A 144,179-nucleotide genomic window follows, 5' to 3' on the forward strand; every position below is an offset into this window, starting at 1 on the left:
TGAAACAAGGACAATCTAAATTTACTACACCACTTGAAGTGAGACGCCAGCGAGGACCATACACATATGAACTGTCTGATGGACGCATATGGAATGCAAGTCGTCTTGCTCCTGTTAGATATGACTTTGGAGAAGCTCCATTTGATGAAGGACATTTTCCTACTCCTGATGTCAACTGCAATAGGCCTGAAGAAAGTGAACCTATAAGGCGTACCGAGAGAATCAGAAAACTACCTGCATGGACCCAGGAATATGTGATGTGAATAATATATAGTATTGCTTTAAGATGCATTGTTTATTGTTTATTACTTTTGCCCAAATGCTTTCCTATTTTAGTGGGAATATGTGGTGTTTATATAAATGGCCTGTAGATGTCCCTGTGCTTAGACTTATCTGTGCATACTTCCTGTCAGCTTAAAAGTGAAAGTTACTGTTGTGTAATTCCTGCATGACTCTGCTAATAAAGCACTGTTATACTCATCCATGGCACAATTATATTTGAAAGTAAGCTCATAATGAAGACGGTGCCACTCAATTAATTATAGCGCTAAACAATTATTAAAAATTTTCAGTGCTTTTAAATTATTTGTTAAAACAATTGCTATTGAAAGCAGCATTTGCTTAACCCTTTCCCTGCCAGTCGTTTTGTCCTAAATGTGAACATCTACTGCCAAGACTTTTATTTTTTTTAATTCTTTATTTCTGAAAAAAAAAACTAATTTTCAACTCATAGGGAGGGATATAGAAAACAAAAAGGATGGGGGGAGGTGTAAGGAAACATAAGTCAAACATTGGCTCCATAATATTCGCAACATCCATTATTATTTCGTTCATCAATTCGCTTTGTTAAATACATTGCCTTAACCTCTAATCTGCTCCTTTTCCTAGATTTTTTAACTCCTCATTATAGTCCTTGTTTGTTTACCCCTTGATCCAGTGTCTCTAAAAATGTATGCCATGGGGACCAAATCTTCCAGTAAAGTACACTTTTGTTCTGATATAAGTGTGTTAACTCTTCTAATTGTCTAATTTCTTCTACGGCCGCCAACCAGTTAATATAGGAAGGGGCCTCTCTCGATTTCCACTGCTTGGGGATGAGAACCTTTGCTGATTGGAGCAGATGAAAGGCCAGTGAGTCCTTCAACATTGTGAGATTATCTCCCTTAATATTCAATATAATTAAAGCCTGCTCTTCCCTTCTTATTTTGGTTACTGTTACTTTATTAATAGTATCCAACACCTGGTCCCAAAATTCCTTCAAAGCTGGGCATGTTACCCAGATATGTATATGAGTTCCCTCGCTTTCATTGCATCTCCAGCATACATTAGAGTAATGAGGGTACATCTTTTTTAGCCTTACTGGTGTATAGTGCCACCTAGTTACCAATTTGAATATTGTCTCTTTTGTCTTAGAGGCCCTCGACATTTTGTGCCCATACTTAAATATCTCAGCCCACCCTTGATCTGAGAGACTAATGCCCAATTCCTTTTCCCATTGCGAACAAAACATAGGAATTTTAAATTGTTCACTATTTAAAATCATCCTGTAGAGTTTCGACAGTGGTTTAGTTATTTCTGGATCTTCCTCTAATAATTGTTCCCACTGTGTCAGGGTTCTCTCCCAGTTTTGATAACCGAGCGATTGTATATAATGATTCACCTGGTTATATCCCCATATATCTCTGGGGTGTTTTCCCCATCGCTTTTGTATCTCATTTAGAGGTATCATCTTATCTCCCCTCACCAGATCTCGGATTTTTGTATTTCTATCTCCCCATTTCTCCCACCTTGAATAGGACCCTTTTTCCATACTTGGTAAAAAAATTCAAATTACACATCAAAGGTTGGAGCACATATGGAGCACTAGTAAGGTGCAAGACTATTTTACTTTCATGCCAAACTTTCATCGTTGCTTTAATTAATGGATGTTGGTTTACTGTTTTGGGCCCTACCGAGTTATCTACCCACAATGCACTTTCTATCAGATAGTGGTACCAATCCTTTTCTAAGAGAGCCCATTCTTTCTTTTCTTTTCTAGTGGTCCAGTTCAGAATCCTCCCTAAGTGTACTGCTATATAGTATAAATGAGGGTCTGGTAATCCCAGGCCGCCTTTTTCTTTTAACATATTTCACATTTTATATTTTAGCCTAGTGCATTTCCCATCCCAAATATGGGATGGCACTTTTATAGGTAACACTTGAAATATGTATAATGCTTTAGGCATAACAACCATTTTTATGGCTTGGACTCTCCCAAACCAGGATATCCTTAAATTTTTCCAGTTATCTATTTTCTTTTGTAGGGTTGTCAAAAGCAGTATATAGTTGTCCTGGTAGACTTTATCCAAATCTGCTCGTATTTTAACCCCCAAGTATTTAATCATGGAGCTGCTCCATTTAAATAAGAAATTCTTTCTTACCAAGTCTGCTGTGTCTTTAGACACATTGTGGCAAATTCACTAAGCGCCGAAGCGCCGAACGCTAGCGTCAATTCGCTAGCGTTGGGCATTTTCGTTACTTCGCAAATTCACTAACGAACACTGGCGTAGATTCGCTAGTGTTACTTCGCACCCTTTTCGCAAATTCACTAACGCGCGCACTGGCGCAACTTCGAATCTTAGTGAATTTGCCCCATTGATGTTTAATACCTCTGAGTTTGTATAATTTATTTTAAAGTTAGATAATTCCCCAAACCTATTCAAAAGCAGCACTAAGATAGGCAGGGACACCTGTAATTTTGTTATATACATCAGCAAATCATCCTCTAACACAGCGCATTTATATTCCTTGCCCTTTATCTCCAATCCCGAAATATCCATATTGTTTCTTATATGAGAAAGTAAAACTTCCATTACTAATATAAACAGGATTGGGGATAAAGGGCACCCCTACTGCCATGAGTTGTCAAAATATGCTAGAATTTTGGTGTAATTCCACTTCTGTAAAAATGTATAGGTTTCTAAGTGTCTAATAAAATGAAAAAAATCATGTTTCACATAGTACAATCACATATATCAGAAACATAATTTATTTGATGTATGAGAACACAGCCGATTTGGAAAGTTCTATGGGGCAAATTCACTAAGATTCGAAGTTGCGCCAGGCGCAACTTTGCCGCACTTCGCCGCACTTCGCCAGGCGTAATTTCGCCAGCGCTCCGCAAATTCACTAAAATCCAAAGTTGCGCTCAGGGGTAGTGTAAGGTTGCGAAGTTGCGCTAGCGTTGATTCGCTATGTAAAGCAAAGTTACGCTAGCGAAGGCTAATTTGCATACGGCGCCAAATTCAAATTTCAATGGAAGAATAAGTATCAGCACTACAAATGCCTAGAAAACCTTCAAATCAGCAAATAAAAATTTTATTTTGCCCTACACATGTGCCCACTGCCTAGGTAAGTTGCCTTGAGTCAGGAAATGTACGGGGGAAGGAGGGGAGCCCCAAAAAAAATTTAGATCTTTTTCAGCCTATCACCCATAATGTAGAAAACACGCCAGCGTTTTTTGGGACTTAGAAAAAATTTTGACTTTTTTTGAAACAATCCCTATCTACTCTATTGCTAACAGTAGGCTTACCCTAGAATAGGGTATAGCCTGCGGGAAGGCATTTAGGGGAGATTAGTCACCCGAAGAAGAGGCGATTTGTCGCTGGGTTACTAATCTCCCCAGTAGCCTCGTCTGCCACCACCCTTAAAGAAGTGGTTCACCTTTAAGGTAACTTTTAGTATGTTATAGAATAACCAATTCTAAGCAACTTTTCAATTGGATTTCATTATTTATTTTTTATAGCAGCTTTTAAATGGGTGTCAATGACCACTTCTATAAAGCAAATGCTCTGTAAGGCTAGAAATTTTTTTTTATTGCTAATTTTTATTAATCGTTTTTCTATTCAGGCCCACTCATCTTCATATTCCAGTCTCTTCTTCAAATCAGTGCATGGTTGCTAGGGTAATTTGGACCCTAGTTACCAGATTGCTTAAAATGCTAATTGAAGAGCTGCTGAATAGAAAGCTAAATAACTCAAAAACCGTAAATAATAAAAAATGAAAGCCAATTGCAAATTATCTCTCTACATCATACTAAAAGTTATCTCAAAGGTGAACCACCCCTTTAAGTGAGAGTGGTGAAAAAATATGTGACTTGAGTTGAAAGTGAGTTCTGTGTGAGCTAAAGTAAATGCTGTGTGTCTCGGGAGACTGGTTAAATTTTGTTTAAATAAGGAACTGATCAGACAAGCATGGGTTTCTTTTGTAGTGTAGTTATGCTTTGTTCCGTTGTTGGTGTAACAAAGTAAAATGTTTCTGGTTGGAAATGGTTGAATAATAAAGCACAGTTGTAGAACAGGAGTGTGAAGAAAATACAAGAACAATGACTAATCACTGTTCATTTGTCTATAGTATTGCTAATAATGTAAATATACTGTATTATTAGTATGGTAAAACTGAGGTATGTGTGGCTGTATGCAGAGTTGAAATTGAACACTGGAATCTGTACATTTCTTTCAACATTTTTTACATGTATCCTTCATCAAAAGCATATTTGTAGAATGAATGTTTTTTGAAAAAAAAAGTCAGTATGAGACTGTTACCACATGGAGAGTCTGCATTGGTCAACATATCTAGTTCTTAATACCAAGCTGCCCTTTTTGGAGCACAGCGCATTAACTATTTTCTGCCTTTTCTAGAATCTGCTTGTTTTTCAATTATTCACAACAGTGAGAAAGATAGGAAAGGGTTAATTCAAGCTCTGTGATGGGGCCAGAAAAAAGACAGAAGTTAAATTAATTCTCAAAGATAAGCAGAAAGAATTTGCACAGTACCTATAAAGGGGCATATTAATCAAAGAGTGAAATTCCTGTACACAGGGCTGGAACTAGTGGTTAGCAGAAAAGGTAACTGCCTAGGGCGCAACAATAGGGGTGTAGTTGGCAGTTACCTTATAAAGTGTCTTCTGCCTACCCCTAGTCCAGGTTTGCTGCCCTCTTTGCCGCTCTACCCTTCACTCCCCTGTCCTCTCCTCAGCTACGCATGCGCAAATGTGTGCCCGTCCCTGGCGAGGGGGGGTTGTTTGGCCAGGTTGCAGAGGGGACACTTTATTAATTATTATTGCATTTTTAGAGGAATATTTATCAAAAAGTGCACCATTGAATACACATATACAAAATACCACTGAAATATACAGGAAGGCATTTCACTACTGGCAGACTGTGGCAATATCTATTTCATCTTTTGACAAATATGCCCTCAACGTCATAAAAGAGGTCTTTATGGCCTTCATAGAGGCGCGAATTTGTGGCAAGGCAAATTACTAGGGGCCAGTTGCTGAGGAGCACTAGGGACACGCAGCTCCCCAGTGCTCCTGCGTGTGCGCTTGTGGGAGGTGGGCGATAGGACAATGTGGTCACCCTGCGGACCAGCGATAGGACCGTGCGGCCTACTGGCGCCCACGATTCAAATTCGGCCCTGTCTCCATATGGTCTGTACTATCTTCTGCAGTCTGTCGTTATCTACTGTATTGCTCTGGGCTCTTACACAGCTTATACTATCAACAATGCAGGAACATAACACATAGGAGAGCACAGCTTCCCATATAGAATTAGTCCTAAATGTGTCTCTTTAAAAGCTTCAGTGACATGGCATCCAGTGGGCCAGGGGCATTTCTGGGGTCTTTGCCACCTGAGGCGGCCTTTCAGATGCCACCCCCCTCCCACCTGCACTTGCTTTCTGAGTACCAGAGTGGGTCTAAGAGGAGCCGCATCTAGTCACCCTCCTCACAACCGACACTTACTTTCTGAGCGCCAGAATGAGTCGAGGGGAGACGCATTCTAGTGCAAAGAGTGCAATTGTGCTCTCTGCACTAGAAGAGCCAAAACATTGATTTGTGCTGCCCCTGGTAAGCTGCGGACTGCAGTGGCCAAGCCGTGTTTATATCATTGCCTTGATATCAGGCTCTCTGGTTTGGCCTTGGTGCGCTACCAGGTCTTGGTGGACCTGTCACCCAGACACAAAAATCTGTATAATAAAAGTCCTTTTCGAATTAAACATGAAATCCAGTTTCTTTTTTTTTTAGTAAAGCATTCATAGCTGTTGTAAGCTCATTTAAAAATCTCAGCTGTCAATGAAATATTGTCTGCCACTGGGCGGGGCAGACAATTACTTTCATTTTCCATTCAGCACTTCCTAGATGTCACTGATCTTCACACATGTCCACCATTCTCTTTACCATTTAATTGTGTAGCCAGTGCATGGGGATGGACATAAGGTCCCCCCTTCTGGTGCACAAATAAGATTTTGAGATGATGCAAGGCTTGTAACAATGTCCACATTGCTATAATTTTGAATTCCCAGACTGAAGGAAACAAGATTCAAATCATTTATATAGTGTTATTAAAGTTTATTTTGCTTGACTTATGGTATAAAATAGAATTTTTAATATTTTTTTTTGGATGACGGGTCCCCTTTAAGCAGAAAGCAGGACATTAATCAAACTATGGTTTTTCTTGCTGAATTCTGCATCTCTGCAATATTGGAGAGTGTGTTCATTGTCAGATATTTATTTTACATAATCAGATATTTATTATTTGTTGCTTACATTTTCAACTGCATACAAGTGCCTGAGAAAATAATTCTGGTATAGTACGGGTCAAGAACATTTTCAGCTCAACTTTTGTTAAATACTTAAAAATGTAGTTCAAGCTCTAGCAACCGTTTAAACAAATAGAGATTTTGCTGAATATTTTTGCCTATTGATACCCCTACATGGGTATGCTCCCTTGTAGTCATCTGTGCTTTTGTAAAAGGGGTGTTGTGAATAACCTGTAACAGGAGCAAAATCATGGGTCACCCAGACCCTCCCTGCACAACAAGTTTTTATGCACAACAATTTTTCTCGCTCCAAATGCATTAATGTCAATGGCTGTTTTTTCTTATGGCGATTTTTTTTGTCCAAATGCAATGATCATTTTTTCTTATGGCGACTATTTTATCCCAATGCATTAAAGTCAATGGGCATTTTTTCTTATGGTTACTATTTTGTCCAAATGCATTAAAGTCAATGGGCGTTTTTTCTTATGCCAATTTTTTCTCTGCAAATTTTTCCGCTGCAAATTTTTGCTGCAGTTTTGCATGGCAAAATGCAGAATTTTGAAGGGAATCCATGGTTTGCGAATACATTTGCTAATCACTACTCTTTATTTATCATTTCAGCTCTTCTACAGAGTGTACAACCCCAACTTGGTCAGTCTTTCCTCATAGCTAAGATTTTCCATACCTTTTATCAGCGTAGTTGCCCTTCTCTGGACCCTCTCTAATTCACTAATGGTCCGTTTGAGCGTTGGAGACCAAAACTGTACGGCATATCCAAATGGGGCCTTATCAGAGCTCTGTACATTGGAAGAATAACCGCCTCCTGTGAATCTATGACCATTTTAATACAGCTCAAGAACTTATTTGCCCTTGAAACTGCTGACTGGCATTGCTTGCTACCGCCAAGTTCATTATCTACAAGGACTCCAAGGTCCTTTTCCATTATGGATTTGCATTGTACAGTCCCATTAAGGGTATAAGTTTCTTCTCAGCAAGTGGCCGGGCGACTTGATGCCCCTAATAAATTGCCTCCCTAGTCCCAAGCCTTAGTGGCCTTGCCACAAATCCGGGCCTGTATGCATTACTTTACATTTATCAGCATTAAATCTCATCTGCGACTTAGCTGCCACTTTGTCACAATCCTGCTGCAAGGATGCCACATCTTGGATGGAATCAATTGGGCTGCATAGTTTTGTGTCATCTGCATACATTACCTACAGTATAATACCCTCCCCTAAGTCATTAAGTTAAATATATATACAACATATGTGCTTAGCACTTATGAAGCAATGCCCCAATCCATATTTAGAGTGTAAGCCCTACATGCATGGATCACTTTTCTTTCCTCTATCCTCAACATGTTTCTAATTTACAATCTGCGACACAGTGCTTTTTTTCTGCAGTCACCATAAATTGTATGGTCTGAGGCAGGGATGATATAACAACCAAGCCCAGATTTGTGGAGGCCATAAAGGCCCGGGCCTAGGGCGGCAAAATATTAGGGGCGAGGGGCGGCATGCCGTCAAGCCAATTTCGGAAGAGACTTGGGGAAGCGCAGCTCCCCAGTGCTCCGGTGCATGCGCTTGCACACGGAGGGGGGTGCAGGTGGGGGGGCACCCACGCAGAAAATCCAGCCCTGATAATCACTCTCCCTTTAAAACATTCCAAAATATAATGCATACTTAAAGGTGATATCATGAAAGGGATTTTGTTTCCTGCAAAAAACTGCACTCCCTGCAGATGACAGAGTGACTAATACTACCATTTCTTAACAGTGATTGGGAATCGCATCAAGTAAAACACTGATATTGTGTTACTGCATGAAAAAGTTACGGAAGGAAGTTTCACATGATTATGAGATTCAGATGTTTTACTTGCATCTTTATTCCCAATGCAGGGGATATACTGTATACTTCTTTGTATGGAGGAAATGTTTCATGGCCAACTGCCTTCCTCAATAGAGTTTCCTAAGGTTGAGGTACTGGAGGTAAAGGTTGAGGACGGTAAACAAAAAAAAAACAATTCATCTAGTAATGGCTGCTGACTTGGGCCCTTGTACCACAAGGTAAAATGCCAACAGTTAAAAATAAAACTGTAATTGTTATTGAGATGGCCATATTGGGACATAATACAGTGATACCCTATTATAATACAATCATACACAGAAGTCAGAGTCCAAACACCCCAAGCAAATGATATATAGTGAGTGGATACTAGCCTCCCTACCACAATATATACAGTGAGAAGCAGTGGATTCTTACATTGCAGAGTAATTTATATGAAGTAAAAGGCAAGGTGTCATAGAACCCCAAGCACATTATACACAGTGAAAGGCAATGACATCAAATAAACTGTATACAGTGATAGACAATGGGTTGCAGCACCGCAAAGTACTTTGCACTGAGAGGCTACTGTACTAACAGGAAGACTTAAGTTGAACATTGACAGACTAATAAAAAGGAGGTCCATGCAGGTCTTGTAGGTAACCTTGGGAAGTGATGCTTCACACCTATTTTTCAGTTGTTTACATATTCAATATTATAATTAAACAGTACAGGGACACACAATACTATCTAATAGACCCCCCTCCCTTCTCAATCTTCTTCAAGGGGGCCCTCTTGGTGTAGCAGGTTTCCAGCCCAGTATCAGTTAGCCCTGCTAACAACCTAACTAATCTTGACCGTGGCACTGTGGCCCTGAGTGAACAAGTGGCACCCTGGTGCTAACCTCTGCATTCAGCTGCTCAGTTAAATCACTAACCTAACACCAATTGTCCTATCTAAATAATCCTGATGAAACAGCTTTTACACTGTGCATTTCTATGAGGTAGGAATTCTCAGGAATCCTTATTGCGAAATAAAAAGACTGGGTCAAATATCATCTCCCTTATAAGAGCCTTCCATTAGGGATTCCCTGACCTATGCTGCCATCTAGTGAAAGGAAGAGGTAATAACTTGTGTAAAATATATTAACCCGATTAAATGCTTCTCTGGAAAGAATAATCAGTCCCACAATGAAATAGTGATTTGTTCTTTCTTCTGCTCTGTATATTCCACCTACGTCCTATCCTTGCCTGCCACTTTCCAAGTCAATGATGAGATGAAAGTAGCACCTTATGAGGTTCGAAAAAGTAGAGATAATTTTACAAATCTTATTTGTCTGGTATCATGATAACTGAGAAGATGTTAAAAACTGTCCAAAGTATCCCAGAATATACAATACTTAGGTACACAAGAATGCACACAAACCACTGGGCAAATTCAGTGTGTGGTATTGATGATATGATTTTACCTCTTAGTTATATATTTACAATATATGTTGACACATACCTGCAGAATGTATAAACAAATTTAAGTGTATGTTTATAGTACAAGTATACAATTTATATTTTTAAAGGGTACATATATCTACCCATATAACAATATAAACAATGTAAAATGTGAATTCTCTTCTGGGTACTAATTCACTAGGTGCAAGTTAGGGCCGGCACACTCACAATTTGTGTGATCCATATATACATATTCATGTCACATGTGGCATATTCCGTGTTTTTCAGTTAAATGGATGGTTCACCGTTACCACTATGTTTGTATAATTATTAAGTTACTAGGCAAACAAATAATATCCACCCTTTTTCACTCTAAATAAGCCTTTATTTTTGCTTGTGAGTGCTCGCTCAATTTGCAGCACTGTTCCTTTATATTAAGTGTGTAGGTGGAGGCAAATTTCACATAGGAGCATCATTGAATCATATATCAGCCTCTCTTGCCCTTTAGTTGATCCAGATTGGTTATTAGTCAAATAAATGGCAAGGCACTATATTTAGCTTATGATAACTCACATTATCAGCAGATGCTTCACAACATAGAAATTGCGATAATACCATATTTGCAATGAATCAAAGTGTTATGTTGAAGAAATACAATATTCACATTTATGAACTGAATTTTAAAATGTTACATTTTAACTTATTTTAACATTTTTATTTAACACAAACAAACAATACTGCATTTTTGCACACAGTCTGATGCTAATTATTAAAGGAGAACTAAACCCCCCCATTAAGAAAAGTCCCTACCTACTACCCTAGGTAGTTGCCCCTCCCTGCTTTCCTCCACAGTTAGTTATACCTGAAAAAAGAGTTTGCTCATGTAACTGTGCAATGTAAGTACAGCGGAGCTCATGGGCGCCATCTTCAAGATCTCCGGTCTTATGTAAGTGAGAGCCGTATTGGCGCTTGCACAGTAGAGGATCTTCTTATTGGCGGGGGGGGGTTAGTTCTCCTTTAAACAATAGTGGCATAGGATGATGTTGCCAACTGTGTTTCCAACTACCAACTTGGTTCTCAAAATGATGATGCTCTTTATGTTAAGGCTTATCTCTCTACCAAACAGTTTTACAACTGTTTATCTTTTATGTGAGGTAACAATCCTAGGCATGGACAATCAGGAGGGTGAGCCAGTCCATCAGATAAAATTACCTGCTTGCTAGTTTATGTATAACCTAAGCAGTGCCTTGCATTTAAGGGAAATAAAAATGCTCCAGCGGACAAACTGATTATGAATCAACTTTTTAAAGTAACAGCAGCAGGGAGAGATTATAGGCAACAACATATGACCTTTACTTTGTTTGCCAACAACCTACGTTCAAGGCGGTTGGCAAAAGGGTTAACAGAATGATACAGTATATTGTGGGGTGGAACAGGCAAAGGTTAGCTAAAAGCAGACGGAAAAAATGAGGTGGAGCAGCTGAGGTGCAAATATATAGAGGAATGAGTAGGATAAAGGAACAGTAACAGCAGAAAATGAAAGTGCCCTAAAGTAAATATGAAAATATAATGAACTGTTGTGCTGCACTGGTAAAACTGGTGTCTTTGCTTAAGAAACTCTACTATAGTTTATATAAACAAGCTGCTGTGTAGCCATGGGGGCAGCCATTCAAAGCTGAAAAGGGAGAAAAGGCACAAGAAACACAGCAGATAACAGATAAGCTCTGTAGAATGCAATGGAATTCTGTTATCTACTGTATATCCTGAGCCCCATGGCTATGCAGCAGCTTGTTTATATAAACTATAGTTGTTTTTCTGAAGCAAACATACCCCTTTTGCCAGTGCAGGGCACCAGTACATTATATTGTTTTTCCATTAAAACACTTGAATTTTTTGGTGTTACTGTTCCTTTAAGAAAGAAGTAAAGTTTAACTAAAGAAGAAGGCTAGAACGGTTGTACATTATGTTTTGGTCTTCTGTACCAGCCCAAGGCAACTACATCCCTTAGCAGTAAAGATCTGTGTCTCCAAAGATGCCCCAGTATCTCCCCATCTTCTTTTCTGCTGAATCGCTGCACATACTCTGTGCTGCTGTCCGTTATTGAGCTTAGGGACCCAATCACGATATACAGTATAAAAAACGTTATAAAAAGCCATTGATGGTCAGGGCCCCTTATAAGTTTTTTTAAAAATTGGTGGTTAGGGCACCCCTACAAGTTAAAAAAAATAATTTGTGACCAGGGCCCCCCTATAAGTTAAAAAAAACATTGGCGCCAGGGCTCCCCATAAAAATTTTTTTTAAACATTGGTGCCAGGGCCCTCCATAAAAGTTTTTTTTTAAAAAAAAAACATTAGCGCCAGAGAATATTTTGTTAAAGAAACATTGGTGGCAGGGGCCTATAGAGTATTAAAATAATACATTAGTGGACAGTGGTTTAATTAAATAAAAAAACACACACACATTGGTGTTCAGTAGAACTGAATTTGTGGCTTCAGGACTTCAACTTTGGCTCCTTCAGTGACTCTGGGTCTTTTCGCAGGTTCGGGACTTCATCTTCGTCTCCATTCAGGGCTTTGGGTCTTTCCCGAGTCGGCTGTTGGCAATTTTGGCTCTTTGGGACTACAGCAGATACAGCATAGCTTTAGCGCAGTGAAGGGGGCCCTGCTATTTCGAAAAGTGCAGCACAGCCAGGCCCTTTTGGGTTGTACCCCCTGTGTACTTAATATAAGGCTGCTTAGTAATTAAAAGAGATAATCACCATTAGGGATGCACCGAATCCACTATTTTGGATTCGGCCAAACCACCCAATTCCTTTGCGAAAGATTCGTCCGAATACCGAACCGCATTTGCATATGCAAATTAGGGGCGAGAAGGGGAAAACATTGCATCTTGCATCAGAATTTAATAATCAGCCTTATAGCATCAACTTATATTACAGGCCAACCTCATTTTCTGCTTGATAATTTGCAACAATTCTCAGTTGTTCAGAGCCCACTGAGCATGTGAGTGTCACAGACACTTTCCAAGATGGTGATCCCCTGTGACAAGTTTGAAGTCCTGGATCATTGCTGCTATTGAGAAGCTCAAACTTTAGGCTGGTGCAATAAGTGCGGTCCAAAAAATATGACATTTTTGGCCATATTCATTTCTAGGGTTTAGTTTTTCTTTAATAGAGACTGTAGGTGGTAAATCAGTAGAGAAGTGAGTGTGTGTGCTTTATTGCAGATGTCCTGGAGAAGACAGCAAAAGACAAAATAACACCCAATATCTACTTATAACATCCAATAATGTGATAATACACACAGCTATAGATACACAAACGTTATTATTATTAACATGTATTTATATAGCGCCAACATATTGCGTAGCACTGTAAAGTGAATGTGATTATACAACTACATCGTTGTTAGATCCTTACACACAGTTGCCTTTACTAAAACTGTCGGCTTGCTGTACACACACAAAATGCATTCACACTGTAAAATAAACACCCTTGACGTATTCACAATCTGCCCGACTAAAGCAGCTGCTTCCTCATGAGGGAATTCTCAGCTCGGGTTCTCTAATTTAACAGTTCCAGTTAAGCAGGAAGCTTCTTACGAAGAGGAGGCGTGGCTGCAGCTTTAAAGCAGTTTGCTGAGACAAAAACGCTCTGGGACAGTTCATTTTTTGTTGAAGGGGTGGCTAACCTCAAGCTGTAAATGTGTTGCAGGTTTTTAATGGTACTCTAAAGAAATGTTCAAATTTAGAAAAAAAAATTAATGAAAATGGCAAAGAAATAGCCTTTATTTATAAAGTACAAAGTCCAGGGGATGACAAGTGCCCTCCCCCCTTGCCCTATCTATAGTTGCTAATATATTACAATTGACTTGCCCTCTTGTGGCCATCTTTTGCAAGTTCACCAGAAACAACTCTGCGCTGCCCTGACATACTGTACGAGGACTGTAATTCCAATCTGTCGTGGTGACGCAGCACGTCGCAGTGACGCTCAATCTCTCCAAGGCAGCTGTCATTCCGGGAGCTGACAAGATTTTCTATTTGCGCCTACGTTATAGGACTAAAGGAACTTTCATTATGTCTTTGCCAGAAGCAGTGACTACAGATGAACCTGCAGCCGCAGAGAAATTTTTATTCATGGCCCCTGTCAGCAAGACTCCCAAGAAGGTAAAAATGTCCTTAGCTTCTGCGTTATGTTGTACGTGTTACTCTGATATGATTGTGTAAGGCTTTCTTCTGTAACCTAACTTGCACCAGCACCAGTACCACTTTCATCTCTCCTTTATTTATCTTGCTTTCTTTTATGGTGCTGTTTTTCCTGCCAATTTCCCCCTTTCTCATAAACATTACATTCTCTTTATTTTGTGGTACATTTACTGTGTGTTAAATGTTTTTTTTTTTTTTTACTACCTGTATTCTATTTATTATTGCTTTATAAAACAGACTGCTTGCTGCAACAATATTTTTAAAGTTATCTAGCCAAATATATAGATTTATGTAAGGTGATCAATTATGCCTGCAGCTGACCAACATATACACACAGACATTTATTACCATCATTTTACATTTATATGAACCACTTCCAGTGTTGGACTGGCCATCCGGGATACAAGGAAAACTCCCGGGTGGGTCCAGGTGTCAGTGGGCTCTTTTGCTTCTGTTGGGGAAGAATCCAAAGACCAGAGATCACTTGAGGTGAAAGGGTTAACCAAGTTTATTATATATATATATATATATATATATATATATATATATATATATATATATATATATATATATAAAAACATACACAAGCTACGTGGATCCTGTACGCAAGAGAGACAGAACCAGGAACAAAGGATTGACCAGACATTATATACCCTCTGGTAAACTAACCTTCAAGGGTTATAAGGGAATAACTGTTGTTGTGGTGCTCAGAGTCTCCTTGGCACAAGAATACATAAACAATACATAATAACTGATAAGAATCCATTCAGATGTTACACAGCCTTAGGGTAACCTTGAAACAATTTCTCAAAGGGCCTCATGGACACTCTGAAACTGTCCAGTCCACTAAGGGGGGCAGGAATATGCGGGTAAAGTGTGGCCTGCACAACTTTTCCTCCACACTTCTAACTATGTGGCCAATTTCATGGTCATTCCTTATTTCTTTATGGGAAAAATGCTTAATAATGGAAGAATAGACTAAGTAAATGTAAAAGTCTAGGAGAATAAAGAGGTTGAGTGAAGAGAGGAGGAATAATAGTTTGGAAAGTGGGCCCATGGTCTAAGGTTTTCTGCTGGACCCCTGGCATCACAGTTTGACACTGACCACTTCCATTGAAGCAGTATGAGGCTACTTCTGCCATAGGAAATAGACATTTATAGCTTACCATTTCTATATTCCTCATATTGTATAACAAAAGCTAATTTCTTTTTAAAATATAATAAACCGTCATCATTCCCCACCTAAGAGATAATTGAAAAGCAGGAATTGTTTCTGGCCTCTATTCCAATGCTGCACTTGTGCTTTGCACCTTACAGGACATTATTGGTTGCAATCCAGTACTTTATTAGTAAGTATTGCAGTAATAAATGTAATACACAGAAAACAGAAAAAAAGAAGTGAGAAGTCTTAAAAGAAAAAGAGATGTAAGTTTGTATAGCATGCTGTTAAATTTATACCAAAGACTTAGCATGTAAATAAAAGAGGTAGGCATTGGGGGGCGTGGTTAACTAGCAATGTGAGCAGACGTCTTCTAACTTAGCTCCGCTGATAGCCTACTAATTCCGGCAAGATATCCTGAATTGTGTGTCATGCAACCTACCAATCGACTCAACTAACATCACTGAAATCAGCAGATGGGCAAAAAAAAGCAAATAGTCGCTGAATCTTCAGATATCAGAGCACATCTCCGCAACGCTGTGAGGCCCGCCAAGATGGCGGAACTACGCAGCGCAGCTGCCCTGAGGGAAAAACACGCTACCTCCTCTCAGCCAGCCACCCGATGGTGCTTCAAGGGGACACTTGACTGTTGATGACACAGAGTCGGGGGCTACATCATCCTCAAACCCCAATTTGTCACAAGCAGCAGACCCCCAGGGCGCAACAGAACAACCTCAACATAATGATCTTACCCTGGCGGAGGTAGTAACAGTCCTTAAAACTACTATACAGGCCTGCCATATGGCCACAATGGCAAAGGTTGAGGAACTGAGGGTGGACTTTGCGATACTTCGGCAAGACTTACAAAAAGTGAGAGAACGTACCACCGAAACGGAGAGGAGGGTAAGCGACTTGGAGGATCTATGCATAGAACAACTGCGTCATAGACTCAACGCTGCGGAAGCCAAATCTGATGATCTGGAGAATCGACTCCAGAGCAACAATATCAGGATAGTGGGGTTTGCAGAAAGAGCTGAAGGCCCAGACGCTACTATGTTTCTGGAAACATGGCTCAAGGAGGAGTTCGGATCGGAGGCCTTCTCCAATGCCTTCATCATTGAACGGGCACATCGCATCCCAAGTAAACCACCACCTCCTGGGGCCACTCCGCGGCCTATCATTGCACAGTTCCTGAATTTCAGAGACACAAACGCCGCACTTGCATCCACCCGTCGCAAAGGGGAAATAAGGTTTGAGAATGCAATCTCTTTATACCCTGATTTCTCTAATGACCTACGCAAGCAACGACAACAATTCACAGCTGTTAAAAGGCGATTAAGGGAATCAGGCCTACAGTACGCCATGTTGTACACAGCCAAACTCAGGATTTCAGAAGATGGGAGCAGTCACTTCTTTACTACCCCCACTGAGGTATCCAAATGGCTAGATCAACAACTACAGCCTCGCAGTATGCCTTCAAATCATACAACAATTTTGATTAACCAGCAATTCAACAGCGAGTTATAGAAGTATGCAACAATGCTATTAAACAGTTATAAACAGCGAAAGTTGTGCTAATGCACTATGGACTTAGCAAGGCTTTTAATCCTTTGTAGCTTCGTGGACCCACTTAAGCCAGGAGTTTTTGAGTGGCAAATCATGTGGGTTTTTCCCAAAGGACACTGCCACCTTTCTTCTATATCATGCAAGAAGGGCCATAGCCATAAAATGGAAAGATGAGAGTCCTCTCACGCTCAGTTATTGGATAAGCCTGGTGGAACAAACACTGCCATCAATGTCATTGTGCTTGGGGCAGGCAAAGGGGCATCTGCTTTTGATGTCTCGGTCTATGGAGTAAAAGTGACACGTTCCTGTTAAATCCTCGAATGTGTCACTATCCGTTTAAACAATTGTGGGAGTGCAGCGGGCTTCAGTCCAGTTTATAATATATAAATATAGATCATTTGATTTAACACTTAGTTTTATCTAGTAAGAGTAGTCAAAGGGTTCAAATGTTCACAAGCACGAGGCTCCTAGTTCTGTCATAACAATTATGTGTCTCAGATCTCTTTTAATATTTGTCTTTGGAATTTGGCACACAGGCCAATTTTGAGTTTCTCCTCGGCCAAGAATTTTGTAGCTCAGCATGACGAAGACTAAACACTAAAAATGTGGCCATCCCCAGCAAGTGCCAACCACTTTCTAGTGACAGGCAGTTATATCTCAAAAATAAAGCACTGGCCATTTTTGAACGAAAAGGGCATCAGGTCAGGGTAAGTAAAATAAAAGTAACGCCAGCTGGTGATACATTAGATTACATTAGCACTGGATACATTAGCCCCTCAGTATCAGCTGGGCCCTCAAATATGTGTGTGGAGGAAGAGACAGGTGTTGCAAAACTATCTCAGCTGCACAAACCATATTATGGATTCTTTGAGTTATTGAACCAATGACATATTTTAAGTACACAAACTAAAGTACTCTTGTAGTATTTTTGAGGTACAGTTGTCACAGTAATACAATTGGAGAACATATCACCTGCTGACATTCCTCTCTGAGGACAGACTTTTGAGGGATCCCACTTTACCTCTGTGACATCCTTGAGCGAACTTGGATGCCTTCAGTAGAACCTCCAGGGAAATCCTCTAACCTAAATCCCTATGCACTTTGATGCCTGTAGTAAAAGGAAGTATCATATGGGAAATATACCACTGATCTATCATGCTATATGTTGGAGCTTAGAAGTGCTCTTTTTAGCTGGCCTGCCTATCTTCATACCACATTAACCAGGTATCTGTTCTATGACTTCACAAAGATCTCACCTCGCTTAGGGCCTTTTTATTTATTTATTGTGGCCTTGCTGTCCTTGGCTGTCCAGCAGACATACACCTTCCTTAGCAGGTCTAAGCCAAAGAGGAGGAGAGCTTGGCTTCCAGTCAAATATTAAACTATAACAGGAAGTGGCCAACTTCCACTGGAGCCAATACAGAACATATTCTGCCCAGTTATCCAGGTTACAGGTGTCAGGACTTCCAAAAATAAAAATTAATAGAGGATTTCCCAACACAGGAAGGGATTTCCAAGCCAGTAGGGGATTAAATCATAAAAACAAATTCCACCGGAGAGCGCTGTCAGTGCAATTAGGTTTTTATATATAAAGATGCATGGCACTATATGTTTCACATCACTAGGATCCTTCATCTCGGACAGTAGGAGATTAAACCCTAAGGGCCCCTACATAAACATATACTAAACCTAGACAAACTGAATTGGCAAAAAACTGTGGTCTTAAATTGGCGTTCCCTGCAGGCACAGATGGACATTTAAATGTATTATTACAGTGAAATACGAATTCTGCTACAGTGAAATACGAATTCTGCAATATGGACTTGTTTTTGTCTGAAAGACAGAAAAAGGTATGTAAAATTTCTCTCAGATCAGGTTCTAAGTATCTCTATAAAGTTGTACTCTACTGAATAAGAGTTTCTTTTTTATTGCATTATAATGTTTAACCTTAATTTTTCTGATTGCTGATGGTTTAACACCAGAACAGCTTAAGCTCCATTAGATATGGAATGACTATGAAATAGGACAAATGGTTAGAAGCAAGAGGGCCCACCGACCCCTTGGCCCACCGACCCCTGGGCCCATCTGGAGTTTTCCTGGTATCCCAGGATCCCAGTCTGACACTGCTGTGTGGTCTTCCTGGTAGGTAAATTACACATTAGGAGCGTGCTGTGGTTTATTGGCAATCTGTTATGTCTGACGTGCCATCCCATTCTCCACTATAAGCCTGTGACCAATTATACATGCAACATGGTTTACTATGTTCTCTCACCCTTCTCTCTGGTTTATGTTCTACAGACTCACTTATTCCTGAGGTAACTTTGTTTTAGTTTAGCATAGTGCAGGTTGTTCAAAGTTATAGAATCCATGCATACAATGCAGGTGCACCTTCTTTTGTATAGCTGCTGTAGTTTGCATAGAATTCCCAGAAACACTGCCCATATCAATTTTTTTTGTTAAAAATCCTCAATAAATTACTGTTTCGATCTGTCCCTTTGGGTCCTGTATCCTTTGATTTCAAATCTGCAAGCTCACTTCTTTTCTGTATGTTAAAACAGATCCAGTTCGCTGATGACATGCAGGAGTTTAGCAAGTTTCGTACCAAAACTGGTCGCAGATCACTATCGCGCTCTATTTCTCAGTCATCCACAGACAGCTACAGCTCTGGTATTTAATCTTTCTTTCTATTACAGCAGATCTGAGTAACAATTTGACCTTTAGCTTGCCAGAGATCTTAGAATGTACAGCTCTGACTGTATCAGCACCACAGATTCTAATGGGGGTCATTTATCAACACTGGCCAAATTTGACCATGAACAGTAACCCATGGCAACCATTCAAATTGCTGCATTTATTGCTGTAGCTACAGTTGGCTGAAGAAAGCCAATCACTCACTGATTCCTATAGTTTACTGCCTTGGAGCAAAAAAAGTTTCCAGTTTTGTTAATATGAATCCATCATCATTCACACACAAAGGCTAGGGAGCACCACAGTTGCAAGGCACAGGTGAGCCCTGTACTAACCACAAGACCATAACAAGCATTAAGTACAGGACTGTCTTGTTCCCATGAGCACTGCTCTCTGCATCTTTTGCTGGCTTTTTAAATGTGTAGTACACACCTGTTGCCCAAGGTAAACATACCTCCCAACTGTCCCTTTTACTGCGGATAATCCCGATTTTGACAGCTCAGACAGCATTCCTGGATTTTTATTAACATGTCCAGAGTTTCTCTTTGATCTCCTGCACTGAAGCGAGAAAACATAGGCAGTTTCTGAAACTTTACTAAATTAGAGGCATTTTGGCAGACAGCCCAGAATACTCAGTGCCTTCACTTAGATACAATTGTAACAATTTAAGATACAAAGGTACAATTGTAACTATTTTTAAAATAAGCAGGTCTCTTGAGAGAACTGTGACTCACATCTTAAAGGACAATTTCACCTTTATTAGCAACACTGTTATAACACAAAACATGGCCCTAAAACCCCCAGAAATGTATTCATACTTTAATAACCTGCCATATTTTGTAAAATAGACATGGTAATCAGGGGTCCAAAATTTCACCACACTATGGAGCACATTTACTATGGGTCAAATATCGAGGGTTAATTAACCCTCGATATTCGACCATCGAAGTTAAATCCTTCGAATATCGAAGTCGAATGATTTACCACAATTCGTTCGTTCGATCAAACGATCGAAGGAAAAAACGTTCGATCGAACGATTAAATCCTTCGAATCGAACGAATCTAAGGATTTTAATCCATTGATCGAACGATTTTCCTTCGATCACAAATTGCCTAGAAAGCCCATGGGAACCTTCCCCATAGGCTAACATTGGTGCTCGGTAGGTTTTAGGTGGCGAAGTAGGTGGTCGAAGTTTTTTTTAAAGAGACAGTACTTCGACTATCGAATGGTCGAATAGTCGAACGATTTTTAGTTCGAATCGTTCGATTCAAAGTCGTAGTCGAAGGTCGAAGTAGCCAAAAAAATACTTCGAAATTCAAGTATTTTTCCTTCTAATCCTTCACTTGAGCTAAGTAAATGTGCCCCTATGTGTGATGACTATTATTGTCCCTCTTTACATGATTCAAATATTTGTAGGTATGTTGTAAATGTTCTGGGCTTGACTGTATTGATTACACCCTTCTGGTCTTACTTGCCACAAATTTCATATAAGAGGCAGAATTTTTTAAAAATACAGAATGGAATATGTTGTAATATTCAGGTATAAAAAGTGGCAGAAATTGAGAATACACCCTGTGTTCCATCGGCCATAAAACATAATAAATAAAAGTGTAGATATTATCTACAAGCATCTATCAAAAAAATCCTTATATTTTCACTGTGCCTTGAATAAAACAGCTACTCTGTGAACACACCTATTTCAAGGTTTTTTTCCATTGCTGTTTATCAGTGGCTGTGTTTACACTAAACTTGCTGATATGTGGTTTTAAAGTTCATATTAGTGTATTACTACTGTCTCCTTAGTTCAAAGAAAAGTATCAGTGCTTATCACTGTGAACTAAACTGTCAGGTGTGAAAAGCAGTGAGTTTGACTTTACTTTATTATATAATTTCAAAAGCAAGTAATTATATTAAAAAATACAATTTTTCTTCCAACAGATTATATGCATAAAAAACACCTTTTTACATAAGTAGAAAACAAAGGTTTAGTTAAAGGAGAATATCCAGGACTCATGCTCTGGTTTGCTTACAACTTTACCTCCCCGGAGTATTTCTGTAGAAGCTCATTCAACACAATCTGCTTTCACTTCTTTTCTTCGGGCCCAGGCAAGTGCTTATGCAGTATAATGAAAAAGTCAGCTTTTGGGTCTAAGTTCAGTTTTTCACTATACTGCACATGTGCCTTCCCAGATCAGAATGAAGAGAAGGTGGAAGAAGCCTAAAAGATGGTGACAATCAGTTTCTACAAAAGCTTCATCAGTGAACAGTAGCACTGGCCTGGGGTATCAGGTATGTGATTACTATCACTGTGGGGGGGGGGTGCACACCCCCCCCCAATGATTATGCATTTAATTCTTCTTTAAGAATCTCTTCATACTACTGAATTCTACATTTCAAGCTTTTGACCACACATCAAAGCCCTTCTTAAGGCTTTTTATACTTTCACTGATATTTATAAAGCAAAAAAAACATGTACATGATAATAAATACTACTGAAGTGAAACAACTCCAAAAACACCATATTATGATTACACCTTTAACATGGTAAAAAATGTATCTGTAAATGTAATGTTGAGTTCAATAAAACAGAATAAATATAAAATCCTTAGATATTTTCATGTCAAATATTTTCTTTCTTTCCCTATTTTTGTTAGTGGCTTCTTATACAGATAGTTCAGATGATGAGATGTCTCCAAGAGACAAGCAGCAAATCACCTCAAAAGGTAGTGGTGACTTCTGTGTCAAAAACATTAAACAGGCTGATTTTGGCAGACGGGAAATTGACATTGCAGAACAAGGTTGGTACCGCTTTTAAATAACTGGCATGTTTTGTTTTTTTTTTTGTTTTTGCAAGCAGTAGTTCTGGTCCAGACCAAATGGCATCTTACTGAATAAGCATGGGTGTGTAAACCAGCATGGGTAGACATTGGAAATTCAGAAACTGACTCAGTATATTTCCAGTATATAATTTGGATACATAAAACTCTCCAGTCATTTTAACTCCTGGAATGAAATAACACACCATCAGCTATTATTTTACAGTATAACCCTACAGCACCATTATTCTCTAACCCAAATTTAGACATTAATGTCCACTTTTCAGTTGCTTCCTGACTGTACCATATTCCAGAAATAAGCAACAGAATCAGAAGTATTCCTATATCAGCAAATAATTAAATGCTAAATCTCTTCACAGTGAACTCAATTTGCCTTCCTCCACACAAATGAGAAAATGTTCTTAAAATATCCAGTAACCAAACATCTACTTAAGCATTGTGTTTCAACATGATCACACATGGTTTACCCTGATGGAAATTAGCTATATTAAAAATCGGACCAAACAATAACACATTGATATGGATAAGGCAGGTTGTCCCCAAGCAATAGAACAAATCAGCCACAGTGCAATCAATATGCCCAAGAAACATTATACAAACCACTTCGCTAATGGTATATGGTTTCTGCAATGCAGCTTGGTATCCTCATGGCTTTGTGCTTTAAGGGATGCAGCGCACAATGATTCTGGTGCAATTATACCAACTTATCTATTTGATACTAGGGGTTAATCTATATAAATCCCCCACTGAGGAGCTCCTAAATACAATTAAAGAATCACAGCTTCAACCCACATTATAGAAAAGGCATGGTTGTGTTCAAGGTTACCTGTGGGTGATGTATGTATAACTTTTTTTATAAAGCGCTTCTAGGATATGTAGCACTGTACAGTAGAAACAGTGAAAACAACAATATAATGCATAATACTAAAATATAAAACAATTAAGTAAGAGATGCATTAGGATAAAATCCCTGCTCAGTAGAGCTTACAATTTAAGTGGGCGAATAACATACAGGCACAAATAAGCACAAAATGCACAAAAGTTTGGACCTTTAAGTTCCAGGACTGGGTGGGTAATATTCTAGTGCTCCAGAAAGTAGAATCTGAGCTTGTTTTTGAAGGGGGTTCAGAGAGTGTTTCTGGGACAGAATTCCAGAGGTAAGGAGCAGCAGAATTTTAAAACAAGAGATAGCAGTGGGTATAGATGCTGTGAAAAGACATAGGCTTTGAGAGGAACGGAGGAAATGGCCAGGAACTTACTGTGAGACATATAAATTCCACAGCTCAGAATTAGAATAAATTAGCATTCTGCCATGCTTTTTCCCACAATGCAGTGTTTTTCCTAGAATTCTAGCATGATTGCAGGTGCAAAGGGTTTTTGAATTTGCATGTGATTTTCCATAGTTTACAAATCTGGATGTGCACTTGCCTGTCTGACGTTATTTCCAGTTTGCCATGCAAGTGACGTGTGCATCCTATTCTTTTTCCATAACTGTGCTATGACAATTTACTCAGGGTGCTGTGGAAGCTACTACCTGGTCAGGAGGCGGTGGTAAGTCCAGAGTTTCCTTGCATCAATAGTTGCAGCAGCTCCTGATTTAGGGACAGAAGGCAGGAAGGACTGGACAGCACAGAGTGCAACAAAACAGAAGTGTGAAGAGTGCATTTTGATGCAAGTACCTTTAATGAAAGTGGCTTTTATGTGCAACTGCAGGAAAAAGAGCAAGTTGCCAACTGCGCTTGCAGTCATAAATGAGCTCTAACGTCTATGTCTGAATAGCTCTACCTGTATCACTAATATTTAATGTTTGATCAACATAATTATCTTGTTTTATAACTGTTATAATATTTACTAATATGGTATATGTTGATTTGGGTAAATTGTATACAATATGTCTAAAACATTACTGCATAAGAGTTACCCTCATGCCATGGGATTCCGGGTCCCTGGCAGTGGCGGAACTACCGGGGGAGCCAGGGCCCGCACCCCCTCAGGGCCCCCCGGCAGTCCGTGCGCCACTAACAAATGCGGCCAAATGCGGCCGTACGGAGGGGGCGGGGCCCGGCTGCGCGTCACGCACCAGGGCCCGCCCCCTCTAGGATCGCTACTGGACCCTGGACATCTTACACATTGAAAATATGCCCACAACTGAGCTTAATGTTGTCAAAAACTAGCTGGCAGACATTATATATATCTAAAATCAAAATAAAAAGTTATTTTAAAAAAACAGGCATAAATTCTATGTTACTATTAATAGCTTGAAAAAAAAGCTGCAGTGTTCTAAATAAATACTTCCTGTTTGACATTTCCAGAAATGATGGCTCTAATCTCTCTGAGGAAAAGAGCACAGGGAGAGAAACCACTATTAGGAGCAAAGATCGTGGGTTGCACACACATTACTGCACAAACAGGGGTGAGTGTAAACTGTTTTCATAATACTGTTGTCTTTAACTCAAATTTCCCATACAGTGGAAAACAATATAAATATATATATATATATATATATATATATATATATATATATATATATATATACACACACACACATACAGTCATAATATGTGTGTGTGTGCGTTACCATATCCATAAGCATTCAGTAAATAGAATACTCACATTATATATCAACCTGTAATTATAAGTATCAAGATCAAGCTGCTGTATGCGGTAGGTGACTTGGGATCTAGATTTATGTGCTTATGTGATGGATACAGTTGCTACAAAGATGATGAACATGAAGTCAGTTCCACAGAGACGAGCAAAATATTTGCAGAAGTGCATTTTCTTTAGTAACTTATGTTTAAGGGGAGCTATTGCAAAACTGAAAATTTAATATAAGCTTACTCATACTGAAATAAGAAACTTTTTTCACTTAAAAAATCTGCATTGTTTCTGAAATAATCAAGTTTATATTCACTATTCCTCTCTCAGCATCTGTTTCTCTTCATTTTGTCTTCATGCAGCAGTTGGGTGTCAGATGAATGATCCAATATATCTTATAGGGGGCTTCCTTCCTAGCAGATGTATTAGAGCTCACTCAAATAACTGATTCCAGTACAAACATAATCTACCAAATAACTGCCTGTTGCAAAAATCCTGAATGTGGAGAAACATGATTTCTGGTGATTTTAATAGGGTGAGCTCTAATACATCTTCTAGGCAAAAGGAGCCCCCTATAAGATATATTGGAACATCTGAATTCCTTAATACCTTTTTATTTTAAAGGGATACTGTCATGGAAAAAAAATCAAAATGAATCAGTTAATAGTGCTGCTCCAGCAGAATTCTGCACCAAAATCCATTTCTCAAAAGAGCAAACAGATTTTTTTATATTCAATTTTGAAATCTGACATGGGGCTAGATATATTGTCAATTTCCCAGCTGCCCCAAGTCATGTGACTTGTGCTCTGATAAACTTCAATCACTCTTTACTGCTGTACTGCAAGTTAGAGTGATATCACCCCCCTCCCTTTTCCCCCCCAGCAGCCAAACAAAAGAATAATGGGAAGGTACCCAGATAGCAGCTCCCTAACACAAGATAACAGCTGCCTGGTAGATCTAACAACAACACTCAATAGTAAAACCCATGTACCACTGAGACACATTCAGTTACATCGAGAAAGAAAAACAGCAGCCTGCCAGAAAGCATTTCTCTCCTAAAGTGCAGGCACAAGTTACATGACATGGGGCAGCTGGGAAATTGACAATATGACTAGCCCCAGGGCAGATTTCAAAATTGAATATAAAAAAATCTGTTTGCTCTTTTGAGAAATGGATTTCAGTGCAGAATTCTGCTGGAGTAGCACTATTAACTGATTCATTTCTTTAGCTTGTTTGGGTTTCCCAAGCTTTTAGGTAACAAGCTTTTTGGTTTTTAAACCTGATCATTGAAAATCCCACATATATGTAAAATAAAAAATTATAAACATAGTGACTGAATTCACTGTGGGGTGCTAACATATTGCCACTAGTTAATTTAATGTTCCCTGTCCTTTAAATATGTTAATGTTTTTTTTTCGTGGCATATTGTTAACATGCCCTGTTAGTGATAAAGTAATCCATGTATTTCTGTTGCTGGGTTATTATTGCTGGGATTGTGGCAGGGATTATTCTAATCTTATAGTATTTGCTTATTTTATCATCAGGTTTTGATAGAAACACTGTGTGCTTTGGGTGCTCAGTGCCGGTGGTCTGCTTGCAACATATTTTCCACTCAGAATGAGGTAGCTGCAGCTTTGGCCGAGTCAGGTAAAGTATTTGGTCAAGTTCTATAAATAAAACTGCTTAATTGTACTCAATTTTCTTCTACAGTGGGCATATTTTTAAGATTTTTTAATTAAATTAAAAAAAAAGTAATGGAATAAATTGCGTTTTGAAATTTTTTTCTTTGATGGTAGTTGTAAGAGGTACTATAGTATAAACTCTGAATTTACAGTCTGCATTTTACATTTTTCTAGAATTTACACCAGTTTGTTGTGGAACCAGCAGTACCAGTACATTTTAGTATTTGCCATTGCAGGATTTTTTTTTCACTTTGTTAAAGAGTATCTTACAAGCCATTTAGTGTCACTGAACATGCCCCCTGCCCCACTCACAACTAGGTTCGCCTGGGCGGTAAAAATGATGGTCGATCCCAATGTTATTAATAGGGAAAAAAGATAAATATATAGGAGGGCCGGTATATTTTTCCAGAAAAGGTGGCAAACCTACCCTGTCACTTCTTCCCTCAACAGTACTGTGGCCTTGTAGCTACTCCTAAACTACAGAGCTTTTCAGTGGTGTTGGCAACAGCCATTGTTGTCTGCATCACTTCAGTTCCCAACCTGAATGTCAGAGATAAGGGACCAGGAGCATGTCCACTGGATCAGGCCTACTGCTTGACTTCCAGTGTGTATGTTAGATGCTTGTAAGGGGGCCAGGGAGGCTGAGCACTGGGGCTAAAATTAAAAATAATCATGAATTTAGAACCACTTTAAAAATATTTCTTTGTATCCCTTAAAACAGCTGCATATTTTGTAACATACAAAGGGGCAAATTTACTTACGTTGAAGTTGCGCCAGCATTGACTTTGCCGCTCTTCGCCAGGTGAAATTTCGCCAGGCCGCCGCTAATTCACTAAAATCCGAAGTTGCTCCCAAGGAGGCGAAAGGTAGCGAAGTTGCACTACCGTTAATTCGTCAAGCAAAACAAAGTTACGCTATTGATGCCTAATTTGCATATGGCGCCAAGTTGAAGTACAATGGACGTATCTGTAGCAGCAAATACATTAAACTACTCAAGCCTGGGAAAGCTTCAAAAGATGTGCCCACTGTATAGTTTAGGTGCCATATGTTAGGAAATGTAGGGGGGAAGGAGGGGGAATTTATGATCTTTTTCCGCCTATCACCCTTAAAAAAGTAAAAGACGCCAGAGTTTTTTGGGACTTGTCAACTTTTTTTGAAGCAAGCCCTATGTACTCTATTGCACTTAGCCTGGTCTGAGGTGGCGAAGGCAAGTCTGGCGCAAGAGGTAACGTTCAGTAAAATGCGCAAGTTAGTGAATTAGCGTAGTTACGTCCCTTTGCCATATCGCAACTTCGCCTGGCGCACCCGTTAGTAAATCGGCGAAGTGACGAAAGGTCACACTGACAAATTTTCGCTAGCGTTAGCCACTTCACCCTTAAGTAGATTTGCCCCTAAGTATGGTAATTCAAAGTATACTGGGCCCTGTGCTTATTTCCTTGCATATTTAAAGTTACATTTCTTAAAACATAGCTGGCTTTTTAATACCATTTCTTCCGGTCTCCTTAAAAACATAAAATCTAATGTAAAAATCCTTCTGTATATTAAGCATGTAGATGTTTCCACTAACTAGTGTTATCTAGTATTGCCATGTGATCAGCTGGTATTTTTTTGTGTAAAAACACAAAAGATGAATTTACTGAAGATTCTCATTTGCAGATGAAAAGCTGTTTGCCATTTTTAAAAGGGTGCATTCAGCTCCAGTGAGCATCAAGCATCAAGCATCTGGATAATTATTTTACTGAATTATGTTTTTCCAGTAGAGTATAGACTTGACTTAAGGTATACTGTCATGGGAGAAAAAATATTTTTCAAAATCAATCAGTTAATAGTGCTGCTCCATCAGAATTCTGCACTGAAATCCATTTCTCAAAAGAACAAGCAGATTTTTTTATATTAAATTTTGAAATCTGACATGGTGCTAGACATTTTGTCAATTTCCCAGCAGCCCCTGGTCATGTGACTTGTGCCTGCACTTTAGGAGAGAAATGCTTTTTGGCAGGCTGCTGGTTTTTCCTTCTCAATGTAACTGAATGCGTCTTAGTGAGACTATTTATTAAAAATTTACTATTGAGTGTTGTTCTTAGATCTACCAGGCAGCTGTTATCTTGTGTTAGGGAGCTGTTATCTGGTTACCTTCCCATTGTTCTTTTGTTTGGCTGCTGGGGGGGGGGAAGGGAGGGGGTGATATCACTCCGACTTGCAGTACAGCAGTAAAGAGTGATTGAAGTTTATCAGAGCACAAGTCACATGACTTGGGGCAGCTGGGAAATTGACAAAATGTCTAGCCCCATGTCAGATTTCAAAATTGAATATAAAAAAATCTGTTTGCTCTTTTGAGAAATGGATTTCAGTGCAGAATTCTGCTGGAGCAGCACTATTAACTGATTAATTTTGAAAAAAAAATTTTTTCCCATGACAGTATCCCTTTAAGATAAAGCCCTCACTGTCTGAGATTTTTTTTTTATTTTCCCAAGCAGCTGCTATCATGGTTAGTCTTGTAGTGGTTTATAGGACTTCCTGTATGTTTATTTAGGGTTACACTAAGGGAACAAAGGATAGTAGCAATAACAGCAGCATAAGCGGCTTAGATGGATAATGCTAGAAAAGACAAGTAAACTAGTGCCATGGTAACATGGTTATGGAGAATAAAAAATGAGGAAGCAACCTGGGTTTCTCCCTCTATTGGTCTGATCTTTCATTTGAAGGCTAACAGCCCCATATTTTGTGCACCTATTATAAAACAGAAAATACATTTGCAGGGTGTAAAGAACATGGGGAAAATATGTTACCTACAAACTATTTACCAATACACGTAGTCATTTGTGCCCACGATTATCCTAGAATTCTGGGGCAAAACTTTGTTTTATATGGGGAATAACATGGCGCTTTGCATCAATAATTAGTGCATTGAATGTAGTGGCAGTTCACTAAATGATTATTTTATTATTATTGCTTATTTGTTCTCTTTTTTTCTAAGGTGTTGCAATTTTTGCCTGGAAGGGAGAGTCAGAAGATGATTTTTGGTGGTGTATTGATCGTTGTGTGAACGCCGATAGTGGTTGGCAAGCTAATATGGTACAAAGGCGATCTTATTTCCCTTCTCCTTTTTGCTATCTCATGTATTCTCTCAAAACCTTTCATTCTTTAGTGCTCCCTCTAAGAGTCATCTCCAGGCTCCGATTGCTGGCTTCTTGTCCCCTAGATCCTGGATGATGGAGGTGATTTAACCCACTGGGTCTATAAGAAGTATCCTCATGTTTACACACAAATTCGTGGAATTGTGGAGGAGAGTGTAACAGGAGTGCACAGGTAAGGAGTGCTTATGTATATTTGATCCATAGAACCATAAATTATGGGTTCACAGATATGGACTTTGACATGCACAAATGTACCTGAAAGTCATGTTAGAAATTGTGGTCCTTTTGGTCTCCATTGAAGAGATTCTTGTGGCACAAGTACGTATACAAAAGAAGCTATAAATAATGACTGAAATAATGTATACCAGTGGATAGTACTTATGATTACTGGCACTCGGTTTTTGGGTGCAAGCAGTCTTCCAATCCTTTGGAGATTGTCTCATTGTATTTAACCATGACCTAAGTCGTGCTCCCTAGCCTCACCTTGTGGTAGACATAAGAATAGCACCCAAGCAGGAAAACCCAAGATTTTTCCTGGAAGGGAGGGGGTGATATCACCCTTGCAGTGTAGCAGTAAAGAGTGACTGAAGTTTATAAGAGCACAAGTCACATGGCTTGGGGGCACTTGGGAAATGGACATCATATCTAGACCCATGCCAAATTTCAAAATTAAATTTGCTTTTTTAAAAAATAGATTTCAGAACAGAATTACTATTAATGGATGAATTTGAAAAAAAACATGGTTTCTGCGACAGTATCCCTTTAATGATTCAATTGATTCCACTGTGCGCTAACAGCCCACAGCACATTCTGATAAACAGACATATTATTGTACTGAAACTGTTTCTAACAGTAAGGAAAGTGCTAACAAAAATATAATAAAAGAAACAAATGGAATCCCTTACACAGAGGCACTGCACCTCTAGTGCTCCATAGGCAATGCAGTCTACAAGATGTTCAAAGACTTCAAAATTTTGTGAAATAGAAAAATAACCACATGCTAAAATATGAAATCATTATCCATTGAAGGTTTGCCATAATTAATCATTCTGAGGTATTACTTATAATTAAGTTATAAACTGCATCCGGAAGCAATAGCTGTGCTCTGCACCTTTCACTTTTTTTTGCCTCCTGCTCATTGTCCACAGTTTTGTAATGGAGTCCTTATGTTTAATGCATGTCAGAAATTCATAATACAACCTAATTATCTGGTTATTGTTTAAAGAGTGAGATAGATAAACATCTCCGATAGAGCTGAATGTGCTGCTTGCCAAGACCTTTTAGAGGCCATTGAAAATCCGATTGCAGCTTTTTTTCCACTTTGGATACTGTTTCCTACATTTAAATGACCTCTCATATTTTATTTATTACTTATTTTTTTTTTTACTTCTTTCTCAGGCTGTATCAGCTCTCCAAGGCTGGTAAACTGTGCGTTCCTGCCATGAATGTAAATGACTCTGTTACTAAGCAGAAGTTTGATAATCTATACTGTTGCCGAGAATCCATATTGGATGGGTGAGATCTTTATGTTGGAGTCCCTGGTACCATAGCAAGCCATAAATATCAATCAACAATTCTAGGCCCTTTAAAGGAAAATTCAACCTGTAATAAAAAAAAATCCATCTTCTTTCTTCGGTCTTTTTGAAAGTTTTGGCACATGCTCAGTTGGAGTAAATTTCCAGTCCCGAACCACTTCGCATGCGCCAAAGGTCACGAAAATTTCTGAAAAATTTTCGGAAAATTTTTGTGACTTTCGACACATGCGCAGTTGTTCAGGACCGGAAATCTATTCCAACTGCGCATGCCCTGAAAATGCCATCAAGACATGAAGATTACCGGAGAAGAAGAAGATGGCTGCGGTGAACTCCGAGGCCAGAATCTGCACGGAGGTTTGAGAAAAAATTAGGGGCATTTGCCCGGAGGGGCAGGTAGGCTGGGGGGAGGAGGGAGGGGGGGTCTACCCAGGGTAGGGGGAGGGTTTTTTTTTATTACAGGTTGAATTCTCTCTGAGGCTGTTTAGAATATTTACAATAGCTTGTCGCCTACTATTCCAATGTGAGAAGATACATTTAAATAATTGCCACACTAACAAATCAGTGAGGTATTGTTTTTTTAAAAAAAAAGGTACAAAGTTAGTGGCTGGTATCTATATCTTTATTATTAAGGAAGCATTTACTGATCCTGTTTAAAAGCAAACACCTTATTGGTTGCTATGGTTTACTGCACCTGGGCAATACTGCCTTGTATTACATCTGGGGAAAGGTATTATAATAGCTTTGGGACTTATCACAATATTTTAAAAGAGACCAAATTATTTATGATGCAGAAAACAAAACCCCTTTAAAAGCATTTTACCTCCCCAAATTTTCATTACAAATTCTTTGTACTTGTTCATTAGGGATCTCACTAATGGGTATGCAAATAAACCTGGAACTCTTAGACACATGAAATTACAATTGAACGCAAGAAACACACATGACAGTATACTTGTATAAGCAGATTCAAAAATTAAAATTACAGGATGCAAGCCAAACAGATCTTCAGAAACCATTATTTAAGTTATTGTATTTTTATTACCATTTTGTGTTTTTTATCTACATTTATCATCCTGCAGCCTAAAAAGAAGCACAGATGTCATGTTTGGTGGGAAGCAGGTTGTAGTGTGTGGATATGGAGAGGTAAGAGTTACATATTCCCTTTATTGTCAGGGCAGCTTCTGCCATGGAGCTGCAGCATGAGGCCAGTTAGCAGGGGCGGCAAAAAGCTGCCTCCTGTAATTTAAAGAGCCATATTTCCGGTGTTTAAACCCATACAGTGAAGCATTAGTAACAGTAGAATGGGAAATTATGGACTCTTTATGCACATAATTGCCAAAATAATGGACATATAAGGTACATGCATCAGGTTCCCGATTTATGTTAAAGGTGCTACCCACCTTTCAGGTAGCTTTAGTATGAAGTAGAGAGTGTTATTCTGAGACAATTTGCAATTGCAATTTTTTTATTATTTGTGGTGTACTAATTATTAAATTTTTTGTTCAGCAACTTTTCAGTTTGTATTTTCAGCGGCTATCTGGCTACAAGGGTCCAAATTACCTTAGCAAACAGGGAGTGGTTCAACTGAGAGACAATATATGAATAGGCAAGAACCTTAATAGAAAGACAAGTAATAACAGTTTTAACAATAACAAAAACAATTGTAGCCTTACAGAGCAATATCGTTTTTTGACTGCTGGGTTTAGTGACCCCCATTCTGAAAAGTAAGAAGTAGAAGATAAACCAATTCAAAAGTTGTTTGGAATTGGCCATTCTATAACACACTGAACGTTAACTTAAAGGTGAGCACCCCCTTTGAGTAGTTAACATCCTAGGCTGTCAAACAGTAAAACTTACAACATGCTGAAGGTTTTCGGCAAAACATGAAAAGCTTGGCAGGTTCTAGGTAACAATCTACAAACCGGTTTGTGGAAAAAAATAGACTGTTTTATTTTCTTTAAACAAGATCAGGAGCAAACAAAAGCAATTGATTTAAAAAAACGCAAGTGAGTTCAGTTAATTTACATTTTCCAAATGAATTTGCCTAGCCTCAATGGATCAAAAATCTGCCCCTGCATGTTTTGAGCGCTGCTGTTTTTCCATAGACCTAATAATGATCCTTTTTATAACAATGACATTTTTAAATGAAAATAAGTAAATTTCTACAAATATAATCAGCTATATATTCTGTATCGTCTCTGAAATAATCTTTTCATGGAGGAGTCAGGCCAGATTTTGATTGCTAGGTCAAATACATTGGTGTGTGCTCCCTTTATCTAGGTAATATTTTAGAGCCAAGTGTCTTTCAAAATACAGTATATGACTCTGACACAAAGCTCCTCTAAGTAAATTGTTTTGTGTTTTGAAACATTAGATTTTTCTGTAGTACACATGATTTGTTTCAGGCACAATGAAAACAACTGTTATTAACTTTAGAATAATGTTTGAAATGCTTATGTACAGGACTTTATTCTGTTTAATGCAGGTTGGGAAGGGATGTTGTGCAGCTCTGAAAGCCCTTGGAGCTGTTGTCCATGTAACAGAAATTGATCCAATTTGTGCTCTTCAAGCCTGGTAAGGGACAGTGATTTACAGTGAAACCTTGATTTTACGTACCCTGATTTTAAGTTTTCCCACATTTTACATTTCTTATTTTTGGTCCCACCATTTTATAATGTATTTCAATGGGTGCATTTCTCTGATTTTAAGTAATGTTTTGCTGGATTTTACATAAAAATTGTGTCCTGATGTACCCAAAAATTGCTGTTTCTACTCTGTGAATATTATTATTAGTGAAATAAAGAGGTTTTACATACTAACCAGATTTATAATTTGCCATGGTTCTGCCTGTAAATTTCCAATTAGTCCTGCACCAATAACGTATTGATTTAAGTTGTTTATGTGACTGACAGAGAGGCTTTGCACATTAGTTATGTGCGGGCTGACCCGATACCCGCGGATTTACAAAACGCTTCGCCACAGGTGCAGGTTGAGCTCTTCTCCTGCTCTTCCCGCCACCCTCAAATGCCAGCTTCTAACTTCCGGGTTTGTCTTTTATAGACGCTGCGTCTGCTCGCCCCGCTCCTTTTGAGACATCATCGGCGGGGCGGCACAGGTCTATAGAAGGAACCTGGAAGCTGGGATGCGGGTGGGTGCAGGCCAAGAGAGGGCGGGTTAGGGTTTGGGAAATTCCCTGGCAGTATTGTTGCCCCCGTCAATATCTGGGTTATTCAATTTGGATCAGGAGCTTAGCCTCTTCCTGCTTGCTTACATTAGGGGGTCTATCACATACCCCTACAATTAATTTGCTGGACTTTTTACAATCAGTGAAGAGCTCCCTCATTTCCTAACATCACTTCCTCCTTTATATTAGCTTTTAAATCCTTCCTAACAAACAGACATATCCCTCCTTTTATATTGCTTCTGTCCCTCTAAAACAAAGTATAGCCACTGATATTAACTGTCCAGTCATGTGACTGATTCAGCCATGTTTTAGCAACACCAACCACATATTTCCCCTCCAGTGCCAGCAACTCTAGCTAACCTATTTTACCAGTCAGACTCATTGCATTTGAAAACATACATTTAATACTGGTAATAGTGTGAGAACTTTGGAAATAAAACATGAGGTCCTCCTTGCCCTTAACAGTGCCCCCAATCAAATCTCCTCCTCCATTTTCCATTACTATGCCCCCTACCTCATCCAACCTGTTTTCCAAGGAATCCCTTACTGCACCCTCCCCTCACCTGCCTAGTTTAATCTCATCCATTCTAGCCATCTTCTCCCCTAAAGCAGCTGCACCATCATCATTAAGGTGCAGCCCATCTCTGGCAAAGATTCTGGATCTACCAGGATCACATGATTGTTGTTCTGAATGGCCCCTAACTGGCCATATGCCCAGATGGTCAAACAGCATGTACAGGGCCTGTCCTGCCATGAGGCAAGGTGAGAACCTTGCCTCGGGCGGCAGTGAGAGCAAAAATGTATGAGGCAAAAAGCCGCCTCATGTAAATTTAAGAGCCAAATTTCCGGTTTAAAAATGGAAATTCGGCTCTGCTAATGCAGAGCGCACTATATCGCTCATAGCGATGCAGCCCTTTTTACCCCCTCCAACGTTAAACTTTTAAGTGCGGATCGGCATCGGGGTCGCTGCCTCAGGCGGCAGCAGCCCGCAGACTAAGTCAGGCACTGTGTGAATGGCAAACAGAGGAGGACAGTAGAGTACAGTAGGAACGATCTTGACTCGAAAGTTAAAGTTAATGTGTTTTTCAGCAGACCAAGATGCACACAGAATTGGAGGTGCAACTACAGAGGCAGTAGAAAAATTTATCCCCAGAATTCATCTGATTTTTTATTTCTATTTTGGTTGCTCATTTCATTTTTCTTTTGGGGACATAACCCTTGTTAATTTGTGAATATAGTTCTTATCTTCTCTTATATGTCTTGTATTCCATTCATAGTATGGAAGGTTTTCGCGTGGTAAAATTAAGTGAGATTATTCGACAGGTGGATGTGGTCATTACTTGCACAGGTAAGCAAGCTAAAACAAAATATTAGGAATGCACATAATCAAGTTTTTACCTGTACTCATGCCCATTCACTTCAATATCCTCTGTGCTCTCCATAAGGAAACTACACAGTATAAATTTGGGCAAGGGCAACACCAGAAATAGTACAGCAACACAATTCTCCAGGGCACTAGAAAAAAGAAAAATGTATCTTTATTTCGGAATAGCTGCATGTCCCTTTCTCAAAGTATACAAAATTGAGAGGGGTGGGCTTATGTACCAGCCCAAGGCAAACACAGCCCTTTAGCAGGGAAGATCTGTGTCTCAAAAGATGTCCCATCTCTTTTTTTCTGCTGATTCACTTATTACTACATGGCAGCACAGAAACCAGTGCAACTAGCATCAAAATGTAATAATCAGCCCTGTAGTATCAGCTTATATTACAGGCCAACCTCATTGCTTGATAATTTGTGATGACCCCTAAGCTTAGCTTCTCAACAGCAGGTCAGTGGGCTCTGAGCAGCTGTTGAGAAGCTAAGCTTAGGGGTCATTGCAAATTATAAAGCAGAAAATAAGGTTGGCCTGTGTCAGTCGCAGACACTTTCCAAGATGGTGACCCCCTGTGACAAGTTTGAAGTCCTCTATCATTGCTGCTATTGAGCTGAAAATTTAGGCTGATGCAATAAGTGCAGTATATAAAATATGGCATTTTAATATAGATAAACAAGCTGCTGTGTAGCCATGGAGGGCAGCCATTCAAGCTGGAAAAAGGAGAAAAGGCACAGGTTCCCCAGTAGTATACAATGGGATTCGTCAGGACTTATCTGTTATCTACTGTGTCTCCTGTGCTTGAATGGCTGCCTCAATGGCTACACAGCAGCTTGATTATATCAACTATAGTTCTGTTTCAAAAGCAAACACACCAGTTTTACCAGTGCAGGGCAACAGTATATTATATTGTCATTCATTTAAAACACTTTCATTATTTGGTGTTACTGCTCCTTTAAGAGAAATATATTATGCTCTTATGTTGTAATACTCTTATTTATTATGGTCACCATCCACTTTTAATAGGTGACATGATCAACCATTGCCCATAGATCACAAACATTATTCCCTTCCTTTGCACTGTGTAGTGCCAGTGGATTTGCATCGCCTTAAGTTTACCTTCAGTATACCATTCAACAGTTGTTCTGATATGGGATTTTTGTGCAGTAAATGTGATCTTAACATTCTATTGGTCTTATCTATGTATATCACAGAGCATGCCCTTCCTTTGTACAGTGTAGTGCAAGTGGATTCGCATCGCCTTAAGTTTACCTTCATTATACCATTCAACAGTTGTTCTGATATGGAGTTAGTGTGCAGTGAATGTGAGAACCAATATTCTCTTGGTTTTATCTATGTATTTAAGGGAATGTGTACCGCAAGTAATAAAAACACACAAAGGTGTATATCAATCATAATGCCCCTGAATCATATATTTAAGCCCAGAATATGGATGTGTGAAATATTTATCTTCAATAATTGCACTGCACTGTAATAATTTAGTAATCAGTTCTTTTTTTGTTTTTTTTCAGAAAATTAGAAACAAAAAGGCTAGAAGGGATGGTATACATACATTTTTCTGCACATTTATTCTAGTCTAACCAAAGACAAACACTGGAAGCAACAGCTTAAACGTTTAGAAGAGTTGTTTCCATGTATTGATTGCACATAGTTACCATACTTTGCATATCAATAGTATGACAAATATACTGATTATTACTACAGTTATCACATGGTTATTGTTTTAGTTATAGTAAGCATGAAGCAGTTCTCTCCATCTTCATGGCCTTCTGTTTTTGAATAGGATGTATATGCTGTTCTCTTTTGGTATGAACACAGATAAGTGCAGAAGCTGAACAAGCTGGGCCACCAGCAGGGCACAAACAGTAAGCAATACCAAAAGGCAAGTTCACTTACCAGTAAGAAACATACCTGTTAACTATAGCTTTCATTAATTTTATAGGAAACAAAAATGTTGTAAACCGGGAACATCTGGACCGCATGAAAAATGGCTGCATTGTATGTAACATGGGACACTCCAACACAGAGATTGATGTGGTGAGCTATATTCATTATGGCTTTAATACTTACGATAGGAGAAAATAGTTTGACCAAGTATTAATTTGTCCTTATAACTCATTCCTAAAAATCCTTTCTATTTTATTTTTTCTCACATCAGTCTCTCTTTCATATCACATCTGTTTTATATCTTTCTTCTAATCCATAGCTGTAATTAGCATAGTCAATACCTTACTATTTATTTCTAGATTCTTGGTTTCATTTATCCTGTGCATGTATTAATTGGACCTTTTTTTTTCCTAGACCAGCTTGCATACTCCTGAACTAACATGGGAGCGTATCAGATCTCAGGTTGACCATATAATCTGGCCTGATGGCAAAAGAATAGTTCTTCTAGCTGAGGTGGGTCTCTTGCTATTCATTGCTTAAAGGGATACTGTCATGGGAAAAAAATTTGTTTTTAAAACGCATTAGTTTATACTGCTGCTCCAGCAGAATTCTGCACTGAAATCCCTTTCTCAAAAGAGCAAACAGATTTTTTATATTTAATTTTGAAATCTGACATGCAAGTTGGAGTGATATCACCCCCTCCCTTTTCCCCCACAGCAGCCAAACAAAAAAACAATGGGAAGGTAACCAGATAACAGCTCCCTAACACAAGAGAACAGCTCTCTGGTAGATCTAAGAACAGCAGTCAATAGTAAAATCCAGGTCCCACTGAGACACATTCAGTTACATTGAGTAGGAGAAACAACTGCCAGAAACCAGTTCCATCCTAAAGTGCTGGCTCTTTCTTTCTGACCAGGCAAAATGACCTGAGATGGCTGCCTACACACCAATATTACAAATAAAAAAATACACTTGCTGGTTCAGGAATTAAATTTTATAGAATTTTGTAGAGTGAATTATTTGCAGTGTAAACAGTGTAATTTATTAATAAAAAAATACATCACAAAAATCAAGACAAAATCCCTTTAACAGTGCTTTATACTCATCAGGGGGCAACATAGTTTAACTTGCTCTGTGGTAAGTAACAACAAGGCAATTAAATTATTATATGTATATGTAGCAATGTCTGTATTAAGAAACTGTTTATTGTTGAAGAGGTTATGGAAAGCGAATACAAATGGTAATACAAAATGGCATACTTTCGGACAAGTATCTACAGCAGGAAAGCAGTAGAGCTTTAGGAGCTACAGCACAACACCAGTGTTTTCAACCATCCTTGATGCTGGACTTTATTGCAGTGAAATCTTTTGTTTGTTAATGGTTGATAAAAATGACCTGAGATACTTAAACTGTAGTGTATTGTATGAAAGTGTACTTCTCTATCGAGGTGCCGGTGCTGGGTTGTATAAGCTAAGAGCTTTAGAACATTAGCTGAAAAAAGGATGTGTACAGTATAATATTGCAGTATCTATAACATCAATGAAATGTTATATTATCTGTTTTTAGGGGCGACTTCTGAACCTGAGTTGCTCAACAATTCCCACATTTGTGCACTCAATTACAGCAACCACAGAGGTAGGTTTAAATTCACATTAGGTGAGCAGAAAGAGAGATCTACATATGTTTCTAAAACATGAAGGATGCTGTTTCTATATGCTGTAGATCACGCTGGTCACTTACTAAACTCTACTACAGAGGTCCCCAACCTTTTTTACCCATGAGCCACATTCAAACATAATCAAGTAAGAACCATGATTGGCTATTTAAAGACCCACAGTAGGCTCTGGCAGTACACCTGTGTTTTATGCAACCAAAACTTACTTCCAAGCAAAGAATTAAAAAAAAAACTCCTGCTTTGAGGCCACTGGGAGCAACATCCATTGGGTTGGAGAGCAGTATGTTGCTACCGAGCCACTGATTGGGGATTACTTCCCTACTACTTGTGATGTTCCTATAGAGCAGTGATCCCCAACCAGTAGCTCCCAAGCAACATGTTGCTCTCCAACCCATTGGATGTTGCTCTCAGTGGCCTCAAAGCAGGAGCTTATTTTTCAATTCCAGGCTTGGAGGCAAGTTTTGGTTGTATAAAAACCAGGTGCACTGCCAAACAGAGCCTCAATGTAGGTTGACAATCCACATAGGGGCTACCAAATGGTCAATCACAGTCCTTATTTGGCACCCAAGAAAAATTTTCAGGCTAGTGTTGCTCCCCAACTCCTTCTGAATGTTGCTCACGGGTTCAAAAGGCTGGGGATCCCTGCTATAGAGGTTGTATATAGTGTATATATATATACCAATTGTGCTATTGTTATTTATACAGGCTCTAGCTCTAATAGAACTATACAATGCCCCTGAAGGCCGATACAAGCAAGATGTGTATCTCCTGCCCAAGAAGATGGGTAAGTACAGTAGATGGTTCACAGTTTGTGGGCCCCATTATTCTAACTGATATATTACAACAAATGTTTTTCATCCTAGGAAATGTACCAAATCTACTGCTTTGATGCCGCTATTCAACATAGTTTCAGCCTGTTTTTTTTGTACTTTGTACCCTGCGCATTATAAAAGAACCCTGCAGTCTTCGAGTGTATAGAAGTTAGAGCTAGGGAAATTATTTATTGTTTAGTTCAAGTGATTGCATTTTAATGGATATTTCTGTAACTATGACTGAATTAAATATTATATTGAATACTACAGTTTTTCGCTTTTATCAAAAAGTTTACAATTATATAAATTGTCTCAGATTATACATTGTGGGGCTTGATTGACTGTAGATGTCCATGTTAGGCAAAAGGCTCCACATCTTTTCCTGCATTTCTTTGCAAACAACACCATTTCTGTGCTCTCCAATGTATCATTTTACACTCCATTTTCTGTAGACGAGTATGTTGCCAGTCTCCATCTACCCACCTTTGATGCACATTTAACAGAATTAACCGAGGATCAGGCTAAGTACTTGGGGCTTAACAAGAATGGACCTTTCAAACCAAACTATTACAGGCAAGATGCATTAATTTGTAAATCAAAAGCTTTTTAATGAACATGGCACTATATACATATATTATATAACCAACAATTTTAGTAAAGTACATCTTTGCTTTATTTTTCAGATATTGATGGGTCATTAGAAGCTTACCTTCAGTATCTCACGGCAGATTTAGAAAGAAGACCAACCTATATATATATGTTTTCATTGCTGTTATATATGTCTTGTTCTCTTTGTGCTGATGCATGTTTTCCCCTTTTCATATGGAGAGGAAACTGCTACTTTTGCAGTTTGGCAGGATTCCAAGATTTTGACCAGGATCCCTATAACTTGTTAATCCACAAGTGTAAAAACTCTCACAGCACGGCAAATATTGCTGCTTTAATTCACTCTGGTACCTTTTACAAGTTATTTCTTTTTGTATCCTGTGTTTGTATGTCCTCTTAGAGGGCTTCCTATAATAACACGTGATAAAATATTGTCGGTTACTATATTTTATGTAGGTTAGGATACCGCCATTTATGTTTGTAAGGACCAGAAAGTAATATTCCAGATCATTAATGGGAATCTAAAGCCAAAAAATAATACATAACTACTTAAAGTTCTTCTCTTAGTATTTTTTACTATTGGATTGCGATTATAAATTGAGTCAACAACCCTAGGGTTAACTAAATACATGAAGTGCACAGAAAGAGCAGAGACATTTAGGGTTGCTGACACTCTGCCCTTCAAACAGAGCTGTTCAGCTGTAAGCCTGCAATTAGCAGTCTAAAACTGCTACAAAACATGAACATGTAAATTGCAAATGTACTTAGAGGACCACTTTCAAAAAGTTTTCATCTATCCCCTATAACTGACTTCATATTCTTTGTTCCATATATCACATTCAGTGCTAATAGGTTTTGGGAAACACATTGTAAAGGCACAAAATATTACCTCAGCATTTTGGTACCCTATGTAGTAAGTAGACCTCACATAGTAACACAGGAGCACGTATAGCAACCCCAAACTGCTCGACCAACCAGTGCTACAGACTGATGTCTAATATTTTTATGGGTACTTGGTGCACTTATTTTGGTGTGTGAGCTCTGCTTTATTCCATTATGCAAGAGTAGGCAACATGCTGTTCTTCAGCTGTTGCTGAACAAAATCTTCCTGGACATTATCTTCTATCACTGGCTGAGGGTTGTGGGAGATGTAGTTCAACAGTGGATCAGTAGCAACTATTTGTCTAATTCTAGCGTACACTGTGCTTGCTTTTTGCTTCTTTAATGTAGATTTAGCACTGAGAAATCATATTTTTAATCACCCTAATTATAACTGAAATGATTAAATATTTTAAGAGCATTATTAAAAACAAACTCTCTCTTTGCCGTACATAACTGTGAATCTTTGCTATTGTGGCCTACTGAAATTACTCTTATATGCATCTCCAGCGAAGCTCATGTTCGATTTATTGTGCAGTCTTAAATTTGATTAGACTGCAGCCTTCTGGTTTGGCTGTATGTTGCTCAGGTGCTGCCATGCTATGTATGCATGTGTTATCCACCTTCTTGTAGCCATGGGGTAGTTATGGTCACATCTGGAATTTGCCATTAGTTACCGCTAAAGATGAGTAGGGAATGAAACCAGACACAGGCTGCAAAGACTGTTCCAGCTGCTCACAGATTCTTTTAACGGCATGATCTGCTTAACAGAGATTTATTTTATATATGAATAGATAGATATATAATGATTTTTAATGAATGGAATATTGCAATGATCCTTGAAGATAAGCAATACATAAATAAAGCAAACTATATTCATTTACTGCTCTTAATTTCATTTCCTAAATGGATACGTAATCTGTACATTGAGTTTTTTCAATGATAAATAAGGTCGAATCGTGGATTCTAGTTTGGTCAGAAATGTTTTTACTAAAAAAATCAGAAATATATTCGGATTTTGGTAAATAACCTCCTAAGTATTTAAATTTAGCATACAAACTAATGTTTGCTAAAAGATTTTCTTACGGGAGGTCCCCAGTGCATGTATGCAACCCATAGTAGGTAACCCTGATTTTCCCGATTTGTGACCGTTTAACCCCTCTGGGTTTTGAAAATATGGGCCCATTGCCTAGAAACTTGACAAATCCCCCCCCCCTGAATAATACCTACAGTACCCACAATTATCAAACATGTACACTTTACAATGTAAACTACGACCTACTTGTACAGGAAGCTTATTCGAATATTGCTCTAGAAAACCTTTATTATCTAGAGGGAGCATATCTATATTATATACACAATTGACAAAAGTAGATTTGGATACATACACCCACCTCTTATATATCAGTATGGGGAAATGATGATTTATGAGATATATTATATTATATTACTTCCAAGTTGCAAACATGCTATTCATCCCTTTTTTTCCTTCCACTTGCTTCTGAGGCCGCATTGAACTGAGATATTATAAGCAGCTTCGTCCATTTTGAACACCTTGAAACCTGAACAAGTTTTACTAAGCTTTCCTTATCCAGGTCTCCTAAAATGTTTTGCTGCTTTATTGACAAAGTTATTGGCAGCAGCCCATTGGATTATAACTTTAAATTGGATCTCCACTTCCATATCATTTGCACGATTTATCTCAAGGGTTAATTTTTTACAGCTACACTTAACTGTTATGGCTCACCTATAAAAATTCCAAAGCAGTAATACAACTTACTCATTCAAATACACAAAGTATCAACACAAATTAAAATTCTGTATGGACGGAGTCTTTTGTATACTTTGCACCATGTATTTTGCTAAGTCCCCTGCAACACCAAAATGATATAACTGTCCACAACGGTAGTTTTCTTATTCTTTCTTGCTCTATTTCCATTTTTAAGTATTGTACACATTATACAAATTATTCATCTCTCACATGCAGCGCATTATATATTTGATATATAATGCTTATGGAGATGTATCCATCCAGTGAAACCATGCACAATTGTCAAGAATGCAATTTTAAATAAAATATCAAAACATAGAAAAAGTGCATTAAATCAATGTGAATAAAGTCATTGTAGAAGCAGCCCATTAAAAAGATAGTGCGCAACTTTGTTTAAAGCAGCAGAGACAGTCAGGCTCAGACTGGGCCAACGGGGAAACTGGGAAAAAACTCGGTGGGCCCAGGACCCCAGGTCTGCCTCCCCCACCAGGACATGTGGGCGTAAGAACCTCACACCCACTTCTGATCATGGCTGCAAGGAGGAAGTGCAGTCCGTGCTATGTGGCAGCAGGGGGTAGCTGCCCACTACAGTAGGGAGAAGCTGGTGACTGCGGCAGAAGGCCCCCAGGCGGCAGCCCCGATGGGCCCCAGACACCCTAATTTGACACTGGACATAAGGATATTATCAACAGGTAACAAATGTTACAAAAGAAGAAATAGTATAGGTATGGTACCAAAATGCTTGGGAGTTGGGGTTTTCCGGAGAATGGATCCTTCAGTAATTTGCACCTTCATACCTTAAAGGAGAAGGAAAGCCCCAGGGCGCAAAACCCCTCCCCCCCTCCCGTGTATTGCCCCCCCTCCCTCCTCCCCCGGGCCTACCCCTCCCGCTGGGCAAATGCCCCTAACTTGTTACTCACCCCTCTGCACAGGTCCTGTCCACGGAGTTCACAGTCGCCATCTTCTCCCACGCGCGTCTTCTTCCTGCTCTGACCGGCGTCTTCTGGTACAGCTCTATTGCGCATGCGCCGAATGTCACGAAGTGAAATCGGAAAACTTCGTGACATTCGGCGCATGCGCAATAGAGCTGTACCGGTACCTGTTCCTACTGCGCATGCGCCAGAAGACGCCGGTCAGAGCAGGAAGAAGACGCGCGTGGGAGAAGATGGCGACTGTGAACTCCGTGGACAGGACCTGTGCAGAGGGGTGAGTAACAAGTTAGGGGCATTTGCCCAGCGGGAGGGGTAGGCCCGGGGGGAGGAGGGAGGGGGGCAATACACGGGAGGGGGGGAGGGGTTTTGCGCCCTGGGGCTTTCCTTCTCCTTTAAGTCTATTAGAAAATCATGTAAACATTAAATAACCTTAATAGGCTGGTTTTGCTTCCAATAAAGATTAATTATATCTTAGTTTGAATTAAGTACAAGGTACTGCGTTATTATTACATTGAAGAAGAAAACCATTTTAAAAAATATGGATTATTTAGATAAAATGGCATCTCTTGGAGACGGCCTTTTCGTAATTAGTAGCTTTTTGGATAACGGATCACATAACTGTATAACAGAGTTCATCAAATAAATAAACTCATTAAAAAGTAAGAACATTTTTACCACTAAAGTAACAGACTTGGGGGTAAATTTATCAAAGAGTGAAGTTCCGCCACTAGAGTGAAATTCCGCAGCTCTCAATTCATTTCTATGGGATTTTGAAAGGCGTATTTATCAATGGGTGAAAGTTCACCCTTTGATAAATACGCCTATAAAAATCCCATTGAAATGAATGGAGAGTGGCGGAATTTCACTCTAGTGGCGGAACTTCACTATTAACTTCACTTTTTGATAAATATACCCCTTGGTTACAACTATTTTAAGAAGTCCTTATAACTCACATATTCTTCATGTCCGAGTAGAAAAATTACTTATAAATTTCTAATTTGTTACCTTATTCGGTCATTTAAAACATGGATTTTTTTTTTAAAGCGACTTGAAGGGGCAGATTTACATAGGGTCGAATATCGAGGGTTAATTAATGTAAATTCTTCGAATATCGAAGTTGAAGGATTAACTGCAATTTCCTATGATCGAACGATCGAAGGAAAAATCGTTCGATCGAACGATTAAATCGTTTGAATCGAACGATTCGAAGGATTTTAATCCATCGATCGAAGGATTTTCCTTTGATCAGAAAATTGTTAGGAAGCCTATGGGGACCTTCCCCATAGGCTAACATTGGCCTCGGTAGGTTTTATTTGCCGAAGTAGGGGGTCAAAGTATTTTTTAAAGAGACAGTACTTCGATTATCGAATGGTCGAATAGTCGAACGATTTTTAGTTCGAATCGTTCGATTCAAAGTCGTAGTCGAAGGTCGAAGTAGCCGATTCGATGGTCGAAGTAACCATTCGAAATTCTAAGTATTTTTTCTTCTATTCCTTCACTCGAGCTAAGTAAATGGGCCCAGAAATGTTACCATTGATAGTCCTTTAGGACCAGAAATGTTTTGCTTACAGTTGCCATTATGCTATTTCCTCAGATTCTGTAGTCTATATTGATTGAATCCATGACCCCATTTGGAACCGGGAATCACACTAGTTCCACCTTTGATCATATAATACCAGTTCTAGCACATTTTATCACTGCTATTGCGACACAAATGCCTTTTGCCTGATACTTAACTGATTCACTGATCCTCCATTCAGCAGCTTTCGTCTTTCATGTTCCGTGCTCCTTTCACTGCTGACGTGTGTTCCAGACATCAGCAGTTGGGCTTCTTCCAGGCCACCAGTTCAACTTTATCCTGCTATTTAAATCATTCAACCCTAAATTTTGCAACACTGAAGTAAGATCAAATATTGTTATAATTACAGATAATGTAACAAAAATAATTTATGATTTCCCTAGGGTTGCCACTTGTCCGGATTTCACCCAGACAGACCGGTTTTTGAAAAGGTTGCCCTGGTGAAAAGTTCCTGTCCGGATTTCCAAATCACTTATCGTCAAGCCATCAGTCCTGCCCCCGAAGTCACCTGCCCCCCAACGTCACCGGCTCGCCCCTGCCCATTTTCTACAAAAATAAAAGGTGGCATCCCTAGATTTCCCCTACATTTATAGGGATCACTCCAACACATTTATTGATATTTAGATAATTATTACATTATTTTGGAACACAAATGCATGTATCCACTAACATATACATCATAACATATATATCTTACGAGGAGCATTCCATAATTAATCTCCTCATTCATTCCTTGGGGATATACTGAATTTTATTGAAAGATCCATCATACTGCCTTTTCTCAATAAGAATCTATTCAGATTGCCTCCCCTTTGACTAATTTCCATTGCTTAACAATGCCTATAAGCAAGGTTTTTGGTCCCGCGGACTTTAATACCAGGGATAGCCATTATGAGTATTTAATCATGCCGTTTGGCCTATATAATGCAATGCAGTGTTTCAAGATTTTGTCAATGACATTTTCCAGGATTTACTTTGGCTATTTGCAGTGGTTTATATTGATGATATTTTCATTTTTTCCTCTAACTTGGGTGACCACCGACAACGTGCGTGAGGTACTACTGAGGTTAAGAAAAAACTATTGGTTTGCTAAATTAGAGAAATGTACCTTTGAGGTCTTTTCAGTACAATTTTTGGGGTTCATCTGGTAAGGGGATGGAGATGGATCCCGGGAAAGTTAAGGCCGTATTGGACTGGGCTCAACCCCTCTCATTACGTGCAACCCAAAGGTTTTTAGGTTTTGCGAACTACTACAGACAGTTTATTAAGAACTTTTCCATTGTTGTGTCCCCAGTTACAGATCTGACCAAGAAGGGTGCGGATCCCAGTAATCTTATATAGCATCATCCATTAAAACCATCACTTATTTAAAAAAACAGCAAAAAAACCTATTTGCATGTTACACATCATATTATTTACATCAAATACTATATTTAGTTTATCAATTTTTAGGGATATAAGAGAGGTACAGAAGGAAGTACATGTGTCCATTAATTAAAAGGTGTATATATGTTTATTTATAGAAAACAGGATACTTCTCAATCGCTATTTAGCCAATGTGAATATCTTGTTTTCAAAGTGAATATCCAATACACTTCCGTTTGATCTAATATTCTTTTGATGTCTCCTCCCCTTGCTTCTAATTTAACGCTTTCTATTCCTTGGAATTTAATCCGATCAAAGTTACCTTTACGCTTATACATAATGGGGCAGATTCATTAAGGGTCGAATTTCGAAGTTAAAAATACTTCGAAATTCGACCCTCGAATTGAAATCCTTCGACTTCGAATATCGAAGTCGAAGGATTTAGCGCTAATCCTGCGATCGATCGAAGGATTTTTCGTTCGATCGAACGATTAAATCCTTCGAATCGAACGATTCGAAGGATTTTAATCCAACGATCGAAGGAAAATCCTTCGATCAAAAAATCACAGGCAAGCCTATGGGGACCTTCCCCATAGGCTAACATTGACTTCGGTAGGTTTTACCTGCCGAAGTAGGGGGTCGAAGTTTTTTTTAAAGGAAAACTATACCCCCAAAATGAACACTTAAGCAACAGATAGTTCATATTATATTAAGTGGCATATTAAAGAATCTTACCAAACTGGAATATATATTTAAGTAAATATTGCCCTTTTACATCTCTTGCCTTGAGCCACCATTTCGTGATGGTCTCTGTGCTGTTTCAGAGATCACCTGACCAGAAATACTTCAACTCTAACTGTAGCAGGAAGAAGTGTGGAAGCAAAAGACACAACTCTGTCTGTTAATTGGCTCATGTGACCTAACATGTATGGTTTGTTGGTATGTTTGTGAGTACAGTGAATCCTACGATCCCAGGGGGCGGCCCTTATTTTTTAAAATGGCAATTTTCTATTTATGATTATCCAATGGCACATACTACTAGAAAAGTATATTATTATGAAAATGGTTTATTTACATGAAGCAGGGATTTACACATGAGCTGTTTTATGCAATATCTTTTTATAGAGACCTACATTGTTTGGGGGGTATAGTTTTCCTTTAAAGGGAAAGTACTTCGACTATCGAATGGTCGAATAGTCGAACGATTTTTCGTTCGATTCGTTCGATTTCGTTCGAATTCGAACGAATTTAACCAATTCGATGGTCGAAGTACCCAAAAAAAACTTCGAAATTCGAATTTTTTTCATTCGAATCCTTCACTCGAGCTTAGTGAATCGGCCCCAATGTGTCTTCCTATGGCTGAAAACCTTTTATTGTGGAGGTAGATGCCTCAGAAGTTGGGGTAGGGGCAGTCCTTTTCAAAGGCATCCGATAAATAACAAGGTACATAATTTTTTTTTCTATTCTAGAGAATTGTTGGCTATTAGATGGGCCTTTGAGGAATGGAGACACTTTGTATATTGAGTCAGCAAAACGTTTGAATCTGGGACAGGCCAGATGGGCTCTATTCTTTACCAGATTTAATTTTTCTCTAAGTACAAGCCAGGTTCCAAGGATACTAAAGCAGATGCACTCTCTGTCTGAACCTTTTGAATGTGTTTCCATTATTCATAAAGGGTTAATTGTGGCAGATTTAGGGAAAGATCTTGCCTCACCTTTGTCTCAAGCTCAGACATTGGCTCCAGGTGATAATCCTTCTGGGAGACTGTTTGTTCCCCAAAATCTGAGGGAGCAGGTACTCGGTGAATGCATAACTAAAATGGCTGGACATCCAGATATTACTAAAACTATTGCTTTATTGTCTTGAAATTTTGGTGGCCTTCATTAAAACAAGATTTGTTTTACAATTGTATGTAAGAAATTGGGTGAGATAAATGCAGCCAATTGCAATATTTTTAGGCGATTTTCAGAAATTTCATAAAAACTGCTGCCTTTAGCGTAGCTTTGCAGTATGGTAGTTTGGAGTAGAAAGACATAATTACCTATTTTGGATTCATCTGTTTTGGGGGTCTTTGTGCTATTCTTTGTTCACAGAAGGATGAAGAGACAGCAGAGAAAATTCATATGCACTATTTTTATTTGGGGTCCTCACATGCTAGCTGCTTTGGTATATCTATGTATATTGGGCAACAAACTGTTCAAAAGACCATTAGCATCATTATTTAGGGTGTTCTACAATTGTATGTAAGAAATTGGGTGAGATAAATGCGGCCAATTGCAATATTTCTAGGTAATTTTCAGAAATGTCATAAAAACCAATACCTTTAGCGTAGCTTTGCAGTTAAGTAGTTTGGAGTAGAAAGACATAATTCCAAAACCATTTTGGATACATCAGAATGTGCACTTTCTAAAGATACATAGCTTTCAGGGCTCACCATAATTTTGTCTACCTTTTATCCTACATAAACCTGGAAGTGTTTATAAATTAATGTAAATGTAAGCCATCAAATAAGTATGCACAAGGTAGATTCTGCGGTCTTCACATGTTATGTACTTCGATAAACCTATGTACATTCAGTATCAAATTATTCAGTGGACCCCAGGCTTTCATATTTGGGTGACTTATCTTGATACCTAATAGTATGTGGGAATAAGATGCTGCAGATGCTTTTGTCTACCTTTGCCACCCCAGAATGATGTAAATGTGTTGATTTTGCAGTACCTGAAATGACAGACCATATGGGGGGTCTTCATTTTGGGGCATCTATATGCCACGTACTTAGCTGCAGGGTGGAAGTTTTGAGGTGATTTTTGGAAATGTCACCAAAATTGGCAACATATAAGGTTTTCATAGAACTTCCCAAATCGGCTGTGTTCTTGTACATAAAATAAATTATGTTTCTGATATATGTGATTGCACTATGTGAAACATTTTTTTTCATATTAGACATTTAGAAGCCTACATCTTTTTACAGAAGTGGAATTACACCAAAACTCTACCATATTTTGAAAGCTCAGGTTGTCACAAAAAAATCAATATTGTTTTCCTGGGTAAACTTAAACTCCCCCCCCCCCCAGGAAATGCCCTTAAAGCGGGTCTGCCAATAAAAGTACCAAATCAAAAGGCAGCAAAAGGGTTAAACCAGTTTCACTTGTAATTGAATTATGCAGCAAAACAATCATCCAAAACACAAAATTAAATCTCACATCTCAACAGTAAAAGAGATTTTAGTTTTTTGGATTGGCCTAGTAGAAGCGCTGATTAGAAATGATGTAGCAAGATTTAAATCATGTATTTCAAAAACCTTCGGCTAGGCCAGGATGAGAATCTTCGTGCTCTCGCGATTTTTAAAAGCAGAAAGCAGCACGCCTTAAACTTTGCGTTCCACCGTATATGGTTTACGGACACTGTGGTAGCGTGTCACGTCACGTGGGCGTCGCCGGAGAAAGATGGAGGCTTCCGGTTCTTTGATTGTCAACAACAAAATGAGAACCGGAGTCGGTGGCTCGGTAATTGGCAGCCCCCAACCGGGCAAGGGTCGAGAGTACAACCGTACCCAGCGCAAGGATTCAGAGGTATGAGGAACCAAGGTCCCTATGTATAATTATATCGCTTTAACATTCACCTTTGATTCGTTTTCATTTGGCCACGAAGTCCCCATCTAATATGAATGTGTGCCAGTTTTTGTGTATATACTTAGCGACCGCGGTATGTAGGGGGAAAATAGAGTTTTGACCTGATTGAAAAGCCCTTTGTGCCAAAAGGAATCTCATCAATGTTGCGAACTAAACTGCGGACTGTCTTGTTTTGCACTAACCCCCTAAATGTCATGATCTTATAGTTCTCAGTATCTGCTGTCATTTTATAATCTATTGTTTTAATAAAATCATTTACTAAAAACACAGTTTTTTGTCCTGAAAGTATTTCTTTTAGTGTAAGTGTGGCACATTAATTCCTGTATGGCAGGAAAATGCAGTGATAAAGTGTTCCAATTTTGCTGTAAGTTACATGATATTTGGACCTGTAGTGGAAATTAGTCTAAATGTACCTGATGAGAAGAGTAAGTGATGAGTGAAATTTTTCACCAGGTTTTGCCTTGATAAAGACCATAAACAACAATGGGTGAAAAATTTTCGACGTCCATAAAAAACATTTGTCACCCGGAGACTTCAATGCATTTGGCACTGAATTCTAGGTAAAATGGGTCAGATTCGCCCATTACTAGAGAGGAGTCTCCAACCAGGGGAGTAACTAGAGACGAAGCAGACCCTGCAGCTGTGTAGGGGTACAGGGGGCCACACATACAATTTCAACTTCAAACAGGACAGGACAATCTGTTGATATTAAAATTAATTTGCTGTGGGGTCCAGTAACATCTAGTTACATAACTGACAGTCTCTTTCAATTGTAAATGCTTGAATGGATATGTATTTCAGCTTCTTTGTACACAAATACAACATATAAATACAACATATATATATATATATATATATATATATATCTATATATATATATATATATATATATATATCTATATATATATATATATATATATATATCTATATATATATATATCTATATATATATATCTATATATATATATCTATCTATATATATATATATCTATATATATATATATCTATATATATATATCTATATCTATATATATATATATATATATATATATATATATATCTATATATATATATATATCTATATGTATATATCAGTTTGGTGAGAGCACTCTTACCGGATTTCTTTCTAGGTGGGTGCGTTGGTCAAGGTTTCTAGTACATAATAGTAAATGGACCCAGTTTGGACCGAAACGTTGGATATATGCATCTGTGAATAAAATTCATAACTTTTTTTTCACGAAAACATTGGAGTGCTGGTCCATTTACTATTTTTTATATATATATATATATATATATATATATATATATATATATATATATATATATATATATATATATATATCTAGCGGGATGGAGTGCACGACCAAAAGTTGATCCATAGCCTGGGTGCTAGCCCGGAAGATATGTAGAAAAGCTGCAGGGATTGACAGCACTCCTAGGCAAAAATTCACAGCAAGTCAACGTAGTAAATAAAGTGGAGAATTTATTTGTGGTCCAACGTTTCGGCTCCACACAGGAGCCTTCGTCAGGGAAGACTTCCCTGACGAAGGCTCCTGTGTGGAGCCGAAACGTTGGACCACAAATAAATTCTCCACTTTATTTACTACGTTGACTTGCTGTGCATTTTTGCCTAGGAGTGCTGTCAATCCCTGCAGCTTTTCTATATATATATATGTATATGTATATATATATGTATATGTATATATGTGTGTGTGTGTGTGTGTGTTGTATTTGTGTATATATAGAAATATAGAAAAAAAATATAGTAGTAGTTATGGAAATATCACAGTCTGACCTTGCCTTTAGTAAGATTTTTTTGATGTGGTGTTTTACTGCTTCACTATTTATTTACATACAAACTGCACACTGGCACCAGGGGTTTATCATTGGACTGGTAATTTGAAAACATTCAACACATCTTCTGTTTGAATAACCAAGTTGCAAATTGAAATCACTTTGTTTCATAGTCGTTAGATGTTTAGTGTAAGACTACAGAAAATATAGCTATTTGTTTAAACAATTTAGCAGCAAGTGTCTATCTGCACAAGTGGTGAAATCCTATTTATTGTGATGATTGTGATGATTTGGACATGCTTTAACATTAGTTAGTAAACCTAAGGCAAATTTGCCTTTGTGGGGAAAAAAAGGTGCAACAAGTACAGATGCCTGATCTTTCCTGGGAACTATCATATTTCCAAGATGACGCATTCATTTTTATATGCATCAAACATGACCATTTGTTGGTTATACCATATAAATGCCGTTTAAAAGAATTTGTGTTTGCAGAAATGCAGCATGCATATGCCATAAACTGTATCAGCTGCTGGTTGCAAACTGGAATGATAAAATAAAGGAAGATTTAGGAAGATTTTCCATGCGTAATTTTTAACTGTGATAAGTAGAAGTGTTGTGGTGTTTTTAAATGGTGTTTTTCTTCCTTTTAGGGTTATTCAGAGTCCCCAGATCTAGAGTTCATTTATGCTGATTCTGACAAGTGGGCAGCAGAGCTCTCAGGTAAAGTGTAGGGCTTCATCTTGGTAATCTACACAGGTATTAGACCTGTTATCCAGAATTCTCAGTACCTGGGGTTTTCTGGTTAAGGGATCTTACTGTAATTTGGATGTCTACTAAAAAATAATTTAATAATTTAAACATTAATTAAACCCAAAAGGATTATTTTGCCACTAATAAGGATTAATTATATCTTAGTTGGGATCAAGTGCAAGATACTGTTTTATTAAGAAGGAAAGGGAAATCATTTTTTTTTTTTTAAATTGATTTAATAAAATGGAGTATATGGGAAATTGCTTTCCCATAATACATAAGATTGCGTTAAGAGGGGGTTGGGGAGGGAATATAGGGTTATGGACGATAGCTCATAGTACAGGTTGATCCAAGATTGCCATCTTGGAGTCAGGAAGGAATTTTTTCCCCCTCTGAGGCAAATTAGAGATGCTTTAAATGGGGATTTTTTTTTTTTTTGCCTTCCTCTGGATCAACAAGCAGTTAAGCAGGTTATATATAGACTTAAAAGGTTGAAATTTTTGGACATGTGTCTTTTTTCAACTAAACTTACTATGTTATAATTCAGAGTTTTCTGGATAATGGGTTTCTGGTGCCTGTACTGAGTGAACAAATAAACACATCGCCAAATTATAATTGTTTTTAAACAATACTTTCAAAGAATGGAGGAAACTTGCACACATTTAGTATTGTAGGAAAACTCACCACATCATACAGTGGGTCTAGGTTTACATGTAAGACCTTCCTCTCACGGGAGAATCTGTGTCAATTAGCAGCCTGGCACAAAGATTGGACCACAGTGAATTACTGCTTCTGTTGAATTTTTTTAATTAAAAAGAATTTCCAATACCCTTTACATTTTTTCACAAAAAAAGGGGAGTTGGAACCTCTTTTTAATAAAATAATTAAACAGCAGCAGAAATTGACTGTGGCCAAGTGTGTCAACAAACATTGAGATTATAATTGTTTTTACCTTTATATTAATTTTCTTCTTTTCCCACATAATTCAATGTGCATAGCACTTAAAACACGGAAACTAGTTGGAGTTTGCTTGGGGGTACTGAAAAATTGAAATTGATCATTTGTGTTTAGGGGATTAGGTTTATCCTTGAAACAAAACTGGGACGAAAATGGTATCAGCAAGTATATGAATGTATTAACATCATACATCTAGTGAATGAATCCCAGGACAGAAATAGGGAGCACTTTAGCCTATGTCTTGCACATCAGTTACAAGTCACCATTAATGTTACAGGGAGGTTCCTATGATGCATGCTGCACATGTTATTGTCATTAGAGAGTCACTCATACATGCAAACATCTGCTTGGGTCTCAGTTAGTAGCTGTCTATAATCCGTTTACTCCCACACCAGCAGGGCCGGACTGGGAGAAAAAAGCAGCCCTGGCAAAAAAAATTAAAGCAGCCCACTTCAGGTATTGGATTGGTTATCTGGAAACCCATTTTTCAGAAAACTCCAAATTAGGAAAGGCCGTCTCCCATAGACTCCATTATATGCAAACAATCCAAATGTTTAAAATTGATTTCATTTTCTCTGTAATAATAAAACAGTAGTTTTAGCCAAACTAATACATAAGTCTTTATTGGGAGCAAATTTTTTTTTAATCCGTTCCTTGGAGACAATTATACAGGGGAATATTAGATAAAAACCTGTCAACAGATGCCCAAAGCCTGCCATGTCCTGCATAGAAAACTGGCCAGATATGGGATGAGTGTGACGTAGTTGTTCAGCTTAAATATATTGCAATATATGGACAAAAAATCCCTGTTTTGTTTAAAGGATAAGGCATTTTTAGTAGCTTAAGGCACAAAATGTTTCAATGTCCTTAATATATTGATAATGGGCTGAGTGCAGAGGACTCTTGCATAGAAAACTACACATAGATAGCTAGAATCTCAGCTGTCATAAAGCAGGGCAAGACTGCTGTGAATAATTAAACTGTGCAGTGATAGTATCAGTATGATGACATAACACAGTTATGACAAGTATCCCAAATGGGATAACTAAATCTGCATTAAAATGTATCCAAACAGGATTTTCATAAAGATCTATTTAACACACCATAATATTACTATAACTATTTACAGCAGCATGATCTTGGGCTATTCCATGTGGGATTGTGCTGAGAAGCTAGATTTATGCTGGCAGATTAGAACAGATTGCAAAATTAAACTCCAAACTTTTTTAACAGCAAAGTAGTTGTTCTTACCTGCCCTTTCTCTGTACAGTTGGGGGGGGCAAGGGGGGAAATGCAGAACAGCAGCAGAAAATTCCATCCCTCCCTTCATCAGCAGGAACTAATGGGGCGTTTCAAAAGCACTGCAAACGTGCTAATGTTTTCCCTGTGCAGCTCTTCAGTTTCCGGCTCACTTCTGATGCACGCCCTCTAGTGGTAGAAAATTTTAGTGCGGGTCCTGCTAAATTAAATTTCTGCACGCGCTGCACACATGCGGGGACTCTCTTCATCTGAGCGCAATGGCCCTGCGCACAAGAGCACACTGTCCGTGCGGCCCAATTCCCATACAGAGGCAGCGGCCCAACGGGCATTTGCCCGTATTCACAAATGGCCAGTCCGGGCCTGCACACCAGCATGTGTCAGTCATAAAACCATTGCATCAACATCCTTACCATTATATTTTTCTTGTATTTCTTTATTATATTTTTTCCATTATGACATATATTTTTTCACAGATGTCTAAATAATTTTCTTTTTTCATTGTTCCACTGCTCTGTATCACAGAGTTGTACAGCTATACTGAAGGTCCAGAGTTCCACCTGAACAGAAAATGCTTTGAAGAAGATTTCCGTTTGCATGGTGAGGTGGTTTAACTTTTTTCATCCCTTCTCTGGGATCATCTTGCTGTATGTCCATGGAAAAATGTCCCTGGGAGAATTGTGCAAGTCATTGTATATAAATTTTCATATCATATTTTAATAGCTAATTCTGTTTTATTAGTGCCTGATAAAAAATGGACAGAACTGGATGTGTCCCAGCAGCGGGCTCACACCATGCGGCTCCTGGATGCTTTAGAAGTCACTGCAAGAGAAAAGAGGCTGAAAGTGGCTCGTGCTATTTTGTATGTAGCACAAGGTCAGGGCAACCATTTTAAATAATTTTGTTGTGTCTAGCTTTTCTGTCACCAATCATTGTCTTACTGTATTTATTCCATAAGATTTTTTACAGATGTAATACCTATCATTATCTAACTGTAGCTTTATTCCTATAAGTAGTGAAAAACTGAAGTCTTATTAAGGAGTTAGTGAGCATTATGCTAAAAAAAATATTTATACAGGTTTGGCATCCGTTATATGGAAACTGGTTATCCAGAATGCTCTGAAATACGGAAATTTCCCAAGCCACCCATGGCAGCATATCACCAACATGAGTATTCCCCGCCCCTCAGGTCACTGGACAGGAAAGGGTTAACTCCCAACCCTATAACATCCGCTCTGCACCGCCCCCACCTTGTCTTTTTCCTGTCCAGGTCACGTGTGTAGCTTACCGCTTCCAGGGTCTCTCTGCTCTCTCTCTGCCCTGATGCCTCCCATATGCTCCCCGGAGGGGATCGCGGTGGAGAAGGACCAATGGCTGGGTCAAATTCCACCTATCAGGCCCACAGTTAAATACTGGCCGTGTTGTTTGGTGGCGAAGTGCGGATCCTCTGAAAACCGCTTCTAACAGACGCAGGAAGTACGTCATTTTCCTCCCAGAGCCTTGCGTTCCACCGGCCGGATGTACGCGTCATTTCCGGTCGCGCGTCAGTTTGGTCGCGCGTTATTTCTGGAGCGACGGACGCGTGCGCCGGCGTCTGACGTCACGACGCGCGACGGAATTGGAAGTGAAGCGTGGTGTGTTGGTGAGCATGGAGGAACTTAAATTCTCTATTTTTGGACGCAAGGGTGCTTACTATTGCCTGTTTCATAGGTTACAGACAACATGGATCAGTCTGGCTCTGGGAGAGGAGTGCAGCCAAAAGTTTCTAGGTAAGCAAACGATAACGGAGTTATTGTTGGGGAGAGAGTGGAGGCTAATGGTGCTTGTTTCTTTCCTATTAGCCTCTCTGCCTCTACTGAAGCACAGAAGGTGGAAAGTCAACAAGCAAGAAAGCAGTCGGTGGCGGAGCAACCCTTAACGGCTGAGCCTCTAACTTCTACAGCACCCCAATTGGATGCCTTAGTGTCCCTAATTAAGCAAGCAGTGGTGCAGGGGGTGCAGGAAGCATCCTCTTCAAGCAGGAGGCCTAAGAGGTCTCGGGAAATGCTGTATGAGTCCCTTTCGGACATTTCAGAAGACGAATATTATGATCCGGCGGATGATCAGTCGGATTTATCAGAAGAAGGTGAAATTTTTTCTGAGGATGAGTCTGCCTTTGATGCCTCCACAGTAGAGAGTCTGGTAAAGGCAGTTAGGAAGTCATTAAGCTTAACGGAAGAGACACCAAAGAGTTCTTCTGCAGACAAGTTGTTTCCGTCTGTGAAAAAGCGTTCCTCTACCTTTCCGGTTCATGGCTCAATTAAGGAGCTAATTAGCTCAGAGTGGAAGAAAACGGAAAAGAGAGTGGTTATTCAAGGTAAATTTGCAAAGAAATACCCTGTGGATGAGCCTAATGCAAAGTTGTGGGATAATCCACCTAAAGTTGATGCGGCAGTGGTTCGATTGGCTCGGAAAACTACCCTTCCGGTTGACGATGCGGGTGCGTTTAGAGATCCGATGGAAAAGCGGATGGAATTGGATCTGAAGAAGGCGTTTGTCTCTGCCGGGGCATCTTGCAGGCCTGCAGTTGCACTAACTTCAACCTCTAGGGCGATGAAGATCTGGGTAAACAATCTAGAAGATGCCATTTCTTCAAATGTCAAAAGATCAGTCTTGCGAGAGATGTTGTCTGATCTAAAAATAGCTACTGATTTCATGGCAGAAGCTTCCATCGATTTAGTCAGGTTGGCAGCGAGGTCAATGGCTCTTTCAGTAGCATCAAGAAGAGCACTATGGCTGAAGTCCTGGTCAGCAGACACTGCCTCTAAAGCCAATTTGTGTCAGTTGCCTTTCGAAGGAGACAGATTGTTCGGTGAGAGTCTGGATTCAATTATTAAAAAGGTGTCTGGTGGGAAAAGTGTTTTTCTTCCACAAGAGAGGAAATTCAGACGTCATGGGCCAAGAGCTGAATCACCTAAGAATAGGAATTTTCGTAACTCAAGGCAGTACAGACCTGGGAGGTCTCAAGGCAGACAGTCTCCATGGAGATCTTCTAGAGGGGAGCCACGACAACCGGCAAAAAAGGCAACTGGGTTCGGCTCCTCCTCACACAGAACACAATGAGATCAGGCCGGCTCGAACCTGTGCAGTAGGAGCGCGTTTAGCACTCTTCAAGGAGGTTTGGGCCGAGAATATTCGGGATCGTTGGGTTTTAGAGATTATAAGAGAAGGTTACCATCTCGAATTCTCCAGGATCCCAAGATACGATGTGTATCGAGTTTCTTTGGTGCCGAAGGTTCAAGGTGCAAAGGAAATAGTCCAAGAATATATGGATCAGTTGCTAGAAACCGGTGCTGTAGAACCAGTACCCCGGGAGCAACGAAGGAGAGGGTTTTACTCCAAACTCTTTCTAGTAAAAAAATCCTCAGGGGCCTTCAGACCAGTTCTAGATCTTCGTCCACTAAATCAATTTATACGTTGCAGAAAATTCAAGATGGAGTCCCTGACATCCATAATTGCAGCAATTCCGCCTCGAGCATGGTTGGTAAATCTGGATCTCAAAGACGCGTACTTTCATGTTCCAGTGTATGGTCCACACAGAAGATACCTGCGGTTTGTGTTTCAGGAACAACACGTGCAGTTCACTTGCCTTCCGTTTGGCCTGTCCACGTCTCCAAGGACTTTTTCAAAGGTCTTAGTAACAGTAATAGCTTTCCTGAGAGTGAAGGGGGTCCCAGCCTTCCATTATCTGGACGATATACTTCTGGTGTCCAACTCAGAAGAAGAAGCTGTAAAAAACAGAGACAAAGCGATTGGAATTCTGCAACTCTTCGGCTGGGTGATAAACTGGCAGAAGAGTCATCTGGTGCCAACTCAGAAGATAATTTTCTTAGGAGCCAGCTTGGACACTCTTCAAGGGATAGTGTCTCTTCCAGATCAGAAGGTCTCATACATCATGGACCGAGTGAGATCCTTTCAACAGCTCACCAGAGTGTCAGTCAAGGATTGCATGTCAATTCTGGGTCTATTTTCCTCCACCATTCAGATGGTACGTTGGGCAAGATGGCACATGAGACCCTTCAAATATTTTTTCTGGGTTCAGGGTCAACCAATCCCATAAATCTGAAGAGACTTCTTCATATTCCAAGTCAGGTGATGGCGAGCCTAGACTGGTGGTTGATCCCGAGAAATCTAACCAGAGGAATGCCGTTGACAGAACCAGACTACGTCACAATTACAACAGACGCCTCTCAAACAGGCTGGGGAGCCATGTTAGACAATCTGTCAGCTCAAGGGCAGTGGGAAGTCTCTCATCTTCCTTCCAATGTATTGGAGTTGAGGGCAATAAGGATGGCTCTATTGGCCTTCTCGGAGAGGATAACACACAGGTGGGTGAAAATCCGTTCAGACAATGCCACGGCGGTGGCATATGTACACAGACAAGGAGGCACCAAGAGTGCGCGGTTGATACAAGAGCTGTCAACTATCATGTCATGGGCAGATTCAAACCTAAGAGGTTTAGTAGCCTTTTTTGTACCAGGCAAAATGAATGTGCAGGCGGATTTCCTAAGCAGAAATTCCTTGGAGCCAGGAGAATGGTCCCTGAATCCCGTTGTGTTCCAGTTCATTACCAAGAGATTTGGCAATCCAGAGATAGACCTCATGGCCTCGGATCACAACCAAGTGCAAGAGGTTCTTTTCAAGGTACCCGTCCCGGATATCCAGTGGGATAGATGCCCTAAATCAGAACTGGAGAGGGATGTTCGGGTATGTCTTTCCACCCTTTCCATCAATTTGGAGGGTATTGAAGAAAATAGACAAAGAGGAGACACAGGTGATTGCTGTAGTCCCATTCTGGCCCAGGCGTCCCTGGTTTCCACTTCTAAGACAGATGTCAGTGGAGCCTCCAATGAAACTTCCAGTTATGAAAGATCTGCTGATGCAGGGCCCAGTTCCATTTCAGGAGGTGTTCCACCTGTCTCTGAGGGCGTGGAAGTTGAAAGGCAGAGGTTATCAGGTATAGGCCTCAACAAAGATCTGATAGAATTGCTGTTGAAATCTAGAAAGCACTCTACGTCAAGTCAATACTATCGTGTCTGGTCTTGTTTTGTCAAATTTGCGGAAGATAAAGGATTTGATCCCAGATGTCCTGGGGCGTCAGAATTGGTGCAGTTTCTCTTTGCTGGGTACCAGAGAAGGCTTAGTGTCAGCACTTTGAGAGGACAAGTTTCGGCACTGTCGGCATTAACTGGAAAACCATGGGCTGAGGATCCGTTGGTCATTCGCCTGTTTAATGCACTTAAAAGAGTGTGTCCAATAAGACGACTAGGGGTGCCTCCATGGGATTTGCCTTTAGTCTTAAAGGTTTTGATGGCAGCTCCTTTTGAACCGTTGGAAAAGGCTTCGGATTGGCATGTTACTCTGAAAGCTTTATTTCTGGTGGCGATCACTTCAGCCTGCAGAGTAGGGGAAATTCATTCTCTTTCAGCGAAGGAACCGATACGGTGGTGTTCCCTGATAAAGTGGTCTTGAGACCAGCGTTTGAATTTCTTCCGAAGGTTGTATCACAATTTCATATGAATTTGGAGATAACTTTGCCCTCCTTTTGTCCAGATCCCAAAACAGTGCGTGAACAACAGTGGCATACGTTGGACTTAGTTCGAATAATATCTCATTATCTGACCCGTACACAGGCGTGGAGGAAGTCAGAAAGACTGTTTGTCATTCCGAGGGGTCCTAGAAGAGGTTGTGCCCCGTCTAAAGCGACTATCAGTCGATGGATCGTTGAATGCATAGTGTTCGCCTATCACAAAACAGGCAGAGAGGTACCTAGAGACTTGAACGCTCACTCTACTCGAGCATTGGCTGCTTCCTGGGCGGCGGAAGCCAGAGCGCCGCCAGACGTAATTTGCAAGGCTGCAAGATGGTCCTCCTTGCATACATTTATAAAGCATTATAAGTTAAATGTTTTTCTTTCCCAAGAGGCTAAATTTGGGAGAAAAGTTTTGCAAGCTGTATTGCATTCATAATAAATGTTAAGCATCAGTTGTTGTCCCTCCCTTCTTTTGGCTTTGGAAATTCTCATGTTGGTGATATGCTGCCATGGGTGGCTTGGGAAATAGAGAAATTTAATTACTTACCGTAATTTCTATTTCCAAGTCACCTACCATGGCAGCACTCACCAACTTCCCTCCCTTCTGAAGCTAAGAAACATAGACAAGGTGGGGGCGGTGCAGAGCGGATGTTATAGGGTTGGGAGTTAACCCTTTCCTGTCCAGTGACCTGAGGGGCGGGGAATACTCATGTTGGTGAGTGCTGCCATGGTAGGTGACTTGGAAATAGAAATTACGGTTAGTAATTAAATTTCTCTATTTTTATAAAATGATTTCCTTTTTCTCTGTAATAATAAAACAATACCTTTTACTTGATCCAATCTAAGATATAATTAATCCTGCGTAAGGTATACAGATCTGCTATCTGGAAAACCCCAGGTCCCAAGCATACTGGATAACTTGTCTCATACCTGTACAAGAATATAACAAATCTTTGCCTTTTTGAACTTCTGTAGGTACTTTTGGGGAGTGTAGCTCAGAAGCTGAGGTTCAGATCTGGCTGCGACACAATATCTTCCTGCTGCTTGAAGCTGGGGCGTTTACAGCCCTTGTGGAACTTCTGAATATGGAAGTAGAGTAAGTATCTTTGTTTTTTTGTATTTGCAGAATAAGAAAATAACAATTATACAAAGACAGAAAAATGTAAACGAAGGCAGCACATATAGCTATGTGTTTTCATAAAAATAGGATTTAAAATACGATTTTAATAGGGTTCTATAGCAAAAGGAGCATGCAGGTATTTTTATTCACTTGGGGCATTATTCCTATGGAACTATTTGGATGTTGCCTTTTGAAGGAAGAGCAGCTGCTTATTAAATGGGTTGGTTCACCTGTACATTAACTTTTACTATGCTGTAGAGAGTGGTGTTCTGATTTGCAATTGGGCGTTATTTTGTGGCTTTTAAATTATTTAGCTTTTTTCTCAGCAGCTCTCCAGAATTTCAACAGCCTTCTAGTTGCTAGGATCCAGTTTACCCTAGCAACCAGGCAGTGGTTAATCGGAGACTAGAAGACAAATAGGAGAGGGCCTGAATAGAAATATGTAAGAAGTAACATTAAAATCTGTTTTTTGGCTAGCAAGGTCAGTGACCTTTATTTTTAAGCTAAAAGGTGGTGGAAGAGAGGCAAATAATTTAGGATAAAAAGTTGCTACAAATTCTATATAATGCTAAGGTAAAACTATACTATCTCTAATATCTGTATTGTACTATCGTATTACTTTTTTTTTTTTAATATAGAAACAGTGCAGCTTGCAGCAATGCTGTAAGGAAGCCAGCAATATCCCTAGCTGACAGCACAGACTTGCGGTAAGGACATTGAATTGTAAAGACATTGAAATGTTCATTTGTTTTTTTTAAATGTATAATGTTGTGAGTTTCTGGCTTTAATATTAAACTGCCACATGATACTTTTTTTTAACTTTTAATACAGTGTTCTGCTGAATATTATGTATTTGATTGTGGACACTCTAAGGGAGGAGGCAGAAGGGGATTCACCTGAGTGGAGAGCCATGAGGGAAACATTCCGTACAGAACTGGGTAAGAGATCCTCTGATGGACGGAATTCTGATTTAATTGTACAGATCTTGCATGCTGACAGGCTATGCCCTTACTACGATTATGATACATGAATTATATCTTGCAGGGTCCTCTTTTTATAACAATGAACCCTTTGCAGTGATGCTCTTTGGCATGGTTACAAAGTTCTGTAGCGGTCATGCTCCACACTTCCCAATGAAAAAGGTCCTATTGCTTCTATGGAAGACTGTATTGGTAAGTGTATCACAAGTTGTGTATCTGTCAATTTTGGTTGGGTAAAGGTGGCCATACAGTGGCAGATTAAAGCTGCTGAAATTGGCCGTATCTGCTTATCTGGCAGTGTATGGGGCTTCCGATGGGTCTTCCCAATGGATATCTGGCCACGATTTTATTCCGTGAGGTTTTATTTTTTTGGCGATCGATGATCACATCAGCTAGTTGATGTGGTCCTCATCCCATTGGCACCCATTCTCTTAGTTGTAATCAGATTTAGCCCTGCAGTGGGTTGGCATATCTGGGAAAGATCCACTTGTTTGGCGACCTCACCAAACGATTGGATCTTATCGTGTATGGCCACCTTAACACGTCAGTGCTTAAATTTTTTTCTAGTGTACACTTGGTGGTTTTGAGGAACTACAGGAAATGAAAGCTTGCAAGCGTGAGGTCCTAGGATTGTCTCCGCTTACAGAAGACAGCATTAAAATTATCCGAAATATGAGAGCTGCTTCTCCACCAGCTTCAGCTTCTGACCTCATTGAGCAACAGCAGAGGAGAGGTCGTCGGGAGCATAAGGTAAGTGAGAAGGTCCTAATATAGCATCCCTTAGGATAAACATGATCTCCAACAAATGGTGACTGTGGTATATATCGTTTTATCTTCTTTAGAGCAGCCGGAAAATAGGTACGCCATCCTTTTTTTTTTTTTTTTTTTTTTTTTTAACTTTTATTTATTACCAGGACAGTAAAGTACAGTGAAATGTTGTTCAGTTATAGCATACATAGCCATAATGTACTGGACAGGGGTTTATTTTGTGTAGAATATGAGGTGTTTAGTAGGCTCTATGAAGATATTTAAATTGTATGAGCCTGTCTCTGGTTCTGATTAGCGGCTGAATGGACTCGGCAAGAATCATTTCCCACTGGTCAACCGTAAGGTCAGGGATATTTGTAATCCATTTGTTATAAAGATCACCATTGGCAATTTGTGTATGTGGCCTGATCTGGTTGTAGATGGTGGAGAGTGGTTTGGGTAGATGTTCTTTCCGAAGTAATTTTTTTAAGAGGGGCTGTCTCTATTCGGAGTGTGCCGGTGTGATGACATGTCGGAGTTGTAGATACCTGAATAACATCTTGTTAGGTACATTAAAGTTGTCTTTAATTTGTTGGAAAGAAAGCAGAACATTGTCCTTATAGATATCTCCCAAATATGTTATATTAAATTGTGCCCATAGCTGTGGTTCTGGTACTGTGGTTAAATTATGAAGGACAGGGTTGTGCCATAGTGGTACGTGCAGAGAAAATACCTTTCCATTACTGCCTGGTCTGTCAGAGCCCACCTGCCATGCTTTAACTGTTTTTACCATCATTAGGTTGGAAGGAATCATGTTAGTTAACTTTCTATATATCAGGTTTCTCAGACCTTCCAAGGAGCCCACCAAATGGGCTTCTAATATAGTTACCGGATCCTCTGGATGGGGGCTAAGCCATCTCTTCACAGCAGTCAACTAGGAAGCCAGGAAGTAAGCCAGGAAGTAAGCCCCCATATCTGGTGCAGCTAGACCCCCAGGCATGATACAGGCAGATACAGGCATGGTTAGACATTATATTTTACCCGTGTAGGGCCCGGAGACCATTAAAGTTTATTTAGGTGACTTTGGAGTTGTTTAAAGAATTTAGCAGATATTCAGATGGGGGATTGTCTAAACAGATATAAAAATTTAGGGAGGAATTTCATTTTAAATAAATTTATCCTACCTATTAGTGAAATCGGGGGTTTAAGCAGTCTGTCAATGGCCTTAACCAGTTGTGTCATTAGGGGGTCCAGGTTCAGTTCCATAAATTAGCTTATTTGATGGTGAATATAAATGCCTAGGTATTTAATAGTATCTACCCTAGCTAGCGGTGTTTCAGAGTCAAAAACTTCAGTAACATAGGGGTCCAAAAACATCAGTGATGATTTAGCCCAATTGATCTTAAGCCCTGAGAAGCATGTGTGGTTATTTATTATCTTAAGAGCTAATTGGATTGAAGGGCCTGGGTCGTTCAGATAAAGGAGTGTGTCATCCGCAAAAAGTGACATTTTTTGATGTTCCCGATTTTCAAATCCCCTAATCTCATGTGTTGATCTAATTAAGCACGCCAGAGGCTCCATAGCAAGAGCAAAAAGGACTGGTGACAATGGGCAACCTTGGCGCGTACCTCTAGTCAGGTTAATAGGGGCCGAGAGCTCTAGATTAGAGAGACTTCTAGCTGTAGGTTTGGAGTATAGTGACTGAATCCATAATAGAAAATTTTTACGGAAGCCCAAGATTTTGAGTTTCCCAGAGATAATGCTACTCAACTGAGTCAAATGCCTTCTCGTTTTCTAGGGAGACATTGACTCTAGAGCCTGGGTTTGAGTGGGGGATAGATAGGTTGGTGAATAATCTTCTAATATTTAACACGGCTGCTTTATGGGGGATGAATCCTACTTGATCAGGGGCTACTATAGAGGTTATGACACAATTTAAACGCTTAGCTAGTATTTTGGCTAGAATTTTTGAATCTGAGTTGATTAAAAAGATGGGTCAGTAGGAGGATTGAGATTGGGGAAGGTTCGCCTTCTTTTAAGGAAAGCTGGACATATGACTTTTCTCCATCAGTTGATCTATTTTTAAGTAAAACCTGTCTTTGCCTTTTGTAGGCACTTATTAAACAAGATAATCTGGATGCTTTTAATGAACGAGACCCTTACAAAGCAGATGATTCTCGTGATGACGAGGAAGAAAATGATGAAGATAATAGTCTTGAGAATGAACCCTTTCCCTTGGAAAGGGAGGAAGTGATGCCTCAATCAGTGACTCATCCTCCAGCTGAGCGTCTTGCCTTCCCAAAGGGCTTACCTTGGGCACCTAAAGTAAGGTAAGAATTCTCGAAGAGGAGCAGAATTGCAAATGTGCAACATTGCACCAATATATGCAGATAGTGCTTCTACAATGTGTAACTGTTTGGCAGGGTGTAATGCCCTGTTCTGCTTCCTTTTTGTATTAGGAATAGTAATTTAAATGTTTCATTGATCTAAACCATCACTTTTCTACTGTTGTTCTTTGTTTTTTTTCACATTTCTTTGTTTTTTTTCCTCTTACAGAGAGAAAGATATAGAGATATTCTTGGAATCAAGTCGTAGTAAATTTATCGGTTACACTCTTGGAAGGTGGGTTTTAGTGTGGAGAGTGGCAAAGAAATTGTCTTTGTTACCCAGTAAATAGGGCTTATACAGTTTATATTTTAAATGAGAAAAACAATCCTTACATCTTATTAAAATAATTCAAGTGCTCGTTCAATAAATTTAAATATATAAAAATATATATCCATATATAAAGTTTTAACTTTTCAATGTTGGTGGTCCTAATTTCCTAATAAGATTTTTTCTTTTTACATTGCTTATGATTTTAGAAGGGAGTCTGATGAAACAAAATAATCTCATTTTCCAGGTTAAAGAGGGACAGGTAGCTTGATCGGTTGATTTTACAATGATATTAACAGGGAGGTAGAGTGGGAATAAATAATTGTTTGTTCATACAGAGACTGCAGCGAATTGAAGAAGGGTGGAAGCATACAAAGTTAATGCACAATTAACAGTAGAGATATTCAGTAGAGATATTTAGAACATGTTTTCAAAACAAGCCTATTTGGTTCATCTTGAAAGTTCTTGAACATGGGTATCCTACCCTTTTAAATGTCCATAAAGTTTTCTGTAGAATGATCCACTTTAAGGGACCAGGGAATGTGCATTGATTAATGGGATAAGTCAGTTGCACTTCCATTGTATTTAAACGTAACAGTTAGGGACCACCGTATGGGTTTACCTTGACGTGGTATGGTGGCTTACCAATTTTATGATCATAACTTTGTAACTAAAAACCCCTGTCTTTATACACACATGCACTTGCATATATATTGAATTTATTGTGAGACGGGACCAGGGAATGTGCATTGATTGATTAATAGGATAAGTCAGTTGCACTTCCATTGTATTTAAACGTAATATTTTTTTCTTGGTAGCCTGGAGTGCTTCCACTTTCTTTCCCCTTGTAGTTGATCCACTTTAAGGTCCAGTTTTTTTCTTTTTACAGTGACACTAACACAGTTGTTGGTCTACCAAGACCCATCCATGAAAGTATTCGCACACTGAAACTGGTAAGTGTGCTTCTGTTTCAACATGCCTAAACCGTTGCAAGGCACCATTAATCGTGTAGTATTATTCTGTATGTAATTATGCATATGTTTTTGTTCTGTATGGATTGGCATGAACGGGCTCAATGTTTATATAGTCATTTTACTCTACCCTAGCACAAATATACATCTATTGCTGAGGTGCAGATTCAACAAGAAGAGGAGTTTTTAAGGTGCCCTTTGTCAGGGGTAAGTGTGATCCTGTCCTACAGCATATTACTGCATATATCTCTTAGCAGAATGATTATTGCTGTATATTTTGGTGTATTTTTTCAAATTATTGTATTAATGCAGGGAGAAGAAGAGGTTGAGCAAGTTCCTACAGAGATTCTTTATCAAGGTCTCCTTCCTAGTCTTCCCCAGTACATGGTAAGATCTTCATGCATTGCAACTTTGTATAACATGTATGTAGTCGGTGTGCAGTTAGTCATCTTGCTCTCTTTGCTGCTAGTCGTACATCATAAAAATCATACAGTGACCCATATAAAGGCACAGTGACTTTTATATGAAATGGTGCAGTGAATCCAACATGCTGCACTAGAGCTCCCAGCTTATTCAGCTACTGATTGCTAACTGAAGTAGTGCAAAACTGCTTGGGGTGCAATGCAGTTTAAATGAATACTAGTAATTTATAACATTCAGCTTTCCCGGCTCACAACTGCCCCCCTGCTCCTTCCAAACCATATGGTGGGGGGTATTTATCAACACTGCATATATTATATATTATACTAACTCATAGGAGGCAGTTTTTTGTTTGTTTTTGCCACCAAGGTAGAATAAAGAAAGCAATAATTTTTATTGGCTGCCATGGGTTTAAGCCCAGCTGCACACTTGACTTGTGTTGTTAAATGTGCCCCACTGTGTTATAAGTTCTTAACTCATATTTCCAATGCTCTCATGAATTTTATTTACAGTGCCCTGGCATATTGAGACCCCAAGACCTCATCATACAACATAAAGACGCAGTAACACCCAAATACACACAACAATAAAACTGTCTCACTGCAGTATAGAATAGTACAATCTCCAATATTCCTGCTCCAAACCTGGGTCCTTTAACATGTCACTTCACAAGTTTTGCTGAGGAAAAATTAGCAGTAGTTAATCAAAAGGGAAGCCTTACATTTTTGCCTGCAAATATTATTTTGTAAGCCCCAACATTTTCTGCAGAGCCTTACAAAATCATAAGAGTAATGTAGTTGTACATGCAAATAGCAACAATTGAGTCCTGCTAAAGCGTCCATTAAACAGCAACAGTAGACAGGACATTATCTACTGAGCTGCTGTATAAACATGTTGGATGCTTTCATATTTGGTTATAAGAAACCTAATTAGAGTCTGCTGTATTGCTTGTATGTCTATTATATCATGTGTACCTTCACGCACACTGTAGCAAAGAAAAAAACATTTGAACACAACCACCAAAAACACAGCAACTTTCAATGAAGCGCCTTTACTGCTGTGTTTTTATGGCGGTTATGTATATCCATAAATATATAAGAATGAAGAATTCTATTGCTTCATTATACATTTTACACAGGGACTAAAGGTGGCCATACATGGATAGATCCGCTCGTTTGGCGATGTCGCCAAACGAGCGGATCCTAGCAAACGGGCGGTCGGATCGCGGGACCGCATCAACGAACAGATGCGGCCGCGATCCGACGGGATTTTTAATCCCATTCGATCGAGATCTGGCCGACTTTCGAAAAAGAAAAAGATGAAAAAGAGCAATGTTCATTTAAGCCACATGGTGAGAGGGTATTAAAAAAAATTTTTATAGCCAAAAAAAGACGCAAAAAAACAGTGGCTAAACACTATTTAGAGAGTGGCCGCAGACTTCCCACGTTTAAATATATCACCATAGATCATATTCCTCCCCTCCAGAGAGGTGGTGATAGGACTAAAGGGTTATTACAACGGGAGGTTGTTTGGATAAAAAAAATTGAATACCCTCTCACCATGTGGCTTAAATGAACATTGCTGTTTTTTATGCTTTCTGAATCAGAGATAGTGCTTCTTCTAACTGTTTATGTACATTATACAGTCCTATGAAAAAGTTTGGGAACCCCTCTCAGCTTGCTTAATAATTTACTCCATTTTCAACAAAAAAGATAACAGTGGTATGACTTTCATTTCCCATGAAAATCTGAGTACTGGGGTGTTTTCTGAACAAAGTTTTTTTTTTAGTGAAGCGGTATTCGGTTGTATGACATTAAATCAAATGTGAAAAACTGTGCAAAATTTTGCTTATTTGAATGCATGTAACTGCTCAATACTGATTATTGGCAACACCAGTTGTTGGTTGGATTAGCTCGTTAAGCCTTGAACATCATAGGCAGGTGTGTCCAATAATGAGAAAAGGTATTTAAGGTGGCCAATTGCAAGTTGTGTTTCTGTTTGACTCTCTCTGAAGAGTGACAGCATGGGATCCTCAAAGCAACTCTCAAAAGATCTGAAAACAAAGATTGTTCAGTATCATGGTTTTGGGGAAGGCTACAAAATGCTATCTCAGAAGTTTCAACTGTAAGTAATGTAATAAGGAAATGGAAGGCAGCAGGTGCATTTGCTGTAAAACCCAGGTCTGGCAGGCCAAGAAAAATACAGGAGCAGCATGTGCGGTGGATTGTGAGACTGGTTACAGACAACCCAAAAATCACCTCCAAAGACCTGCAAGAACATCTTGCTGCAGATGGTGTATCTGTACATGGTTCTACAATTCAGTGCAATTTGCACAAAAAACATCTGTATGGCAGGGTGATGAGAAAGAAGCCCTTTCTGCACTCACGCCATAAACCGAGTCGCTTGTTGTAAGCAAAAGTTCACTTAGAGAAGCCACAGTAATTTTGGAACAAAGTGCTTTGGACTGATGAGATAAAAATTGAGTTATTTGGTCATAACAAAAATCGCTTTACATGGCGGAAGGAGAATACCGCATTCCAAGAAAAACAACTGCTACCTACTGTCAAATTTGGTGGAGGCTACAATCATGCTGTAGGGCTTTGTGGCTAGTTCAGGGACTGGGGCCCTTGTTAAAGTTGAGGGTCGGATCAATTCAACCCAATATCAACAATTCTTCAGGATAATGTTCAAGCATCAGTCACAAAGTTGAAGTTAAGCAGGGGTTGGATATTCCAACAAAACAATGACCCTAAACACACTTAGAAATCTACAAAGGCATTTCTGCAGAGGGAGAAGTACAATATTCTGGAATGGCCGTCACAGTCCCCCGACTTGAATATCATCGGAAATCTATGGGATGATTTGAAGAAGGCTGTCCATGCTTGGCAGCCATCAAATTTAACTGAACTGGAGAGATTTTGTTTGGACGAATGGTCAAAAATACCTATTCTACTGTTTCCATAAGGCAAGTTCTATATTAAATGGAATTTGCTACTTTGAAAGCTCAGCCAATGATAAACAAAACTCCAACTTTTTCATATATATTTATTTATTTTTGTGTGTTCTAATATAGACAAAATTGTCAGCCTGCTGATAAACAGGACATGTTTTCTATATAGAATTTGATTATCCAATCCCATTAATGTGTGTGCAAAAATGAGCAGTTTCTGTAAATCTCTGTACATCAAGGAGGGGTAATAAAATGAAGTATGTTAGTGATGATTGCAAACAGTAAAGACTGGTTCAAGTGAACTATAAAACAGCAATTGTATATAATGTGTGTATAACTGCAATATTTTAGCCAAGCCTATAAAATGCAATGTGTTTGATTCAGATTGCGTTGCTGAAGATCTTGCTTGCTGCTGCTCCTACCTCCAAAGCCAAGACGGATTCCATTAATATTTTGGCGGACGTATTGCCTGAGGAGATGCCGTGAGTGATGGGCTTTTTCTGATTAATAGCATGAGTATAACTCCATCATAATGCACAGTTCATTATAATGAAGGGTTAATCATTCCTATCAGTTACACATAAAGATATGCATACACTGTCACAATTTAGGATATTTCATTATACTAGCGTTTTTGTCATACTTTTGTACTAACTTGCCTGTGTTTCTGTGTTAGGACCACAGTTTTACAAAGTATGAAACTTGGTGTTGATGTAAACCGGCACAAAGAAATCATTGTTAAAGCAATTTCTGCTGTGCTTCTCCTGTTGCTTAAACATTTTAAACTGAACCACATTTATCAGGTATGTAGCCTATGAATTTATTTTCTGAATTCTATGAGTAGTTAGTGTTAATAAGGCATTTAGAGAAAGAAAGTGAAATCGCCAAGCCCACCTCTGAAAAGCATATGCCAGTAATGCAAATTGAAAAGTGCATAATATCTCATCAAAGTGTGCGAAGTATGCCCATTGAAGAAATGAATGTGTCCACAGTCCTTTCAAAGAACCACCCCAAATATCTCTAATGTTTTTTTGTAATTTTTTTTGTTTCAGATGGAGTATATGGCCCAGCACCTCGTGTTTGCCAACTGTATTCCCTTAATTTTAAAATTCTTTAATCAGAATATTATGTCCTACATCACTGCCAAGAACAGGTAATGGAGTGGGCAAAAGTGTTGTGATGATTCTCATTTTCTATGTATCACATGTTCTTTATTTTCACTGCTGTAGTATTTCAGTCCTGGATTATCCATACTGTGTTGTACATGAGCTGCCAGAGTTGACTGCAGAGAGTTTGGTAAGTCTGTGAGAATAGATGAATCATTACAGTTTCACTTTATTTATTTACATGGATATTTTTTTATTGCACTTATTTATCTATATATATAGATAGATAGATAGATAGATAGATCGATCTATATCTAGATATATAGATAGATAGATAGATAGATAGATAGATAGATGGATCTATATCTAGATATATATAGATATATAGATATATATATAGATATATATATATAGATATATAGATATATATATATAGATAGAGAGAGAGAGAGAGAGAGAGAGATAGATCTATATCTAGAGAAGTTACCTCGGAGTTCCATGACCTGTATAAAAACACTCGGCCTTCGGCCTCGTGTTTTTATCTGGTCATGAAACTCCTCGGTAACTTATAATATCCTTATATTTTACAAAAGGGGGTACTTTATTCACTATATATTCGCTATAATATTATATTGCAGGAAGCTGGGGACAACAACCGTTTTTGTTGGCGAAATTTGTTTTCTTGCATAAATCTTCTGCGCATCTTAAACAAACTTACCAAATGGAAACACTCAAGGACCATGGTGAGTAGATCGAGAGGCAATGTAAACCTTTTTTAAGAAAATGAAAATAAACTGGTCATTTAGTTACCTATATGTTGTTACAGATGCTTGTGGTTTTCAAGTCTGCTCCAATTCTCAAAAGAGCTCTGAAAGTTAAACAAGCCATGATGCAGCTCTATGTTCTGAAGCTGTTGAAAGTGCAGACCAAGTATTTGGGCCGGCAGTGGAGGAAAAGTAACATGAAAACTATGTCCGCAATTTATCAGAAAGTGCGCCATCGTCTAAACGATGATTGGGCTTATGGAAATGGTAGGTATCAACCCGTCTTCTCAAAATTATTTTTAATCTATTAAAAAGTTCCTTATTTTGACTTTAAATTATGAATGTATCAGTTAGTATAACCCTTTTACCTAAGCCAAATTAATGAGCTTATGTCAAAAATGGGAGTATATATTGAGGGCAATAAAAGCAATGCATGTTTTTTTTTTTTTTTTTTGAAAGGGTTTTTATTTTGCGTTTTTAAAACGGCACACATTTAACAACTGAACAAAGTAGGCATTGTTGGTGAAGCGTGTGATTGGTCATGCAGGACCACAATTTATTAGATTAAGACATTCAGTTATACATTTGGAGCATAAAGTATGTTATATATTAGGTTCGTGTGTGTGTTACATGTTACCTCTGTTCTCACAGGATTTAAGCATGCTAATATAGGATTTCATTTACTGAGAAAGAAATAGACATATTACATATATTATCTTGTACATTTGCATTTATTGAATCTCTGGGTCTACTTCAGGACAGACCTCTTACCAGGGTTCCCAGATTTTTTTCAAACTTTTTTGGGCACTGTCTGGCTATGTATGTTAACTTTATCATCGGGAGCCTATTATTGACTAGTTTTACCCACTGCTTTACTGTGGTATATCATATCATGGCAATCTGCGTTTTGGCATAAAAGAGGAGGGTTCTTAGTAGACATCTCGTTTTAGTCAGAGGTGCCAGTTCATCCACCAATCCCAGTAGGCACACCTCTGGTGTTAGTGCTCCAGGGAGAAGGATTTCATTAGTTAGGTAGGCTATTACCTTGTCCCAGAACCTTTGTATCAGGGAGCATGACCAAAGCAGATGGAAGAACCCAGTGCCCAGGTGCTGGCATTTGGGACAATTTCCATTGGGGCTTTTGCCCATGGCTTTAAGCCTGATTGAAGTAATATATGTGCAGTGTATGATAACGGAATTGTACCATCCTATCTTTTGTAGAAATTACAAAAGCTGTACAGTTCCCCTGTTGCATCTTACCACATATTGCCATATAGAGCAGGAATAATATCATTCAACTTAGCTTTAGCTTTGTTAAAATGACTATTATGGTGGATATCAGTGTCGTGTACAGCCCAGAGACCAGTTTTTGTGGATTTGGATCCCAGAGCCTGTCTTCATGTGGTTGGGTTTTAGTAGAGATAGCCAGGTTACCAAATTGGGCCGCAAAAGCATGTCTGAATTGGAAGTATCAGTGCCAAGCTATGTTTGGGTGGTTTAATTTAGTTGCTAGTTGGGCAAGGGTCGGAAAATTGTTTACTAAGAGATCTGATAATTGTCTTACCCCTAATTTTGGCCAGTACTTGATGTCCGGTAGGTGAAGTAGGTGCTGCAGATTGAAGTTTCTCCATAATGGGGTATAGGGGGATGGAGGGCTTGCAGCTTTTGAACGAACCGTAGTGGCAATCGTCCAGGCTTTTATTGGGCAGCTTAGCGTGGGGGGCAGGGGTGTCTTTGGCTTTCCTGTAGGGCACATTCCTAATTGCTTCATGAGAGCCTGCCAGAGTGGCATGTAGTGTTGTAAGTGGGTTTTCACATTCAAGACTTTGCAAGGGCTGCACCCCTCCTCTGGAACTCCCTCCCACGGTCTGTCTGACTTTCTCCCAACCTTTCAAGAAATCTCTTAAAACGCACTTCTTTCAAGAAGCCTACCCTCACTCTGCTTAACTACCAAACGCAACACCACATACAGTACCACATCTCTCACCCACTTAATTCAATCTTGCCCACACCCACACCTTGTGTATTACTCCCTTCCCTTTAGAGTGTAAGCTCTTTCTGCATAGGGCCTTCTTCACCTTTTGTACCGGTATTGATTGTGATTTATGTAACTCTATATGTTCGATGTATATAATTCATGTGATTTAGTTGTATAATCACATTTACTTTACAGTGCTACGCAATATGTTGGCGCTATATAAATACATGTTAATAATAAAATAATAATAATCATCCGCATATAGTGCAATTTTTTCCTCTATAGCTTCCCACATTTGAGTCTATTAATTTCTGGGGGTTTGTCGGACCGTAATGGTTCTATCGCTAAGGCAAAAAGAAGGGTGGAGAGGTGGCAGCCCTGTCTGGTGCCCCGGGTAAGAGGAAAGGTTCTGGAGAGAGTGCTATTGACTCACACCTGCGCGACTGGGGTTAGGTAGAGGAGTTTAAGCAAAGCTAGGAAGTTAGGGCCTATGCCAGATTTCTCCAGGGCTTTCCATAGTTAAGGCTAATCGACCAAGTCAAAGGCCTTAGTGGCTTCTAGTGCTACCATAAAAAGCTAAATAACTCAAACACAAATAATAAAATGAAAACCAATTGCAAATTGTCTCAGAATATCACCCTCTACATCATACTAACATTTCATTTAAAGGTGAACAAACCCTTGTTGAAAACTATGCAGAACAATTGAATTCCCCTAGAACACATCTGGATTTAGACAGACTGGCATCTAGGCATCTTCCACGGTTATAGAAAATAATGAAAAATCAAACCTCCAACACCTCTCCAACTAGTAAACCTTCCTCCCTGTACGTGCTGGCTGACCTGGACATGGCCTTCAGTGCACATTATCAGTTCACCAACAGATAGTCTTGGCCATAACGAGATGTTCAAACAAACTGCAAACTCTGCTGCTCTGTATTTGCACAGTAGATGTGGTTGAGGAGGCATCTGAGGCACCTTTGATGCAGTACACAGATTAGAAAGGGGGGGGGGTGTTCATTTGGATAAAAATATGCAGGTTTCTTATACAGGTATGGGGACCTGTTATCCAGAATGCTTGGGACCTGGTTTTTTTTTGGATAACTGATCTTTCTTTAATTTAGATCTTCATACCTTAAAAAACACTAGAAAATCATGTAAACATTAAATAAATGCAATAGGCTGGTATTGCTTCCAATAAGGATTAATTATATCTTAGTTTGGATCAGGTACAAGGTACTGTTTTATTATTACAGAGAAAAAGGAACCCATTTTTAAAAAATGTAATTATATGGATAAAATGGAGACAGCCATTCCATAATTCGGAGCTTTCTGGATAGCGTGTTTCCGGATAGTGGACCCCATACCTGTATCTTTAATAAAACGATAGTCAAACCCTTGTTGAAGAAGGACATTCTAGCACAAACAGCCTACGGCAAACAATGCCATTTGGCAGAAGTAATTGGCCTCTATTAAAGGGGTCCTCCCCTTGTGAATTTTGCATAATAAAAAAAAATTCTTTGTAAAGAGAAATTATTTCACCATGCAAAGCATAATCTTTTTGGTGGAAAATTTATTTACAGGGGTATAGATTCACATTCTTCCCAACAATTTTTGTCCAGAATTTCAAGAAAGGCTTTGACGGCCTTTTAACAATTGAATGAATAGAAAAGGCTTCTGGTAAGTTGTGATGCAGGTACTGGTCCAGTTGCCATTTAGGAGTCGGAAAGGAATGTTTTTTTTACTGTTGAAAGCAATTTGGAGAAAGCTTTGCAATGATTTCCTGCCTTTCTCTTGATAAACTAGAAAGAAAAAAATAATCTTGATGGACGGGTCTTTATTTTTTGTGTCTGCCACTATATGTTAATATGTGGAAAAAAAATAGATTGGGATAGAGTCGATTATGGGGGAAAAAATTGCAGCATTTGCATTCTGCCTCTTCGGTCAAAAGAGGGCCAGATTAAGTGGTGAAGAGTCTAGATTTGATTTGTTGCCTTTTTTTCTCCCTGTCACAGATCTTGATGCTCGTCCTTGGGACTTTCAGGCTGAGGAATGTGCTCTTAGGGCAAACATTGAACGCTTCAACTCAAGGCGATATGATCGGACTCCTAGGAACCCTGATTTTCTCCCTGTAGACAACTGTCTTCAGAGTGTTTTAGGGCAACGTGTTGAGCTACCTGAGGACTTTCAGATGAACTATGATTTATGGCTGGAGAGAGAAGTGTTTTCTAAACCAATATCATGGGAAGAACTGCTGCAGTAGTTTTTTACATCTCTAGGGAAGGTTGTAAATGGCACACTACACTATTTGCAAGCTTGAAAAAAAATATATAAAATGCTTCTTTTTACACCAACATCACTTTACTCATCATCATTTGATATCCAACAACAGAACTCACTAGCAGGCCCTTTTTATATTTTGACTGCTCCATTCTACAGGTTACATTCCTTCTTTGAACTTAAGGTAATGAACTTATTATAAATATTTATCTTGGCATTCTTTTAAAAGGGACAGAAGCAATTGTAGCCTAAAGCTGTAGGACAAATCCCTTAGTTTATCATCCCAGCATTCTCTAGTAGTTGTATTGCCTTGAGTAATAAGCTACAGCTTTGGGATGTTATCCAGGATGCTAGCATTGTTTTGGATAAAGGGATTTATATAATTTGGAGCACAATGATTTAAGGCTACTTAAAAACATTAAAAAAGAAAAATATAGTATTGAATTTCAGTCAACACTGAATTGTAATTGAGCTGTCTTTTTAAAAAAAAAAAAACATATGACAGAGGAAGAGGAAAAACATATGATAGAATGTATTTTGAGGCTTTCTACTTAGTAGATCCCAAGCCTGTACTTTATTATAGGACTGAATTCTTTTCACCACTGATACAGTACAATAATCTGCACTAGCAGATTTTTTTTAAAGTGATACTGACACTTTAAATCTACTATTCAAAATATTAATGTACATTAAAAGTTACCGATAGGGCTATTTTTGTACGTAATTGTTACTTCCTAAACCCGACTGTTTTGCCAACCTGACTGTCCCATCTTAGCCTGTTAGTTTCTAATGCTAACGGACTACTGCTGCTCAAATATGGCAGCCCCCTCATAGAGTAACATGGGGATAAGATGGGTAATGTAACAGCACTGGGCAAATACTTTTATGGCAAAATAATAAATAAATGCAAATACAATGTTATGATATAGTAGATGTAAAATAAGGTTTATTTCTGGTGACGGTATCTCTATAAGAAGTCAAGTAGGAATGTGCTTTATGTTCTTCTTACATAGGCCCTATGGAGGGTAGAATGAGATCCTGCAAAGATGCTTTGTGTCAAAATTGGCACAAGCCATCTCTAAAATTGGGTTTGGGTCTACTATGTATAACATCATGAAGTAGTATTTAACTAATTGGCCCACTGCATTGCAAAGGCTGGACTTCTCTGGATGACCTAATTAGTATGCTGTGCTCAGTCTATTTACTATGTATATACTGATGACTAAAGTTTCATCCTACTGTTCCTGTACAATTCTGTATGCATAGAATGCTTAAAAAACTGATACAAAGATTCCATACAAAAAATAGATGGAAGTATATCCTAAAAAAAAAGGTTTGAATGAGGAATTAATTTATCCTTATTTGGTAGGAACCCCACCTGATATTTCTGTACACTGTAAAATCTATAGACTATTTCTCTGTATAAAGATACACAAATGTTGTGTTAACCCCAAAGTTTAGAGCACATGTTGTTTCCCTATTATCTTCCCTGAACCAACAAAAAAATAAAATTCCTAGGTGCTGACCAAAGTGCTCACTCTAAGCCATTCACCCATTGGCGAACATATGTTTTGAGGCCAGTTCAAACAACAAATTGAGGGGCGTAAAGAGAGTTGACTTACAGAAATTGGATTTTGCACACCTGTTTTAAAAGTTTGTATGAAAGATATTTTTTGGAGACACGACCAAAGAAGGAAGGTTGAGGGAACATAATGTTTCAGAATAGTTAGTAGAAGTCTGGTATCATAAAACAGAAATCTCAATATTCAGTCACAAAATTCATTAAAAATATCTGTATACAACTTAAAAAAAAAACGTCCTAATTACCTTTGGGAGCAATAGTTTATTTTTAGCATATGCTTGGCTTTGAATGATGAACATAATCATTTTTATGTAATGTGTGCTTATAGTTACATGGCGTTGTATTGCTTATGTTAAAGTTGGAAATGACAGTAGTTGCAACTGTATGTATAAAATGTTTCAATTCTAGAGGCCTGCAGTTGTGCTGTAAAAACACATTGTAGTCAGTGGAAACCTGCAAGGAACATGGTTATAACTTATTAAACATTATTTTCAAATTGTTTTGTTGGTTGGTGAATTATTGTCACAAAATTATTTATAATATTAATAGACCATTCGTATTGGGGCCCAGACTACATTGGGGATGGCGGATACTTGCATTAATAACGTTTTAAGAGTGAGTTTGTCATTTCATCCATATACGTTTGTACAGTACACAGTGAAACAAAACAATGTTCCTCTAGGACCGTGGTGCTACACACAACATAGATGTACCGGACAACAGACAAAAAATGCAAAAATATGCAACTCCTGCAAGACGGGACAATACAGTGCACACTCAGCAGATGTTATATGTTAAGTAAATAACGCTAAACGTCAGACATGATGGGTGTATCATTGTGACATGACAGTAGGAAGAACATGATAAAGAACATGACAAAGTGCAGATGTGCTCATAGAGAACAATTGTATCCAATGGCTATTTATTTATATTTATATATGGCGTACAGTGGCTGTGTAACGTTGTGGTATATGGTAAGGTCAGATTGTGTGTGTGATCTGTCCGGTCCCTGAGTATTCAGGAGCCTTATGGCTTGAGCGAAGAAACTGTTACACAGTCTGGTACTGAGGGCCCTAATGCTTCGGTACCTTTTTCCAGATGGCAGGAGTGTGAACAGTGAGTGTGAGATGTGTGTTGGATCAACCCCAATGCTGGTAGCTTTACGGATGCAGCGAGTGGTGTAAATGTCCGTGATGGAAGGAAGAGAGACACCTATGATCTTCTCTGCTGTCTTCACTATCCTCTGTAGGGTCTTGCGCTCCATGACAGTGCAGTTCCCAGCCCAGACAGTGATACAGCTGCTCAGGATGCTCTTGATAGTCCCTCTGTAGGAGGTTTTAAGTATGGATGGTGGGAGATGGGATTTCCTCAGCTTGCGCAGGAAGTAGAGGTGTTGTTGGGCTTTCTTGGCTAAGTAGCTGGTGTTGTGGGACCAGGTTCTCCGCCAGGTGGACACCAAGGAATTTGGTGCTATAGACGATCTCCACATTAGAGCTGTCGATGTACAGTGGCAGCTGGTCACTCCTAGTCTTCCTAAAGTCAACAACCATCTCCTTTGTTTTGTCTACATTGAGAGACAGGTTGTTGGCTCTGCACCAGTCCTTTAACTCTGCACCTCCTCTCTGTATAGTGACTCATCATTATTGCTGATGAGACCCACCACGGTCGTGTCATCAGCGAACCTCTGGGCCTCTGTAAAATCCCTAAATTCATTACATTGACTTTCTGGTTGCTTTTGCTGGCTAGAGACAAAAGGGAATAGTAAACATAGCAGAATAAAAATAACATCACAAAAACACACACAAGAAAACTTAAACCAACCTCCTTGTCCCCAAAAACTAAATTCAAATTTAAAATGTATTGTAATACATTTAAAATTAGGGATGCACCGAATCCAGGATTCTGTTTGGGATTCAGCCTTTTTCAGCAGGATTCGAAGTCGGCCGTATCCTTCTGCCCGGCCGATCCGAATCCTAATTTGCATATGTAAATTAGGGACAGGAAGGAAAAACTCATGATTTTTTTTCTCACCCCTAATTTGCATATTCAAATTAGCATTCGGTTCGGTATTCGGCCCAATCTTTAGTGAAGGATCCGGGGGTTCGGCCGAATCCAAAATAGTGGATTCGGTGCATCCCTATTTAAAATACAAGTAGGACTTACCTTATATGTGAACTAGTCCTTTGTGTTAATTTCAACAAAGTTGGTTATTATGTAAATACAATTCAAATTCATTTTTGAATTTTTAAAGTTAATAATTTCAACTTAAAGGAATAGTTCAGTGTAAAAATAAAAGCTGGGTAAATAGATAGCTGTGCAAAATACAAGTTATTTACCCAAAAATATAATTTATAAAAGTTCAATCTAGAGCAAAAGTCTGAACTAAAAAAAAAAAAAGATAGATTTTCACTCTACTGTGCAATCATACTATTCAGACCAGAGCACAATTAATGCATCCAATTACATTTGGAAAATATAGTAGGAAGCTTAGTGGGTATATAAACATAGTGACTAATCAATGTGGACATTGCTACAATATGGCCTATTTTCTTCATTAATATATGATGAGTGAATTTGTCTTCCTTTGTTGAAAGGTTGCTTTCAGACTGTGTACTAAATTGCTAATGCCACCGCATCGATACTAGTGACATATAAGGTCATGCGCAACAACGTTGTAGCGAATACGACCATTGGAGTCACGTGACATTACCCTTAAAAGGACGTCATTTCCGGTTTGCCGGTCTCTTGACAAAGCCGCAGGTAGGGGCGAAACAGCTGTCGACATACAGCGCGGCACGGGGAATATTGGAATCCCTCTCCCCCTTTCTCTTGAGGACGATGCGCAACAGTGGAACAAGTGGCTTTAATATTTGAATGTGAGCATCGAGCGTTGAGTATCCGGTGTGGGATGTGATCAGCTACGGTCAGTACATTTTCTTACCTAAACAGCAGCCTGCCACAGCGTGGTCGGATGAACACGATTGCTACACCACCAAGGCTGTGTGACTTTGATGTACATAATTGATAATCATTTTCAGTGCCTAATGTTTACATGATACAGCTTGAACTATACTGGGCACCAAATATTTAACCCCACACCGGCTCCGCTCCCACATACCGCAAAGTATACTAGTCATTAACCTTGCGGGATCAACCATCTCTTTTGCCACGGAATTAAGCACCCTATTGGCGACTCATACCACTGTTGTGATGGCACATCGCTATCCTCTTCACATGAACACTTATTCACGGATCTATCTAGATTGATGCTTCGTGTACTGCCCAAAATTCGTTACAACTGGAAACAATTGGCGGCTCCTACCAACAGCGTGCACGCAGTCTCCCCCATTGTATTGTATTTAATAGTGAGAATAAATAGGGATATTGGGATCCCCAAGCAGCGCTGCTTATTTTAAATGGTTTTATTAATTTTGGCATGGTGATAATAAATATTGCTTTTTAATTCAACTACTTTTGTATGGCCATTGGTTATCTAAAATTGCTTTAATTGCATTTGGAGGTTAAGTCCCATACTGGTGTGGGTATATATGGCAATTTAAAGTAAGTGTGGGCACCTCCATTAATGCGGGCTATAAATTAGCTATTGATTCATGTATGCACCTTGCTTGGGTTGAATAGGCATATGATAGTAGGAAGCTTGTTTCATCTTGCAAAGTGTAACCTTTTCAGCTGTAAAAATGTATATACTTCAGCACAAGCTATTCTGCTTCAGGCCAACTGAGAGGTACCACCAGTAATGGCAGCGGAATTTTGAAAGTTCCCAGCAGCAAAAATATGTAATGCTCAATGCAAATGTATAATGCTAAAAGTAGTATTGCCAATTTCATATACTGTCTCAATGTATTTCTTTATCCCCTGATATAAAGTAACTTTTTTTACCCTAATTATAGCCAGCTGTCCAGTGTCTATTCTGGGAGCAAACCTTCTCTTGTTTCTTTGCTTGTACTATGCTGTACTGCATATTACTTCACTTATAAGCAAACGTGGAAGGGAAATTGCAGTTTCTTTACTATCCACCAATAGGCAATGGAAGCCAAGACTATAAAAAAATACAGTACTCAAATTACCACATGTGAATATTGTGGAGGTGCAGTTACAGTCAGGACCCTTGGGCATAGTGGCGGGGCAGACAATATATGATTGACAACTCCGATTTTCACATATGTCTGTAACAGGTTTGTGTGTTGTAATAAAAAAAGAATTGGGGTTTCATATTTAGTTTGCAAAATACTTTTATTATACAGCTTTTTATGTGGGGCGATAGGTCCCCTTTAATAATGCAACATATATGGAGTTTTTTTGTTATTTCTTGAGCTAAACAGGGTCAACAGAGAAATATCACAGAAACCGGAGAGTCTTCAAAATTTGGGTTTATTTTATCACAGCACTACATGTTTCGGACCTCAAGGATCTTTCCTCTGGTGCAAGTTACAAACAGTGTAATTGAAATGACCTTTTAAACACTTCTTTTACCCATAATCCACAGTGTATCCACAGCTCCATCTGGTGGCCAGCAGCTCCATCTGGTGGCCAGCGGAAAGAATGCATCAGCATAATTACAAGCCCACTCTTTTCATATAAAAGAGGTAGGAATATCTCCAACCATTTGGTCAGAGCAGATATTGGTGTATAAGTACACCTAAGAATGGCACCTTCCCTTGTCTTAATTGTAGCAGCTGCAATTCTATCATAAAGGGAGACTACATTACACACCCCCACAATGGCAATAAAATCCCTGTAAGACAATATTGTACATGTAACTCAGATTGGGTGGTGTGTGCATTGAAATGTCCCTGCGGGATGCTGTATGTAGGACAAACCTCACGCCTTGTGTGTGTTTGTATAAGTGAACATAAGAGGTCCATAGGTGCATTTAACCCAACTGAAAAGAAAACACATACACCTGTGGGGAAACACTTTACACAGTGCTACGCAATATGTTGGCGCTATATAAATACATCTTAATAATAATAATAATACAGCCAAACACAATGCAGCAAGCCTAAGGTGGATGGTTCTTGAACAAATGGAAAGACCACAAAGAGGGCGAGACAGGAAAAAAATTTTTATTGCAACGCGAGGCAAAATGGATGAATAGGTTAAATTGCTTTGAACCATTTGGAATTAATGAGGCCTGGAGCCTGAAATGTTTTTTGTAAAACATTAACTTATATATATCTTTTACAGTGGAAAACACGTTGGATGACCCTGAATACATACGAACTTTGTAACAGATCTAAAGTGGTGAGGAAAACCCTTATTACTATTGATACATTTGTAACACTACTAAGAAGTACTATTGGTGTTTATTGAATAGATGGCAACATAGTATTCATATGCTTGTAATTATGCTGATGCATTCTTTCCGCTGGCTACCAGATGGAGCTGTGGATACACTGGGGATTATGGGTAAAAGAAGTGTTTAAAAGGTCATTTCAATTACACTGTTTGTAACTTGCACCAGAGGAAGGATCCTAGAGGTCCGAAACATGTAGTGCTGTGATAAAATAAACCCACATTTTGAAGACTCTCCGGTTTCTGTGTTATTTCATGTTACTGCAGTGGAGATGGCTATTCTACTAACCTGTTGAAGAGTCAGACTACAAAGTAATTTGGAGGATCTAGAGGGAATAAGAACCTATATCAACAGAGAAATAAATTAACTCCATGTTGGGTCCCTGTAAGGTTCAGTATATGCTTTGGTTAACTAATGAATATAATATGTGGTATCAGTTTAGGTGTTCCCCGGCTTTTATGTTTTGGATTTGTTTTTGTAGCTGTGAGCATGTGGGAAACTAGATATCCTGAACTGATATCCTGAAAAAAATAAAAATGTTTTGTAGGTAAATTAAAGATTTCTGCTCAGGCAATGTTCCTAAATTTAAAAAAAAAAAACAGAAATGATCAAAAATAATTTGACAATTTGTTCAAATGTTTTGAGAATTTTGTCTTGAAGTTGATGTAATAGCATTTATTGTGCTAACATACGTTAATGCATAATAGATTTCACAAGACTAAACAAATTCCTTCTATGAGGAGCAGAAACCTAATTGTGACCTAATCAGTGGATGTGATCTATTTAGACTTTGTCTGGAACATAATATTTCTACTTGGATAGAGAGCTGGTTGAACAAATTACGGGTTGTGGTAAATGGAACCTTTCTGACTATTGGATTGAGAAATTAGCAGAATATCAGTAAAGAAGATGACGGCATTTCAGGATAAGGAAGAAACAGGAACTGACAGACTAGCTTTGAAAGTATCACATATAAGTAGTACATGTATGAATTTAGGCAAAGCCACCTATTGCACCATCATAGAACTAAGGAGAGCAGATTACCATCGGGAATCATGTGGGTATCTGAAAAATGGTACCTGTTCAAAGGTTTTCTGCCTACCCCTAGTCCAGGTTCACTCCCCTGATGCTCTCGCCTCCCTCCTTCCCTCTATCACTCTACCCTCCCTCCATTATTCCCCCCCACCTCCCTCCCCGACGTTGCTTCCTCTTCTCATGACCCATGCACACAAACAGGGGGGGTAGCCGGCTGGGGTGCCTAGGGCGCCCTGTTGTCTTGGCCCGGCCCTGATTACACCAGTGTTCAACAGTGCAAAAAAGCCAATGCATTATGCAGATATAATGCAAAAAAGTGAGAAACCCCAAGACAAACTCCTTAACATATTTGTCTAATTTGCACTCTGAGCACTGGTGATATGTATATGCTATTGTTCTATATATTAAAGCATTTTGTCACTTTTGCATATACCATGGTGTGCTAATTTTACTAGGATGTCCATTGGGCTATTCTTTTTTTTTTTTTTTTTTTTTTTTTCAAACTTGTTTTTATTGAATTGACAAGGTTAAATCACAAGATACATTAGTAGACATATCACAAGGCGAAAATTGTTGTGATTATGGCATTAAGCATAACATTTATAACTTATAAAACTTTCAGCTCAGTAGTGGTTAAAAGCGTGAGGGAGTAGGCCTAATGAGGATTAGTTTAGGTATGAGGTTAGTAATCTGTTAATCTGATGACTTCTGGGAGGTGCATGATCAGTCCGTATTTGTTCTTGTTGTAGAGTTTCTAGGTATTGGGACGATTCCATGACCAGAGGGTGTTCTTTCAGTATTTCCATATCGTACCATGACGTATGTTTAAAGGTATAGACCGTAAGATGTTTGATTTGTTGCGGAAGGTGTGTAATGTTGCGGAAGGTGTGTAAAGTGTAGGTAGTCCATGTGTTGAAAAATTTCGGTGTGTCATTGGGCTATTCTTAAAGTTGTACTTTGTTCCATCTTTGCCCATAATAATATATGTATTCGTTACTAATACAAAATATGAAAAAGTAATTTTCTGTATGTGTGCCTTACTTACTTTAGATTTTTTTCAAGTTAGAAGGGCACTTAAGGTGACCGTCCTTTATGGGGCCCACCAGGGCACTCCCCCCTACCTGCACGAGCATGCACTCGACAGTAAGGGGGCGTGGACAAGGTAGGGAGAATGCAGAAAATCGTGAAGACAGTCAGAATCTGAACTACCCTGAACTAGGGGTAGGCAGACAAAAGAGGTACTTGCCGTCCCATCCCACTGTTGCACCTTAGGTACGTACCTCTTCTGTCTCTCCCTAAATCCAGGCCTTTATACAGCACTATATGTTTTTATAGAAGTGGAATTACAGACAAAACCAAGGACAGCTACAAAGTATGGTTTGTCCTGAAAAAATAAATATATTGTTTTCCTAGGTAAACTAAGAGTTCTCCCCAGGAGTTCCCTACCATTTAACACAAATGAAGTGTATGAATTGTCTGGTACTGAAATGGTTAAATATCTCAGATTCTGTAATGTGTACTTCTCTTTGTCTTAATTTGTCTGTATTATAAGGTCTGTGCATTGTTTGTAGAGATGAAGTATGCATTGGGTGGGTGTAAATATACTAAATGCCTAACTTGAAAAGCAGCATTTAGTGCCAGAACTCTTTATTAGTACTTTACTTGTCATCCTTCTGCTGCTTTTGGATGGTCTTTTATCCTGTAGTTTCCATGGTTTCCTTAATTGGTATTTTCTAATCCTCTGTAGACATCCAGGCATAATAGCGTTTCACATGACTTGCAGTGTGTGTAGCTAAATGTGAAACTGTGTGGAACTAAAATAAATCAGATCATGTCCATTGGTATAAACAGTGAATCAACAGTAGGTCTCATGTCATATGCCATTAAAGTGTGTAATAAATGAGCTATTGAATTCAAACAGATAAAAGAAAGTTCCCAGAGTCTTTATAAAATAAAACGACTATAGGCCTTCGTCGGACAGGAAAATTAGTGACTGCAACTTTAGCTAGCTATGAATATGTAAGTATATTTTATAGTGTTATTTGTGTAAACAATAAAAAATTAAAGTTGTTACCTTATACCTTTAAAGCTAGGCACATATCAGATGAACTTCCTGCATGGCTGCTTGTCTTAGTTAATGTAGTAGGCTCCCTGAACAAAGCAAAAAGGGAAAGTTGTGTTTACCACTAAACAATTTTAAACCATTACAAGGGGGTAGGGTAGGGTACAACGATTTGTGACCAAAAAATTCACACAATCACCTATCATAATACACAAAAGCCCTGAATATCCTGGGAATTATATCTTTATAATACACAAAAGCTATTAATATCTTGTAAATTATATCCTTATAAACGGAGAGTTCTGATGTCATCAGTTATAAATGTTGAGTTCTGATGTCATTTCTGTCACATGACTCACTGAAACCATGTTTTTATATGGTCATGAAACTCCTCAGTAACTTATAATATCCTTATTTTTTACAAGAGGGAGTACTTTATTCTCTATATGATACACAAAAGCCAGGAATATCTTGTAAATTATATCCTTATAAACAGTGACTAGTGATGTAATTTCTGTCACAGGACTCACTAAAACTTTTGTATTGTAATAAATAAAGTTCCCCTTGTTAGAAAATATGAGGATATTAGAAGTAACCTCGGAGTTCCATGACCTGTATATAGGGTTGCCATCTGGCCGGTATTTTACTGGCCTGGCCTGGCCTGTACAAATGATGGCTGATATGTTATTAATAGGGGTAAAAGATAAATAAATATATAGGAAGGCAGGTATTTTTTACCCAGAAAAGGTGGCAACCCTACCTGTATATGGTCATAGAACTCCTTATGACTTCAAATATCCTTAAATTTTACAATAGGGGGTACTTTTTCTCACTATATAATATACAAAAAGTTTGAATATCTAGTAAACATTTTTAGATGATTTTAACTTCTAGATGATTAATGTTGTCTTCTTTATTGGGCACCACTGGTAGGAGCGAAACTATAGAGGAAGCAGACCCTGGGGGTGATGGGAGCTACAGCAAGAAGCTGGACACTGCTCCAGTACCAACTGTAGCAAAGAGTGGAAGGTGTGCACACCATTAAAAAAACATTAGGTGGGGGCACAATGAGGGTATGACCCATAGGGGACCAGTCTTACTGAAACTGAAGACCTAACTGGCGTGTCCCACAGTATGGTCACCAATGATCTAACTTAAAGGGATGTTCACGTTTTGGTAGGACTTTGTAAAAGAAACGCTTTTCCAAATGAAATCAGTTAACAAAAATTGATAGTTTCCATTTTATTCAGAACAAAATTTGCGCTAGATCTCAGAGTAAGCTCTGTTGCAGAAGTTAACAGAGGGCACAAAACTTCTGTGAGGATTGCTGTGGCTTTAAGTGGTACTGTGTATGTCCCAAATGTTCTCATTCATTTGCATAGCATGAATCTGATTCACTGTCAACAGGATTAATGCAGTTGAGTTACGTAGGCACTGGGCATGCTCAGAAGCACATAAAGCTGTGGAACTACTTGTAGCCGCTTCCAATCTATGCAAGAAGGAAAGAAGGCATTGGCGACAACCGACTACAGAGAGGAGAATTCAAGTCCATTATCTGGGATGGGGCAGCAATAAGTTAATAAAATTGATACAATCAATTTTTGCAAACTGATTGTATTTGGAAAAGTGTACCACTTTGGGTAGGACTTTGCAAAATGTAAATATTCCCTTTCATTTTTTATCTATTCAGCCTTTCAAGATAGCAGCTCTACATTAAACTTTAGTACAGACAAGGGGGAAAAGTGCAACTGAGAAAGTCATTTACAATTTTTGATATTCGACTCGCAACACCCACTGAAACATACACAGGGACAGCAGAACTTGAAGCAAAGCAATGCAGCATAAGCTGTCCATTGTAGCAAATAAAGCAATGTTCTTACTTTTCCAAGTCTTAGTAGCCTTTTTTGAATTGTGCTTTGATAGGCTGTAGCCTCTTTACTGCTGTCCTGCAAGTTGGAGTGATGTAAAATCCACCCCCCCCCATCAGCTTATATCGTTCAAACAGAGGGAAGTCTAGTCAGCCTATCAACAAACAGTGGGCAGGTAACTAGATAAACAGCTCTCCCTGACTCCTCTCTCCTGATGAAGTTTACTGCCTAGACTTATAAGAACTTACTGTAATTGTTTGTGTGCCGTTACCTCTTCATGCTCCCCTTTCTGCAAATACTTTGGTCTAACAACACTTTCTGGTACAGAAACCACCTAATATTTAAGTGGAAAAATGTAAAAACCGGCCCATCCTTCCATCACTTTACTAATAAGCACGAGTGTTCCCGCCATGGGAAATCATGCTCCCAGCAGGCAACAATATACCAGAAAATAACTTTCTATGGCCCTTACCCATTTTGTTGTACCCAAACAACTTGAACCATGTTTTTTAAGAACATTTTTGCCCCAAATGCATTATACACAGGGAGGCAATGGATCCTGACACCCTAAACATCCCATTACCATTCTGATCAGAAGGTTCCCTATAGGGTGGTGCAGGGAAGACTACCCACTGTAACCATTGTTGGCCCATTCTGAAACAGCATTGATGCTCCAAGAACTGGAAAACCAGAAATGGGTAAAAAGCACAAGGGTCAGTTACTGCACCAGACAACAGAAGCTTAAAGGCCATGTACCAGACAAATACACTGTCACCCATCAACTAATACACAAGCTATGGTGCAAGGACATACCAGCGATCAAAGCCCACTGCAGTGAAAGCACACCTAGGGACCCAAGTCTGCTACAGGGCATGCAAGACTGGAACACAACCTGCAACCACACACTGACACTCCTGACTATAAGAGACTACCAAACCCAGCAAATCACAGTTGGCAATCTCCGGTACTGTACATGTAAACTGCTGATTCTAAGTCAGCTGCCAAAAACAAAAATAGTAAATGGCACACCAAGTGTTTCCTGTTCCTTCGCATGGCAGTGGGCAACCAATGGGATTCATTCCCATCACGTGACCTAAATTAGCAAGCAATCAATAAATTTGGCTCCCCACCCCCAAGCATCCATCTCATTTCCTGTCACGCGAGCTCACCCGATGTGCCAGCAGGGTCTCTGGGCTCTACCTGCTGAAGCTCCAGGTCCGGGTACTTTTGCCTGTGTGAGGCCTGTGAGGGTCCAAGGAGGACCATGGCCATGTGTGCCTATCACCACAGTCAGTCACAAAACCTTTGGGTGCGTGCAATAAGTTGGTGTTTGCATCCAAACAGAAAGTGTGGGGCTCTCCTCACTGTGCACTCGGCACTCTGCCGGATAGCTTTCAGTGAGGAATGAGGACCGCCGGTGTATGATACAGAGATCTGAAGGACACGAGTTATCTGGCAGACGGGCCATTTCCTATGATGCCCAGAGTGAGTTGGTTCATTTGTCTCCCCGGAATTGAAAATGGGAGAAGAGGGTGAGTAGGAATAGCAATTCAGAACAGAGCACCTGTGGCTGGATCATCATGTTGATTAGGACTCATTAAAATTGAGGACTGAAACAGGTAAGGTGTTCAACTACATATATATTTATTTACATCATGTAAGTAAAACAATTCACCAACAAAGGATTGTGACAGCCTTATCAACTGCTAGTGGATTGGATCCACATCCTTGTGGAAAGTTTTTTAACCTAGCCTCTGCGTTATAGGTTCACTGCTTGATGAAGCATAAGCTGTTTTAACTATGCTGCCCCTTTAAGGGAAAGGCAAAGGGCCTGGTGCACTAATTGCCTCTGGCATGCTAATGACCTTTCGAGAGTGCTGCAGGTGTATGAGCTGATGTAGCAAATTGTCTGTCGGCTATACCAGCAAAGGATCTTCATACAACTACAACTGTTGTGGGTAAGGTTATTCAACCAAATCCCTGGAATATACACAGTATTGTTGCTTTCTCAGCACAGTGTTTCACAAACACTATGGCTACTAAACCACTTACCTTGAAAAGGTTAGTAGGAAATTGTGGGTAAATTACCACCAGAATCTCCAAATGAAGCAGTGAGTATATCAGGAATCATTATTTCAATCCTCCGGAATCAAGACGGTGGTACTTACCTGCAGTTTTTCGTTGTGTGTAAAATGGTTGTTTATTCCTGAATGGCAATTTAGCATATAAATTCTAACGGCAATTATGGTTATTATTACTATATGTCTACAGGTATCAGTGCTATCGTGATATAGCCATACTGTGTGTGTGTGTTATAATCACACCCTTGCACTTAACCAGGATTTTGTACCACAATATCCGCATTAAGCAGTATCATAATACAGCATATCATACTAAGTGCATGCCTAACTTTGTTTTGCTACCATATGACAGCATCTGCATTTAACCTGTGCTACCATGAAGCTACCATTCAGCATACGGATAAAGTATACTTCTGCACAGGTGGTTATACTAAATGTTCAACTACAGCTCCCTATACCACCATGGTGTAATGACTGCATTCAAACGGTATTAGCAGAATAGCCAATCGGCATTGGATTAAATGCACTTCTGCAGCACCTTATTATTATTATATTACAATTTGTGTAACATTATGGTATCAGTACTGAGCAAAGCTATCATTGTATAGCCATTCAGTGTGTTATTGAGCATGTGGATATAGTGTTTGCATTTAACCAGTAATAGCAGTATAGCCATTCAGCATATGGAGTATTCATTATTACCAATTTACAACGTATGTAATAATTGCTATCGGTATTGATCAAAGCTATCATTGTATAGCCTTTCAGAATGTTGTACTAAGTGCTCACCTACAGTTCTCTATACTATCATGTCAGAATGTCTGCATTTAACCAGTAATGGCAGGATTAGTCATTGGTATTTCAATTGGAGTAGACCCTCGCACACCCGTTATGCAGCTGTATAGATTAGCTCGGTGCTCAATGGATGGAGGATACGGTAACCTCCCAGTAACTGGAACAAAAAAACACACCAGCACACGAGACTTGTATCTGCAGGGCAAGCCCTTGCAAAAGTTTTCACTGTGGTGGTGCTTAGTCATTGAGCATGTGGAGGCCATAGGCTGTCCTACAGGTGTAATTCTGCAGTTCATACAACTATGTGTCTGCAAACATCCGTATTATCATAATATAACCATTCAGTGGGGTTCTAATCACACCCTTACATCATACTAAGGGTACCCTTGATTTCATTTGTTTCCTTACTAAGACATCTGCATGTAACCTGCCCATCATAATGTAGTCATTCAATTAGGTGCCAAACTTTTTGTCCTATGCAATTCAATATATTAACATATTGCAATCTTTACAGTTGACAGCATTTAAACATATGAACACAAAGGACAATCCAGAAGTGCAACATGTTTACCACATTGCAATTTCTGCAGACATGAACACTATTACAATAGATAAGTAAACCTTTCTGCAGTCCATTGATATGGCCTTACAGCTGTGTAAGTACTATCATGATGGATATTCTACATTTATGGTTCATGCACCATTTTAACATGGTGATTCAGGTCTTCATATTCCCTTCAAATGAGGTGGGGAGTACCTCTCCAGGTTAATCCAGCTATTGTCACATCACAACTTCTGAAGTCATTATGATATACCATTCATTACATTGCTGAAGCTCTTCATGGCTGTTCGATAAATTGTACTGGGGTTGTGGCATTTTTCCATGATTCTATCCTACAGTGTACTCTGTAGGTTATCTCAACTATGCTCAATAGCAAAGTATATCAACACTAATTGTACTGCACTCATGGGTGCAGGTCTCGGCAGGTTATATATATATATTAATTCCAAAATATATGAATACTGGATAGATAATGCTGTGTCTTATTATAATGATACAATTAATTATACAACCCAGTTGTACATGGCTATCCTAAAGTGACATATAGCTTCGTAACGTATAGATTACTGAGCACCTTTGCTGTACTTTTACTAATGTGTTTAGATATTGGGTTATTAATGTTTTTATAATCCCTATAATATGACTTCTCGCCATGCAAGGTTTTGGGTGCATATTCGCAGCTAGTGGTACCTTGTCCATTACGCAGTATTATTTTATACAGCACAGCAGTTCACTACCATTATATCATGACCTTGTAAAGTACAAGGCTTATGCATTCAGGAAACTTTGAAATTATAGCCCATACTATGAACCAACCTTGTTGCACAATTGGTAAAGCGCTGGTCTTCCCCCGACAAGTCCAGGGTTCAGATCCCAGTGTGGATACTTTCCCCGACTTTTTGAGGGTTGTCATTTTAGGTATAGGGGTTGCAAATATCCTATTACTCCTCTACAGTTATTAATTACTCCCATGATGTGGATCATTATTATATTATAACGGTATTGCATCTGCAGTTAACCATTTCAAATGTGTACTTAGAAATCTGTTTGTAACGTGGTATTCAAATGATTGCAATTCTTCATTGGTGTTTCAATTCCTAGGCTGTCCTATATTCTATTATCTTTACCAGCATTCAACTGATACTGGCCAGGGAGTATCATTGATCCCACATGATAACAATGCAGGATTTAAAATGCAGGCATGCAAAAAATGGTAAGTATGGGGAGTTTAAGCGATTACCAGGAGACTCTGAGACGCAGACAGTTATTCATTTAGCAAAATGTTCCTTCCCATTAATATGTATAAAAATACACAATGCAGTAGGATACAATGATAGTGGGACATATGGTGTCAGGCTAATTAAATTGAGGGTGGTTCACCTAATAGTTAGATATGCATTCTGGAGCATTACGGCAGTACCTTTTCCACAAGTACCAGGTCCATGCTATGCTTGGTCTCCTTCCACGTGGAATGTCTACCATATATTCAGCACTTTATCTTAATTTTCTGTTATGGTATTTATCACCATACGGCCCTCCTAAAGTGGCTATAAGCTTTCTATGCTATTTTTGATACAATATGTATGGCTACAGCTTTCCTAAGTGAGACCATTCAAATGAACTTAATATACAACATGAAACAAGAAATCTTCATCAGCTATAGTCTGGCTTTCAGTAAGTTAATAATGAGGGTTTTGTCGCAAATTATTGCTGTTCCACAATATTCTCCATTATTATACTGTGTGCATTTTATTTTACAGCTCACCATCAGAGCGGCGAAGTCTTGATACTAATTGGCAAACTAATAGAATATAAACTATATATCCATTTGCGATGTCATTCTCTTGCAATAACTTTAAATAGTCGGTATGGTACTATTGCGGTATTTCTTGGTAATGCCTACTATTGAGACGTTTGTATATTAATACATTATTATACATTATGGTATAGCAATTATAGGGATAATGAATTACTATTATTAGATTAATTAATCAAAGGATCATACTACATAATCCTGCCATAGGTCTACCTGGATTTATCTGGTACATATTGGGCTTCTGCATGAACTTGTTAATATATTGAACTAATAATCTATCTTTATAACAGGTTTAACCAGGGTTCACCTCTCGAAAACTGTAAGTATATAAATGTATTATCCATAAAACGGAGCCCTATAGTACTACAAATATAAGTGGAGTGGTGAGTATGCTACAAGGTGGAGTAACATTCTAAGGTATCCTCATATCATGCAACTGTATTGCCATGTCCCTTTTCAATGTTTAATCTCTCAATGGGAAAACCTATTAATGCTTCTGCAACTGCATGGTGGTCTATTCTATTGAATATTGTTGAATGTGATTGCCTTCGGTCAATATATTATTGAGTTGCAGTCGCAGCTATCCACAGTACCAAAGTTGATCTTTGAAATAAATACTCTAGTTGGAGGGTGCAGTGACCTGTATATCAGTTAGCTCTCTTGGTTATACCCTCCCTATATATGATGCTTTTGTACATCCCATTGGTTGCCACCTGCCATGCGAAGGAACAGGAAAAGTGAAAATCCTATCATACTTACCGAGATTTTCCTTTCCTGGACTGTAGCATGGCTTCCCGACCCTAGTGGGGAGAGCTCTCTGTTTTAAGTCAATGAGATGGATGCTTGGGGGTGGGGAGCCAAATTTATTGATTGCTTGCTAATTTAGGTCACGTGATGGGAATGAATCCCATTGGTTGCCCACTGCCATGCTACAGTCCAGGAAAGGAAAATCTCGGTAAGTATGATAGGATTTTCACTTGTTCTTGTACCTCCCAACCAGTGTATCCTCAGTTTCTCAGTTGGATTGGGGGAGATAGGCCGAGGAGAATTTAAGAGAGATATCAAGAGACTTGCACAAGGAATGCCATATTTTAGAGATAAATTGAGTACCTCTCTCTAATACTTCAATACTGATTCCGTGAAGACTGAAAATATATTAGAGAAACAACTGGGAAAGCACCATCGCAGAGGGTAGTTTGCGTAAAGGGATAAAGTGTGCCATTTTGCTGAATCTGTCCATTAATAACCAGATGACTTTGTTGGCCTGAGAATGTTCTAACAATAAAGTCCATGACAAGATGAGTCCAAAGTCAAGAAGGAATAGAAAGCGGTTGGAGTAAGCCAGTAGGAAGGGAATGACTGGACATGCACAATGGAACATGAAGCGATAGTCTTCAACATCAATTCTTACGCATTGAAGGCCACCAAATGAAAGGCTTCAACAGGTCCATAGTCTTCCTAACTCCAGGATGACCAGCCTGTTTGGAACTATGGGTCTGTCGGAGAATGGTTAGATGAAGAACGGGATGGATACCATATCGTCACAAGACCAGGCTGACAAGATTTGAGAGGCAATTTGTGGAAATACTGCTGCAATGATCCTAGCAGGAGAAATAATGGGTTAATTGTTCTTGAAGTGATGGTCTTTGGGGAAGAAGCTTTTGGAGAGGAAGCCAGGCCGATAAGAAATAACAGAGTTGAAGCAAGAAAAGAACAGTACCCCCTCTCGAGCATTCAATAATCTAAGAGTTTGGCTGTAATCAGGACCACTCAAAATCATTAGTGCAGTACTGTCTGGGGTATGAGAAAGTGAACATTGCAGGGTCTGAGTCTGATGTGTGAACAATCCAAGTGTTTATGGGTATGAACATGTGTGACAATACAGCAGCCATCATTAGGTAACCAGATAAACACCCTAAATATGAACACCAGGGTTTGATGCCTATATGCATAGGTTTACCTAAGTATGTGCCATATAAGGCCCCCAAAATGAACACACCCCATATGGGCTATCAAATTTACAAAATCAACACATTTACAGAATTTTTTTGTGTGACAAAGGTAAAAAAAGTATTTTCACCCCAAAAAAAAAAAAAAATTTTTTGGAAAGTACACATTCCCCTGAATACAAATTTGGTATGCACGCCTTTCTACTCTAAAATACCATGTCACAACGCTTTCATAAATTTGGAGATTCTGGTGACATTTCCAAAAATCACTTCAAGACTTCCACTTTAAAGCATCTTATCTCCCACATATCATTAGGTACCAAGATAAAATACCATAAATATGAATGTGTGGGGTCGACTAAACAGTTTGATGCCCAATATGAATAAGTTTACCTAAGTGTGGCATATACAGCCCCAAAATTGACACCCCATATGAGCTATCAAATCTGTAATTTCAGATACCACAAAATCAACACATTTACAGCATTTTATGAGGGTCAAAGGTACAAAAAATTAGTTCACTCACCTTCATCTGTGTCGTGCTCACTCTCCAGTCAGGCCACACCAGAAGACCCACAGACAATTTCAGCAAACATAGGTATGGATGAAGCACATTACTCGCACACTCTGCCACAAATAAATATTTATTGAATCACAACATATTTCAAGTGTGAAAAAGGATCCTTGTGATCCGAAACATGTTGTGATTCAATAAATATTTATTTGCGGCAGAGTCTGCGAGTTATGTGCTCCATCCATACCTATGTTTGCTGAAAGGTACAAAAAAGTAAATGCACCCTAGAAAACCATATATTTGTGGAAAATGCACATCCCCCAGAATCCAAATAGGGTACGCGTGTCTTTCTTTTCTAAAGTACCAAAAGCCTCAAAGCTTTCCTAAATTTGGAGATTTTTTGATAACATTTCAAACAAATCAATTCAAAGCTTGAAATTTGCAACATCTAATATCCCACATATCATTAGGTACTAAGGTAAAACTACCTGAATATGAATGTCAAGGGTCCACTGAACAGCTTGATGCCCAATGTGTTTTGGTTTACCTAAGTATGTGGCATGTGAGGGCTCCAAGATGAAGACACCCCAAATGATCTGTCCTTACAAAACACTATAAATAAAAAATACTGCAAAATCAACACATTTACAGCATTTTATAAAGGGGTAAAGCCACAAAAAATATATTCATCCTAGAAAGCCATATATTTTTGGAAGTACACATTCCCCTAAATCCAAAATTGGTACACGTCTGTTTACACCAAAGTACTAAGCTGCAAAGCTTTCCTAAAGTTGGTGATTTTGGTGACATTTCTGAAAATCACCTCAAAGCTTCCACTTTAAAGTATCTTATCTCCACATATCATTAGGTACCAAAATAAAACCCCAAATAGGAATGCAAGTGGTCCAATGAATAGTTTGATACCCAATGCACATAGGTTTATCAAAGTACATTACATGACGTACATTTTAAAAAAAGTATAAGTGTATGCAGGTGTGTAAAGCCCTAAAAGTGTGTAAATGTGTGTATATATCTGAGGCGGCTGCTAAGATTAGTCATATTCAATATGGGCCTCGCTCTATATCGGATCACTCCCCTCTAATTATCTCCCTACAGCCCTGTGATTATTCAGCTCCCAGGAGATGGAGGCTTAGTCCCATATGGCTTGCTCAAGAGGAAATCTCTGACAAAGTTCAACTGACCGCAGATCAATACTGGGCTGAGAATCAAGGCACTGTATCCTCTCCGATACTGTGGGACGCCTTTAAAGCAGTTTCTAGGGGTGCTCTGATACAGGCTATTAATACAGTGAGAGCTAGGACCCAATCTGAAGTTAAACTAGCAACAGAGGAGGCTGAGGAGTCAGAGAGGGCCCATGTAGAGTCGCCTTCGGATGTAACATATGACCAAATGGTCCTAGCGCAGACCAGGTTGAAATGTAAACTAACAGAAGCCACACAAAAAAAGCTATTGTATGCCTCCCAGAGAGGGTTTGAACAAGGGGAAAAATCCGGGAAATTGCTGGCTTATCTATCTAAAGCCTCAATGTCACAAACAATTATACATAGACTTACCTCAGACTCAGGGGACTCCATAACAGATCCGAAACAGATGGCGGACTTGTTTGCAGACTATTACACCACCCTGTACCACTCTAGGGTAGAATATACCCATGCCCAACTGGCAGACTACCTTGGAGATATTCCCCTTCCTAAGCTGCATGCCTCGCATGCCACTCTACTTGATAGCCTCATCACAGCGGCGGAGATAAGTGAGGCGATAGCGACCATGGCCCCTTCTAAATCTCCGGGCCCTGATGGCCTTCCCATAGAGTGGTACCGTACGCTGGGGGTTAAAATGGCAGGTACGTTGAGTGACATTCTGTCACAGTCAAATCAGGACGGTAGGCTCCCTCAATCCTTTGCCAATGCCCTAATTGTACTAATTCATAAAGAAGGAAAGGACCCTGCTCTCTGTGGGTCTTACCGCCCTATCTCCCTGATAAATGTGGATGCAAAAGTTCTGGCCAAGGTATTGGCGGTTCGACTACAACAAATAATCACACATTTGATCCATCCTGACCAGACAGGGTTCATGCCTAAGAGGTCCACTGATGTCAATTTAAGGCGATTGTACTATAACATGCAGGTGCCACATGACAACTCGGGGTCCAGGGTGGTGGTCTCCCTGGACTCAGAAAAAGCATTTGACTCGATAGAGTGGCCTTACTTATGGGCGGTATTGGAGCAGTATGGGTTTGGCAAGCAATTCATTAAGTGGATTCAGTTGCTTTATAGCAATCCCACGGCACAAGTTTGGGTAAATGACACTACCTCCTCCACCTTTCCGCTGAGTAGGGGGACTCGCCAAGGTTGCCCACTGTCACCGCTCCTATTTGCCTTGGCAATAGAACCACTGGCCACCAAAATCCGCCTGTCTCCGCATCTCTCAGGCTTAAAATATGGCCCGGTGGAGGAAAGGATTTCCCTCTATGCGGATGATGTCCTCCTTTATTTGGCGGACCCAGGCCCCTCCTTAGCAGAGGTGCTAAATATTTTTTCCAACTTTTCGAGATATGCTGGCCTTCGCATAAATTGGTCTAAGTCAGTCATTTTTCCCCTAGAACCCTCCCTTGAGCAGACCCAGACAGCGGACCCCCGCTTAAAGTGGGTTACAACCTTTAGGTATCTTGGGATTAATATTCACCTTGACCCCGAACAGTTTGTTCCCTTAAATGTAATCCCAATTAATCAGCAACTATCTAAATCTATGCAGGCGTGTATTCCTGCCAAAATATCTGTACCTGTTCCATAACTCTCCGACCCCATTATCCAAGCAAATCTGCACCACTGTTCAAGCAATGATAACACCTTTCCTGTGGAACAACAAAGGAGCCAGAATCTCCTCTGCTAGATTGATGGCCCCGTATGCCAAGGGGGGCCTGAGTCTCCCCAATTTTTACCTCTACTATATTGCGGCCCAGCTTAGCTATGTCAATTGGTGGCTGACTCAGGACTTGGATAACCCCAATGTTATATTGCAGGCCAGGCTCTTGGGCTCACTGGAGGCTCTAAGGAACTATGTGTATAGAAAGTCTAGGGATTATCCAACATTGCCCCCTTGTATGAAAGCCCCTTATGCGGCCTGGATGCATATGGTCAGACTAACTAAAACCAAACAGCCAATACTTTCTCCTATGTTGCCCTTATGGAGGAACTCCCAGTTACAGCAGTTTTATAATGTGGAGGCCATGAGCTACTGGACCTCAAAAAACATCAAATATTTGGGGGACATTGTAGTCAACTCGAGGTTTATGGACATGGTAGCGTTGAGGGATAAGATTGCTACTCCCAATTTACCCATGTTTCGGTATCTTCAGTTACGGCACATATTTTCGGCACAATTTGGCTCAGGAGATCTAGAAATGGTGGTGCCAACAGTCCTAGCACAATTAAGTAAGGAGGAAACGGCTAAAATGGTCTCGAGTTTATATTCACTCCTCCTGACATCCACTGCCTCGCCCTTTCAGTCAGCCTATAAGCAATGGCAGGTAGACATGCCCGGTCTGAGTGAAGACCAGTGGGATGAGACAACGGGCAGACTCTACCAATTCTTGATTAGCTCGAGAGACAGGTTAATACAATACAAATTTCTGATGCGGATATATCTCACCCCTAATAGGCTCCACAAAATGGGAAAACTACCCCGTCCCACGTGTAAAAGATGTGGGGTGGCGGATGGAACCTTTTGGCACATGGTATGGGCGTGCCCGGTTATTTCCAGATATTGGTCCGATATCACACTGTATATTGTTGAGGTCCTGTCCCTCCCCCCACTGCAAACCCCCGAAATCTGCCTACTGGGTGTAGTTGACGATATGGTGCCACTCAGTAGTACCAGAATATTACTAAGATCCCTACTTTTTTATGCCAAGAAACTAATGATCATTCACTGGATGGCCCCCCACCCTCCCCAGAGACCGGGCTGGATTGGGTATGTGAACAAGATGCTCCCGTTAATTAAATTGACATATGAAGCTAGGGGTCACCCCAACAAATTTGAGAGAATATGGGGTGTCTGGTTAGAAGCACATTTATTGTCATTACCATGATGATTCTGTATGTTTTGAGAAATGCAATGTCGTATGTTTTGCTCATACTTATGTTGTTTTCGCTGCTGGTGTACCTTTTCCCCCCCCCTTCCCTCTTTCTTTCTGTACCCTATCCCAGTTACACTTTAAAACAATAAAAAGAACACCTTTTAAAAAAAAAATGTGTGTATATATGTATTTTAATGTGTAAATGTATGCAAAAGTGTGCAAAATAAAAAAAAAAAGCCAGAAACAAAAAGCTAACTTTAGTAAAATGTGTAGTGTGTGTGCATGTAAATGAATGTACATTGTGTGCATAGATCTGCAAAGAAAGGCCATTTATAGTTTCTGTGTGCAGGAGGGTCCTTGGCAGCGTTGGAGTGTTGGCAGATAGGAGTCGGGTCCTGCAATGCCACGATGGCAGCCCCCTTGGCTCGTTGCTTAGGGGGTTGGGAGCTGCATGGTTGCAAACCACCACTAGTACATCGAGGAACCACTATACTGCAAAGCATGTAGGTACTACATGCTTGGCAGGTTAAGCCTGCATTTTTAAATGCTAGTGCAAAAAGAATGAAAGGGCTGCAAGATGGAGAGCCTCCAAAACACCAGTTTGATATGTCTTACTTGAACCAGAATCTCATGAACCACACTGAAATATAATTCCCAACTCTTGTAGCAGTGGAGCAACTACCATACAGCAGACCCCATGACTGCAGGGGGCATAGGGGCAGGGGGCCTTGGACTGCTGTGTCTGTTGTATGGTTGTTACATTTCCATATGCCATAATGAAAGACAGAGCTGAAGAATTCTGAAAGTACTGGTGAAAGACAAATGTTTTCATGCAGTCAGAAAAATAGAATACGTATCTTTATTTATACTACCCTATGAGCAGGGGTGCTTCGCCAATGAGGCGAGTTGAGGCTGTTGCCTCAGGCGCCAGCGCCCCACTAGGTGCCAGGGGCAGCAAAAATGCTGCTCCTGGTACTTTAAGAGCAAATTTCTGGGGGAGGGGGGGGCAGCAGTAACTGCTGCTGCCTCAGGCGGCGGAGGGGCCAGGATCGCCCCTGCCTGTGAGGCAGACACAGTATCCAAGGTTGTAAAATCCTATTTACAAAATGTACTGGTCAGAAAGGGCAGAGAAATTGCATAAGCTTTTCTGAACAGTAACAAAATACTAAAATGGCAGCAGGACATTGCCCTTGAGGATAACAGACACCGATGCCCAGATATGAACAAAATGGTTTTCAGTGTCATCATCGGATCTTGTGCTTAATATTACATCTCTGATGCGTTTAATCTTTTATACTTGAAAGGCAGTGTGTGGCTTTTCCACTGGGGATAATCTTCAAAGCTGATATGTTTGTACGGTTGCTATTTTATTAGGTTTGGTGCGTTATGGAAAGCTCCCTGTTATCTCACTTACTCACCAGCTGGCATTTCACAAACACAGGAAGGAGCTTTGAGAAGATGCTGATCAGGTTTCCATGGTGATGGATCGCAGCACTGGAGTCAGAAGGTTCAAATTCACAGAGCTATTTATAGCCTTCCATCGGAGCACTTATGGAAATAGGTCTGCAGATCCCATGTGTCGTCTTGCTATTATTTCCTAGGACAAAGAAGGCTCACATTCTTCTCACACAGGCTGTTGCCATATCAGAAATAAGGGTTTGGCTGGGAGATTACTGACTTGGGGATATTATGTTAAATGATTCAGACATCATTATACTGGCCCTTTATACATGCTTGTCTAGAAAAACATAACCTCAAAAGACGTGCGTTGGCCACAATAACATTCGAAACAAATTTTTTTACCCTGTGAGCAGAAATAATTAAATATAAATGAGACTTCTTCTAAGTAAATTAATTTATAATCCTTTGATTTCTCCCAGTTAGCTGTATCAGGGATATCAAATTGCAAACCTTTCCTGTTGTGGATTGTTATTCCACACCTTAAATATGCTTGACTATCTGTCTGAAACAAATCTTTCACATGATGCAATCCTTTTTCCCTGCCAATCCCCTTGTCCCTGCCTGCCCCCAAGCCCCACCCCAGATCCCACCAACACCACAGTAAAAAGGCCACACAGACATCAGAGCTGAAACAGTAAAAACACCCTACCCCCCAAACAAGTTATAAAAAGCCATTGGTGGGCCTCCCTACAAGTTAAAAAAAATTAATTGGTGGCCAGCTTCCCCCTACAAGTTAAAAAACAATTGGTGGCCAGGACCCCCCTCCATGCAAGTAATAAAAAAACATTGGTGGCCAGGTCCCCTATAAGTAAAAAAAATTGGAGGGAAGGCTCCCCCCCCCAAAAAAAAACAAACATTGGTGGCCTAGGTCCCCTTTAAAAGTTGCACAAAAAACATTGGTGGTGGGTTTTTAATAAAAACAAACAAAATAACATTTTTGTTAAGTGGAAATTGCCTTTTCTTCATTCTCCTCTTCTTCAGTTCCATTCTGCTTCTGTGTCCATTCGGTGATGGCTCCTTTCGTCGGCTTTAGGCTTCCGTGTTGATTTTGCCACTTCGTGACTAATCCAGGAAGTGTAGCACGGCTGTGCCCCCCTCATGGTGGCCCTGCACATAGCACACAACTTTGTGCAACACCCCCCTTGCCCACAGGGATATTAAGTTTTCTCATGTGGGTAGAAACCCACAGGGCACACTGAAACATTTTTTTAACAAGTTGGTGAAACAGATTTAAATCTATCCTATGGCCACACTCATTTCCTTTTCAGTCTGCAGCACAAATCTTATTTAACTGGTCATCAAGTATTCGTTTTGGGGGTATAGTTTTCCTTTTAAATGACAAAGTACACCAAAATACAGAAAAGTTTAAAAACTAACCAACTAACATTGAGGTGCTAATGATTCACTTCAGACATTTTTGAGACTTTATTTCACATTATATATTAGTGTGATGAAGAAGAATCAGGTTAAAACTCCAGGACTGGATTTGATCACCCTTTCCCAACTAACATGGGGTTAGTTGACAAAGTCATTGGAGTACTGCGTCCTCAAATTGTTGTAATTTGCGACAGCTTTTTGTAGGGCTTTTTGGGATTCTTCAAATCCTGGAATGACAATTTAACACCAAGATGCACAAAAATGATTAACGAAATGGAGCAAAACTCTTAATTTTGATGTTCGTTTTTAATGACAATTTAACTCCAATATTAGTCAGATTCCCTGCTATATTCAGAACCACCCTTGGGGGATGACCATCTTCCAAAGCCTCCATTTTAATTTTTTTCTGTAATAATGAAACAGTGCCTTGTACTTGATCCAAACTAAAATATAATTAATCCTTATTTAAGGCAGAACAATTCTATTGGGTTTATTTTATGTTTAAATTATGCAAATTATGTAAAGACCCCTTTTTTGGGAAATCCCAGATCCAGAGCTTTCTGTATAACAGATCCTGTACCTGTACCATAAAAAGCTATCACCAATTCTTTTCAGATTTCTATTCCTTTTCTATTGTAATCTCTTGCTAAAAAGGCCTTCTTATCCTAGTATTTTATTCTGTAACACTTGCCTGTTATTTTATTACAAGAACTCTATATGTCGCAAAAGCTGTAAATGTTAATGTAAATAACTGGAGTTAAAGTGGAGAAAAATCAGATATTTATGTATCACTAAATTCACCAACATCTTATCTAGTTTAATATTTTTACTCCAACCTACGGAAAAATGTTTTTTAAACTCCAAAAAGTCAATACCATCATTCTGAATTTGACATTATTAACATCAGCAAAATGTTATTCATAACCCCAAAAACTTACATCAACTTCAGATTTTTGTAATTTGCACTCTATGGGGCAAATTTACTAAAGCGCGAAAAACGGCTAACACTAGCGCAAATTCGCCAGCGTGAGGTCATTTTGTTACTTCGCCAATTTACCGAGTGCTGGCGTAAATTCGCTAGCGAAGTGGACCTACTCTAGTGCTACTTCACACCCTTACACCAATCGAAGTTACGCTATGGCGAAGGGATGTAACTACGATAATTCACTAACTTGCGCATTTTACTGAACGTTACCTTTTGCGCCAGACTTTACTTCACCTGGTCAAACCAGGCGAAGTTCAATACATTTTGGGGGTACCCTCCTTCCCCCCTACATTTCCTAACATATGGCAACTCAACGATACAGTGGGCACATGTGTAGGACAATAGAACACCTTTATTTTACTTTTGAAAGGTTTCCTGGGCTTGTGTAGTGTAATGTAGTTGCTGCAGCATATACGTTGATTATATTTTAACATCGCGCTGTATGCAAATTAGGCATCCCTAGCGTACCTTCGCTTTGCATGACAAAGTAACGGTAGCGCAACTTCGCTACCGTTCGCCTCCTTGAGAGCAACTTCACATTTTAGTGAATTTGCGTAGCGCTGTCGAAACTACGCCTGGTGAAGTACAGCGAAGTGCGACAAAGCTGTCGCTGGCGCAACTTCGGATTTTAGTGAATTTGCCCAAATATTCTTTTGGAGTAATTCAGTACTCAAAATTCAGTAAAGTGGCACCCAGAAAGTCAATTTAACAAGAAAGAATTCACTATATGAATTACATGTTTTGTAAATCTGATGTTCTTTAAATGACAATTTAAGTTGAATAACACTTCTTATCCAATTTTACTTTACCCCTTTCACCAGTCATCTTGTTTCTTGTTCCACCCCACCACCTTCTTTATCCTTTCATATTCTATATCCTACTTGTGTAAGGTTGTGTCTTGGTTTTTTGTTCCCTTGTAAACCCAGGACCAGAGCAACAGTTTGAAGAATATTGTGAAATACAGGTGCAATATTTGAAACATGACTGCTTCTGACGACCCTGATCAAGTATATCCCTATACCTATATATTCCTACTGACAAATCTATTTCTTTAGGTGAAATATCACTTGGATGCAAACTTTTGATATGGTCCAATGTCTTGAGTAACATCTGCAATTCAGATGGATACCTGCCTTCTACAAATATTGCATGTATTCTATAAATATTGTGTTTTCTGTAAATGTATAGGTTATACAGAAACACACATGTTAATAATTAGAAACCAACAAGGAAAAGTGACCAATCTAAATGATTGGCTAGATGTGGAAATGACATGTATTCACTTACCTGTATTTCAGAGTTTTTTGAATAGCAGGCTGCCAGATAACAGATCCTATACCTGTAGAAGTTTTTCTCCATTCTGAAGGGGATATTCAAATAAAGTCTGACTTCAATTTTATGAATATGTATGCTTTGGTGGTACATTGATGATCCTCCCCTCATGGCCACCAAAATCATGCAATTTACAGAACTTTGTGCTATGCAGCTAGGCTCCCCTTGCAATTTGAACTTGGAACAACAATCACTCCCTCCCCATCTGATGGTGGCACGCCCTGTCCCATTTGCAGGGTAACTACAGAGGAAAAAAAGGGGAAAAAAATATTGCTACTAAAAAATAAATAATATCAATATTTTCTTGTGGAACAGCGCCTAAAGCAAATGGAGAAAGCAAAAACAGAAACAAAATATGGTGTAGTATTTCTGTTTATTCTTGTAACACCCTTGTGCTAAAAAAGGAAAAAAGGTAAGTATTTGGTCCCTTTAAAAGAGACTTTTTCCTCCTATCCCAAAAGTGTGCGCAGTTATAATTATTGTTTTCAGGATCCTTCACCGAATTTTGGTAAAAATGGCTACTTACAAGATGGTGTAGGTTATATCGCATGTAGTAACAGATCCCAATGTCCTCCTCTCCTTCGCCAGCCACTGTTAGGCTCCAAGGTAAGGATATAAATTGTGCATAGTATAATACCGTTTTATTAAGAAGTTTAAAACATTTAAAAAAATGTTTCACTCACATTTGTTGGTATAATTTAAGTCACATATAGGTAAGTCTTTTAGCGGTATCACCAGTTGAAATTCAAAGGAGGAGGTTTTGACGGCATTTCTCTCCCTTGTGGTGTTTCCCCTGCAGCTTGCCTGTGACGTCACTTCCGCCTTATGCGTTTCACTGACCCAATCGGCTTCCTCAGAGGCATAGAGTGTCTGTACCGAGGCGCCCCTAAAAGGGCTCATCCTCCTTGATTGTCATGGGACCCTTTTTGATCTGACAGGCTTTACATCAGGAGGGTGCAAATCTACAATCCATAGTGATCGCTAAGTATTCAATGTCTTTTAAACACGCCAAAAGTTTTCCTCTTTCATTCAGTGTTCCTATGTTTGTTCCATACTACTTTTTCACCATTTGTATTTCAATCAGTGTAAATCAATCCTCAATATTACTACAATCGTCATATCTATTTATATATTTCTTTCTCGAATTCAATGAATTTGTACTTTATTCAATTCAATTTTAAATTGTGTATAGTGTAGATATATTATCATATAAATTATCTCTTCATTGATTTTTATTAAATCAATCAATTTAAAGTGCTTAGTGCTTTTTGTGATGACTTAAATATAATTATAAGTGTGAATATATCGAGAAAGAAATTCATTTATCATACATATCAATACTGTACATATAATCTTTATAGATTCTAAATAAATGAGCATAACTACAGAGGAAGCAGACCCTGGGGCTGAAGGGGCCCAGGAGGTATAGGAGGCCCCATTAAGGCCCTAATTAGTGAGCAATTTCAAAATATATTGGTAAACAAGGGGAAAGGTGGAATTAAACAGGGGAGAGATTTTTACTCTAATATTTTGCCATAAAAAACTGTTTTGATGGGACTGAAACAGTTCTCCATCACACTTCCACTGTCAAACATAAGGACAGGTGGGGTATCACGTATTCCTTCTATTGTGTAATTGGCCTAATTATGTGTTGAATATGATATAAACTGAAATTTACTCTACGTTCATGAATTCATTCCCCTTTGAGAATATTTTGAATGCTGTTTGAGCCTCCTCCTCAAGTTTTCAAGGCTACATGCACTTTCAGCCTCTGCAACCATTTGCATCTTTTGCAGATGGGGAGTTTAGAGGTCTGGAGGGGGCCATACCAGGACCAGTGTCGGACTGGGATGTTTGAGTGCAGGCGCACTCTCCAAATTATTTTTCCTTTTTTTTCTTCATTCACTTTCTTTATTATTTTAATCACTTTTCCTTACATATTATCATTAGGGTTGCCACCTTTACTGAAAAATATTACCGGCCAGTGGGGGGCATGCACAGAAAGGGGGCGGTCCGTGCCAGAAAAGGGGGCAGAGCAACGTGGTGTGCCACAAAAGGGCAGAGCTACATCGCAGCGATGTCCACAGCGCTGGAAAAACGGTAAATTCTGTGCGAATTGGGGGCAGGGCAGGGTCTTTTTTTAAAGGGTATTACAAATTACCGGCAATGCAGTTGCTGGTAAATTTGTAATACCGGCCCGGCCGTGGCAGGTGTTTTACTGGCTAGGCCGGTAAAATACCAGCCGGGTGGAAACTCTAATTATTATCCATTCTTCCATCTATTTCCTGTTTTCTCTCTTAGAAATGGGAGTTTGGCTGTGATATAGACATACAAGAAAAATAATCGGATTAGCAGAAGGGCCCACTGATACCTGGCCCCACTGGGAGTTTTCCTGGTATGCCGGTGGGCCAGTCCGACACTGCCCAGGACTGCCAGAAGTGCCCTTTGTTTTGCAGCCCCAGTGGGCCCCAAAGGCAACAGTCTAACCCTGTTATAATAAATATCTGGGGAAAAAAATCATGAAACAAGAGGGTGATTTCAACAAGCTGTATTAACAGTGTCTGTGACCTACTGATCACCAGCTAAAGGACTACTGGTAGATCCCATCTACCTTTTGGCTACCCCTGATGTACCCTATTAAATTATTCGTTTGCCAATTACTGGTGAAACAATGGCAGGTTCTGCTACAGCTGCATTATAGGTGAATCCATTTTCCAGCTGCCCTGAGTATATTTGTATTTCGAGTCCGTCTCCATCACATGACCTCTAATGAGAGCGCAAAGAACACGGATGGAGCGAATGTGTGTGTGTCAAGTCAGACACTCTCCTCGTGACTTTCCCCCATTCACAAATGATAAGCCTCTCTGTGTGACTCAGGCTTTGCGTCAGCACCATCCATCCGAACAAGAGATGCGGGCGGCAAAAACAGACGCGCTCCTCCTATAACCTCCGTTCAGCTGCGGGGAGTGGGCGGGTGGTCGGGAGTGTCCCCCTGATCTGACGTCACGCTTACGTGCGCATCTCTGACAGGCTATTGCTGGCTCCCGGTGAATGGATCCGGGGACCCCTGTCCCTCCCAACTCTGTTCCCAAAGCACAGTCCCTCCTACCTGTGCTAATCCGAGCGCATCCAGTCCTGACAGCATCACATGCAGAGGGTAAGGCTGCTGAGGCTTTAGACGCATTGCTAGTCACTATACGATGCATGTATGGGGTTTGGGCTGCCAGTCATGTTCTGTGCCGGTGCCTATAGCAATATACGGGGAAAGGAGGCACAATATATATTTGAATGGCTTCTTGAATTCCGAGGGAGCAGAGTGACATTGAAGAAATGGCATCACGGATATGGCTGTCAGTAAGGCGAATGTCGCCTCTGTGCAATCTGACAGTTTTAGTAAAGGTGGGCATGTGGGGGAGGTGCCAAACAGATGCTGAGATGTCACCTGAAGGCCAAAGCACTTGGGAGGGCACCTCTTTGTGTCTCTCTCCTCTGCACGCACTGTCTGTGTGACCTTGAATTTTGCCTGAGACATGATGAATATTTAATTCCATTGGCTATTTACTGTGTTACATTGGCGGCTATCTAAATATGTGAAGCAGTGTCTACACGTTTTTGTATTTTGGGCAGATGCAGATTTGTTTCTTTAGGTGAAAGTCACATCTGGTGCTGTTAGCAGGTCAGGGCCACATCTAATTGCACCCTGGCACCAGAACTTCTGCAGAACCTCTTGTGATTATCATCTGTTGTGTTCTGTGCTGAAGTCTGACATTCAGAAATACAGCTCAAAATGGTTGTGTTGGGCTTGTTAGGTGTGACTTTTGATATCTGGGGCAATGTGATTTATATGCTTCACAAAGGAAAAACACAGTTGGATTGTCTCTAGGCATGTGCTACCATATATAAATAATAAATTCAGTAGCAGTAGGGCTAGTTTAGCTATGTCCCTCCATGTTGTTGATCCCAAGCTCCCAGAAGAAGTCTGTTTATGGATGCTGGGAGTTGTAGGCAACACCTGGATGAGCGCAGTCTGTATTTATGGACTTGTTGCAGCACTTTTGCAAAATCTTCTATTTTTAAGGTATTGCGTCTTTATATATTCAACTCCATTTTGCATATGTAAGCTAGTTGGGAAAAGCTGCTGTTTTTGGTAATAAAAACCGATACATTGCTGAGAAATGATTACTGAATGTAGTTACTGATTAAAGCAAATGTCAAGTGATGTCTAGACAACAACTCATATATTGGAGATTTAATCTTGCAAACATAGTTTCAATGCACTTAACAGATCATTTATTCACTAGCCATCGAACTGCTACACATGACCTGGTCTAATTTGTGTTTGCAGAGGGCAGCAGATCTATTTAGTAAACATAGCCCCGTGTGTATGTAAAGCCATTTATGGTAATTCATGAGAGCAATAAAGATGTGAATTATTTGTTGCTTGGTAACTGTAGCAAACTTGTAAACAGTTGATTCATAATATATGTTTTAGACAGTTAACATAAACCAATGCCTTACTTAGATGACATTTTAAGATGCATGACCTACATTTGTCAATGGAGTTAAATCCAAACGCTTTTTGTGCTTTAAGGATGAAATAGAGTATTGATTATACTGTACTTCAGTGACAAAGCCAAGCTGTAATTAAGGAGTAGTCCATCTTCCCAACACTTTTAAAGAAATCCAGTTGATTTTGCATGGTTTATCAGAAAAAATGACTTCTTTAATTAGCATTTTATTTTTTGCCAATTTCCCAAGATTCAAAGGAATTATCCAACTCAAAACTATATTTTGCATAATGAAGAAACTCTAATTCCAAACAACTTTCCAATGTCCATTGATCAAATATTTTGGTGGTTTTAATGTTATTTGTAAATATAATTGCACTTGCAAGCAGTATATGTATATGTATATATATATATATATATATATATATATATATATATATATATATATATATATATATATATATATATATACACATATACTGCTATAGAGAGAGAGAGAGAATAAAGTACCTTCTCTTGTAAAATATAAGGATATTATAAGTTACCGAGGAGTTTCATGACCATATACATGGTTTTTATACAGGCCATGGAACTCCAAAGTAACTTCTAATATCCTCATATTTTACAACTGGGGGTACTTTATTTATTATAATACACGAATTTCAGTGAGTCATGTGACCGAAATGACATCAGAACTCACCGTTTATAACTGATGACATCAGAACTCACTGTTTATAAGGATATAATTTACAAGATATTCATAGCTTTTGTGTATTTTTTATATATATATATATATATATATATATATATATATATATGTATATATATATATATATATATATATATATATATATATATATATATACACAATATACTGTGACTATTCTGGTCTTCACTTTTTTGTTGTTTTCGCTTCATTTAGCTTTTTGCTTAGCAGCTGTGAAGTTTGGAATTTTGCCAGATATCTGGTTTCTATGGTCTGATTTATCTCAGCAATCAGGCAGTAGCTTGAATTAGAGCCTGGAATATAAATAGGAGAGGACCTGAACAGAAGCACAAGTAATAAAACATAACAATAACGCAATAGCCTCACAATCTTTTTTTGCTGATTAGTCAGTGATCCAAATTTGAATGCTGAGGACATTCTGTTACATACTAAAAGATAATTTAAAGGTGAACCACCCCTTTAATAACACTGATGCAGAGTAGTGCAGCACAGCTTCAAGTGCTACTGCCCATACCCCACTTATAGGTCCCCTTCAATAGTACCTTGATATGACCTGCATAAAATAATGTTCATCATTTTTAAAAAAAACTTTTGAGATTTTTCAATCGGTGTGACATGATGTTTGGGATCAAATCCAATTAGCTGAAATTTCATCCAACTAGATGAGTTCCGAAAGCTAGACTTTTCTCATTGAAACACATTGACTTTCACATGTGCACACTTATAATACAATCTCATGATGTCCAGAGGAGTCACATGGTAAGGTTTAACAAGGATCAATCTAACCAAATTCATGTCATTTAGTTCTGATTTTAAATTGCAAATTCCATAGAAGTGTACATAAATTGTAGTTAAATGTACATAATACATAAAGACAATGGCTGTGACTGGAAGCCCACGGTGTTATTGGAGAAGAATCCTGAAGATTTTGTGGGACATGCAGATTAATATATACACACACACAATGATTATATTGCTCTGTAGCTTTATTTACATTTCCCCAACTGATAACGTTCTGCAGTCATTTCAGTTGCTGAAGAGCTCCATTATATCCTCCATTATATCTTCTTTATATTACAGTCAGCAAAGCAAAATGAATTATTAAATTATCTGCTGATGTAATTTGCTTAGAACAGTGCAGCTCATGAAATGTAATATTTAAATTTATAAACTAACAAAAGAACACTCAGTAGCATCCAATTAACATAATATGACTTACGCAGAAAAACAACACACAGACTGCCCAGGTATATACAGTACTATTACTGTTGCACTGATTCTGGATGGAGGGCCACAATGAAATATTAGTAATATTTCTGGGATAAAGTGCTGTACATCAGTGGTGTAAGTAAGGAGGCCCAGACCCCCAGCAACCTTCTTACGAATGTTCATGAGCTCATTTTTAAGATGTTAATGAAAATTACATTTGCCTAATATTTGGATATTTACATCTAGGTTTAACTGCAGCAAGAAAAACAAACATTCTATTTAACTTTAAAGCACATTGCCTTCACTAGATACAAATACCATTTTACCATTTTGTACCTGTGCCCTTTTTACCTTTACACCTTTTTAAGGTGTTGATAAATAGTAATCCAAATGCTGTATGTCCTTACATTTTTGAAAAACCTTTCCTTAACACCAGTGAACTACTAGACACTATAAACATCCTGTGACCGGGTCTCCAATACTAGTAGCAGCATCATGAAGTTTAGCCTTGCATTTCTTAATTGGTATACTGTAGCCACTACCTCTATTAGGTCATATATTTCCCATGAGTGGTATGAAGTAGAATATGCATTTTTAGATGTTTGTCCTTCAAAAAAACTAAACTATGAAGTTTTTTTTTTTACAAATATACATTCCAGAGCACATTATCAATCAGTGGTGCAACCCCGAAGCACAAAATAATAGGTGACCTGTGTCATGTGCAAAATTGCAGGTCACTTGTGATTTATAGTGTCGCAGGTCACCCAAGAAAAATGTTTCTGAAATAATATTTTACCATATACTGTGCCCTTACCTCAAATACAGCAATTTCATGGGAATAATTTGTAAGTAAATGAAATATAAAGACACAGAAGGAAAGATAAAATATCTTAAATTTTTATGTTTGTTAAGTAAAGCATTATGATACACTTCAGTACACTTGCACTAAATATATTGCACAGTAACACACATTTCTCATATTCTTATATTCTATTATTCCATACCTCCCAACAAATTGAAAAAAGAAAGAGGGAGAGGTTTTATGTGTTATTACAGTTTTGCCAATGAAGGTGACTTGCCCTTTAAGCTACAAGTCACAGTTTCCCCAAAAGACCTGCTTATCTTAAATATGTTTTTTAAAATTTGTTTCTGTTATCTTAAATTGTAACAAATGTATCTAACTGCAGCTGCCATGTATTCTGGGCTGCCAAAAGTGAATTAAGTTTTAAAAACCTTCTAAAAAGGTCATCTTTTTCTGGCTGTTCAGTGCAACAGATCAAAGAGAAAGTCAGGACATTTCAGTAAAAATCTAGGACTGCGGGCTGAGCTGTCAAAATTGGGACTGTCCCGTGAAAAACGGGACAGTTGGAAGGTATGATTATTCTTGACATATAATATGGCACACATTATGCCTTTAGATCATGGTCATAGTTTTTTGGCATTGGTTACATATTTGCATATTAATTTGCAGAGTATAGATGGATAATACATAGCTAATACATATAAATATACCTAGTAACAAGTAATTTTGGTTGAAATAAGATACATGCTTATTTTTATATCTCCCTTTAAGCACCTCTTCTGAAGTGTAAATATTCTCAACCTAGCAAGCCTTTCTTCCAGGGCCTGAACTAGGGGTAGGCAGAAGAGACATGTGCCTAGGGCACAAAGGTGAAGGGGCACCAAACACATACCTCTTCTGCCTGGCTGCCCCTAGTTCCTAGCTCCAGAAGTGAAGAGGACAGCCGGCTGCAGGTAACTACCAGAGCAGCCAAGTACTTTACAGTACACTTTGCGCTCCTGCCTCTGACCAGCGTTCCAGCTTCTGAGACACTGGTGCACGTGCCGACATACGCACACATAGGGTTGAAAAGTGTGCTCTGCAACTTGGCCCGACCCTGCTTTCTTCATAATCAGAACTTTTCATAACCTTAAACTGATCAGTCAGGACTAGAACAATAACTAGGCAGGAGAGGCATGTGCCTAGAGCACAATGGTGGGAAGTTGCTGGGACCCTAGGTATGTGCCTCCTCTATCTCCCTATAGTTCTTTTCTTGTCTAAGCTGGTTAAGGGTATGAAAATTCTCAGTTACAAGTCTGTTAGTAATTGTTGATCAGGAAGGGGACAAAGGACACGTCAGAAGCATCAAGCGAGTTGGTTGAGTGGAGAGCAAGGGGTCAGGGAGGTAATAGAGTTAACAGGTTGCAAGAAAGAGAAGAGTCTGAGGGGAGAGTTGCTGGGTCCTGGGGCAGGTCTGGACTGAGAATTAAAATAGGCCCTGGCATTTCAGGTACACAGAGGCCCAATCAGCCCACATAGAGGCCCAAACAGCCCCCACTAGCCCACTAAATACTGACTTTCTATGGGACCTTATAGCAGCCTCTCTGGCATTTGCCAGAACCCACAGATTGCCAGTCCGGGCCTGCCCTGGGGGCAGGGGCTTGCCTTGGGTGCCCACAAGCTTAGTTGTGCTTAAACTGCACTGTGTATTCCAGAGAAGAAATATTCTCTCCTCCTGCAAATCTAGTACTGTATAGCTTGTAACAGCCAAATTTATTATCCACAAGTACCCCTAGGTCTTTTCTTACTGTATGCAAAAAAAAATCCCCAGTAAAAAAAATCCCCAAAAGTGAACAAAATATATAAGTACCGTATGCCAAGATACACAATTAATATATCAGTCTAATTTGCTATATCTGAATGAAAGAATAGATGCTTAGTAAAGAAAGAAAGATTATATATCATAGAAATCATTATGTCAACAAAATTAATAAGGGTCCCATTTATGATTGTCTGGCCTTTCATGTTCAGGCAATCATAAACTAATCAAGCGAGGTTTCATGCCAAAAAAAGCAAGTCAATCGGTGCAAGAAAAGCTGATGAAATTTGTCTTAATTAAAAAAAGCTCATTCAGTCAAATTACAAAGACAGGAAAGCTGCATATTGTAACATCTTTCTTTGCTATGAGCTTTTAAATGTGTTTTTTGTTTGTAATTGCAAGAAAATTCTAATGAAAATGAGGATTTCAAAGTTTTCATATATTTGTTCTGCATTTTATGCATTTGTGCTTTTTATATTTTTATATTTTAATAATACGTATATATTTGGGCTTTTATAAAATTTAAGTTTAGTTGTAGTTGAAAAAAACTCAAACTTTTTAGCACTAAAAATCATGTTTAACTAATCACTCTAAACCACAAAAATGATATGTGATATTTATTAAAGGGGTTGTATAACATCCAACACATTATTCAGTTAAGTTGGTTTCATTTCACCAGAAATAAAGACTTTTTTCCACTTACCTTCTATTATTTTACCATCTTCCCAAAATCTAAAAAAAGCTCATTAATTCAGGTGCAGACTCTAAACTGTTACAATTTTGCAACATGTAGTTTTATTTATCAGCAGCATTTCTGGAGTATTAGCAACTATTATATCAATTCTAACAGCTGCCTGTAATGAAACTCAGAGATTCTGATCAGCAGGGACAAAGACAAGATATGTATCAACTAAATGTATCAATTTAGAACTGTTTACAGGGTCGGCGACCCCCCTTCCAGAACATAGAAAACAGAAGTAAATATTTATTTCTAGTAAACTGAAACCAACTAAAATGAAAAAGTGTTGGGAGGTGAACAACCCCTTTAAGTATAAAACATGAAAAACCCTGATTTATAACTTCTCCATCTGAAGGCTGGCGAGATCATGTAGAAGTCAGTGGGAGCTGTCCTTCTCCAATTGCAAATTCTTTCTTTGCTTTGAACTTTTAGAGGTTTTATTTTTTAGTTTGTAATTGCACAAAAATTCGTACTAAAATCAAGATTCAAGGTTTTCGTATTCTTATTATTTGTTTATTATTTGTTATTATTTTAAGCTCCCTGCTTTCCCACTAGAGCTCCTGAGCTAAGGATAAGTGCACAATGGTCTTATTACTCAGTCACATTGGTTGCTGGGGGACTTGATTTTAAATGCACTGCATACTTAGAATGCTCAGAGATTGTGTAGGACACACGTACAATGACGGGCCTTGATGTGGCACTTGAGCTTACATATTTTGACCAAAGTGTGGTACTAACACCTCATTTTTTGTAATAATTATTTTTTCACTTTCATTTGTTGGTGTTAATGTTCCTTTAATGCAAGGTCAGTCAAAATTTCCTGCCAACACAGGATGTGATAAGTAATTTGTTGATTTTGAATGCTAATGAAAGTCAAAATCACAGGGGGTACTAGAAAATCATTTAAACATTAAAATAAACCCAATAGGCTGGCTTTGCTTCCAATAAGAATTCATTATATCTCAGTGGGGAACAAGTACAATATATTGTTTAATTCTTGCAGAAAAAAAGGAAATACTTATTAAATATTTGGATAAAATAAAGTATATGTGAAATAGCCTTTTTGTAATTTGGAGCTTTCTGGATAACACATCATATACATGTATGTATGTGTGCCTGTGGTTTGTGTGTCATCAAAGTGAATCATACAAGCCAAGGACCTTAGTACTTAAAATGGCAGTTTTCTATTTATAATTGTCCAGTGGCACATACTACTAGAGATGCACATTTTTATGAAAATGGTTTATTTAGATGAAGCAGTGTTTTACATATTATTCAATATATATTTATAAAGGCCTGCAATGTTCAGGGGTATAGTTTCCATTTAATTTTTGTTCATGCTATAGTACGACAATGATAGTAATGACAAAAAGGGAACCTTTGATGCTACAGTTATCATAGAACTACAACTGCCATTATTACCTCAGTAGACATGAGCAAGCACAGAAATTATTTGCTTCTATTTTTTTTCTGTGTCTCTGCACATAGCTGAAATGAATATTATCTACTTTCGAACATATGTCATTTTTAAATAACCATAGATAGAAAAAAAAAACCTCTACTTCTCCTTTAAGCAATGCATGAGCATAACTCAAGAGAGCAGCTTTTTGTATACACACAGGGCCATCAGGGGGGACAAGTGTCCCAGGCCCGGGCATCAAGGGGGGCCCTGCAGTGCTGCAGTTTTGAAAGTGCCAGGCCCCCCTTGTGAGCGCCGAAGATCTGCGGCCAGCCTGAACAGCCTAAAATGTGGAAGTGGCGAACAACCGAACTCCCGAAGCGGCGAAAAGACCTGAAGCCACGAAAATAGCTGAAGCCTCGAATCGGCGAAAAACCCCAAAGTCACAAAAATAGCCGAAGCTGAAATCCCGAATCGGCGAAAAGACCCAAAGTCCTGAAGCGGCGAAAAGACCCAAAGTCACGAAAACAGCCGAAATTGAAGTCCTGAAGCAACGAAAAGACCCAAAGTCACAAAAGGAGGCAAAGTTGAAGTCTTGAAGCCATGAGTTCAAATCTACTGAACACCAATTATTTTATTATTTTAATACTCTATAGTCCCCTGCCACCACTGTTTTTTTTTAAATATTTTTTGGGGCCCCAATTTTTTTTTAACTTGTAAGGGGGACCCTGGCGCCAAAGTTTTTTTAAAAAATATTTTTTTGGGGCCACAATTTTTTTTTGCTTGTAAGGGGGGCCCTGGCCCCAATATTTTTTAAAAAAATATTTTTTTGGGGCCCCACATTTTTTTACTTGTAAGGGGGGGGGTCCTGGCGCCAATGTTTTTTTAAAAATATTTTTTTGGGGCCCCAATTTTTTTTACTTGTAAGGGGGGCCCTGGTGCCAATGTTTTTTTTTAAAAAACTTTTATTAAAAATTATAAGGGGGCCCAGACCATCAATCGCTTTTTATAACTTGTGTGTGTTGGAGGGTTACTTTTTTTAGCACTGATGTCTGTGTGGTCTTTTAACTGTGATGTGGAGTGGGCAGGGTCTGGTGCGGGGCTTGGTCACAAGGGTGATGGGGGGCGTTGTACAGGCAGGGGCGCTTTGCCAATGAGGCGACTTGAGACTGTTGCCTCAGGCGGCAGCGCCCCACTAGGTATCAGGGGCGGCAAAACTGCCGTTCCTGCTTCTTTAAGAGCCAAATTGCCGGTTTTCAAACCGGAAATTCGGCTCTTCTATCGCAGAGAGTGCACTGGCCCTCTCTGCTGCCCTGGTGGACCCCCCTGGACCCCCTCAGGTGCAAAAAGGTAAGCGCATGGGGGAGGGGGGCGGCAGCAACTGTTGCTGCCACGGGCGGCGAAGGGTCCAAGATCGCCCCTGTGTACGGGGCCCCGTGATTTCTAATGGCGGCCCTGTATACACATTACCAGATTGTAATAAACAAACAAAAGAAATTCCAACGTTTCGTTCACATTATCGTGTCCTTCCTCCATCCCTGAAGTTCATTTAATCGAAACGTTGGAATATCTTTTGTTTGTTTATTAAAATCAATTAATCTAACTGAGCCTGTTGAGTGTGATACTTTATTGTTGAGATATATATATATATATATATATATATATATATATATATATATATATATATATAATTTTTTTAAATATATGTGAAAACAACTTTATATATATTGCTAGTGAGCAATAACATGCGCACACACACATATAAGAAAGATTAGAGTTAAATACATTTAATTTGTATGATATTGTTACAATGCTAAAGACCCTCGGGTTCCCAAACATGAAGCATTACAGAATTGAATTCCTGGCACAATCATGGTTGCGATGTGAAACTGCTAAACCTAGGAGGAAGCTCTACTTTTTTGCTAAAGATCAAACAGGCAGTAAAATTTACATTTCACGGCAGTGAAACTACCAAACCACAAACCCTGTTTTTTGGGATATTTGTGTGGTAGTTATGCTACTGACAATTATACTGTTTACATCATCAAAAAGTTAGAGATTCTACCAGGTTAGTATGAGATGTGTACCCGTTCTAAGACCAATTTTGTGAGATTTGCACAAGATTCTGCTATTAGTTTACTAAAACTGCCCAGTATTAATAATATATGCTATATAACCATAACTGAGGAGCAATATATGTAGCTCACAGGATATTGGACTCCTTGAATATTAAATAACTGTCCCCAAATGTGCTGATCTTACTCAAACTTCATATTTGATTTTTTATATTTGTGGATATTTATTGTAACTCATTAAAACAGGGATCCCCAACCTTTTCAAACCGTGAGCAACATTCAGAAGTAAAAGGAGTTGGGGAGCAACACTAGTTTGAAAAATATTCTTGGGGTGCCAAATAAGTGCTGTGATTGGCCATTTGGTAGCCCCTATGTGGATTGTTAACCTACATTGAGGCTCTGTTTGGCAGTAGTACTGGTTTTTATACAACCAAAACTTGCCTCCAAGCCTGGAATTTAAAAATAAGCTCTTGCTTTGAGGCCACTGGGAGCAACATCCAAGGGGTTGGAGAGCAACATGTTGCTCACGAGTTACTGGTTGGGGATCACTGCATTAAAACATCAATTTTAGATTAACTCATACACTACAAATCTTATTAGCCAAAAGGAAAAGCTGGTGATTATTTTATTAAGGTTGTAACAGTATTTCATTATGCTCCTGCCCTAAAATTTGCCCAAATTGTACAAAGACCAGAACTTGCTCTGCGTGTGGTATGTTTTGTAAAGAATGAATATATTGAGTAGTTGGGGTAAAATGCCCTGTGATTAATTTGAATTTTTTTTCTTTAATGTATTCATTTTTCAATGTCTTATGGTTTGATGGCCAATGCCAATTGAGAGAAAATATAGGATTTTGAAGAAGGCACATGTAGAAATCATAAGATCAGTCATTTTCTCTAACTGGCAGAACACCATGGAAGCAGCTTTCAGCGGCAAGCTATAGGACAAAAGCAGCTTTACAAGGTTTCAGAAGGCATTTTCAGACTTTGCCAGATACTCTATTCTTACAATGTTATTGCTATGATTCTGCTTGAATCAAATGATGTTTCATATACTTTTATCTCTACACAGAATGCATTCTTTTAGAAATGCTGAATTTCCATTAAGTACTGTAAATCAACAAGTAATTTTATATTTCAAATTATTTTTGCTAGGGGTATTAAACTTAGTAAACTAAGATTATTTTAGATTCTCTTCTGATAATCAGTTTAATTGACATGCCCCCTAAATATGATTTCAATTGTACACCTATAAAAAAAATGTTACATCTTTCAAGACTAATCTGGCTATTGTACTCTCTAACTCCACACATTTTTTCATCTGTTGTTAGGGTCATGCTAGCAGTCATTCATTCATTTGATCAGATTGTTTCATTGTTGATTCAGTGTGATTTTGCAGTTGATGTGCATGGCTCACAAAAGCCATTCAAGGCATTGTAAATAAACTGTGGTTGTATAAGACCGGTTGTCCTCAGCACTTACTTTAAGTAAAACAACTGTAATATTATGTATTAATTGGTATACAAAATAATCTGATAAAATGTTTAGAATGTTAAATTATATAACCCCTCCCCAAGAAAATTTAAGAAAAAATGTAAACTTAAAGAAAAGAAAAACTACTTACACAGAAAAATATATCAAAACTACTATAAAGGTAATTATACTAGTTGCAGAATATTTATTATTACATATTATTAAAACCTATTTAATTCTACAGAGCTGTACAATAAAAAGGTGTTTAGACTGAGATATCCAAACCTGGATATTAGGAAGAATAGGCTTTAATGTGCTTGTTCATTATGAAAATTGGCAAGAGACTTGATTGCTGTCAGTGATCACTATTTGCACAGAATGTTGTACCTCACTTGTAATTAAACTGTTTGTAGTACACGGCTTTTGTAATTAAACTGGTTCACTAATCAACTAAATATAGTTTTAAGGCTTTCTTCACACCTTTAATTACATACTGAGTCAGGGCTGTTATGTAATAACACACCCAACACTCAAGAACAGAAATAATGCCATTTTAGTGTTACACACAGAAACCAGAAGAACAAAAGAATAAAAAGAGCAATAAATGTGACTTTTTAATTTTTTCTTTTCAGGTTCCACTACTTTATACCCTTTAATACGTAGCTTGGAATTCATCTGTATTTAACCCTACAGACCCCATCTTTTGCGTCTTCCAGTCGGCAAACCCTACAAATGCCTAAAAACAGTAAAGTTACTCAGCGAGAGCACTGCAATCAGCATGTCACAGAGTCTGTGGCTGACCTCTTGGCCCATGAAGAACCCATAGATCATAAAGCCAGTGCTTTGAATGTATCGGGTGAAGATAGCCAGCCAAAACTGCTTGAAGACAGTTCAGAACTTGAAGACAGGCCAGCATGGAACAACAAATTACAATATATTCTTGCACAAATTGGATATTCTGTAGGCCTAGGCAATGTATGGCGGTTTCCATACCTTTGTCAGAAAAATGGAGGAGGTAAGAGAGGCATTTTCATTGTAATATTAAGTGTAACAAGCTTTGTTTAGTTGAATGTAGTGAGGTTTAGCTTGTTTACATGCCGTCAAATGTAAAAACTTTACGTTGCTAAGCATGCATTAGACATATTGATGTGGTGAGCAGTGCTGCTTTTCATTGGTTCATTTCAGTATTTCTGTTAATTGTTATTTACTGTAGAACTAAGAGAATTAATACATGCTGTTTGTCATCAGAAATTTGATTAATAAAATTCTAATACCTGAACAATTAGATTAATAATAATAACTAATGTTGACATGCTTCCATTAATGTCCACAGTTACTTTTTAGTTCCAACAATAGTAGTCACCATTTTTTTTTCCTACTTATTGTTGTGTTACATACTGTTACAATAGATTTTATGTTACTTATTTACACAGAGTTGACAAAGTGGAGTATTATTTTAAAAAAAGCTGAAGAATCTTAAGTATTAACTCACTTTGTTGTGAAACCCCTATCTTCAGAAGCCACATAATCAGTTGTATGAAGTCCACCTATGCACAATTAATGTTACATGAGCTCAAACTAAATACTGTATGCCTCATTGACAAGTTTGTTAGAAAACAGGATAATTTTTTGAGTATCAGGGTAAGAGATATGAAATATATCCCAATAAGAACCATTACGGTTATAAGATCTATCTGGGTTGCTTGGGAATGGGGTATGCTAGAAAAGGGGCCTTTCCTTAATTTTGATCACCATACCTTAAAGGAACCGTCCAGTGTAAAAATAGAAAGGCTGTGCAAAATAAAAAATGTTTGTAATATAATTAGTTAGCTGAAAATGTAATCTATAAAGGCTGGAGTGAATTAGCATAATAGGATAATCTAGCATTATCAAGCATAATAGCCAGAACCCAACTTTCTGCTTTACATATCTCTAACTCTTAGTTAGCCAGTGACTTTAAGGGGTCACATGTGACATAATTGTTCAGTTAGTTTGCTTTTAATTTTTAGCATGCAGGTCAGATTCAAAAGCAAATGGTTATGACCCATATGGCCCCCTTTCTAGTCATTGACTGGTAACCAATAAGAGAGCTGCAAAGCAGGAAGCTGGGTTTTGACTATTATGTTAGACTTCTGGCCACTCCAGCCTTTACAAATTAAATTTTTGGCTGATTAACTATATTAGAATTTTTTGCGCAACCTATCTATTTACCCAGTTTTTATTTTTACACTGCTAAAAAATTTAAACATTAAAGGGGTTGTTCACCTTCAAACACTTTTTTCAGTTCAGTTGTTTTCAGATTGTTCACCAGAAAAAAAAACTTTTTCAAATGATTTTCTATTTTCTATTTGTGACCGTGTTTCTAATATTGAAGTGTAAAGTTTAATTTCTCACCTTCTAAAGCAGCTCTGGGAGGGGGGGTTGCTGACTCTATAACTGTTCTAAATTGATACATTTAGGGGGTTATTTATTAAAGTCCGAATGGAAAAACTTTTTACTATAAAATCCGAATTTTTAGAGGGGGAAAAAAGCTAAAATTTTTCAGGATTTATTAAAGTCTGATGCTGCAAAAAGTCAGAATCTGAAAATTCGGCATCTAAGACCTGCCGAGGTTGTCAATAGGAGAGGTCCCTATCCTATTTGGAAGTTTCTGTGGTCTGTGCTGGAATTAGCCTAAAACTTTGACTTTCTTGGTAAAAGCCTGAAAAAAATGTTACGATTCGCAGAATCATCGATTTTATTGAATTTGTCACGATTCGATTTTTTATAATAAATAAGGTCACATTGTGGTATCTAGTTTGGTGTGACTTTTATTTTAAAAAATTAAAAAATAACAGTTTTTTGAGATAACCCCCTTAGATACATTTCCTATTTTTGTCCCTGCTGAGCATTATCCCTGAGTTTCATAAAAGGCAGCTGTTAGAATTGATACAATAGTTACTAATATTCCACAGAAATGTATCAACTAAATGTAGCAAATATTAACAGTTTAGAATGCTCCTGGATCACTAAGCTGCCAGACTGAAACACCAGAGACAGGAACATTAAACTTGAAGTTTGGGAAAAATAAAAGATAAAAAGCAATTGAAAAAAGTCTTTGTTTATGGTGAAAACTCTGAAAACAACTGAACTGAAAAAGTGTTTGAGCAAAAAGTGTGAATTTAGAACTCACCACAACAAAACTCACTCACTCACTTTCTATTCATTCCTATGGGCTTTTTAAAAGCACATTTATCAAATGGTGCACTCTACTCATAAATACAATCCTAAAAATCCCATAGGAATGAATAGAAAGTGAGTGAGTTTTTCTGTGGCAACTTCCGATCTCACATTTTTATAAATATACCCCTAAACATACCAATTGGATTGTTTTGGCACTAATATGGATTCATGCAGCTTAGTTACTAAGATGCTATATTATTATTACAGGAAAACATAAAATTCTTAAAAATTTGGATTTTGTGCTTTAAAATTGGCTCGATTGATTCTTCTAATTTGGAGCTTTCTGCATAATTGGTTTTTGGAAAAGGGATACCATTATAAATTCATTATCCATTTTATAAAAATGGAAAGAATATGACACAATATAGACTGACGAGAAGACCACCCACCAAAGCTCAGTGACCAAATAAGATGGGCATTTGTCAGATGCAACCAAGAAATCAGTGACAACTGTGAAGGAGCTGGAGAGTTCCACAACTGAGGTGGGAGAAACCATCCATGGGACAATTATAGCACAGATTTTCCTCAAGGCTGGACTTAAAGGAAAAGAGGCAATAGGAAAGCCTTTGCTGAATAAATAATTGCTTATTAAAATACATCAGAGATATACAGATAAAGTCAAAAACATGTTTAGAGGAAAATTGTCTTTCAGAGACTAGCAGCCTGGGTTGATATTGACTTTACAGCAAGACATTGACTGTAAATACACAGCCAAAGCTAAGTGAAGTGATATAAATTCAAGAACCTCAATGTCTCAGAATGGCCTAGTTAACAATGGAGCTTCTGCTATGAGAAACTTGCTTTAGGAGGCAGCATCCAGGCCCAGACTAGCAATCTGTGGATTCTGGTAAATGCCAGAGGGGCTTGCTCTAAGATTCCATATTGGGTTGGTTAGGAATTGTTGGAGCCTCTGTGTACTTGAAATGCCAGGTCCTATATTGAGTCTCAGTTCAAAGCTTGCAGCGCCCAACAGGATAACAGGGGTGACATAAAACACAGCTGGTAACCTTAAGAGCTGACATTCAATATTTTTATGTAATAGGATAATTTCTACTCTCTAGTTAGTACATAGAGCACAGTTATATTACCTCACTAGTGATGCAGTCTCTACACATCGCTTTAAGTACAGGTTTGAAGGATAAGCACCTGTTTCAGGGCAACAGTGTGAGCTGAATTGTCCTGCTAGTGAATTTGCATACATCAATCTGCTGTGTGAAGCAAATTGCATCCAAAGGTTGTTCTACCAAATGACTTAAGGGTACAGAATCGTTATGCAACCAACAAATGTATGATTTTTTTCATTAACAATTGTGCCACAATAAAATTTTTTATTATGGTTATTATTATTGTTGAAAGTGTTAATTGTGTTGTGCAAATCAAATGGTAAGAGTCTTAATTAAATCCATTTTCATTCCTAGCATGTAACAACAATATATGCAAACATTTTTAATCTAATTTATTTAAATTATGTATTTATTACAGATCCAGTCAGTTGTGAGTATACATGAACACTGTAGGGCTCATTTTCAAATGAAAGTGCAAAGCACAAAACCACATTATTTTTAATTCTTAAGTGCTTAAATGCCACTCACAAAGTTACTTGAGTCTATACATGCTTCATTTGCCTAGTACCAACAATCCAGTGCAGCCGCCTTTGAGTTGAGCTTACAAAGTACGGTGTAACTGAGCACTAGAATTAACATCTGTCTTAAGGACGTTTGATTCCAGGGTTCCTTGGGTTGTTTATGCCTTGCACATTGGTGGGCCAGAACTGACACTATTTATGCACATTTTTAAAGGCTTTATTTAAACAATTAAATAATGAAAAGAAAACAAGGAAGATAGGCAATGTTAAAACATATCATGAAGGACAGATTGGTGAGGTAGCAGTGCATAGGTCATAGAAGCATGAATTCAGGATTGGGGTAAAGTCACATTCACTGTTTGTTTAGCCACCTAATTATCTCAGTGGAGGGTGAGTATTGGGTTTTACTGTCTCTGGTACCTTAAGTGTAGGTGTCTTTCCATGTGTGCACATTTTAACTTAACAAAAACTGGTGCCTCAAAATGCATATCAATTATCAAAGCTTATTTGTGCACACATTGGTAAATCATGTATAAGATGCATCACATTCTGTTTGCAGGTGCACCATTATTATAGTAGAGATCTGGGGAAAATTCTGCATGATGCATAAAAACCTGTGCCAATGTTTAACACTTTGCATGATAGATGGGTCCTAATGTCGATTTGTTTTGGCCTTTGACTTACTCCATATCTTCACAGGTGCTTATATGGTCCCCTACCTGATTTTACTTATTATAATTGGCATCCCACTCTTCTTTCTTGAACTGGCCGTTGGACAGAGAATTCGCAGAGGAAGTATTGGAGTGTGGAATTATATTTGTCCCCGACTAGGAGGAATTGGCTATGCCAGCTGTGTGGTTAGTATTGTCTTCTCTGCAAAATATAGAACTATAACACTATAGGTTGGCAGTCATTCTTCTGTGGCTACTTTCTTTTCTTAATCTGAACTTCAATTCATTGATTATGACAACATTACATTTAAATAAATGGTTGAACTTCTATTCATTTATTATGCCAACATTACCTTTACATACATGGTTGTAATGCTGCAAGTTGGACAGGCATTGGACATTAAATCTAAAAACTTAACCATACTATAGATTTATGAAGCTTATTCTTTATAAACATGATAGTTTCACATTGAAAGAAGAAGAGAGACAGCACAGTTGCTCATGTGAACAAGGGGTGTTGCATGGAGCAATAACCAGCCACTTTTAAGCTAAGCTATAAAAAGCTAAAATAAAATACCCAAAAACACACATTTATGTAAACTTGGAGCAGCCATGTCAGGTGACAAACGTTGATAGGACAGCTTGCAGCACTGAGAGGGACTCACAGTAAATTTGATGGTTTACTGCTGTATAGGAGTCATTGAAGTCAAGGATGGAGATAGCATCTTCATTTTTGTAAAAATGGGGAAGTAGTTAACAGAACGGCATAGTAGGTGGCCTGTGTGCAAGAGGGATTAATTTAAAATAACGTTTTATGGTGGTTATTGTTTTTACTTTTCTAGTTGCTAGTTGGCTGTGTGGGACAGGAAATCCCCCTTAGTGTAGAAGGTTTTAGTAGGAGTTCTTCCTCAGTGGAAGGGAATTGCCCTGGAAATAAGTTAAAACAGAGTGAGGAATTTATCAGGTATTTTTTTTGATGTTGGGATAATTGATGACACCAAAGATCTTGCAAACTTTGAGATGTGCGAGCTACTGTGGCATCATTTTGCCAGTCACGGCCACAGTGTCAGGGCTTGGACTCTTGTACTGTTTTAACTATATTATGGAGGCTGTGAGTTGGAGAAATGGTGAAGCTGTTGATAAGTGACCTCAAGATTATTCACCGTTGTGTTCATCTATATCTATAGTATCTTAATAACTGTTGATAAACTGTTAGTAAAGTGGGAAGTCAGCACTAATCCAGAACGATGATAAAAATAACATTCCGTTCATTCCAATAGATTTGCCATTTTCAGTGAAGTTGCTCTGGGTCCAATACAACATTCTGGGAGATATGTATCTTCCCCTAGTGTTTTTCCAGCCACAGTGCCACACAGGTTTTAAAGAGAAAGAGTAAATAAGAGGGAGGAAGTTGTAGTTGAAATTGGTGAAGTTTAAAGCAAGGGTGGTAGAGCTTTTCATAGCGAATTGAATAGAAGCAATTTCAAGTGTTTCTCCCTCGTCCATGCTACTATGTCCAATAGACACAAATGCTTAAAATCAGTAATGAATTGAGCAATGATGGTGTCTGTACTTAAATTTAAGCATTTGGTCCATGCCTCTGGAGCTACTTGATACCTTCCGCTGCCCTAAATGATGGCAAGTTAATTAACCAGATACTAAATGTGTAGCAGCACTGCCAGGAATTTAATTTTGTTCCAGTGTTGTATGTCACAACCCGATACTTGACAAATGTGCAAGTAATTAAACACTAGGATAACAGCGACTTTAATATTGTAATATTGTCTCATTTAATGTATATTACAAATAACAAGTAATTAGGAAGCAATTCGGGAGAAAGAAAAAGCCATTTACCCTTCCACTGTCAGCTGAGTTTCTTTCTGACAGATGATTCTTGAGCATTTTGTTATTTTTCATTTTTTTGCGGTATTTCCTGTGAAGACTTTTATTAACTGGTAAAAATTATATATTGCTGGGGGTTTTTGTTGTTGTTTTAGGACAACCTACATCTGTCTGAATTTTTGTGCAATTAAACATCTATAACAAGATAATGGGCTCTATGTACCAGAAAAGAACACTCTTTCATAGTATAGATGACATTTTATAAATACAATGAAATGCAACAAAAATACAATTGATTTGTAAAGTTCCATGTTTCCAGAGCACATGTATGCCTTTCTATGACAAACTTCCAACTGCAACTAATATTGAAAAGCTAAAGACTTTAATTTTGCCTTCCTATTGACTACAATGCATTTTATTTGTGATTAGCACTAAGATTTTAATATTATGGAATTTATTTCCCTGAGGTGTTTGTACTGGCAGATACATAAGGTAATTTCGAGAAAGAATTAAATGGATTTTTAGCAAGGAGAAAATACATTGTTACTGTAATTAATTCTTTGCACTGAGTTAATCAAGGTACAAGTCCAATTACCATCTTGGAGGCAAGGAAGATTTTTTTGCCTCTCTGAGGCAAATACAACAATGCTTAAAGGGATCCTGTCATCAGAAAACATGTTTTTGTCAAAACGCATCAGTTAATAGTGATATTCGGCACTGAAATCCATTTCTCAAAAGAGCAAACAGATTTTTTTTATATTCAATTTGGAAATCTGACATGGGGCTAGACATTTTGTCAATTTCCCAGCTGCCCCTGGTCATGTGACTTGTGCCTGCACTTTAGGAGAGAAATTCTTTCTGGCAGGCTGCTGTTTTTCCTTCTCAATGTACCTGAAGGAGTCTCAGTGGGACATGGGTTTTTACTATTGAGTGCTGTTCTTAGATCTACCAGGCAGCTGTTATCTTGTGTTAGGGAGCTGCTATCTGGTTACCTTCCCATTGTTCTTTTGTTTGGCTGCTGGGGGGGAAAAGGGAGGGGGGTGATATCACTCCAATTTGAAGTACAGCAGTAAAGAGGGATTGAAGTTTATCAGAGCACAAGTCACATGACTTGGGGCAGCTGGGAAATTGACAATATGTCTAGCCCCATGTCAGATTTCAAAATTGAATATAAAAAAATCTGTTTGCTCTTTTGAGAAATTGACTTCAGTGCAGAATTCTGCTGGAGCAGCACTATTAACTGATTCATTTTGAAAAAAAACATTTTTTTCCCATGACAGTATCCCTTTAAGATGGGTTTTTTTGCTTTTCTGTATCAACTAGCCGTAAGGCAGGTTTCATTTAGAAAAAGATCAAACTTGATGGACATGTCTTTTTGTTTGTCAAGACTCTCATTCATCCAGGTCATGGTATATCTGTAGAAATAAGTCAAATCAACAGGACTTGCAAAACACCACTAATCCAACTGGCTTTCTCAATTCATTGAGACTTCTGAATTGAGAAAGACAGTTGGATGACTGGTGAAACATCTTCAAGAAAAAAACACAGCAAGTCCAATTGATTTGACTTATTTCTACAGATATAAAATGTTTTTTTTTTAACCTGAATTACTATATAACTATGTACGGCATTGTACATTTTTACACATACAGGATACAAACCAATGTCAATATAAAACTTAATAATTTTTCATGTTTTGGTGGTAATGGTCCTTTTTAAAGATCACTTTTTTTTTTTTAAATGTAGCAGTTTTTCACTGAAAACATTATCTATTTAATAATGATAGCTGGACGATGAATAAGGCATTTCTGTCTGCCACATAACAAGAACATGAATTCAACATTTTTATTAAAATCGGTTGAGTGAACCACTTATTTGTGCTTGCAGAGTCATTTATTGAAACACAGGGATGCCCAAATGACTCTCTCCCACCATTATTTTTTAGGTTTGCTTCTTTGTTGGCCTTTATTATAATGTTATCATTGGATGGAGCATCTTTTATTTCTTTCAATCCTTTCAATACCCTCTACCATGGAATGAATGCCCCACTGTGAAAAATGGATCTGTAAATGGTATGTATTTTATCTTTTTGACCATGTAATTCTAATGCTCTAAAAAACTGTTTGGCTCTTGTTACCTGACACAGTTCAGCAGGGGGATTATTTTCTTTCACTGACAACTTATCCATCCAGCTGGACAGGTAATTGCTTTTGCATTCATACTGTTTTGGTAGTTGCTGTGGAATCACACAGTCTATGCAAATATTGGGATTGACAATTGCATGAATAGGTTTTCTATGCTTTCTAGGTTTTCTCAAATGGGGAACTATCACTATTATAAAAATTCAACTAAACTGAAGTGGATGTTTAATAAATCTGTCTTGTAAATTGTTTGTATTTTCCCCAGTCACCATGATAAGCATTCACCAATGGGTTAATTCACCCTGCTGGCCAGCAGACAGGCCCTCCTTCCAATAGTTCAAAAGTTCCACTTCCTCCCTTGCCCCCTAGTCTTTTTTGTCCTGTCCAGGCCAGGGAAAGGATAGCAGTTTTAGAAGAATCAAGGCTACATTAGAAGAAGCGTGTAGTAAGGGCCTAAAAGCTCCCTAGTGTTGGGTCAGCAGGGGTTAACTTACAGGATCCATGGCTCTCCTGCTGTTTGCGGGTCAGGGGGTTGCAGAAGAGCGTGGTAATGAGCGACGCATGGAGATGGTGTTTGGATCCTCCTGCCGGGCAGGTTAGGTGAAGGGCCAGATGCTCGTGGGCAGTAGAGGGAGGATACAAATTACATATCCAGAATGCTGCCTCTACTATTTCAGTTATAATCACTTCCTGTGGGTGACAATTTCTGCCACTGGGAAGCGGAACAGTATATGCACCAGTTACAGGTATATGGGGCGACATCAGCTATATATCTTTCTTACTGTAATTGAAGGAGGAAAGCTGATTGTTTTTTGTTTATCCGCTCTCTTTATCTGATCAGTTCACCTATGGAACCTGGTATGTCGGAGAAAGTCTTTCACCCTAAAGGGAAAAGGTGATATATGTGACAGAGGGATGATGGCAGGGGCAGAGGACAGTATTTTTATTTGCAGCCTTCCTGCCACAGATGGAAAAAAAGACAATTTTTCGATAAGTCGGCAGCTGCTCTAGAAAAACAAAGGGAACCTGGAACCTCTTTGTCGCAAGAGAATAAATTATTTGTGGAGTCCTTAGCCTCAGTGATAAAACAGGCAGTAATACAAGGATTTCAAGAGGTATCAAGCTATAAGAAAAGGACAAGACATTATCATTGAAGACAAGCGGAGTCTTTTTTGGATGTGTCAGATGGAGATTTGTCGGCTGATTCAGATGTCCTGTTGCAGGCAGGATCAGAGGAAGGGGAGATTGAGTCAGAGGAAGAGTCCACATTTGATCTGCCAGTAATTGACCCATCGAATAAGGCAGTTAGGCAAACCCTGAGTCTAAGAAATTATCATCGGTGGATAAATGATTTCCTTCTTCAAAGAAAAAAAAACAGCATGTTTTTCGGTACATTCATTGATTAAAGAGATTATTGCGACAGAATGGAAGAAAACTGAAAAGAGCTCAGACAGCAGGAAAATTCAATAAAAAATATCCCTTTGACGAGCAAGATACTAAGTCCTGGGATTCGCCATCGAAAATGCATGTGGCTGTAGTTAGAATAGCTAAGAAGGCTACACTTCCAGTAGACGATGTGGCTGTATTTAAAGAGCCTATGGAAAAAAAGATGGAGTTCAATTTAAGAAAAGCGTTTGGGGCTGCAGGTGCAGCCTGTAAGCCAGCGGTGGCATTAACATCAGTGTCTAGGGTGCTGAAGGTGTGGTTGTCTGAGCTTGTAAAATGGTGACAGAATTTTTGTCCGTGCATCGATAGATCTGGTGCATTTTTCAGCAAGATCCATGGTGTTATCAGTGGCAGCCAGAAGATCGCTATGGCTAAAGTCTTGGGCAGCTGATAAGGCATCAAAAGCGAATCTGTGTCAGTTGCCATTGGAAGAAGACATGTTGTATGGAGACAAGCTTGACACAATCATAAAAAAGGTATCAGGAGGCAAAAGGGTATTTTTGCTTCAAGAGAACCAAGCCAAGAGAGCACGTTATGAGTCGGGCTACAACAAAGCTAAAGAGAATTCATTTAGAACTTCTAGATAGTATAAACCTGGTAGGGAATACTCAATACGTCAAAGTTCCAGAGGAACATCTAAGAGACCTGTTTTTTCCCCTCTACCTCATCTACCTCCGTTCAGCAATGAGGGTGTCAAGGCCCAGAACATGGTGGGTGGCAAGTTAGCAGAATTTTTTTTTTATAACTCTTTATTTATTTGAAGTTTCAACAAAGCATTGCATATCATCACAGTGCAGACTCATTTACTCACAACAGAGTCAGTGGCCTAACAACAAGGCATACACAAACGCATGAGAAAATTCCATGGAATAACGCCCGTGGGCGCACACCTTGCGGCATGTAAACAGAAGCATTAGAAATGGATATGAGCCTAGCATCGTGGACTAGGGTAGTAATCAAAAATTAAGAATGGAACAAGAAAGGAACAAGAAAAAAAAAAAAAAAAAATAACTAAACCGTAAACCATTTGAGCCCGGGGGAATCAGGGGAGAGGACCATCTGCTTACACAAAAGGAGGTGGGTATATAGACTCAAGAGCGACAGTGTCCCTGAGGGAATGGGCAGCTGCAGGTGGGATGGAAGTCAGGTAGAGATAGTATGGATCAAGTCCCAGTGCGACCATACTTTATCAAAGAGCATCAACTGGGATCTATGTAGGGCAGCCAAGTATTCCATCCGCCTCACATCCTGGATGGCTGTTTTGAGTTCGTTGGCCGAAGGAGCTCTCGGAGACTTCCAGTTTCGAGCTAAAAGACGTTTGGCTGCGGTTAATATAAGGTTGGCCAGTTTCTGAACAGGGTTCTTCAACCTGGGAAATGGTTTCCCTAAAAGGAATGTTTGCGGGTCTAAGTGTAAGGATCGGCCCAGCAGAGGCTCAAGCAATGCTAAAACTCCCAATATTCCACCAAGAGAGGACATGTCCAGAATATATGATACAATGTCCCTTCCACACCACAGTGTCGCCAACATGTCGCCGAGGTAGTGGGATATATAGAGTGCAATCTGGCAGGTGTCATATACCAGTGTGTGAGGATCTTATAATTCACCTCTTTGTGTGTCACACATGCCGAAGCCTTCCGGAGGTTTTCCCAGATTGTAGACCAGGTAGGTAAGGAGAGCTCTACTCCCAAGGTCTGTTCCCATAACCGCATATATCTATGTTTCACAAATGAGAGTTCAGTGTCAGTCGTGAGGATTCCATAAATATCCGAAATTAAACCCCTTCTGTGGGATCTAGTGGCCATAATAACGTCCAGCGGGACTGGTTAGGAGGCAATTGGGGACCAAACATCTTCAAGACATAGTGCCGGATCTGCAGGTATTGATAAAAAATTGCATTGGGTAAGTCATCATGTTTAGCTCGTAACTCTTGGAAGGTGAGAAGTTTACGAGTCAATGAGTTATAGAAATCCTTCACCTGCGTCAGATCATTCCTCAGCCAGGGTAGGGCAAAAGAGGCAGATAGGCCCGGGACAAAGTCCGGATTACCAAAGATAGGGGTCAGTCTGTGAGGGCCTTTAACAATATTGTAACGTGATCTGGAATAGTTCCACATGGCCAAAGTCAGTTTCACAGAGTTTAGCTTAATGTCCTTCAAGGGAACCAATCTGTTAATATCCCACAATAAAAAGGCTACTGTATACGGAAACATTGCATCATTTTCAATCGTGACCCATTTACCACAATGTGATTTGGCAGACCAAGCTACTGCTTGCCGCAGTTGTGCTGCTAGGAAATATTTAAGAATATCAGGTGCACCCAGGCCTCCCCACTTAATTGGGGTCACTAATACCTTACGGGCAAGCCTATGCGACTTGGAAGCCCAAATAAATCTAATAAGTCTAGCCTGCAGAACCTTCATGACCTTGTTAGGTATACGAATAGGGAGTGTTTCGAAGTGGTAAAGCAGTCTAGGGAGGGAAACCATCTTGATAGTGGTCATCCTGCCAAACCAAGAAAGCGTGTGGGAGGTCCACTTTTCCAAGTCACTATAGATCTGGGAGAGAAGAGGGGCGTAATTTGCCTTGTACAGCGTTGCATAAGTGGGAGTGATCCTGACACCTAGATACTTAATATAGTCAGATTTCCATTTATAGTTAAAATTTAATTGTAGGAGTTTGGCTTGGGAATGAGGTATATTTATGGGGAGGGCCTCCGATTTATCCTGATTAATCCTGTGATTGGAGAGCTTACTAAAGGTGTCTAATAGAGCGTGCGTTAGCAGAATTTTTCCATGTCTGGGCCACAACTATCCAGGACGCATGGGTACAGAAGGTAGTGGCATCAGGATTTTTTCTGGAGTTCAAGGCGGTACCCAAAAGAGTCTGTCATCAAGGGAATGGAGTCAAACCAAATGATAGCTCAAGAATACCTGAATCAACTGTTCAAATCAGGAGCAGTAGAAATAGTTGCTCCTCAGGAAAGAAGCACAGGTTTTTATTCAACACTTTTTTTGATAAAAAAGGCATCGTTGGCATTAAGGCCTGTGCTAGATATTTGAAAGTTGAGCAAATTCTTGCAAGCAAGGAAATTTAAGATGGAATCGTTAGCGTCCATTATGCAAGTAGTCTCAGTGGGAGATTGCCATAGATTTAAAGGACGCCTACCTTCATGTGCCGATGGCACAGGAGGTATCTGAGATTTGTGGTAGACGATATACACGTGCAGTTCAGATGCCTGCCGTTTGATCTAGCCCAGTCCCCAAGGGTGTTTACAAAAGTGTTGGTAACACTCATCGTCGAATTAAGGACGGAGGGGTTAGCAGTGTACCATTATCTAGACGATATTCTGGTGGTGGCAAATTCAAAATCAGAAGCCGAAGTGCATACTTCCAGAGTAGAAGAATTTTTGCTAACCCATGGTTGGGTGGTAAACCAGGAAAAAAAGCAATTTGGTTACCACTCTAACCCTACAATATTTGGGGGCTCTCTTTCAAACAGAGAGGAATTTAGTCAGTCTTCCAGTGGACAGGCAAAAAAAAGTAATTGACTTAAAAGATTTAAAGACACAAGAAACAGTCTCTGTGCAACAGTGTCTGAGAGTACTGGGATCCATGTCGGCAACAATACAGATTGTAAGATGGGTAAAGTGGCACTTAAGGCATTGCAGCTTTTTCTACTTAGGAAGGTGAGACAGCCTAACTTACATTTACAGAAGAAAATAGTGATATCACAGGAGGTCAAGAATACCCTGTCTTGGTGGTGCAATCAGGAAAATCTGGCAAGAGGGGTTCCTCTAGAAGAAGTTACCACCAATGCATCAAATTTGAAGCAACGTAGAGGGTTCTTCACAGTCAGGACAGTGAGGTTGTGGAATGCACTGCCGGGTGATGTTGTGATGGCTGATTCAGTTAATGCCTTTAACAATGGCTTGGATGATTTTTTGGACAGACATAATATCAAAGGCTATTGTGATACTAAACTCTATAGTTAGTATAGGTATGGGTATATAGAATTTTAATTAAAAGTAGGGAGGGGTGTGTGTATGGATGCTGGGTTTTCATTTGGAGGGGTTGAACTTGATGGACTTTGTCTTTTTTCAACCCAATTTAACTATGTAAATGTGGGTTGGGGATCCCTCACAGGCAGGGCTGCCATCAGGGGGGGACAGGGGGGAGAGTTGTAGGGGGCCCCCGAGGGTAAGGGGGGCCCGACCATGCCACACTTACTTGATTAGTCGAGCCCCCTGCTTTCTGAGAGCTGCCGACTTCGGAAGGGAGGGCAGGAGCACAGGTGGAGGCATCTTCTACTGTGTAGTAGGGGGCAGACCTGTAGGTGGGGCATTCGATGGGCGCAGCCCAGGGGGCCCAGGAAATTTTGTCGTATTGGGCCCTGCGATTGCTGATGGCGGCCCTGCTCACAGGCGTAAGATTTGTACAAGGCATGTGGAACGGAGAGTGTCATCAAAAAGGGCTTAGCTCTCCAAAAGGGCAGCAGCTGCTGGTTTTTTGTCCGTAACTAAGCCCTTTTGGTATAAAGGCCTTTTAAGAATAAAGTCCATGTGTGGTGCTTACTCATTGATTTCCTCTGAAGAGTGACAACATGGGATCCTAAAAACAACTCTCAAAACATCTGAAAACAAAGATTGTTCAGTATCATGGTTTAGGGGAAGGCTACAAAAAGCTATATTAAACTGTCTGTTTCAACTGTAAGGAATGTAATCAGGAAATAGAAGGCCACAGGCACAGTTGCTGTACCCAGGTCTGGCAGGCCAATAAAAATACAGGAGCGGCATATGCATAGTATTTTGAGAATGGTTACAGACAACCCAAAGATCACCTCCAAAGACCTGCAAGAACTTCTTGCTGCAGATGGTGTATCTGTACATCATTCTACAATTCAACGCAATTTGCACAATTCGCATCTGTATGACAAGGTGATGAAAAAGAAGCCCCTTCTGCTCTCACGCAAACACAAAAAGAGTCGCTTGTTGTATGCAAGCCACAGTCATTTTGGAACAAAGTGCTTTGGACTGAGGAGACAAAAATTTAGTTATTTGGTCATAACAAAAAGCACTTTGCATGGTGGAAGAAGAATACCACATTCCAAGAAAAACACCTGCTACCTACTGTCAAATAATTTGGTGGAGGCTCCATCATGCTGTGGGGCTGTGTGGCTATTTCAGGGACTGGGGCCATTGTTAAAGTTGAGGGCCGGATTAATTCAACCCAATATCAACAAATTCTTCAGGATAATGTTCAAGCATCATTCACAAAGTTGAAGTTATGCAGGGGTTGGATATGAACCTCAAAAATTACCCTAAACACACTTTGAAATCTACAAAGAAATTTATGCAAAGGGAGAAGCAGGCCCGGATTTGTGGAGAGGCCACCAAGGCCAGGGCCTAGGGCGGCAGGATTTTAGGGGGTGGCATGCTTCCCAACCACACTCACATTTGTTCAGAAACAATGGGGATGCACAGGAGATATGATCATTTTTGAAATATCCTGTGCGCCAATCCCCATTTGATGACCCGATGATGAAAATTTCAGCGAATAAAAGGGAGAGGATGGGGGTGACGAATGACAGCGGGCCTAGGGGGCACGCTTTGTAAATCCAGCCTTTGGGAGAAGTACAATATGCTGGAATGGCTGTCACAGTCCCCCGACTTGAATATTATTGAAAATCTATGGGATGATTTGAAGCAGGCTGTCCATGCTCGGCAGTCATCAAATGTAACTAAACTGGAGAGATTTTGTATGGACGAATGCTCAAAATACCACCATCCAGAATCCATCTCATCTCATCAAAGGCTATAGGAGGCATCTAAAGGCTGTTACATTTGCAAAAGGAGGCTCATCTAAGTATTGATCTAATATCTCTGTTGGGGTGCCCAAATGTATGCACCTGTCTAATTTTGTTATGATGCACATTGCATATTTTCTGTTAATCCAATAAACTTTGTCACTGCTGAAATACTACTGTTTCCATAAGGCATGTTTTTATGTTTTATGTTTTATGTTTTTATGTTTGAAAGATCAGCCAATGATAAACAAAATTCTAAAGAATTAAGAAGAGTTCCCAACTTTTTCATATGACTGTATATTTTCCAAATTGAACTCTGGTACCCAGAAGGACACTTACATCGATATTGTCTTTTAGCATCATACTGTGACAGTTGATGTTCCTTATGTAACTCCTGTTGGAAGTCTAGTACCAGGAATGTTGCAATTCAAGTATCATATAAGTCATTAAATCAAGAATAATGGTGAAAATACCCAGAATATTTTTTATATTAATATAATGTGGAAAAAGTAATTTCAAGGTAATACATTTATTGGCTTATTGGATTGAGCAACAGGATCTACAGAAAAATCCATTTAAATTCAAGGGTACCAGGCAAGTGGCTTTGAAGTGACAAGTGACCTCTTGGGGCATTTATCTCGTTGCAGTGTATGTATAACAGATTTACAAACATTAGTATTGGCATCTTTGCAATAGCTGTGGAATATGCTGGAATATATGTGGAATAAAGTTTATTATATTTTCCAGTGGTAGAGGCAGAGTGTGACAAAAGCTCAGCTACAACATTTTTCTGGTATCGGGAAGCTTTAGATATTTCAAATTCAATATCAGAAAGTGGAGGCTTTAACTGGAAGATGACACTGTGTCTGTTAGTTGCTTGGATAATGGTGTGCATGGCAATGATTAAAGGCATCCAGTCATCAGGAAAGGTAAGAGTGAAACTTTCTTTCAGCTTTTTTTTATATGAAATTAAATGACTTGAATAACTCAAATGAAGGCACGTTAGTTCATAGTCCTGTAGCATTTGTTAAATAAGCCCATATTGTTTACACAAATAAATATTGTATAAATAATTGTTTTAAACCCAAAACCAGTCACTTTATAAGCATGTTTTGAAAAATCTAAATAGGAAGCACCAAATATAATCACTCCCCCACACCACTACATTTTACCAAAAAATACACAGCATGAGCTTTACACGTCATGATGTAACAACCTGCTTGTAGTTGAACCAGGGACCTGGTATTTTTGTGCTGTCTGCATTTCTGTTGCACTATGTGAGCAGACAGTTATGGCTCTGGTTCACTCCGATTGCTTTCCATATAATTACAAGTAGCCTTGGCTTGTTTTACCTGTTGTCAGTATGGCCACAGGTGATCCGTGTAAGCCATTAAGTTGCTTATAAACCCCCCTACATTGCACTGACACATTGCCCAATGTAGGTCTATGTTCTCTTCTGGATCCTGACTTTGTACCATGTTACTGATTGATTTTGACTTCGGCCTGTTTATTCTGACTACACTCCTGGCTCCTGATTCTGTACTGCACTGTCTGACTATTACTGATCTATCCTGGTAATTCTGACTACGCTCCTGATTTCTGATTTTTATAATTTTACTTGGTCATATATATTTTACATTCCTAAACAAGCAAACATCACCTATGAAGAACTGAAAATCAAAGAAAATAGCTAAAAATGCAATAGATGTGCCTTGTACACAGGTCATCAAAGTAAGCAGAAACAGACCATTCATGCTAAGCTAAGTAGAGTACACAGTATATTTGTTATTGTCTTTTATATTTTTCAGAATAAATCAGATTTTGCATTTTGTGCCTGCTTTCATAAATGTTCCGTTGTTGTGTCAAGAAGCATAGATTTATTTTAAGGAGAATGCCACCCATACACTAAATTTCTATATAGAAACTATTTTGCATTTCATTGTATTCCCATTGTTCCTTTCTCTTTTGAAGAGACTCTGACATGCACTATATAGCACTATATATCTAAGGAAGAAAAGACTGTGTGAAATATCAGATTAAAGAACATTAGCCTAGTTGTTTTATGTTTGATTGCTTTTTTTTAGATTTACAGTTGGGTCTGTGTGATTATGCTGCTGCTAGGAGAGCTCACTCACAACATGATGGCTACCATGGCAGAGGAAACATCTTTGCTCAAAGATAGCTATGAGATTGCAATGCAATACTCTCTGTAAATATCATCACTTAATATATATACAGTATATCATAAATAATAGTGAAAATAATAAAATAAAAGCTGAGTGCTATTATACTTTTATATAGGTCATTGAACTCCAAGGTGGCTTCTAATATTCTTTTACAACAGGGGTGCATTATGTATTATGAGTCATTTGTAGTGATGGAAAAATTTGCGAGTGCAGGAACTGGAGATGAGATTTCATTAGCATAAGAGACAGTAAATTAATGATTAGAGAGAGAGAGAGAGAGAGAGCCAAGATGAAGCATGGTTATGGATACCAAGCGAATTTGCATCAGGAGAGAGTGGACAACCATATCAAATGCAGATGATCAAGGAGGATAAGGATTGAGAAGTGACCTTTGGCTTTGGCAACCTGAAGATCATTTATAACTTTGCACAAAGCAGTCTCAGTAGAGTGTGCAGGCCAGAAACTAGATTGCATTGAACCTGTTTGATCTGATCATGTCAAAGTTTTCCCTTCTGCTCCTTTTTTTTTACATGGGTTACCATGACAGTGTACTCACATTTGTGTGCTTTGACTTAATTAAATTATAAAAGAGGGATCTGTATACTGAACACAGATCAAAATTTAGTACTGTACACATTTTGAGATCTACATACATGTTTAAAGTTTTCATCTTCATTTAAATATTTTCATTTATCAAAATTCCTTATTTTCTATGGTAGGTAATGTACTTCAGTTCCCTTTTCCCATATGTGGTTTTGATCTGTTTCCTCGTACGTGGCTTGCTCTTACGGGGGTCTGTTGATGGAATACTTCATATGTTAACACCCAAGGTAAATATTTTTTAAACTTCAAAGAATATTTTTTGATTCAGTTAAATGTTTTGTAACTTTAATGTCTATTTGCATGTGCCACTTCAGGTCGAGAAGATGTTGGACCCACAGGTGTGGAGAGAAGCTGCAACACAGGTGTTTTTTGCCTTGGGGCTTGGCTTTGGAGGGGTCATTGCATTTTCAAGCTACAACAAGCAGGACAATAACTGCCAGTTTGATGCTGTTCTTGTCTCTTTCATAAACTTCTTTACTTCGGTTTTGGCCACGCTGGTCGTTTTTGCAGTGCTTGGGTTCAAAGCTAACTTAATGAATGAGAAATGCGTGGTGCAGTAAGTACACACATACAATGTAATTTTATTGCATGTTCCAATTTGTACTTTTGAACAAGTTTAAAATTTACAAATATATACAGTATAGGGTAATGTAGTAATTGGTCTTATGTTTGATACATTATTAATGAAATTCATTTTAGTCTATACACTAGGCACGCAATACAATAGTGATGATAGGGCACAACTATTACATAATTGTGAAAAATTAGGTTGCAATATTTTTCCTGTTCTCGTTACACTACACATGCTTAGATATTGTGATTCTTGGAATATGAATTAGTAGCTTAATAATTGTTCATTTAACTTACTTAGGCATATCAAAATACAGCACTCCATGCTGTTTATTGCATGCGCAATAGGGTGAGCCAGCTAGGGAGATAACTTTTCTTCTTACTTAAGTATAAGACACTTGTATGCAGAAATTCATTTTGAATATTTTACTACAATTATGTCATTTTTGAATAATTAAAGCAACACCTACATACATATTTATGTTTAAATGGCAAGTCCACCCTAAAATAAAAATGTGCCTAATAAAAGAAAACATAATTCTAAACAACTTTCCAATATACATTTGTTAAAATGTTTAGTGGTTTTAAAGTTATTTGTAAAAACACTTCTCTCAGTCATAAACCAGGCGGCATTCCATTTAAAAAAGCAGCACTTTATTGCAACAGGCTGTTAGACAACAAGGCCTAATGTGTTTTGGGTGTGGTACCCTTAATTATAGGGGCCTATGATTAAGGGCGACATGACCGAAACGCGTAGGGCCTTGCAATAAACTGCTGCTTTTTAAACTGGAATGCTGCCTGGTTTATGATTGAGAGAAGTGGGTATATTGCTGGGACAATGGAAACTTTTGCTGCATAGCACTAGCAGAAGTTGTGTACAGGGGGATATTAGTCGGAGGGCGGATCTGGAGTGATCATTTCTATTTATTTGTAAAAACAATTGCTATTTGAAAGCAGCATTTGCTTAACTACTGGTTTTTACTTTATTAAACAGTGTTGTAAAAGTCTTAGTTCGCCAGCAAAGATAGGTCTGTTACAATCTACAATTTTAGTACAACCTTTACTAAAACAGAACAGTAAATCAATCTTTTTAAACTTTAAGGATGCATGAATTTATTTTGAGAATCATTTTTCAAATACATATTGTGGATTTTGCCTGTTTATAGAACTTCAACCTATGAATTTTTGAAAGAGCTTTTACATTGTCTGTGACATACATATTGTTTTGCAGCTCAGACCTAAAAACCTATGCTTTTTAGAAAAAAATATAAAAGATTTCTTCAATATTTTTCTACCCATCAATTATTCCATTGATGTTAGTGAAAAGTTATTAATGATTGGATTTCAGCAACATTTTACTGTTTCAGCTGAATTTTTAAATGTAAATAAATACAAATACTAGAACAGGTGATACAAAAGTTTTAATGACTCCTTAAGAACTTTGTTTCAAAACAAGGAGATTAAAATAGTTGTTCTTAGATAATTTCACTTGACTTTTTCATAAAAACCTGTTATGTTTATCCTCAAGAAATGCAGAAAAAATTCTTGGATATCTGAATACTCAAGAAATAAGCTATAATCTCATACCGCCACATGTGAACTTTTCCCACCTGACAACAGAAGACTATGCTGAAATGTATCAAGTTATCAAGACTGTTAAAGAAGATAGTTTTCAAAACCTGCACCTTGATGCATGTGTACTGGAGGATGAACTTGATAAGGTCAGTCTATACTATGTACTGTATGCCCAGTAATCAGTGTGTATACTACATAATTAAGGGAAAACTAATTTTACTATATTGGGTAATATTTACAGTTTTCCTGTTTAACAGTAGTGATGTTTTGCATTTAAATATTATGAAATTATTAAAACCTGTTTTCTCCAGTTTGCTTTTGCAGTAATTAATTCTATTTACTGATATTTCTTGTACGATTTTGATAACTCCTAAATATATGTAAAAATTACCATAGCACTGTAAGCTGTTAACATACTATATTGTTTAGGTAAATTATTAGTGGCCATTTACTCAGAACAAGGGGTGAATTGCAAGATCACTAATATGTGCAAAAGTGCATCCCTTAGGGATCCATTCACTAAAACATTAATTGCGATTTTTTTCCCCCCACAAATCTTGAAAAATTTGTGGGTTTTCTGTATTTCTTAAAAGCTCTAATAATTCAAAATTGGAAAAAAAAACATGAAAACCAACCTTCGCCAAGTAAAAGTTGTCAAGGTGCTATAGAAGTCATTGGGAGCCGTGTGACCCTATTGGACCATTTTTAAACCAATCAGAATGTTAGAGGTTTTCTGATTTTTTTCAATCAGTATTGTCAAAAAAACTCAATTATTTTAGAGGTTTTTTTAAAATTTTTTCAGATCATTAAGCGTTTTTTTTTTTTGTTTGTACTCTTTATAATCGCAACTTTTAATAAATTCTATCACAATTGTGGTTTTGGAATTTGTGAGTTTAGTCGTGGTTTCCACAGATAAATATGCCTACACATGTTCATTCATAAAGTACTTCTGCCCCAGGTCTGGCTTCCCTTTGTACCTCGTAACAGATAAAAGCCCCCAGTGAACAGCTTTTCAAAATAATCACACAATATTTTCTTATCAATATCCTTACTTTCCAATAGAAATTTGCAATATTTACTTGCTCAGAATTTCGGAATAATTTCTCTTCTAACACTTTTCTCTGTCTCATCCTTCCGATTTCTTATGTCCTTGCCTCAGTGCCCCACAGGCATTTCTGCGCACTTTGTTCTTTTACTTTACTTCTTTTGACCTAAAATGGAAAATACTGCATATTGTAAAAAAATGGTTCAGACCAGGGGTACTTTTAGAGCTTAGTATGTTATTCTAATAGAGAAATGAAAATTATCACACTATATCCTTTCTTTTGTCTATTAGCATTCATTTCTGTGGTTGCACTTTCACTGACATTCACTGATTACAGTTGTTTAATAACTGCATTTATTTATTAATTTATTTGATCCTTCATGTTTCCTTTTGTGTGTCTGTGTCCTGTACCACAGGCAGTGCAAGGAACAGGACTGGCTTTTATTGCATTCACAGAGGCTATGACACATTTTCCAGCCTCACCTTTCTGGTCTGTTATGTTTTTCTTCATGTTGATTAACCTTGGGCTTGGAAGCATGATTGGGACCATGTCTGGCATCATCACACCTTTAATAGATACATTTAAAGTACGAAAGGAAATTCTGACAGGTAAGCAAGCGCCTACAGATATTTGGTGATGTAGTACTGCTGT

General features: G+C 38.8%; 3 protein-coding genes across 5 annotated transcripts in view; all 3 read left to right on the plus strand.

The window, feature by feature from the left end:
- Nucleotides 1-13,849: 13,849 nt before the first annotated feature.
- ahcyl1.S (adenosylhomocysteinase like 1 S homeolog) lies at nucleotides 13,850-42,569 on the plus strand (the record flags this gene model as incomplete). Its single annotated transcript, NM_001094347.1, is given in 17 exon segments — nucleotides 13,850-14,011; nucleotides 19,334-19,442; nucleotides 22,119-22,262; nucleotides 24,614-24,714; nucleotides 26,444-26,546; nucleotides 29,559-29,656; nucleotides 29,784-29,890; nucleotides 31,117-31,233; nucleotides 32,333-32,396; nucleotides 33,739-33,827; nucleotides 35,715-35,785; nucleotides 37,774-37,868; nucleotides 38,133-38,231; nucleotides 39,285-39,353; nucleotides 40,099-40,177; nucleotides 40,658-40,778; nucleotides 40,889-42,569. Coding segments are annotated over 17 exon segments (1,563 nt in total). The 3' UTR covers nucleotides 40,896-42,569.
- An 8,142-nt stretch (nucleotides 42,570-50,711) lies between these two features.
- On the plus strand, nucleotides 50,712-79,351 carry strip1.S (striatin interacting protein 1 L homeolog). Of its 3 annotated transcripts, XM_041582938.1 has the most exons (21): nucleotides 50,712-50,913; nucleotides 53,418-53,487; nucleotides 56,257-56,331; nucleotides 56,473-56,607; nucleotides 62,279-62,399; nucleotides 63,062-63,130; nucleotides 63,255-63,361; nucleotides 63,468-63,595; nucleotides 63,971-64,153; nucleotides 66,263-66,480; nucleotides 66,707-66,772; nucleotides 67,695-67,758; nucleotides 67,912-67,983; nucleotides 68,089-68,163; nucleotides 71,531-71,628; nucleotides 71,823-71,949; nucleotides 72,199-72,299; nucleotides 72,376-72,442; nucleotides 72,891-72,995; nucleotides 73,079-73,283; nucleotides 77,009-79,351. In XM_041582938.1, the coding sequence occupies exons 1-21, from the start codon at nucleotides 50,788-50,790 to the stop codon at nucleotides 77,254-77,256; spliced, it is 2,460 nt and encodes an 819-aa protein (XP_041438872.1). In that variant the 5' UTR covers nucleotides 50,712-50,787; the 3' UTR covers nucleotides 77,257-79,351. The 3 variants fall into 3 exon arrangements, with proteins under 3 accessions (XP_041438872.1, XP_041438873.1, NP_001121347.1); XM_041582939.1 differs by lacking the exon at nucleotides 66,707-66,772; NM_001127875.1 differs by having other exon boundaries at nucleotides 50,776-50,913; nucleotides 71,531-72,442; nucleotides 77,009-77,767.
- A 29,385-nt stretch (nucleotides 79,352-108,736) lies between these two features.
- slc6a17.S (solute carrier family 6 member 17 S homeolog) overlaps nucleotides 108,737-144,179 on the plus strand; it is a 42,454-nt gene continuing 7,011 nt past the window's right edge. The window contains exons 1-9 of the mRNA XM_018249342.2: nucleotides 108,737-109,265; nucleotides 121,470-121,852; nucleotides 126,344-126,501; nucleotides 130,103-130,229; nucleotides 138,296-138,477; nucleotides 140,454-140,564; nucleotides 140,652-140,893; nucleotides 142,436-142,628; nucleotides 143,944-144,136. Coding sequence (XP_018104831.1) covers nucleotides 121,570-121,852; nucleotides 126,344-126,501; nucleotides 130,103-130,229; nucleotides 138,296-138,477; nucleotides 140,454-140,564; nucleotides 140,652-140,893; nucleotides 142,436-142,628; nucleotides 143,944-144,136 — 1,489 coding nt within the window. The 5' untranslated portion in view covers nucleotides 108,737-109,265; nucleotides 121,470-121,569. The remainder of the gene's footprint in view (nucleotides 109,266-121,469; nucleotides 121,853-126,343; nucleotides 126,502-130,102; nucleotides 130,230-138,295; nucleotides 138,478-140,453; nucleotides 140,565-140,651; nucleotides 140,894-142,435; nucleotides 142,629-143,943; nucleotides 144,137-144,179) is intronic.

This window comes from Xenopus laevis, chromosome 2S (genome assembly GCF_017654675.1).
Source record: "Xenopus laevis strain J_2021 chromosome 2S, Xenopus_laevis_v10.1, whole genome shotgun sequence".
NCBI lineage: Eukaryota > Metazoa > Chordata > Amphibia > Anura > Pipidae > Xenopus > Xenopus laevis.

Excerpts from the sequence above, each read along its gene's own strand:
- strip1.S (XM_041582938.1), top strand. The coding sequence starts at position 50,788 with ATGGAGGCTTCCGGTTCTTTGATTGTCAACAACAAAATGAGAACCGGA. Across the intron at positions 50,914-53,417 it reads CCCAGCGCAAGGATTCAGAG|GGTTATTCAGAGTCCCCAGA; the intron begins GTATGAGGAACC and ends TCTTCCTTTTAG. Across the intron at positions 56,608-62,278 it reads TATTTTGTATGTAGCACAAG|GTACTTTTGGGGAGTGTAGC; the intron begins GTCAGGGCAACC and ends GAACTTCTGTAG.